Source organism: Monodelphis domestica, chromosome 1 (genome assembly GCF_027887165.1).
Source record: "Monodelphis domestica isolate mMonDom1 chromosome 1, mMonDom1.pri, whole genome shotgun sequence".
In the NCBI taxonomy this organism is placed as follows: domain Eukaryota; kingdom Metazoa; phylum Chordata; class Mammalia; order Didelphimorphia; family Didelphidae; genus Monodelphis; species Monodelphis domestica.
In genome coordinates, this window is record NC_077227.1 from 9,615,588 (window position 1) to 9,740,620 (window position 125,033).

Consider the following 125,033-nt stretch of genomic DNA (forward strand, 5'->3'; position numbering starts at 1 on the left):
TCTAAAGAAAGATTCATCTTCTTGGGTTCAAATGTGATCTCAGATATTCACAAGTTGTGTGATCCTAGGCAAGTCATTTCACCCTGTTTGCCTCAGTTTCCTCATCTGTAAAATAAGTTGTAGAAGGAAATGGCAACCGACCTCAGCTTCTTTGCCAGGAAGAGTAGGACACAACTAAAAAGTGACTCAACAACAACAAAATATAATCCATTTTGTTTTCTAAGTGCTTGTGGGGGAACTAAAGACCCTTTTATCTTTTCTCTCACACTGACTCATTCCCCCTCACTCAGTTCTTTTAGTTCAGGCCTTCGGCAGATCTCTTATTTTGATAATCTCAATATCCTCCTATTTAGCCTCCCTGCCTTGAGACTGTCATCAGTCCAGGCCATCTTACTCACTCCTGCCAGCATGGTTTTCCTTAAGGATAAACCAGACTGAGTCACTTCCCTGTTCCAGTAAATTCCTCTATTTGGCTTTTAAAGACACTTACAACCTGACTGCAGCCTAGCCTCACTGTACATTACTCCACATCAGATACTCTAAGGTCAGCCAAAATGACCTTCTCTGTTTCTCTCCCACAGCATCTCCATCTCCAGAACCCCCATGCCCAGAATGCCCTCCCTCCTCACTTCTAAAAGGCACAACACTGGTACCCCCTTCTACATCCTCCACTTCATATTTATTCTCTATTCTCTTAGCTAAGGGGTGAGGTGAGGGAGAGGAGGCTGACCAAAGGAAGCCCAGTCCTTGGAGCATGTGTGGATGTGCCTTTCCCATTGGGTAGCTCAGAGGCTAGGCAGTATTCTGTGTCTATTGCCAGTCCATAGCATTGAAGTGTGGTGACCTTTCTTCTGGGCAAGAGTATTTGAAGAGAAGGAATCTTTCTGTGGGCCAAAGAGTCCATCCTGATGATAGAGAGGCACAAGATGCCTTTCCAATAAGGCAGAAGGAAGGGCAGCAGCTTGAGCTACCATAGTTCATTAATGTATGATGAACTTTCTTTTGTATTTTTTATTTCTCTTAGGGGAATGAGTACTCAGAGACATAATAGACTAGGTTATGACTGATAGTATCCAAAGGTTAGAGGACTTTATTGGAGATTTCCTCAGCAAATGAAGTTCATGCAGAGATCACCAGAACTGGTAGCAGCTAGAGCAGAAATCCACCGAGGAACCAGCCCCAAGGAACAACCTGTTTCACTTAGCCCAGCAGCAGATTAATCAGTAAACTGAGATACCATATCCAGCAAAAGGTTCACCAAGCTGAACAAGGAATTGACTCATCCATCTGTGATGAGATGCTTAGAAATAAATTTGGGGGAGATTCCTTGAGGGAAGAAAAGGAGTTCCAGGGATGGCCAGGAATGACCACAGTCATCTAGTGTTGCATAAAGCCAAAGAATGGGATAGGGTGGAAGGAATGGAATAGAGTGGCAAGAGCTCACTATTCAACAAAACTGCTGGGAAAACCAGAAAGCAGACAGGCAGAAACCAACATCTCACACTGTATACCAAGATAAGGTCAAAATGGGAACCTGATTTAGGCATAAAGGGTACTATCATAAACAAGTAAGAGAACATGGAAAAAATTGCCTATAAGATCTATGAATAAAGGAAGATCTTATTCCAAGTAAGAGAGGATCATAGGACATAAGATGGATAATTTTGATTAAATGAAATTAAAATTTTTTACATACACAAAACCAATTGTTTTTGAGAGAATCTGAAGATTCTCATTTCCCAAATATATAGAGAATTGAGCCAAATTGAGAAGTGGTCAAAGAATATGACCAGATAGTTTTCAGAAGAAGAAATCAAATCCGTCAATATAAGAAAACAATCTAAATCACCATTAATTAGAGAAATACAAATTTAAAAAGGTACTACTTCACATTGGTCAGATTGTCTGACATGACAGAAAAGGAAAATGATAAATTTGGGGAGGAATGTGAAAAAATAGGTACATGAAAGCACTGTTGGTGGAGTGGTGAATTGGTCGAATCATTCTGGAGGACAATTTGGAATTATGCCTAAAGGGTATAATTTGACCCAGCAATACCACTACGAGGTCTGTATCCCAAAGAAGTCAAAGGGAAAGAGCCTATGTGCACAAAAATATTTCTAGCAGCTTTTTTGGAGCAAAGAACTGGAAATTGAGGAAATGTCTATCAATTGGGGGAATGTCCAAACAAGTTATGGCATATTATTGTGCTGTAAGAAATGACCAGAGAGATGGGTTTTGATGAACCTGGAAGACTTAAATCAACTGATGCAAAGTGAAATGAGCAGAACTAGAAAGAGCATTGCACACAACAGCAATGTTGTAATGGTGAAACTGAAAGACTTAACTACTCTGTACAGGACAATTCCAAAGAACCTATGAGGAAAAATGCTTTCTACCCACTGAACTGAGGAACTCTTGAGTTACAGATTAAAGCACACTTTTGTGGGCAGCTATGCACCTCAGTGGATTGAAAGCCAGGCCTGCAACCTGAAGGTCCTGGGATCAAATCTAGGCTGACACTTCCTAACTGAGTGATCCTGGACAAGTCACTTAACCCCCATTCCCTAACCCTTTCTTCTGCCTTGGAATCAGTACACAGTATAGGTTTCAAGACAGAAGGTAAGGCTTCAAAAAAACTAAAGCATCATTTTTTCACATTGTTTTTTTTTTGCAAAATAGCTAATATTGAAGTATGTATACTTGTTAGTAGGCAAAACAATGCCTAGCATATAAAAAGCCCATAACAGAAATGGTTAGTCGGCACCAGAGTGCATAGAACACTGAACCTTTTCTTAACTGTAAAATGAGGAAAATAATAGCCCTTATTACCTCCCAAGGTGGTTGTGAAGAGCAAAAGGGGTAACATCAACAAACTTTAAGCCAGTTATTATATTTATATGATCTAGGAAATCCGGGTCCCACCTCCAGTGTTAAGAATTACTTATAGCATCTTCTATCTGAGTGGTAATGGCCAGTCTATCACCTGACAATGTTCTGCACATAGGCATGTGATAGCTTTAGAATATGATCTAGAGGAGAGACTTTTGTTGAACTCCTTTAAATACCCACACCCAGTACAAGGCCTTTCATATAGAGGGGGGTTAATCAACATTTGTGGAGTTCAATTGAAATGAGGCCGTTTCTCCTTTGCAATCAGAATGGGAGGTAGCTAATCATGGAGCACAGAGGAGTAGCCCAGGGATTTTACTATTCTCAGAGGATCTCACTGATGTGGGCAATCCTGTCGTAATGGAGATTGAAGCCTACACACACTTGCCCATCATCCTTTGTGTCTCTTGTCCCTATTAGTGGGTAAATCTGCTACAGGTAGGTGGCCAGCTCAATCTGCTGAAGCCTTCCTCTAAATTTCTTGACATTTTTTTTGTATAGTGGGACTCTCACTTCTGATTCTTTTAGTCCATCACTAGACATTTTCGGACACGTTCTGGCTTATCTGTTTTCATACAATCAGTGAAGCATTTTCCTCCTGATTCTATTAAGGGTTGTGGGTTTTTCTTTTCCCTCACCATGAGATATCTTATTAAATTGCGTTGCTTAACTCTAAATACACTCAAGATAGCTAGGTGGCACAGTGGATAGAGTGCCGGGCCTGGAAAGGAGTTCAAATCCAGCCTCAGACACAATATCTGCATGAGCCTGAACAAGCCACTTTGCCCTATTTGACTCAGTTTCCTAATCTGCAAAATGAGCTAGAGAAGGAATTGCCAAGAAAATCCCAAGTGGGATCGTGAAGAGCCAGACATGAGTGAAAAACAACAAATAAACTCTATTAACACCATTCTCCTGGTCTACTTGTTTAATGAAACTTATGGGAAAGAAGTTTAGCCTGGCACAACCAGGTCTTGGTCAGGCTGGATCTTTATCATCAGAGGGTACAAGCCATCTCTTAATGCTCCCTCCTAGAATTTTTCCAAGAATTGAAGTCAAGATGTCCAGACTAAAGCTGGTAAAGAGCTAGTAAAGACCCAAAAAAGTAGCTTCTTGCCACCAAAGCCTTTGGCATGGTCAAACTGATATGACATTAAAGAAGTGACAACCATCTACTTTGCTGCTGTGCCCTAAGAACCAAGGATCCTTCCCTTTGACTTCCAGATGGCTTCTTCCCCATTAAAAAGCAGAAGCTTGGGGGGAGGGGGGGGCTATTGGACTTTTCTGTTTGAATCTGAGCACTTAGAACACAGCTTTGCATATAGAAAGCACTTTAGTGCTTTAGCAGGGATACAGATTTTTTAAAGAGTTCCTACCCTCAAGGAGCTTCCATTCCAATTGGAGAGTGGGAACCAGGAAGCTTTTGTTCTGGGAGGTGAAAAGGGGGAAGAAAGCCAGGGTGGACGGTTGTGTGAAAGAAGCCCAAGTGTGGTCTGATGTCTAAGAGCTAAGTAAGACTGGTTTGCATCAGCTAGGTTAGCTTCAGGGCAGAGAAGGGCCTTCCTTCCCCAAGCACTGGGACCAAGGAGTCTGGAGGGCCAGGGGGAGAGTGTGGAAATGTCCTCCAGAGGGAAAGATGGTCTAGATGACCCGGGGGTACTTTGAAATCAGCGACTCAACCAGTGCCACCCTCCTAGCAGAAGTTGGAGAGAAGACTCGAACTCGGGTCTTAATCAAGTCACGGCCAGACTTCTATCTCCTACTCCCGGCACCTGGGCTCTGGGTTACATTTCAGTGAGGGCGGGGAGTGAGAATCGCAGATCCCTACCTAGATCGTTAACACCGTTTATAGAGGAAATGAAATCCAAACCAAGGGCAAAAGAAATTCGCGCCACCTTACAGGTGGAGGCCAAGTGAGGAACCTGGCACGCAGGGTGCCCCCTTCTTCGTTGGTTCACACCATCTGGAGGCTCCTAGGGAGGAGGAAGCTAAGGGGGTGGGGTGGTCCCGGGGCTGAGTAGGCTGAAAGTTCGGGTTAGATTCGGGCAGGTTTCGGGGCGGCCAGGCCGGACCGGACCGCACTGGGGATGGGGACAAACCCAAGACCAACTCTCCCTATCCTCGAAGATAACCCGAAAGGCTAGAAGGGAAAGAGGTCGGAGAGGAGACTGGGGCGGGGCCTCTGGGTGACGTCACATCTCTGTGGCTGGTGCAGTAGAGAGGGAAGCCTCTCGCGGCCTAGAGCGACTCGAGGCAGCCCAGAGCGCAGGCGTGCCCGGCTGGTCACGCCCTCTCGATGGCGGCCCCCACGGGCCAAAGCTACAGGACTGTCGCGAGGGGACCATGGAGGCGGAGGAGGTGGAAGGAGGCTTTGAGCCCTCGGTCCTGGGAACCCGAGAGTAGTGAGTGCAGTGCCCCTGGGCGGTGGTAGGAGAATCCTGCCCCTTCCTCTTCATCTCCACCCTCTGTCTTCCCCTCCCTTCTCTCTCTTCCTTCCACTTTTTCTCTTATCTTTCCCTCTTCTTCCCAATTCCCCTCCCCCATCTTCAACCCTGTCTTCCCCGCATCTTCTCCCCCATATTCCCCTCCCCTCATTTTCACTCCCCAATGTTCCCCTTCCTTTTCTCAGATCCCTCCATTCATTTCAGCCCAGTAAGAGCCCTCTTCTATTCCTCCTTTTCTCTCCCCCCCCCCCTCCTGTTTCCTTCTAAAGGGTTTTAGGGGAGACTGAGAAAGAGATGGTTAAAGAGGAGGAATGAGGTTAGACTTCAGGGTGCAGACGGGGCACTGGAAGGGCAAGTGCCGAGGCTGGTCTTTAGGAACACTAAATCCGTTGCGGTCTTCTCAGAACTTATTCCCTTTGATCTTCTTCCTGGTGAGGCTCTGGTCCCTTGTCTTCTGTTCCCTCCTCTCCCCTTCCTAGTTCTCTCTCTCAGCTCTGCTGCCCATCGGAGGGCCCCTCCTGTGTCCCCTCTGACGGATTGTCATTTACTTTGGGCCCCGTGGTCGTGGGGGAATGGGGTGCTCAGACTCGCTCCAGGCCCTCCTTTCTCTACTCGAACTTGGTGATCTGATCTGCCACCTTGGATTCATTGGCAGTCTCTACTCAGATGATTCCTAAACCTCTGGATCAGAATGAATTACTTTCCTGAACACAGACTGAGAACCCTGAGGGCAGGGATTCTTTTTTGCTTTTCTTTGTAGCCCCAGTGTTGGGCACTTAGTAGGTGCTTCATAAGTGTCAGCTGACTGGACTCTGGGCCCCCACTGCCAGCTGCTTGCTGGAAATCTCCATCTGAACATCCTGTTGCTGTCCCAAATTCTGAGAAACAGAACTCATCACCTTCCCTAAATCTGCCCTTCTGCATTTAATGCTTTTGAAAGCTGCTGAAGTTTATCAACTTAGATCCTTATTGATGAATGTATGGCATGTCTACTGGAGGCAGCCCAAGGGTTGCAGTTTAGGTACTTTTGCTTCTAAAAGGTTCACCATCACTGCCTTATATTCATCTGTCCTTTTCTCCTCTACTTTCTAATGCTGAGCCTTAGAGATTACAACTACTTGGTGGTTTGGGGGAAGTGGGGGATGGGGGCTCACCTCTGGCTCTTACCTTGCTTCCCAGGTGGTAGACACTCACTCTTTGCCTTAATGAGTCTTGGCATATATGCTTTCCATTTTGTGTCTCTTTGTTATCCTTAGTTTTTTCATTTATTTTCAGGATGTTATGGGACATTAGTATTTGAAATCTACAGCAGCCCCAAATGGATGTGAAATTAAATCAAGAATTTGTCTTATGTTTTCTTTCTTACATAGTTGGGATGCTGTATATGAAAGAGAACTACAAGCTTTTCAGGAATTTGGAGATTCTGGAGAAATATGGTAAGGTTTTTTTAAAAGGGGTATATGTGTTTATTTTTATTATTATATATTTTTAATAAGTGGGAAATGAACATTTGCTCCAGAAGATAGTGTCTGTGAACAAATGTAGATTTCTAGACTCTAGATTAACCAACATATAGGAATGATGGAACTCTTGGCCAGACATGGTGGAGTACACCATAGTTCATGTATGGAGCTGCCAAAGGCTTCTCATCCAAAGGACAGTTGTCCCTATTAGACAGAAATGCCTGGCACTACCTGGCCATGGACTTCCTGTTCAGTCTTCTGTCCCATTTGTTATGGTGAAAATCACCTTTAAAGATTGTTATAATATTAATTTATGGTCGCCAAGGAATTTACTTATGAAATTCCTAAAATGAAACACTCAAGTCAGAATGGAGTTATGGTGGTTTAATCACAACGGGAGTAAGAAAAAGGAGAAGGAGAAAGGAGAAAAGGGAAAATGTTAACTCAACCTTCTGGCAGAGCCAGAGGAAGTTTAGGCTCAAAGGCCAAGGTAGAGGAGAGAATCAGTCCTTGACTCACTTGACCAATCTGAAGGAAAGGTGTTTGTGGGTCTCCTCCCTGCTTGAGCTCCTAGCACGAACTGCTGCCTCGCTCTCTCCACAGGAAGTGAGCGAATTCCCAAGGCTGTTCCCTACCTCACTTCCTGTGCCTTACAAGTGCCAATGGTGGCTCAAGCTTGGCTTAGGACAGTCCAGGTGGGCAGTCAGTTATTTCTGATTTGTCATTGACTAGCACATGCCCATGTAGTGTGGGTGTGCACAATCCTGGGTGCTAGACCAAGCAAGATGGAGATTTTAAAATTCACACATTCATTACCCACCTCAATCTGTGGGCCTTTTAGGCTGTCTTGGGAGAAACCCAGGTTTCCTTCAGGTCTCTGTTCCAGTGCCTTTTCTTGATCAAGTCTTTCCCCATCTGCTCAGCTGTGTTAGATTTAAAATAGTTTTGAGCGTTAAATAGTTGTAGATAAGAGAGTGGGAGCCATAAACTGTGATAATTAAAATGTTTTGGGAGCAAGGGAAATATATAACAATTATGACCGCTGAAATATGTTTTCTACTGTGTCTTGGTTTTATATAAATATAAGATGGTCGCCAGGGAATATATTCCCAATTTATGAATATGCCCAAGCCAACTGGGTTTTATAGAGAAATTTAATTTATAATACACTGATTAATCAATAGAAAAAGAGAGAAAGTAAGAAAGGAATAAGAATGAATAAATCAGTCAGTTGGTTTTATCACTCACCCAAGATCTCTCTAGGTAAGGCTTCTCATGCCAACTTCAGGCTCCACCTTCAAGAGAGCCTCCTTTCAAGAAATGTTCCGGAGAATTCTCCTCCTGACTCCTCCTGAGTTCTCCTTCCACAGCCTCCTTCAAGACCTCTCCAGGAGCTCTCCCTCCAGGGCCTCTCTCCTCTCAGACTCCTTCAGAGCAAAACCTCTTGGAGCCAAAACCTCTGGAACTCTCCTCTGTCCTCAGCCCCCTCTATCTTTAAGGAAACCATCTAAGTTCCCTCCCCTCAGTTCTCACATCTACCAATCACTGTTGATGTCTCCCCTGTGCCAATGGTGGCTCTAGTTTAACCCAGGACCGCCCAGAGGTCTGTGGCTTTGCACATGTCTGTTGAAGGTCATATTCTCAAATAATTAAATCTTGATCTTGCTGCAGCCCTTCCTAAATCCTGTTACTCTGAGAAGGGTGGAGATTGTAAGTTCCAAGACCTGGTTCTGTCATTCCAAGTATCTCTATTGTATCAATTCTAAAATCAATCATGACTCAAAGAACTTCCTGTTCTATGCTAAAGTATAGGTCAAAACCCTTTCCATTGTTCAGCAAAAGGTTTCTGTCCTAAAGTAGTCTTAAGTAGGGAGGAGAAAGATCCTCCCATGCCAAGGGGTTTCACATTCCAATAGAGTTCTTACTATCAGTAGGAAATTTTTTCCAAGTATGAAATTTCCCAATGGGGAAATTTCCAACATTCATAAGTCTAAGAAATTTCAAGGTTTACAGCTGCTAGTATCTGTAATGGTGGAAATTTTTAGCTTCTGGGAGAGGTTATAATATTGAACAAATGGCCGCCAAGGAATTTACTTATGAAATTCCTAAAATGAAACACTCAAGTCAGAATGGAGTTTATGGAGGTTTAATCACACTGGGAGTAGGGAAAGGAGAGGGAAAGAAGGAGAGAAGAGAAAAAGGAAAGGGGCTACTCAACCTCTGACCAAGGCAGAGTGAGTTCTAGGCCCAAAGGGCCAAGGTGGAAAGAATCAGTCCTTAACTCATGTGAGTGATCTGAGGGAAAGCTGTCTGTGGGCGTCCTCTCCCTCCAAGCTCCTAACACTAACTCCCGTCTAGCTCTCTCCACAGGAAGTGAGTGAATTCCAGAGGCTGTTCCTTACCTCACCTCCTGTGTCTCACAAGTGCCAATGGTTGGCTCTAGCTTAGCTTAGGACAGCCCAGGTTGGCAGTTAGTTATTTCTGATTTGTCATTGACTAGCACATGCCCGTGTAGTGTGGGTGTGCACAATTTTTGGGTGCTAGACCAAGATGGAGACTTTTAAAATTCACATATCCTCTTCAGTATCATATTCTAATTTGTAAACACCTACACATGTCCTTGTTGTCTTCCTTGATAGAAGTGGAAGCTTATCAAGAGCAATGATGTTTCACTTTTATTTTTGCCTGGACAAAACCTGCCTTCATTTGTGGCACATAAGAGATGCTTGTGGACCAAATACATCCTCCTCTGAGATTTGAAATCATTTATGATCTGGCCCTAGCTCTACCTTTCTAGACTCCTTAGAACTTTCATGCCTTCTTTCTGGGCCTCACAGACAACATGCCAGTTCTTGTTTCCACACTACCTTGGGATGCGCTCCCTGCTCCCATGCTCTGTGTAGCCTTTCCTAATCTTTCAGCTCCTAGTGTCTCCCTTCATCCTGGAATCCTTCATGCCTAGAATCTTGCAAATCTTAACAGACAGAATGGGGATATACAAAGAACCGACCTGGCACACGCATATGGATAAAGAGACAGGAGCAGTTGCCTATGATATGGAATGCTTTATCTGTAGTTTGCCTAGATTTTAGCAAAGCATTTGATGAAATAACTCCTGCTTTGTGTGGATGACATGTTGAAGAAAGTTTAGGTCAGACGGTTTATTTAAGTCAGAAGTTCTTAATCTGGGGTCCAGGAACTTTCTTTTTAAAAATATTTTGTATTATGAAAAAATAAAGTCCCAGAGAAGTTCAAGCTTGAATTATATATAAATATATATGTCTATGTAGCTATACATACTTCAGTACCCCATTTAAATAGATTTAGAGCAGATAGACTGACTGAACCCCCCAGAGGAACCATTATTAGATTCACTGTTAGTTTGTAAAGGAGGTTTCTAATGCCACGTTTTAGGGATCTATCTAGCCTTGGTGCCATTAACATTTTTATCAGTCTTTATCAATTGTCTTAGGAGTTCCTAACCTTTTCAGTGTCTTGGACCCCTCCTTAGCTGTCTTTTGAAGGCTATGGGTTCCCTCTCACAAAACAATTGTAATGAAATAATGCCTTTTAAAAACCATTTCTTAGAGCCCAGGTTAAAAATCCCTGGTAGAGACAGGATGATGTGCTTGTCACATTGAGCACTGACAGAAAGCTAGAAGGGATATCTGATGCTTTGGATGACACAGTCAATAGTCCAAAATATCTCCGTAGGTTAAAATACAGAGTTAGAATGAAGTTCACTGGGAATGAGTGTCAGATCTTGCTCTTAGTTCAATAAATAGCTTCTCAAGTGCCATATGGGATAAGAAAAATCATCAGAAAAATTTGGCAGTGAGATTTAGACCAGGACTCAGCAGCTAATAGATAGGACCACTGTACAGTTTTGGCCGTATGTGGAAGCTTAGGTTCAGGTTGGGCCTAATCTGGGCCCCACATCTCAAAGCTTTGGCATACAAATACATGAGTGGGACCCTGACTTTCAAAGAGTTCATTCTATGAGTGTGAACCACCTGGAGTATTCCACAGGTAGGGGACTAGCATGATGAAGGGCCTTCAGGTCATGCCATGGGGGGAATTGTTTGAAGGAACTGGAGCTATTTTCCCTGAAGAAGGGATTACTTAGTTTACACATGATGGTTCTTGACGTATTGGAAGGATTAGGATTACTCCTCTTGTTCTCAGAGAGTGGAGAAAAGTGTAGAAATGGTGGAGAAGGTAGGTACAGACTTGATGAAAGGGAATAAATCCTGATAGGAATGGGGTGGGTGCCACAGGAGGTAAAGGGTTCTGCTTAATGGAGCTCTTTGAGCAGAGGCTAGAAGACCTCATTTGTGGGCTTGTCTTCTCCCATCTCAGCATTATTGTAATTAGTTTTAAATTAATTACAAATAACTAATTAATTGTAATTAATACAATTAAAATAATTGTATTGCTGTGTTCCTTCAATGGTAACACTAACTAGATCCAAGGAGGCACACGTAGTACTTGGATCATACTAAGAGTTAACACAGAACGTTAAAGTTTATAAATTGAATCAGCCAACAAAAATCTGCCCTCTCTTCTTAGCTCTTTTTCAAGAAGAAAAAGCTTCTGTTACATACACACGTCCATGAACATATATGTCAGGCAAATCCCCCCTTGACTGCACTTTTAAGTCCAATCTATAACCTCTGTCTCAGGAGGTAGGTGGCATGTTTCATTATATTTCCCTGAAATTGCAGTGGGTCCTTGTGTTGATGAGAGCTCCTAAGACTTTCAGAGTTGTTTGTCTTTACAGTGGTTTTAGGTTTGGTTTAGGCCAGATGGTCCCCAAAGTCTTTTCCAGCTTTGTGCTTCTTGAATTCTTTTAATTATTACTTACAGTAATAACAAGCTTTGGACATCCGTGGGGATTCGGAAAGAATAATAGACTTTGTGATTTGACTGAAAAGCTCTGAAATCTCAGGTTTGACTTGGTCTTGAGTGATTTTAAATTATTGCCATCTGGTGGTTATTCATCCTTCAATGGGAAGCAGCTCTCAAATCAGTGACCTAGAAAACACTCCCTGTAGAGTCTCTTTCTGAGTGCCTGCCCCTGTGTCACAAACAAAGGGAAGAAGTTAGAGTTAGAGCGATTATGCCAACATAGAGAACTTCTTTCTTCCACATTTTTGGTTTGAATTAAAAGAAGTCATCATTGCAAATGTGTTTTTTAGCCAGTTGGGTAGATTTTTGTGGTTACCATCGTCACAGGCCCTCTTGATTTTTTTATGCCTCGAATTCTTTTTTTCCTGACAGGTTTGGAGAAGAAAGTATGACCCGATTAATCAGGTGGATGGAAAAATGCAATATCCCACTGGATGCCTCGGTGCTTGACATTGGCACTGGAAATGGGATCTTTCTGGTTGAGCTGGTTGGTACTTTTTAGTGTCTTTGTAAATGGTCTTTAAAAAACTGGAGCATTAACCATCTGTGTCTAAAGCAATAACATCTTGTTTTGAGAAAACTTTATTGTTGCCTAATCGCATCAGTGTCAATAAAATACAGGTTTAAACTGGGTCCGGTGGCAATTCAGGCTGGCCTAAGGTCACTTGGGCCAGCCTGAAAGGAGGAGAGATAAAATGGTGAGGGGGGAGGGAAAATCTTAAAATAAGGAGCTGTTACTCCATCTGTCCTGACAACTAAGGGCCCTTTGAAGAGGCTGGCGGGGTCTGAGGAGTGAGGAAAACTCTTACCTTGAGTCACAAATCCTACTATCCGACCCTTGCCTGCTTAAAGGGGCCCAAACAGCTGGCAAGGCTGTAATCCTGGCAGTGCCCTTAGGATGAGGGGTGGGGCTGCTTCCCTGAGAGCATAGCTGCTTTAAGGGATCGTGGTCAAGTTAGAGCATGGCCATTCTTACCCCCATTCTTTATCCTCACTGTCTATCCCTATTAGCAGATATTTATTGAGTTTCTATTGTGTTCTTAATACCTACTGCTAGACGCCCTCAAAAAGTGGAGGACTCGGTCCCTGCACTTCTATGTTGGGCTGGACCTGACTCAAGCCAGTCCCATAGTTTAGTTTTGATATTTGAATCAAATGAGACATTTGGAAATCAAGAAGTACAAAGCTGGGGCAGCTCAGTAAATTGACAGCCTCTTTTCTGCCTTGGAACCAATACACAGCATTGCTTCTAAGACAGAAGGTAAAGAGCTTTTTAAAAAATAATTGAACTATTTATTGATTTAATTTTTAGGTTTTAAATTTTTGGTTATTTTTAACATTCTTTAAACATTTTTGAATTCTTTATTTTCTCCCTCCCTCCACTCTGTCCTCCACCTACTGAGAAAGTAAGCAGTAAATCAGTTATACATGTGAAGTTATGTAAAACATTTCCACATTAGTCTCATTGCAAAAAAAAAAAAGTGGGGATGGAGACAGGACAAGAAAGATAAGTTTAAAAAAATCGACTTCTCTTTGCACCCAGAGTTCATCATTTCTCTCTGAAACTGGAGAGTGTTGGTCATCATGGATCCTCTTTACCAGGGTTTCTTAACGTACAAAACTTTTTTGGTAACTCTCGATGAAATTCGTTTTCTTTGTAGTACTCTGTGTTTTACACTTAAAAGGTCAGTGAGAGAGGATAGAAGAAGAGATGTCCTGGACACCAAGAAGGTTAAGAACGTCTGACCTAGATACACTGCCCAAGGATCACGGAGGAGGCAGATCTGGAGAGGACCACAAAGGATAATCTGATTTGTGCCTGAGCTTAGACTGCCTAGATCTGGCCCTGCCATGTTGACAGCTTTGTTGTCCATTCTGCCATTTCCTCCCCAGCCTTGGAGTGCCCAAGCAACCTCCCAGCCAACTCAGCAATGGCCTCAGTTTCCTCATCTGTACAAAGGGGCTAATAACATTTGTCCCACTTGGCCACCACTTGTTGTTCCGTGTGAAAGTCCATTGAAGAATAAAAAGTGCTAAGAACAGTTAGTTACATGTGAAGCTTCCAGATCATTCCATCAGTCAATTTAGGGACACATTTTTGATTGTGGATAGATGAACATCAATATCAGAATTTACAATGAATGGCTCATTTTCTGAGGAAACACTTTTTCGCTGTGCTTTAGAGTGCTTGAGAAAATAGGATTTCTTTTGGAGAAAAAACCAAATATTGTGAAATGGCATAAATTGGCATGGTATTTGGATTTCAGTTTTTGGTCTCTTCACATTCCTTTACAAATATTTAAATACTATTATTTTCTACAGATTATATGTCACTTGTTGGTTGTATTTTTTTTTTAATCCCTAAAGGAACATTTGAGTACACAGGCTGAATCATATCTGTCATATAGAATAAAATTGGTTTGTTTTTTTTTTCTCTAGGCAAAATTGGGGTACTCTGATATTACTGGAATTGATTACTGTCCTTTGGCAATACAGCTTTCTGGAAGAATCATAGAAAAGGAAGGATTCTCTAACATTATTAAGTTGCAGGTAATTTAATTATTAAAGGTAAAAAAGAAAGCATTTTTCTATTCTTCAGTCCCTCTTTTCACATATGTCAGTGTACTGCATTCCTTTAATACATATTGGGGGGGGGGGGGGCGGGTTGATTGTCCTTCATTTTCAAAGAGGATCGGTGGCAGCATGGACTGTTGTCTTGACTTGCACATGAATTGGATTGAAGTGAGGCAGAGATGCACAAAATTCTCAGCCTCACTCTTTCTTCCAGAGTCATCCAAGTCCAGTGGCAAGACAAAAGTCAGCATGATGGCCCAGGATGCATTGGATGACCTTGGCATCTTCCATATCTGATCAAGCTCTAAATGCTCCACAGCACCCACTTCATCTGCCTTCATGGCCGTTGGAATCAATTGTTCTCACCCATCCAAGTCTTCATGTGCCTAGGGTAGACAACCCTGACTCTCTGATGGCTTTGAAGCCTGTCGGTTACCATCAGCCTATAGAGTTTGTTATGCCAGGGGGGCCACTGTGCATGCCACAGCTTCTTGGAGCCACAGGTGAGAGCTTGGTGCCAGGAGGACACCAGAGGTGCGAGTCTTCCCCTTCCCTATCCTGCCTATGTGGGTGTTTTAGACTCAGATACAAGATGTGACTTGAAATGAATGTACACAGAATAGTAAAGGCATGGCTTAAAGGAAAGTGTCCTTTTGGAAAAAATAAATTATACCTAGTTCTGGCACAAGATTGATAGAGGAGAAGGTCAGAAACCTACAGAATAAAATTCACAGGTTCCTGAGACCATGGACTCGGTTTTTCTGCCTCTGGGCTGGGGAAGCTGAGTATCTTTGCTGCCATTTGTTAGTCATTTCTTTTTCTTGACCACTCTGTGATTTTGTTGCCAAAGCACTGGACACATTTCTCAAAAAGTCTTTCGTTGTTACATTTGTCATTTCCTGATAGACTCATTTCCTTCCCTGAAATCATTGACTGCACCCATGTAACCAAACAGGCAAAACCAGCCAACCCAGCGCAGATGCAGCATCTTGTCCTGCATCCATGTGGGGGTTAGGAGCGAGATGTGTTTCATTATTTATTTTCTGGGCCTGAGATTGACCATTACAATTCACCTGAGTTAGCTTGCCCTTTAGTGTTTGGTTTTTACATTATTGTGATTTTATAGGTTGTTTTCTTGGTTCTACAATTTCACTTTGTATCAGTTTGTGGAAACCTTTCCTTATTTTTCCAAATTCTTTAGTCATCATTTTTTACTGCACAGTCAGATTCTCTTATTTGTACACAAAGCTTATTCAGTTATTCCTCTGTTTTTGGATAGCATTCTTTTGTTTCTCTTCTTTTTTTTAATCCTCACCTTCCATCTTAGAATCAATACTGTGTATTGGTTCCAAGGTAGAAGAATGGTAAGGGCGAGGCAGTGGGGATTAAATGACTTGCTCAGGGTCACATAGCAAGTGTCTAAGTCTGCATTTAAACCCAGGACCTCTAAGCCTGGCACTCAATGCACTGAGCCACCCAGCTGTCCCAAACACAAGATTTTCAAATATAATAGTAGTAACATTCCACAGCCAAATGTAGATGATCTGAATAGTTATCCAGGCAAAGCTGCTTTACCCGTTTTATGTAAATAACAGAATTGACTGACACTGGATTTTAAAGGGTTGCACTTCAGAATGTTGAAGAAGTCTCCCTGTTGTAAAGTGAAAGCTCCGACTTTTAAAATCACTTTAGAAAATTGGACATTAGACAATTAATTTTAGCATCCAGACCAATATTAAGGTCTCCTTGGGATATTGACAACTAGAAGGAACCTTGAGGATCCCGTTGTGCCTCCCATTTTACAAATGAGGCAGTGATAAGGAGAGCTGAATTTGAGCCCATTTCATTGGATTGTAAGTTGAGGTTTAGATCTGAATGGAACCTTGGAGATCCTCTGACTAAAAGCAAATGTTCTTACTACAGATGAATATGTCAGAACATGAAGGAGAAATGGGTTTCCTGACTTGCATTCTGAAGAGCCAAGTGTTTCTAAATGTGGTTTTTTAAAAATTTTATTAACAAAGTTCCACATAAGTTTTCCAAAGTTCTGTGATTCATGTTGTCTCCTTCCCTTCTTCCCTCCCCTTTCCTGGAGTTGACAGGCAATTCAGTCTCGGTTGTACATGTATTATCAAGCAATAAATATGTTTTCATTACTTACAGTTTATATCTCTTTAAATGGCCAGGAAGAATCACTATAAATGGTTGCTTTGGGCTCATGGTATCTGCTGTTTCATTTTAGTTTTAGTCTCTGATTTGTGGTCTAATCTTGTTATTTTTCATTTGCAAGTTCTCGTTTCAACACAACCAGTTTTGGGTAGCTCTGGCCGTGGCCCCACGCGCTTCTCTTTACTCTCAGGCGGGACACCTGGCTGTGATTTTTCTGGCTGAATCTCCTCAAACTGATGGAGGTTGGAAGCGCAGTGGAGACAGTCTGGACCTTCTCAGTGGCCCGGCCACTGGTGGCTGATCTGAGCAGAAGCAGTCTGTGGCTTTCTGCCTCGACGTGTTTTATAGCAGAAAGATATAATGAAGATAAATGGTAGCTCCGTGGACTTGATTCCTCCATGTCCAAGGAAAGATCGATGCTAATTATCGTTCCCCCAATATTTATGTTTCATTGAGGTGGAAGACTTTCTGCATCCTTCCACCGAGCTCTCCGGATTTCACGTTTGCATCGACAAAGGGACCTTTGATGCCATCAGCCTGAATCCTGACGGGGCCCCGGAGAAGAAGCAGCAGTACGTGCAGTCTCTGTGCAGGGCCCTGCACGACCAGGGCTTCTTCCTCATCACTTCGTGTAACTGGACCAAGAAGGAGCTGCTGGAGGAGTTCGGGGAAGGTAAACGGCCCGTGTTCGGTTTTAGGCGGAGTCTCGCCAGGGCTCAGCCTCGGAAGCGCCCCTCGCCTTTGGCGGGCAGTGGGGCTCGCGCCCAGGATCTCGTCCTGGGGCACACGGCGTCTTCTTCGGGAGCAGGGAGGCTGCAGGCTTCTGAGAACCTCCTTTGTGCCAGGCATGGCGATAAGCGCGGGAGTCCCCGCTCGCAAGGAGGAGGCGTCGGCAGAATTCCGAGCTTGGGACGGCCGGTGCCAGTATCGGGACTGGGGGGCAGTGTCTCATTGGGGGAGCAGAGAGGAGGCCCGTGCCCTGGGCCTCTGCGTGGGTGAAGAAGAGTCAGGAGTGAGACGAGCCGGGGGGGCAGGGGGGCAGATCCTGAAGGGCTTTCTTGGGTCCTGAGGTGGCGGGGAGCCCCGGAGCTTGATAGGATTAGGGGCTTGGCCTGGTCAGACCTGGGCTTAAGAGGGGAGAAGAACACTTGGACAGCCAAACGGAGTGGGGAGAGACGCCCCCCAGCAGCTCTCACACTGGTCCACCCGGCAGGTCAGAGGAAAGAAGAGACAGATGGTCTAGGAGGGAGCTGAAAAGTCTCGGCAACAGACGGGGCCCGGGGGAGGGAGGAGCGGAGGACGCCCCTGAGACTGTTCGGGGCTCGGGGCTGGGAGGTTCTCAAGGTAATGACGAGCTTTGGAAACTCAAGAAATCCTCAAAGAAGCCAGCAGGCGCCGGGCGCCCCGTCCTGGGCCTCCATCGTGCCCCGAGAACACAGCGCGTTCATGAACGCTCCTCCGCTTCGGAGGTTCTCATTCCTCTGACGCCACGACCTGCTGTGTGTGCTGCAGATTCTTCTCTGGGGAAGAGTCGAGGCATTTGCAGCTGCCCAGCAGGGATCTTGTTGCCCATCACTTTATCGAGCGAAAGGGATTGCATTTGAGTTCTTTCATTTCTCAAAAATCCATCCTGCCCAGGGTCCTCCCGCCAGGCCTGGCGCTCCCAGCTGCCCCGTGGAGTCCCGTGGAACCGTGCAAAGGGCATGGTCTTTGTTCTCAGGGCCTGGCCCGAGTTCAAATCCGGCCTCAGGAACTTCCTAGCTCTGAGCTTGGAGACCTCGCGTCCTCCTCAGGGTTATTGTGAGGGTCCCTTGCAAGCCCAGCGCCTGGCACGCGGCTGCTGCTCCACAGACATCAGCCAGCGCGAGGGTTGTTTGTGCGTCCTCCTTTCTGTCCTCCCACTGCCAACCCCTTAGTGCAGGCCTCCATCAGCTTTCTTTCCCCTGGACTCTTGGAACGCTCTGCTGAGGTGCCCCCCACTCGCCCTGCGGCCGGTCTGCCTGGCCCCCTCCATTCAGGAGCGCTCCCCAGGCCTTCCCTTCTGCTCTGCCTCCTCCTCCTCTTTCTGGCTCTTGAGCTTGGCCCGCCCCGAGCCCTGGGGCTCTGCCTTGGAGAAGCTCTCTGAAGTGAGAGGGAGAGGGCCGCCCTGCAGGAGCTGTCCTGGAGTGGCAGGGCAGCAGGCTGTGTCCGTCCGTCCACACACCCGGGCCCCCCTCCCCCCAGAGTTGGGATGACTTTCTTTGGAGCTCCCTGTAGGGAACGAGCCCAGCCGGCCCAGGCTTTTTGTCGCCAGTTCACGTCTACGTGGACCAGCTCTTGTTCCTCCTGCCCGTGTCATCACTTGCACCCAGCTACTGACAGGAATTTTCCGCGATTGCCTTGGTTTTCTGGGCGTGTTTGCCTTTTCCTGTCCCTTGGGGGGCAGCCGCCACATCTGCTCTTTCACTGCGCTCGTGAGCTGGGGCTGCTTGGCTCAGGGAGGGCCAACGGCGGGGAAGGTGGCCCTCGTGGGAGACAAAAGAAGCCGGGGCCTGGTGGCGGGCTAATGCACCCAAAGGGGCAGGGCTTGCCTTTCTCCACATTGAATCGTCTTTTGGCCATTGGGTCATGGCTTGGGGGATAGGGAGCTGGGCCTGGAGAGCGGAGGTCCTGGGTTCAGGGCTGGCCCCAGCTGTGAGACCTTGGGCAAGTCACTTAACGCCTCGTCCTGACTGCTCCTCCTTGGAAGCAGGACTTGTAGATTCTAAGACAAGGTCAGGATCAAAAAACAAGTCGCAAAGTGTGCAGTGGTTTGTCGAGAGTGTTGGCTTGCCCTCCGCTTCCAGGGAGCTACTGAGTATGAGTGCAGAAAGCACGGTGGGCTGTCGAGCCGCCCCGGTCGGGCCCTTCCCGCCCTCGCACCCTTCCGGTCTCACTTCCCTTCTGCTCGGGGTGCCGCGTCTCACGGGGGGGTGGGCAGAACTGGCTTAGAGCGCGGGTAAGGGCCGGCCACGGAACCACGGAGCTTTGCCAGGGGAGCCTCTTTGCCAAGACGCTTTTTCCTTCTGTCCTGCAGGGTTCGAGATGGTGGAAGAACTGCCGACACCCACGTTTACCTTCGCAGGGAGATCTGGAAACAGCGTGACGGCGTTGGTTTTCCAGAAAAAGTGACGACTTCCCTGGAAAGCCCGAGCGTCGGCTTCCTTCCGGGAGAAGTGACCGTGTGGGCACGAGCGCCGAGGGGCGGCTCGCCGGGTCCCAGAAGTATCCAGATGTTTTCCCTTTGAAATGTAAATATTTTCTTCTTTGATTACAAAAAAATCTGTCATTGCCGCACTATTTAAAGTGTGAAGCAGTAAAGGAAGTCTACAGTGTTGCTTCTAGGTGTCATTCTTTGAAGAGCGCTCTTTACCGAGACTTACCCAAAACTTCAGATTCAGGATTTTTAAAAATGTGTCATTTTTGTTTTTTATTAGACCGTTTTGGAATTACAGCTAATAAGGAATGCCATTTAATTTCCCCCCCAAACCCTTACCTTCTGGATTAGAATCCATACTTTGTATTGGTTCCAAGGCAGAAGAGCAGTAAGGGTTAGGCAGTGGGGGTTAAGTGACTCACCCAAGGTCACCGAGCTAGGCAGTATCTGAGGCCAGATTTGAACCCAGGACCTCCCTTCTCAGGGCCTTGCTCTCAAAACACATAGCGCCACCTAACTGCCCCTGCCATTTAATTTGGGATTTGGGGGGGGGGGGGGTCCTACAATAAACCACCTTCTTTAGTGTGTGATATCCAAATTGTAGCCCGATGATAATTCACATCCGTACAGTTCTCGAGAGTTTACAAAGTATACTTGGGGGCTTGGGGGGGGGCCTAGGAGTGCTCCGAGGATTACCAGAGGGGAAGCAGCGGCTGGGGTGTGGAGCTGGACTGTTCGAAATAGCAGGAGGCGCCTCCAGGATTTTCTGGCTTTAAGGCTCCGTCGCCCCCTACTCTGCCATCATTCTCCTTCTTGGGCAGCGGAGTGACTGGAGAGGACACCCAGGGCCCTCGGCCTCCCCGGAGATGCACACTGCGACCCTCCACGCCGCCTAACGCCTCGGGGGCTGGCCTGGGAGGGTCCTGAAGGAAGTCGGTGCGGAGCCGAGGCGGGAACGAGCACGAGGGCACGACCACGGACGGGCCGGCAGAGGAGCGTCTTCGCGAGGAGTCCACCTGCACGAAGGGCAGGAATGAGAACGAAGTTTGGCAAGGCAGGCCCAAAGCCGGCCGAAGGGAAGGGGGCGCGACGGAGAGGTGGCCGCGAGAGCAGTGAAGTAGGCTTGGCAAAGCGCGACGGCCCACGGGATTTGGGAGGTGGAGAGAGAAGGAGGGCCTGGACCGAGCTTTGAAACCCCGGTGCCTTGGCAAGCGGCACTGCTAGGAGGAGGGGGCAGAGGACCAAGTTCCCTGGAGATCAATTAAGTTTGAGAACCCTGAACGACACTCCGCGGAAACGAGGTTCAACAGAGTTTGGATGGGGAAGTTGGACGGTCTTTTGCCTCGAGACGAGCCTTTCAAGTCAAGGAAGCTGATGAAATCATTGCGAGTATGGAAAGAGGGGCCCTTTGATCCACTCCTGCTCATCCGTGGGACAGAGCTGAGGGCCAGGAGGGCAAAGGAGGCCCCAAGAAGGAAGAGGAAGCTAGACTGGGGAGCCCAGAAAGCAGGCCCTGAAAGAGTGGGGCGTGGCGGGGGGATCGGGGTACGGCGAGAGAAGTCAAGAGGGCTCCGAAGAGATGGCGCCAAGCATGGAAGAGATGCCTAGAGGAGGCCGGGGCCCGGGGCTTCGGGAGTCGGGGCAGGTGCTTGACGAAATCCAGAGGGGTTTTCCTAGGCTTCGGGCTGGCAGGGTCAAGGGGGCCCGTTGGCTCCAGGGCACAGAACCTTCAGGCGAACTCCCCTTGCTCTCAGACGCAGTAGGACCGCGAATGGGGCTAGCTTGCTCTTTGCGGTGGTCAAACGCCCGTCCGAAGCCCTGGCACTCGAGGACCTTCCTTGGGCCGCCCGAGTCCCCGGCTGGTCCCCGGCGTGTGCTTGCGACGTGGCTTCCTGCTGCCCCTGGTGGGCACCGTGTCCCAGAGGCGCGCTTGGCGACATGAGACAAAGGGCGGCCCCAGGGGTTCGGGCCCGAGCGCAGGGAAGCTCTAAATGCCATCCAGAATGTAATCCTTTCAGATGGCACCAGAAGCCATGGAAGGCCCGGCCAGCCAACACCCCGAGGCGTCCGAGATGGACGGCCTTGTCAAAGCCGCCTCGTCAGCAGCCTCTTTGGAGCCGGGTGTGTAACTGCGTGGAGGAATGGCCGACTGCCCTTCTCTATGGAGAAGGGGTTGGAATTGTCATTTTATTTCCTCAAAAGCTCTCATTTGGGGGCAGCTTGTTTGACATGCAAACGAGGCCCTTCCTGGGACTTGACAGAATCGTTGCTTTTCATGAGGCTGTTTTTGCTGCCTAACAGGCCGCTTCTGTGCTCGGGAAGGGCATAGAGAAGTCCAAAGGGATCCGAGGCCTGAATGGGGGGGCTCCACCAATTAGCAAGCAGCAGTGTGTCAGAACCCTTTGTTTTAAGCCAGGTGCACCGGCCAGAGCGGCTCGGAGACGCCCCTTTGTGCAGCTGAGAAGCCAACCTGGCGCTGGCCTTGGCAGCTCCCCCAGGCCCGCTTAAAGAGAGAGACTTCTTGAATGATTTCCCCCATTGTCGGACTCTGTCACCTTCTGTTGATCTCTCTTAGCCCGGGCGGAGCTCAGGGCAAAAACAAACCACTCTCTGGATGTTCGGGTTTGGGTTCCTGGATGAAAAAGTGAACCGCAATGCAAATCTGCCCAAGGACATCCGCGGGCCGAGAAGCCGCAGAAACTGCCCCTTCTGAGGGACTCTGTTCCCTCTGGCGTCCTTCCTCCAGCGGTGCAGAGCGAAGCGAGAGCCCACACGGCAAGCGGCACTTAGCGCTGCCGGTCTCTCTCCATCCGCTGCCTTGAGGGACCCACCATGAAAGGAGGCGCGAAGGCTGTGCCACGTCAGCTGCTCGTGCCAAGAGGAGGCCAACCTGGGTTTGATTTCTTGCCTCTGGCTCCGTGTGTACGTGTGGGAGAGGAGAGAGACAGAGACAGAGAGAGACAGAGAGAGACACAGAGACAGAGGGGAGAGACAGAGACAGACAGAGGGGAGAGAGACACAGAGACAGAGAGAGACAGAGACAGAGACAGACAGAGAGAGAAAGGGAGAGACAGAGACGGAGAGAGACAGAGAGAGACAGAGAGAGAGAAAGGGAGAGAGACAGAGACAGAGAGAGAAAGGGAGAGAGACAGAGACGGAGAGAGAGACAGAGACAAGAGAGAGACAGAGAGAGAAAAAGGGAGAGAGACAGAGAGAGACAAAGAGACACAGAGACAGAGAGAGAGAGGGGAGAGAGAGACAAAGAGACAGAGACAAGAGAGAGACAGACAAGAGAGAGACAGAGAGAGAGCGCTTGAGCAAGTGCCTTGTGTTCCACAACAGCAGCCCCTCTGGCTAATTAAGGAGGGAGGTTGTTGGGGTCTGAAAGGACTCCTGTCCAGAACACTTCACTGGAAGAATGGCCGCTGACCTAGGGCTTTAGTGTGTGGGAGGTGAGGAGCGGGAAGGTTGGAGGACAATCGCATAGTGGGGAAAAATGAGGAAATCCTTAGTATTAGCAGTATTTGCGGAGGGAGGAAGCTGAGGTGGCCCTCATTGAAGAGGGAGCTCATGAGCACGTTTCATTAATAGTTAAGCGAGGAAAATGAATGCTAATTTATTCTTCATGTGTGCCATGCGATTTGTTAGGAAGGTGGAAGAATAGTTTGAAATTCCTTCTTCCATGGATGGATTCCTGTGCTCCAGGCATAGAAAGGAAACTGCACATAAGGAGACAAACAGGCAGGCCGTCCCACAGGCTCGTCAGTGCTGAATAAACGGGCACACAATAGAGCTCTGAAAACCTGCCGAGAAGCCTAATGAACGCGGCGCCGAGGACCTTCGCGCCATCCCTGGGTGTTCTTGAAAGATCTTCAGTCCCGGCTTAGATGTCAAGATGAGGTCCAGCGGCCAGGAAAGACGGGAGGGACCCGCCGGGCCTCACAGACTTGGGGGTGCGCAAGGAGGCCGATCGCTCCGCTGGCGCCGCTGCAGGGACCTGCGAGCGTCAGCGTGTGTTCGGGCAGCGGCCAGGACGAAGCCCCCCTTGGCAAGGCGGCCGCAGGTCTCCAGACGTGGACCTGGAACGAAGCTTCCAAGACGGGGCGGCGGGAATGCTGAGACTGCGTTGTTCCAAGCACTTGGGAGCCGCGTGCGAGGGTGCCTGCGCCGGAGGGCCTGGGAGGCTTCGAGGCCCTCTTTTTGTGCTCTAAACTATTTATGAATAGACCAGGCCAGGGAGGCTTGGGGACGAGGCCCGCTTCTCTCCGGAGGCCAGCCCACTCGAGGAAGTTGGTAGCACTTTTCAGGCCTCGCCTCGCCTCTCGGAACTGACGCTCTATCTCGCTCCCAAGGCAGAAGAGTGACGGGACGAGGGCGAGGCAGGGGCCAGGCTGGAACGATGTCTCACTGCGCTTAAGAGGCCCTTGCAGCCCGGGACACAGGAAGACCGGAAGGCCTGAGCTCCAGCCTTCCCTGGCCCGTCCGGGCGGCGGCGCCCTGAGAAAGCTCTCCTATCGGAATGGATGAAGGAAGGAGGCTTCCCTGAGGCTGTACTAGAGACAGTTTTCTCCGCTCCTTAGACACCTCCGTCCAGAATTGGCTTCCTGCTCCCCGGTGAATGAATGGGGGTGGGGAGGGGAGGACAAGGGGGGAGGGGGAGATCCTGGTTAGACTTCCGAGTTCTAAATCTTAGAACCCGCACAGAGCTCAGAGCTGGGAGGAGTGCCGACCTTGCAGAGCGGGGACACGGGTGCAAATGCTGCCTTGGGCACTTGAGCTGCCAACGAAGGGCGAGTGACGTGGCCTCAGTTTCCCTACAGGCCAAATGGGGGTCATGCTCATCGATCTGGCACCCAGCCGGCTTGGTAAATGCTGATTGATTTCACTGTACAGGCGATGGCAAACGTGCTGTGTAGGAATGTGGCTGTTATTCTTCACAGACAGAGTGGTTTGATAGAGGGGAGATGGGAAGGGGGAGCTGCTGAGGGCTGCTACGAGAACTTTGGGCTCCCCAGCGACGTCCTCCCATCGGACGCCGACGATGGAACTAGTAAAAAACGAATGAGACGTTGGTCGGCTTTGTGGTAGTGACTGGGCTTACGCCGTGGATGAAGTCCCACGGCCAGTCAGACGGCGGCCCTTGGGCACCTCCGTCCCCGTTTGCCTCAGCCTCCTCCTCTGGAAACTGAGCTGGAGAAGGGAATGGCCGACCACGCCAGTATCTCTGCCAAGAAACCCCCAAACGGGGCCACGGAGAGCCGGACACCAGGACCTGCCGAGCGGGTGCTCCTGGCCTGGGGCCACCAGCCCCCACACTGAGGCCCTGGGCCCGGCCTCAGAGCAGGAAAAGTCTGAAATGACGTAGGAACTGCTGTAGGAGAAGCAGCCTGCCAGGCACGGGACGCTGACCAGCTTCAGGGGTCCCCCCGATACCTGCTGTGGGTGACCCCTGAGTAACTCGGGGCCCTGGGCACGCCCTGAAGGCCAAGAGAAGGCCCTGCGCCGTCCGGGAAGCTCCAGAAGTCCCCCATGGAGAGCCCCCGAGACTCGTGAAATCGCAGGCCTGCTCCCCAGCTCCCCACGGAGCAGAACCCCTGGATTTTTTCATGAATGTGGCTTGGCCAGAATTTTTTACTTTGTGAAAGGATGGCCGACGTCGGGGCCAGCAAGACACCCCCCATTTGGTAATGAGGAAACCGAACGATAACAACATGGGTCATTTTTTTTTTTAATTTTAAACCCTCCCCTTCCGTCTTGGAGTCAATCCTGTGTATTGGCTCCAAGGCAGAAGAGTGGTGAGGGCTGGGCCATGGGGGTCAAGGGACTTGTCCAGGGTGACACAGCTGGGAAGTGGCTGAGGCCAGATTGGAACCCAGGACCTCCTGTCTCTAGGCCTGGTTCTCCATCCACTGAGCCACCCAGCTGCCCCCGACTTGGGTCATTCTCGTGGCCTTTCACTCATCACTTGGCTGATCTTGTGAGGTAGAGACTTGGGTCAGTATGGAACTGCATCGTGCCCCGTAACCCTCTTTGTGACCTGGGCACGACACTTCTTTCTGGGCTCGGTGTCCTCCTCTGTAACGTGGGGGAGGGGAGCCCCACAAAATGCCAGCTTACCCGTGTCAAAGTTGTTTCTTCGTGTCCTGTTAAAACGGTGACGAATAGCAGCCCACACGCAAAAAGACCTCAAAGCACGTGCTCGGAGAGCCAGGCGATTTCAAGCGCTCAGATGCTTCTGCTTTCCGTGATTAACAAAGAATCGGCTTTTTAGGGAAGGCAGGAGTTCGGCTGCGACTTGAAGGAAGCCGGGAACGCCACAAGGTGGAGTAAGAATTGTCCTTTAAAAAGACCACGCGCCCCTTACTACGTGCTTTCCGGTGTGCCGTGCCACGCCGTGCCGCGCCGCGGCGGACGAAGAAAAAGCTGCTCCCCCACTGTAGACGGAAAGGCTGGGTGTCAGGGCACATAGTAGGTGTTGGGTGAATGCTTGCCCAGGACGTGTTTGAAAAGTGGGAACAGAACTGTGGGCGATGGGAATGACTAGGGTGTTGGAGGTACCCACCTGGGCATTCAGCGCTCATTCGGATCTTTTTCTTTTCATAGGCAATGGGGAGCTAGTCAAAGTTTGGAGCCCCTGAGGTGCGATCAGATGTGCCCTAGGAATACTAATGACCCAGCAGCGTCACCCCTGGCTCCCTATTCCCTATTGATCAAATACAAAATGCTGTTTGGCCTTCAAAGCCCTTCACGAGCTATCCCTTCCTACCTCTTCAGGCTTCTAACACCTTCCTCCCTGCCACGCATTCTTTGGACCAGGGATACTGGCCTCCTGGCCGTTCCCCAAAGGAGATGCTTCATCTCTTGGTGTTTCCTCTGGCTGTCGCCCATCCTTGGTCCCCCTCCTCATCCCTGCCTCGTTACTGGCTTCCCCGGCTTCTTCCAAGTCCCAGCTTACTCCCGCCTCCCAGGACCCAACTTGGCTGTTTTCATTATCTCCTGCTTTTCCCGTAGAGAGCCTGATGGTACATATTCGTTTACTTGTCGAGCCCTCAGTTAGACCGGGAGCTCCTCGAGGGCAGGGACTCTCTCTTGCCTCCTTGTGTGTCTCCCAGCCCTTAGCACAGTGCCTGGCACATAGCAGGCACTGAATACCAAACTAGCAGGATTTTAGGGGGAAAGACTGGAAAGAGGGGGCGGGCGACAGATGATGAGGATGTGAATGAGGACAGCAGCAAGTGGGGTTTGAAGGAAGGGGGACCAGATGTGGAGCACGCTGCCGAGCCACAGGATGCGGGACTCGGGGGCTACAGAGAAGCCAGAGGCGGAGACCAGGAGCTTCCATGAATTTTGAGCATCAGAAGAGAAGGAAGAAGGAGCTCCCGAAGGACTGGATCTCTAAGGAGACTCTCCTTTGTGGTTGTGCAGGAAACTTGGCAAGCAACTTAGTGCATTGTTTTCTCTCTTTTTTTTTTCCTGACTTAGAATAGATACTTGGTTTCAAGGCAGAAGAATGGTCAGGGTTAGCCATTGGAATTAAGTGACTTGCCCAGGGTCACACAGCCAGGAAGTATCTGAGGCCAGATTGGAACCCAATACCTTCTATCTTCAGGTCTGGCTCTCTACCCACTGAGCCACCTAGTTGCCCCAATCAACTTATTTTTTAAAGACCTGTCCAGAAGCTAGATGAAGGTCTAACAGAGGACCAATCTAGAAGGGGGACTTGTGGATGTTGGTGATCCCCGTTTGCAGGTCTTTGAACCCCCAAAAGGGACCAGGGCCCCTGCACAAAGAAGACAGGCTAATAATGATGGAGGTCCAGCTGTTCTAGACTTCTTCAGCTCTCTTTAGATGGAAAAGGACAAAACAAATTGGACCCAGGAGTAGTTGTCCCGAGAGAAGTAAACAGGAAGAGGGCTCCTAGTAGTTCCCGGTGAGTTTGAGCCCTTGGGCCCAGAAGGAACTGGGGGCTATGATGGCCTCTGAGTCACCCCCACCCCCCACCCCCCAATGAACAGGAAGAGGAGACAAGGCACTTAAGGACGGAGCACAGACAGATGGCATTGCGATCTTTCAGGGAGGGAAGAAAATGGAGTGTGGGACTGGAAAGGGAAGTGACCTTGACTTCCTTTTTGGCAGAATCCTATTAATAAGAAATGGTTGGTGAAATGGAAAAGGAAGAAAGAGGGGGCTAGTTAGTAAAGCTGTTCGACCAGGAAGCAACCACGGGGAAATGGGCCACGCCATTCCGGCTTTATTTCCTTTCTTGACAGGGCAGCTGAGGGGAGAGATTGGGGGAGGCCGTTGTGTTCCTGGGTTTTCCCCAAGTGTTCTATGAAGTCTCTTTTGCTGTTTTGGGGGAAAAGCTGGAGAAATTTGGGTCTGGAAATGGATCCGTGTGAGCTTGCGAGGCTGCTAGAGCCACTGTGCCCCAGGGATCTCGGCTGGCCTTTGCTGCTTACCCTTTTTATCGATGACTCGGACAAAGGCTTCCTCACTTTGCCGATGACCCAGAGTTCATAGCAGAGCGTGCTGAATGACCGCCAGGCTCCAGGGGGATCGTGGCTGCTTGGAACATTGGACTGAATCAAAGATGCCATTCGCTTGGCACTTCTACCTAAAGATCTGACAGTTGGGTTCTCAAGGAGACCTTCCTAAGGAAGGCGTGGCCAGGCAGACAGTCCTGAAAACAATCTGGGGGCTTTCGTGGACTGCAAGCTCACGGTGAGTCAGCAGCCCCCAAACCCCTGGAATCTGAGACTCCCTGCAGAACGGCCTCGGACAGCAGCAGCTGCATCAGTGCATGGGCTGGCTGCCCTCTACCCAGGGCAGCACGCCTGGTGGAGCTGCCACAGTGGAGGAAGGACATTGGTAAGCTAGAGAATGTCTCCAAGATGGCGGCTGGCTTGGGGAAGGCCTTTGGGGGAAGGAACTGGGGAAGAGAAGATTTAGGGAGGCCAGGAGAGCTCTCTCCAAGTATCTGAAGGGCTGCTCTGTTTGGACCCAAAGGGCAAAGCCAGGATAATGGGTCGAATCTACCAAAGGGAGCTGTGCTTCGGGAGTCGGGGGCTCTATTGGAGGTCCTCAAGCAAAGACTGGACAACCACTCGGTGGGTAGGTTGTACCCCTTTCAGTTTGGGGGTCGGCTAGGCGGCTTCTCAGTTCCCCTCTACCTGCAAATCAGTGATTCTGTGGGCGGTCAAGAAGGCTGAAAGAAACCCATCCAAGGGTGGTGTCATGGACGCCAGGGGAGGGAAGTACCACTCTGAGCGGATGGAGACCTGGAAAGAGGCCGCTGGGATTTGCAAATCAGGTCATTAGTGACTTTGGAAAGAGGAGAAAAGTTTCAGCAAAATGGTGGAGGGCAAGAGAGTGGGCAGGGGTTGGTGAAGACAATAATTATCAAAGGTGGCATCGAATGGCGACTTTTTAAGAATGGGGCAGTGAATGGGGAGGATTCGGAGCTCAAGGCTTCAGTAACAGAGCAAGGGGAGATTTGATCATGTTTGTAAGGACATGTGGGGAGAGAGGGAGCTCTGTATCTGAAGCAAGGCTCCATGGGAGGGGGCAGGGTGATATGATTCTGGTTCGTCACTGTCTGATTTCTTGTTTCTTTTTTAAAACTTCCTTTTAAAGGATCTTACCATCTAAGTATTGATACTAAGAAGAGTAGTGAGGGCTAGGCAATCAGGGTTAAGTGACTTGCCCAGGGTCACACAGCTAGGAAGCATAGGTGGCCAGATTTGAAGCCAGGACCTCCCATCTCTAGACCTGATGCTCTATCCGCTGTGATACTTGGTTTTTCTGTTGGGGCATTCCAGCGAATTCCTCAGAACAGGAACTACTGATAAACTAATGAGTAATGAAAAGGCTGGCTTGGCTTCATCTTAGGTTAACTGGATCAATCAATAAACATTTATTAAGTACCTAGGGTATTCCAGGTGCTGCGGAAGCAAGCCAAAGAGTTTACATCCCAGAAAAGTAACCAATTGATATCATGCCTGTCTTCGTGGCAAATTGTTTTAAAAACAGGTTAATAGGGGCAGTGAGGTGGCTCAGTGGATTGAGAGTCAGGCCTAGAGGCAGGAGGTCCTGGGTTCAAATTTGGCCTCAGATACTTCCTAGATATATGACCCTAGGAAAGTCATGTAACTCCTTACCTCTCTTCTGCCTTGGAATCGATACACAGTATTGATTCTAAAACAGAGGTGAGAATTTAAAAAAAAAAAGGAATACAATCTTTCCTTTCCTTCCTCCCTCCCTCCCTTCCCCTTCCTTTCCCCCTTCCCTTCTTCCTTCCTTCTTTTCTTCCCTCCTTTCCTTTCCTTCCTCCCTCCCTCCCTTCCTCTTCCTTTCCTTTCCCCCTTCCCTTCTTCCTCCCTTCTTTTCCTCCCTCCTTTCCTTCCTTTCTCCCTCTCTCCCTTTCTCTTCTCCAAATAAAACAGCACTATCACAATCCCTGTAACAAATAAGCATGGCCAAGCCAGCCCTACCCAATGTCTTGCCATGTGTTCTCCCTCCCCCCCCCCCCCCCCAGTTCATTATCAGTCTTCTCGTGGCTCACTGTACTCTTCGGTCTTTCTGAGCGGGGCAGGTCCTGTCGAAATTGCTGTCCTGGTTTTGCACAAGCTTTTACTAATTCTCTCCCTTTCATAATTTTCCATGATGAAATAATTCTATTAATTCTATTAGATTAATATTAATTATAACATAATTAATATTATATTATATATAATAAATAATACTTAATTAGAAATAATTCTAATAATTCATGTGCCATGATTTGTTCAGCCGCCCCTTTTGCTTTTAGTTCTTTGCGACAACAAAAAGAGCTGCCACTTTTACGTATTGCCATTCTCCTTCTTATTTCTTTTATCAATATTAGTGGAATCTGTGGGCCCAAGGGTAGGCAGAGTTTAGTGACTTTTTTGGTATAGCTCTAAAATGCTTTCAAGGACAGCTGGAAGGGACAACTCAGGATGCACAGTAGATAGAGTGCCATGAATGGAGTTGGAAGGATCTGGGTTCAAATCTGGAGTTAGACACTTCCTGGGTGTGTGGCCCTGGGCAAATCACTTAATCAGAATTGCCTAGCCCTTATTGCTCTTTGATTTTAGAATGAATAATAAGACAGAAGGTAAGGGAGGAAAGGAAGGCAGGAAAGAAGGTGGAAGGAAGGAAGGAAGGAAGGAAGGAAGGAAGGAAGGAAGGAAGGAAGGAAGGAAGGAAGGAAGGAAGGAAGGAAGGAAGCAAGGAAGGAAGGAAGGAAGGAAGGAAGGAAGGAAGGAAGGAAGGAAGGAAAGAAGGTGGGAAGGAAGGAAGGAAGGAAGGGAGGGAGGGAGGGAGGGAGGGAGGAAGGAAAAACAACCAGACTAGTTCACCGATGTGCCTCTTTTCCCAGATTGGCCAGCAATTGTCATGTTCCTTTGATTTATCATTTTTGCCGTTCTGATAAGTGAGCAAGGTGGGACCTCAGAGTTAGTTGTTTTAGTTTTCATTTCTCTAATTATTGGTTATGTGGAAAACTTTTCCATATGTCTGTTGGTAGCTTGGATTTCTTCCTTTTTGAACTACTTATTCATATCCTTTTACCATTTTCTATGGAAGAATATTCATAATTCGTATATATTTGAATTAATTCCTCCTCTGTTTTAGATACCAGACTTTTTAAAAAAGTTTGTTTATTTAATTAATTGATTTTGAATATTTTTCCATGGTTACATGATTCATGTTCTTTCCCTCCCCTCCCCCACCCCCCTCCCATAGCCAACTGGGTTTTACATGTGTCATTGATCAGGACCTATTTCCATATTATTGATATTTGCACTAGGGTGATCGCTTAGAGTCTCCATCCCCAACCATATCCCCAGCAACCCATATGATCAAGCAGTGGTTTTTCTTCTGTGTTTCTGCTCCCACAGTTCTTTCTCTAGATGTGGATAGTGTTCTTTCTCATAAGTCCCTCAGAATTGTCCTGGATCACTGCATTGCTGCTAGTAGCAAAGTCAGTTACATTTGATTGTGCCACAATGTATCAGTCTCTGTATACAGTGTTCTCTTGGTTCTGCTCCTTTCACTCTCTGCATCTATTCCTGGAGGTCTTCCCAGTTCACATGGAATCCCTCCACTTTGTCATTCCTTACAGCACAATAGTATTTCATCACCTGGAATACTATTGTGCTCAAAGGAATAATAAAGTGGAGGAATTCCATGGAGTCTGGAACAACCTCCAGGAAGTGATGCAGAGTGAAAGGAGCAGAACCAGGAAAACATTGTACATAGAGACTGATACACTGTGGTACAATCGAAGGTAATGGACTTCTCCATTAGGATCAATGCAATGTCCCTGAACAATCTGCAGGGATCTAAAAAACACTATCCACAAGCAGAGGATAAACTGTGGGAGTAAAAACACCAATGAAAAGCAACTGCTTGACTACAGGGGTTGAAGGAATATGACTGAGGAGAGACTCTAAATGAACACTCTAATGCAAATACAAACAACACGGAAATGGGTTCGAATCAAGAACACATGTGATACCCAGTGGAATCATGTGTCAGCTATGGGAGAGGTGGGGGGGGGGGAGGTAGAGAAAATGATCTTTGTTTCCAATGAATAATGTTTGGAAATGACCAAACAAAATAATGTTTAAAAGATAGTATTCCATCACCAACATATACCATAATTTGTTCAGCCACTCCCCAATTGATGGACACCCCCTCATTTTCCATTTTTTTCCACCATAGAGTGTGGCTATAAATATTTTTGTACACATATTTTTCCTTATGGTCTCTTTGGGGTATAAACCCAGCAGTGGTATGGTTGGATCAAAGGGCAGTCTTTTTTTTTTTTAAGTTTATTTATTTTAGAAGATTTTTTCATGGTTCCATGATTCATGTACTTTCCCTCCCCCATCCTATAGCCTAGCAATTCCACTGAGTTTTATGTATATGCTTGATCCAGACCTATTTCTGTATTATTAATATTTGCACTAGGGTGATCATTTAGAGTCTACATCCCCAATAATATCCCCATCAAACTATGTGATCAAATGTGTTTTTCGTCTATGTTTCTGCTCCCACAGTTCTTTCTCTGGGTGTGGCAGCATCTTTCTCATAAGTCCCTCAGAATTGTCCTGGGTCATTGCATTGCTGCTAGTAGCAAAGTCAGTCACATTTTATTGTTCTACAATGTATCCGTTTCTGTGTACAGTGTTCTTCTGGATCTGCTCCTTTCACTCTGTATCAATTCCTAGAGGTCATTCCAGTTCACATGGAATCCCTCCAGTTCATCATTCCTTTGATGTCACCAACATATACCACAATGTGTTCAGCCATTCCCCAATTGAGGGCCAACCCCTCATTTTCCAATTTTTTACTACCACAAAGAGAGCAGCTATAAGTATTTTTGTACAAGTCTTTTTTCTTATCTCTTTGGGGTATAAACCCAGTAGTGGTACGGCTGGATCAAAGGCAGACAGTCTTTTATCACCGTTTGGGCATAGTTCCAAATTGCCCTCCAGAATGGTTGGATCAATTCACAACTCCACCACCAATGAATTAATGTCCCTACTTTGCCACATCCCCTCCAGCACTCATTACTTTCCATTGCTGTCATGTTAGCCAATCTGCTAGGTGTGAGGTGGTACCTCAGAGTTGTTTTGATTTGCATCTCTCTGATTATTAGAACACCTTTTCATGTGCTTATTGATAGTTTTGATTTCTTTATCTGAAAACTGCCTATTCATGTCCCTTGCCCATTTATCAATTGGGGGATGGCTTGATTTTTTATACAATTGATTTAGCTCCTTATAAATTTGAGAAATGAGACCTTTGACAGAGGTTTTTGTTATAAAGATTGTTTCCCAATTTGTTGTTTCCCTTCTAATTTTGGTTGCATTAGTTTTGTTTGTATAAACCCTTTTTAACTTAATGTAATCAAAATTATTGATTTTACATTTTGTGATTTTTTTCTAAATCTTGCTTGGTTTTAAAGTCTTTCCTTTCCCAAAGATCTGACAAGTATACTATTCTGTGTTCACCTAATTTGCTTATAGCTTCCTTCTTTATATTCAGGTCATTCACCTATTCTTGAGTTTATCCTAGTGTAGGGTGTGAGGTGTTGGTCCAAACCTAATGTCTCCCACACTATCTTCCAATTTTCCCAGGAGTTTTTATCAAATAGTGGGTTTTGGTCCCAAAAGCTGGGATCTTTGGGCTTTTTTCATAGACTGTCTTGCTGAGGTCATTTGCCCCAAGTCTATTCCACTGATCCTCCTTTCTATCTCTTAGCCAGTACCAAATTGTTTTGATGACTGCTGCTTTATAGTATAGTGTGAGATCTGGGACTGCAAGGCCCCCTTCCTTTTTATTTTTTTTTCATGATTTCCTTGGATATCCTTGATCCTTTGTTCTTCCAAATGAACTTTGTTATGGTTTTTTCTAATTCAGCAAACAAGTTTCGTGGTAGTCTGATGGAAATGGCATGAAATAAGTGAATTAATTTGGGCAGGATAGATATGGCTTTTATAAGAGAAATTTGCTTCAGGTCACTCTTTTGACATAGGGAACTCTCAGTGAAGAAACTCCCTTAGCCACGGGGATCTGCAGCTGCAGGGCCCCTCTTAATCTTTGTTTCCTGGGGTGCTGAGCAGTGACGTAACTTGTTTAGGGTCCCACAGCCAGGTAGGCAGTGACCCAGCCATGTAGCCACCCTTCCCTGCTTCCTCTCCATCCGCCTCTCCGCCTTTTCCTGCCTTTCCTCACTCTTTCCTCCGGGATCTCCCTGAAGGAAGACTTCATTTGTGGCACACGTGTCTGAGCCTCACACATTCAGGTTCCGAGTCCATGTATGTTCTACGAGGGCCCATTTCCCAGAGCAGCCCAATCACGGGGCCTCGATGTGCCGGCCCCCGCATTGAAGGCAGCAGGCTGGGTTCTCCTTTCTCCAGGGACTTTTCTCTTTCACAGAATGTTCCACTGCGGTGGGAGGGGATGTGTAGACAGAGCAGGCTTTGATCAGTGATGGCCAATCTGTGGAAAACTGCTAAGTGCCCAGGCTTGGACCAGCTGCTTCCCCCAGCAGGTGCATTCGAGCAATTTTCCCTTTGGGTTACACATCTCGTAGAGAAAAGACTAAACAAAACCAAACCGAACTGCCCAGGAGCCCTGAGAAAAGCCGGGGCTCGCTCCTTCCCGAGGACTCTCCAGGAGCGTCCGTGCGTCGGGACAGAGACTTCATTGTGAAGCCTCTTTAGAGTCACGTCGCCCGTAATTAGGTTTCTCATTTTCCTTGTCAGCGTCACCCACACTCGCGCCACCTCTCCCGCGGGCCGACGCTAGAAAGCCGCTCTCCCAGCCTCTGCACAAACGGCCCCAGAGTGCCCTTTGGAGGGCCGCGGGAGGAAGGCGGCCCTCGATAAAGGATTTCTGGGTCACCGGGTTTCGCAGACACCTGATCGGGAAGCCATGAAACAAAAAGAAATCTCAGAAAAGTCTTCAGTCTCCAGTTGGGGAGCTCGTCAGGCTGAAGGAATTCTTTGATTGTTTTCAGATTGAATGGGATGTGCAGCACCGTGGAAGCTTCATTCGGAAGCGGGCGATCGTCATCTTCTTCAAACCCTCGCCTTCTAGCCTAGATTCAGCGCCATGTAAGGGTCCCAAGGCAGAAGAGCGGTCAGGGCTGGGCCATGGGGGTCAAGGGACTTATCCAGGGTCACCCAGCTGGGAAGTGGCCAGATTTGAGCCTCTAGATGTGGCTTTCTTTCCACTGAGCCCTTCAGTCTTTTGATTGAGCTGAATTTGAGTCCTCTGAGTCTTTGAACGTTGACTTTAATAAGGCCTTTTTGCACGTAGGTAGGGAATAAGCCGTGTCGGCTCTGTGTCACGTAACGGGGAGGCTGTGCAGCCCGAGACAGAGAGCGGGCCGGCGTGCGTGGCAGCCTCGCGTCTTGCACCTGAAAAGAGTAACGGAGCCCAATGGGGACGTCAAGTCAGACCAGAGCGACCCCGACAGCACGAGGGCTCCGCGGGCCGGAACCTTGATTCTAAGCTGGTGGAGCTCTCGGGGATGGGCGGAGAATATCCTCATGGTGTCCCCCAAAGCTCCGCCGGCTGCTCTCCTCCCCGGCCCGGCTGCCAGCATGACATTTGGAGCGTTTTCAGCACCTGCCGGCTTGGAGCCGGCTCTGGGCTCGGGCTGGGGGCTCCCAAGCTGGGCCTTTCCCCCTCGGGCTGTCACCAGACTTGGCGAGTCTCCTCTGAATGAGCATCGAGGCCAGACGTCTACATGGCCGTCGGCTCCTCCGTAGACACGTGCCGGCCACGCGACGGGCCAGAGAGGAGGCCCGTCCGAGGGGAGAGCCCAGAGCCGGGAGGCGCTCCAGGCTGCGTCCCTCCTGGCCTCGAGCTCCCAGGAAGAGCTCCGACACGACCCCCGAGTCACATCTCCTCTGTGCAGGCTCCCCTCCAGCTTTGTGCCACCGAGGGGGCCGCTCTCCGCAGCTGGCTGTTGTAGAAGGTGCTCTTGGCCCATCGCCGGCCGCTGGGCGCAGAGAGGCAGTGTGAAAGGCAGCGACCGGCAGAGGAGAGAGCCGGATACTCCGATCTGCGGCTTCTCCGTTGGCAGGGCCCGCCTGCAGGAAGCCCCCTCGGTCCGTGCTGGACAAGCGGCCTTGAGCTCCTCTCGCCAGCGGCCGTTTCCTCTGAAAGCTCCGCCCGGGGCAGTCGGGGGAGCCGAGCAGGAACTCTCCTCCGAGCCGCTCCTCCTCTGGGGCTTCGGCCTGCCTTGGTCTAGAGAGCCCGAGCAGAGCCGCTCCAGCCGCCTGTGTGGCCTGTGGGCGCCCTCGTGCTTCCCGGCTCGGGCACCGCCATGGCCGTTGCCCTGGGCCCCGTGGCCTGCTCTCAGGGGGCTGTTCTGGTCTTTGTGAAGTTCTTTGTTTCTCTGCTTGTCCAGGGGGTGTTCCTGGGCTCGAGAGGGCTGGAGGTGCGTGGTCTGCCCTCATCTTCCCGGGGGTGGGTAGGTGTGCTCTCTAGGGGCGCGGGGCCCCTTGGGGTGCTCCACAGGCTCTCCGATGGAGCCTCAGGCGAGGTGGAGTGATCTTGGGGGGCACCAGCGGTGGGAACGGGGCGCTGGCGGTGGGAACAGGGCGCCGGCGGCGGGGCACCAGCGGCGGGAACGGGCGCCGGCAGTGGGAACAGGGCGCCGGCGGCGGGGCACCAGCGGCAGGAACGGGGCACCAGCGGCGGGGCACCAGCGGCAGGAACGGGGCGCCAGCGGCAGGGCGCCAGCGGCGGGGCACCAGCGGCGGGAACGGGCGCCGGCGGTGGGAATGGAGCCTCTGATCTCACTCCAACAGCTGAGGCAGCTCAGCTCCTCTGCCAGGCTCAACCAGAACAAGGCGCTTCCCTCGGGAGGGGGGAGGAGGAGGAGGATGGCGGCAACACTGGTTTCCAGGCTCGCCAGGCAGCGGCTCTGTGGACTGGACCCCAGGAGCCGAGGCCTTGCAAGGGGAAGCGGGTGTTTGCCAGCAGGAGTCACTGTCAGCCTCCTAATGAAAAGGCTCCTCTCCGGGCATGGAGGTTGCTGAGGGACCAGGAAGGAAGCCCTGACATTTGTCAAGAAGTGTTTGTGTTTCCTGGGGGATTGGCTGCCGGCGGCCCTGGGAACACCTCGGGCCTCCGCTGGTTCTGGACTCCCGAACTGAAGGTCCGGAGAGCCCGCCCGGCGCTTGGAGAAGGTTTTTAATGCCAAGAGAGGGAAATGCTGGCCACACCAAGGTCATGACCTGAAGCATGGCGGCTGTCTTGGCTCCCTTCTCCCAGCCGGGCCCTCTGCGGCTCCCAGCGGTCAGGGAGGGAACCGGGCTGGGGGGGTGCGGAGGGGCCGGGGCGGGGCGCTCAGAACGGCCCACTGTGATTCCCCACAAAATCTCGGGGTTCCCTGAGCTCGCACTCGCTCAACAAGTGAATTGTTCCCTTCTGATGCCAGGATTGAAGCATCCGATAAAACCAAGGAAAGGTTCCTAGAAGCCACCCCAAAGGTTCTTGGTCCATGAATAGAACCATTCAGAGGGCTCAGACGCTTGGGCCAATGGGCAGCCGCCCAGACCTTCGCCTCCAGAAACGGGGCGCCAGCCTTTCTTGGGGGGCAGAAGGGGGGAAGGGGAAGGGCACCGAGATGACACACCCCAACGGGCCGGAGGGACGCCGAATCCTGGGCTGCCCGAGGGAGGAAGGAAGGAAGGGAGGAGAGCGAGCCGAGGGGCCCCCAGGTAGGCAGCACAATGGCAACATTGCTTGCTCGAGGGGGGTCACATTCCTGAACCCAAGTCCACAGTCCGGGTTACCGGGCAACCGCCGAGCCTCCCCTCGGAGCTGCAGAGACCTGGCCGGACCCCAGGTGCGGAAGAGAGCCCTGGCCCCGGGCCGAGGCCCCCCAGACCATGCCTCTCCCCAGCGAAACCGGCTTTGGGCACCGCGGCTCCAAGCCGAGCGCGGGGCCCGGGCTGAGGCGGAGGAGCTTTCTTTTCTGGGGGACCAGCGGGGTGCTGCAGGCGGCCGTGCCCTGGTGCCAGGGGCGGGCGGCTGCCACCTGGCCAGGTGGGCGTGAGGCAGGCCGGGTCAGCCCGGGATGCCGCCCCTTTCCCAGGACGCCCTCTAGCAGGGCCAGCCCCCAGCACACCCCGCGCTCCCGCCCACTGGAGGCTCCGTGCGCGCACACACACGCGCACAGCCCTGCGCACACACACACACAGACACACTCTCACTCACACACACTCACACACTCTCACACACGCACACGCCCCCCGTGTGGTCGCTCCTCACGCCGCCCGCCTGGGGCCAGCTGATGAGCAAGCGGCGGCGCTAGGCAGGGGCTGGGCGGGGGCGGCAGCAGCGGCAGCAGCTCCGGCGGCCACGACAGGACCGGCACCGGGACCAGGACCAGGACCAGCAGCGGCGGCACCAGCGGCACCAGCGGCGGCGGCGGCGGCTGAGCCTGGGGCTGGCGGGGCCCGGCCTGGCCCTGCCCTGCCCTCTCGGTGAGCGCCTTTAAAGGGACTCGTTGCGAACAGTTCAGGAAGTGACAAGCCCATTTCCTCCGCGGCCGCAGATCGCCGCCCGGCCACACACTTCCCGGGGGATCGCTGCCGGCCGCCCGCCGGGAGGTCGGCCCGAGCCACAGTAAGCCCCGCGCCCGCGCTCGCCGGGCCAGCCCGAGCGGCCAGGGGGCCAGAGAGCGCGCCGCTCCGGGGGGCTCCGGCCGCGCTCGCTCCCCGCCCCCCCATTCCCCTCCCTCCCCTCCTCGGCGGCTTTTTGTCCTGGCGCAGCGCCCCGGGGCCGGGGGCAGCGAGCCGGGAGGCGCGGAGGCAGCACGGGCACGGCCGCTCGCCCCGAAGTTTGCGACTTCCCGGGAGCCAACTCTTTTGTCTGGCCAAGTTTGCGTGTGCCCGGGGCGGGGGGGGGGGGGGGGGGGGCGCCCGGGCACCGGAGCTCAGCGCGGCGGCGCCCGCCCGTGCCCGCCCGCCTTCTCGGGCACTCATGCTGGGGCCACGCGCGGCGCGGGCACAGGGCAGGCGGCTGACTGCACGCTGTGCCCTCTGCCCGCCGGCCCAGGAGGTGAGTCCTGGGGCGGCCTCTGCGCCCCCTCCCCCCTCCCGGGGCTGTGGCAGCCCCCCCCCCCGCCCCCGTGCCCGGGAGCCCCGAGTGCAGGTCAGCGCTGGACCCCGGGAGTCCGGGGGGGCGCAGACACACCGGGGAACAATGCTGCGGGAAGGGGGCCGGCGGGCGGCGGGCTTGTGGGCTGGCCGCGGCGCTTCGGAACTTCCAGCGGTGCCTTCCCAAGTGGGGCCGGCTGGATTGGCACAAAGTGCACTTGGAAAGATGGGGAACAAAGAAAGGCTCTTTGCAGCGCCTGATCGATGATCTCCTGCCTCCTATAGGCTACGCTGCCAGTGTTCCATACGTTGTTACATTACATTCTTTGTGAGGCCAGAGAGTGGGAGCAGTGGCCCTGGCAGAGGGAGGGGGAGGGGAGCAGCTCCAGCCTGGGGGTGCCAGGGCAGTGCGGGCCACCTCACATGGGTGGCTGGGAATGCCGAAAATGGGTGACCTGCCGACTGGCCTTGTGCTCCTCTGCTGGCTGTCCTGGCGCTTCAGGTGTGTCCGTACACTTCCTGCTGGCCGGGGGTGCCCCAGCTGGGCTCTAGGACAAGCCGGGGACTCGCCCCAAGAGTATGGACCCATTCTCAGGGTGTAAGACTAAGGCTGTGGGGAACCCAAGCTGAGAGAGTGAACTGAATGCCCGACCAGCGCCAGCTGCTGCTCCCTGCGCTCTCCAGCGGGAGGCCAGTCCCTCATGGGGCTTACAGTTCTGTCACTTCCTGAATGGGGCTTCCCTGGGGGAGCTCCTCTCCTCACCCCCCCTCCCTCCACCCCCCAGGAAAGACAACGGACACATTTTTGCCTTCTATCAGCCTTTATGATGGAGGTCCCTGCTGTCCCGGAAGGTGTTCCAGGCTGGGGGGAGGGGCTCCCTGGGATGGGGTGCCCCCGAGGCGGATCGCTGGGCTGTGTGTGCTGGATTCTTTTTCCTGGTGGAGCTTTGATCTGTCTTAAACCAACCATGGGGCAGTCGTGGCCAGTGTTGGACGGCCGGCTGAAGCTGGAGCCCCTTAGAGGGCCACTGCACGGGGCTCCTCCACCCGCCACCGGCTTGGCTAAGAGGTTGTGACTCAGTTTCTCCCTTGAGCCCGGCAGCAGCTCGCCCCAGTAGCCAGGCAGCACCCCGGAGCCTGGTGGCACGTTGACTAGTGCGGTGCGGAAGTGGAGCGAGAGGGCCGGGATGTGACTGTCGGGCTTGTGCTGGTGGCCTCGCTGCGCCGTCGGCTCTTCTTTTCCCCTCCTCCTTCGGTCCCCTCAGTCTGGGGGAGCCGGGCCAGGGGGCAGAACTTCCCCCCGAGGCCTTCTGTGGAGGCCCTGCGGGGATAGACCGGAGAGGATGCTGAGAGCCATTTGGTGTTCGCCGGACCGGCGTTCCCAAGGCTTTGGGACTGAAGAGATGCCAGAGGCGTCTAGTCTCCTCTTCCCTTTTTACAGATGGGGAAACTGAGGCTGGGGGGCCGGAAAAGGCCACAGGGAATAAGCGGCAGATTCTCCGACTGCACATCCCTGTTTGAGGTGCCACTTCCTACGTCCTGCTGTGTCGAGGACGGCGGGCGGCCGAATGGCCAGCTGGAGCTCACAGTCTAAAATGGGTCCTTTTCCGCCAAGCAGAAACCAGAACCGAAACCGGTCCGAATGGCTGAGCGCAGCGAGCCAGCAGCAGCACCTTTGAGAGGGGAACAAAGAAGGCAGAGGCGCCCTCCTTACGTAATGAATAGCTGATAACGCGTCCGGTCTAGATGGGAACCAGATGCAGAGGCTCGCGTCGTTCCGGCAGGCGGGCACGCGGGCCGTCCTGGCGCTCGTCTGGGACAGGCCTGGGCCGGAGCTGCTCTCAGAGGTGCTCCGTCCGAGCCTCTCCTTCCGGGCGCCGGGCGGCCCCTGCTCACGCCTCCGTCCAGCGGAGCCAGGTCCGGGGGCCGAGGACCTGCCTGGCTCCCCTCCGCCCTGCCCCTTCTTTCCTGGCAACCGCGCTTCTCTGGGCCTCAGTTTCCTCATCTGTAAAGTGGGGGCTTGGGGTGGACGGCTTCTGAGGACCCTCCCTGCTCGGCTCGCTGACCCTTTCACTGATTTCTCTTCTTCAGCCAGCCGGAGGCTGGGCCAGGCTTCCCAGGCTTCCCTCTGCTGGCACCGTCACAGGGAAGGGGCTTCTTGTCTAAGAGGTGCTTGGAGATCTTCCGCATCTTCCAACGGGGGGGGGGAAGGGAAGGCCAGGCCGGGGGGTGCTCTGGGGGGGGAGGGAAGGCCAGATGAGGGGGAGATGCTCTGGGGGGGGGAGAGAGGGAAGGCCAGATGAGGGGATGCTCTGGGGGGGAGGGAAGGCCAGATGAGGGGGAGATGCTCTGGGGGGAGGAGAGGGAAGGCCAGATGAGGGGATGCTCTGGGGGGAGGAGAGGGAAGGCCAGATGAGGGGATGCTCTGGGGGGGAGGGAAGGCCAGATGAGGGGGAGATGCTCGGGGGGGGGAAGGGAAGGCCAGATGAGGGGATGCTCTGGGGGGGGAGAGGGAAGGCCAGGCCGGGGGGTGCTCTGAGGGGTGAGAGGGAAGGCCAGACAAGAGAGAGATGCTCTGGGGGGGAGAGAAGGCCAGATGAGGGGGAGATGCTCTGAGGGGGGAGAAGGAAGGCCAGATGAGGGGATGCTCGGGGGGGGGAGAGGGAAGGCCAGGCCGGGGGGTGCTCTGAGGGGTGAGAGGGAAGGCCAGATGAGGGGGAGATGCTCTGAGGGGGGAGAGGGAAGGCCAGGCTGGGGGGTGCTCTGGGGGGGGAGAGGGAAGGCCAGATGAGGGGATGCTCTGGGGGGGAAGGGAAGGCCAGACCAGGGGATGCTCTGGGGGGAAGGGAAGGCCAGATGAGGGGGAGATGCTCTGAGGGGGGAGAGGGAAGGCCAGATGAGGGGATGCTCTGGGGGGGAGAGGGAAGGCCAGATGAGGGGGAGATTCTCTGGGGGGGGGAGAGGGAAGGCCAGATGAGGGGATGCTCTGGGGGGGAAGGGAAGGCCAGATGAGGGGGAGATGCTCTGAGGGGGGAGAGGGAAGGCCAGATGAGGGGGAGATGCTCTGGGGGGGGGAGAGGGAAGGCCAGATGAGGGGATGCTCTGGGGGGGAGAGGGAAGGCCAGATGAGGGGGAGATGCTCTGGGTGGGGGGGAGAGGGAAGGCCAGGTGAGGGGATGCTCTGGGGGGGAGGGAAGGCCAGATGAGGGGGAGATGCTCTGGGCAGGGGGGAGAGGGAAGGCCAGACCAGGGGATGCTCTTTTCCCCTGCGGCGGCTGGAGAAAGTGGAGCGTTTCACTGCTTAGAGAGCGGAAGCCGTTTTGGGGGGGCACAGAGAGAGGAGAACCCTGCTGGGGCGTCCTGGGGCGTCCTGGGATCTGGCCAGGCTGAGACCTCCTGGAGGAGTTTGCATTTCAAAGGTCCCACCTCGGCCCTCTTCTCAGGCTTTCCTGCTTTCTGCTGGGTGCAGGGAGGAAGCTGCAGCTCACGTCACTCGGGGCCTCGGGGCCCAGCCAGGAAGAGCCTGGAAACTGCGGTCCCCGGGCACCCCGTCCCGCGGGGAGCGAGCGTTTCCATGGGCTCGCTCTTCGGAGATCCGAGCGGCTCACGCCAGTCCGCCCAGGAGCCCGACGGCCGGCTCCCTTCTGGATCGGCTCTTCCGCTTCTTCCCTTAAAAACAAAGTGACCCCCAATAAAATGGGGGTCCCCTGGGCCAGGACAGGAAAGCCGAGCCAGGACGGTGCCGGCGGTGCTTCTCGCCTTCCTCCGGGGGCCCTGAAGAAGGGGCGGCGTGTTTGCCGGGAGAGGCCCCGCCTGGGCCCTGTTTTATCTCAAGGGGGGTTTTGTTTAGTCTTGCGGACGCTCAGCTCGGCCGGGTGCAGCGCCGGAGCCCAGGACGGGCCGCTCAAGTGCTCATTCAGGCGCTTTCGGGGCAGCATTTTTTAAAACGCCGAACAAACCGCCCGCCACCTTCTGACTCCGGAGCGGCAGGTTCCGAGGCAGAAGAGGGCGAGGGGCTGGCGTTGGGGCTTCAGTGACCTGCCCGGGGCCAGATTTGAACCCAGGACCCCCGTCTCTCACCCGGCTCTCCATCTCCCGAGCCAGTTTCAAAGACAAACGCTGCTGCTGCTTCCTGACCTGCCGGCCCAGCAGGACCCCGTCCGTCCTCCCTCCCTCCCGTCCGAGGCTCCTTCGCTGGCTTTTCGGGCTGTCGGTTGTGGTTCTGATTTCAGTCAGTCGGATCACGAGGCGAGCGGCCTCAGGTTGGTGCGCCGCGGCCCTCTGCGGACCGGCCCAGGGGTCGGGCGGCTGCCTGGAGGAGGGGGTCTGGGGGGAGGCTGGAGTGTCAGGGCCGGGAGCAGCGACGGTCCAGGAAGCTGGCCGCAGAGCTCAGGGTGGGCCGTCCATCACGCTGCCGTTCACTGCCCCCCGGATCAGGAATCTGGCCTTCGGGGTTCAGACGGTCCCGGCTCCCGGACGGCCTGTTCTGCCTTAGTCTCGTGGCCGGGGCCTCGCCGGGGTGCAGATGCCTCCCGTGCAGCCCCCACGATGGGCAGGCGCTGGGCGAGGCCGGATCGTGTGCCCGGCTCGGGCTGGGGAGGCAGAGACGAAACGGCCCCGCTCCCGAGAAGCCTCGGCTGGCCCAGGGAGACGAGGGCTCCCCGCAGCGTGTCACTGTGTACACAGCCACAGAGAGGCCCCTACAGGCGGCTAACGGGAAGCACCAACCACTGGGCTTATGCATGGTGAGGCCTCAGACCTGGTCTGCAGGGAGAGAGCCCAGCCTGAAGGAGAGGCCATTCCAGCCCTGGGAGGTGGCCAGGGCCAAGGCGAGGCTGGGATCCTGGGGAAGAACGGGAGGAAGGTTCCTTTGACTAGATGGGGGGGGGGAGAGAGAGAGACAGAGAGAGAGAGAAAGAGAGAGACAGACAGAGAGAGGGAGGGAGAGAGGGGGAGAGAGAGAGAGAGAGAGAGAGAGAGAGAGAGAGAGAGAGAGAGAGAGAGAGAGAGAGAGAGAGAGAGAGAGAGACAGAGAGAGAGACAGAGAGAGAGACAGACAGAGAGAGGGAGGGAGAGAGGGGGAGAGAGAGAGAGAGAGAGAGAGAGAGAGAGAGAGAGAGAGAGAGAGAGAGAGAGAGAGACAGACAGAGAGAGGGAGGGAGAGAGGGGGAGAGAGAGAGAGAGAGAGAGAGGGAGAGAGAGAGAGGGAGAGAGAGACAGAGAGGGAGAGGGAGAGAGGAGAGGGAGAGAGAGACAGAGAAAGGGGAGAGGAGAGAGAGAGAGGACAGAGACAGAGAGACAGAGAGAGACAGAGACAGAGAGGGGGGGGAGAGATAGAGAGAGAGAGAGGGAGAGAGAGAGACAGAGAGAGAGAGACAGAGAGAGGGAGAGAGAGAGAGACAGACTGAGAGAGAGAGACAGAGAGAGGGAGAGACAGAGAGAGAGAGAGACAGTGACAGGGGAGAGAGAGACAGACTGAGAGAGAGAGGGAGAGACAGACAGACAGAGAGACAGACAGAGAGAGGGAGAGACAGAGACAGAGAGAGGGAGAGAGAGAGAGAGACAGACTGAGAGAGAGACAGAGAGAAGGAGAGAGAGAGACAGACAGAGAGACAGAGAGAGGGAGAGAGACAGACAGACAGACAGAGACAGGCACAGACAGAGACAGGCACAGACAGGCACAGACAGACAGACAGACAGAGACAGGCACAGACAGAGACAGGCACAGACAGACAGACAGAGACAGGCACAGACAGACAGACAGACAGAGACAGGCACAGACAGACAGACAGAGACAGACAGACAGGCAGGCAGAGACAGACAGACAGACAGGCACAGACAGACAGAGACAGGCACAGACAGGCACAGACAGACAGACAGACAGAGACAGGCACAGACAGAGACAGGCACAGACAGACAGACAGAGACAGGCACAGAAGGCACAGACAGACAGACAGAGACAGGCACAGACAGACAGACAGACAGACAGAGACAGGCACAGACAGACAGACAGAGACAGACAGACAGGCAGGCAGAGACAGACAGACAGACAGGCACAGACAGACAGACAGGCACAGACAGACAGAGACAGGCACAGACAGGCACAGACAGACAGACAGACAGACAGAGACAGGCACAGACAGACAGAGACAGGCACAGACAGACAGAGACAGGCACAGACAGAGAGACAGGCAGAGACAGACAGACAGACAGACAGAGACAGGCACAGACAGAGACAGGCACAGACAGGCACAGACAGACAGACAGACAGAGACAGGCACAGACAGAGACAGGCACAGACAGACAGACAGAGACAGGCACAGACAGACAGACAGACAGAGACAGGCACAGACAGACAGACAGAGACAGACAGACAGGCAGGCAGAGACAGACAGACAGACAGGCACAGACAGACAGACAGGCACAGACAGACAGAGACAGGCACAGACAGGCACAGACAGACAGACAGACAGACAGAGACAGGCACAGACAGACAGAGACAGGCACAGACAGACAGAGACAGGCACAGACAGAGAGACAGGCAGAGACAGACAGACAGAGACAGACAGACAGACAGAGACAGGCACAGACAGACAGACAGACAGAGACAGGCACAGACAGAGACAGGCACAGACAGACAGACAGAGACAGACAGACAGGCACAGACAGACAGACAGAGACAGGCAGAGACAGACAGACAGACAGGCAGGCAGAGACAGGGTGTCAGGGTCGATTGAGTTTGGGAGGTAGATTTGGGCCGGGGTGGAAAGCTGTAAAGCTAAACGGGGGCAGCTGTGTGGCCCCTGGGTTGAGAGGGGGAATTGGGGGGGAGAGATGACGGGCAAAGCTTTGGCCACTGGCCGGACAGGCGGGCGAAGGGAGTGAAGAGGTCCGAGGTGGTGGCCCGCTCAGGGCTCTCCAGGAAGGGTCGCTCCGAGGGAAGGGGATGAGTTAGTTCTGCTTTGCACGGCGGAATTTGAGGGGTCCGAGAGACGGCGAGTGGTGTGGTCGGCGGCCCCGGGGACGCGGGGGCTGGACGCCGCGTTCTGGGCCCCACTGACAGAGCAGAGTCAGGCCCAGGAGGGCGGTTGAGGTCCTCCAGGAGTGTAGGGAGGCGGCTCTGGAGGGCTGTGTGGAAGAGCTCTTGGAGGTCCCCCCAAACCCTGCTTTGGCCTCCTCTGATCCCTTGACTCGACGGGCTCCTGGTGGGTTCCTGGGCCCTTCTGGGGGCGGCGAGCAGGCCGGCGAGCCGGGAGAAGGGCAGCGGCTCCTGCTTTGGCCTCGGGCGTCCTTGGTCGGCCCCAGGGGCAGCCCGTTGGATCGTGCTTCCCAGGAAAGCTCAGAGGCCCCTGGGAAGGCCCCTCCGCTCCTCCTCGCGGCCCCCTTTGCACCCCCCACTGTAAGTGTGTCCAGGGCAGGGCCTGTCCTCAGCCTTGTCGCGGGGGCTGCTGGGCAGTCCGTCGGGGCTTCGTGACTGACCGCTTCTGGCTTGGAGCATTTCCTCCCCCGCTGTGCCCGCTGGGTGCCAGGCACCCGGCTGTGCCCCGGAGACTCGAAGGAAGGCAGAAAATAGCTCCCGCCCTCGTGGGGCTCCCGTCCGAGCCGAGAAAACACAGCTGTAACTAGGGGCGTGCGCAGGGGAGGGCGCAGATGGGCAAACCTCCTCACAGGCCGGCAGGGGCTCCCCCAGGAGAAGCCCGCTGGGCTCCCGGGGGGGGGGGGCAATCGGTTTCGGCAGGCTCTCCCTGCCCATAAAGCCTTGGGGGGGGGAAGCTTTTTCTTAGACCCCCCCCCCCAGCTCATTAGCACGTAAAAGGGCGACGAGCATTCTGGGCCTGGGCTGGCTCTGTGATATTGATGGGCAGCAGCTCCCTCTTTGGTTGTCGGGTGCCTAGTCTGTGTCGTCTCGCCAGGACTCAGTTTCTCCCGTTTGAAAGTCCACTTTATTCAGCTGGGCAGGAGGAGGATTTGGAGCAGGTGAGACCTCCGGGAAAAGTGGGACGCGCCGGCTGGGTGGTTCAGGGGTTCGAGCCAAGTCCAGAGCCAGGCGGTCCTGGGTTCGGAGCGGGCCTGACACTGCCTAGCCGGGTGACCCTGGGCAAGTCACTTCACTCCCATTCCGTGGCCCTTCTTGCTCTTCCGCCCTGGGTCTTCTCTGGGAGGCAGAGGTGGGTCCCGTCTGCCACCGACGGGCCTGTTCTGTTGGCTGGCCCTGCCACTGGCTGTGGCTGGCGGGGGGCGTTTCGTCTGTCCGGCAGGAAGAGCGCCGCGGAGCAAGCCTGGCCGCCGGGGGCTCGCCGGGCCCAGGGCAGCGGGGCCGTCCCTTGCTGACACGCAGCCTGATCCTGACCCGGTCGCTGCAGGAAAGGCCTCTGGAGCGGCTCCACCGACGGGCCGATTTCGCTGCCGTCAGGCCTGGTAAAGCTGCGAAAGGTTTGCCCGAAGTCGGCCCTTCCCGGAGCCGACGGGAGCCGCGTCTGAGCGTCTTTTCCGGAAGAACGTGGCCTCGGCAAAGGGAGGCGGGCGGGGGGGGGGGGGGGCTCCGGCTTCTGCGTCTCCCTTGGGTGCTGGGCAGGGCGCGGGGAGCCCGGCTTCCTCCTTGGCCTCGCCCTGTCCTCCCCCTTCTCTGCGCTCCAGCCGCAGCCACTGCCCGGGCCCCCGAGGGGGCCGGCACTGCTTCCTCGGGTAGGTGGGCTCCAGCTCAGATCCGGCCTCAGCACTGGTCAGCGGCAGGAGCTCGGCACGGCGCTTGGCCTCTGCCTTACTGCCCTGGAGAAGGAAATGGGCACCCCCGGAGGGTCCTGGTGGGCTGCGTCTGGGGGTCGTGAAGAGCCAGAGCGAGCGACCGAGCAAGCGAGCGAGCGAACGCTCTTCCCGTGGCAGCTCCTCCGTGCCTCAGTGGCTGCTTTAAGGGGGGCTTGGCTTCGTCAGCCTCGGTCTGCGAGCCCCCCTCCCCCGGCGCGCGTGCCCCCCGGGACGGCCTCAGGACCCTTGGGTCACCCGGGGGCTCCGAGGACGCCTCGGGATCGCCCTGGAGTGAGGCAGGGAGCCCCCCCCCGCGTGTGCCCAGACCCCAGATTCGTGCTCCCCGAGTCCTCAGAGGGGTCTGCCGGGGAGCTGTCAGACCCCTGAAGCGGGGGGCAGCCCTCCCGCTGGGGAGCCCGTGGCCTGAGCCTGCGGGGCCGCACAAACGCTGGCTCTGGATTTCTCCTTCTGTGCGTGCGGATCCCGCGTCGGCCCTCGGTCCTGCCACGCCGCTTCTTTGGGGCTTTTCAGACTCTCAGGCCAAGGTCCGAGCTGTGCTGCACCGTCCGGGGGGGCTCTGGGCCCCCCTTGTCCCTGCCAGAGCGAGCTGCGCTGTGCCATCCGGGGGGGAGCTCTGGGCCCCCCTTGTCCCTGCCAGAGCGAGCTGCACTGTGCTGTCTGGGGGAGCTCTGGGCCCCCCTTGTCCCTGCCAGAGCGAGCTGCACTGTGCTGTCTGGGGGGGCTCTGGGCCCCCCTTGTCCCTGCCAGAGCGAGCTGCACTGTGCTGCCTGGGGGGGGGCTCTGGGCCCCCCTTGTCCCTGCCAGAGCAAGCTGCACTGTGCTGCCTGGGGGGGGGCTCTGGGCCCCCCTTGTCCCTGCCAGAGCGAGCTGCACTGTGCTGTCTGGGGGGGCTCTGGGCCCCCCTTGTCCCTGCCAGAGCGAGCTGCACTGTGCTGTCTGGGGGGGCTCTGGGCCCCCCTTGTCCCTGCCAGAGCAAGCTGCACTGTGCTGTCTGGGGGGGCTCTGGGCCCCCCTTGTCCCTGCCAGAGCGAGCTGCACTGTGCTGTCTGGGGGGGCTCTGGGCCCCCCCTTGTCCCTGCCAGAGCGAGCTGCGCTGTGCCATCTGGGGGGGGGGCTCTGGGCCCCCCTTGTCCCTGCCAGAGCAAGCTGCACTGTGCTGCCTGGGGGGGGGCTCTGGAACGCAGGACCTCCCGCTCTAGGCCTGGCTCTCCATCCACTGAGCCTCCCAGCTGCCCCTCATAAACAACACTTTCTAAAGCCCGCCTGCCTCTGCGGTGTGGCGCGCTCTTGAAGCTCTCCTTTGACCGAGGACTGGTCTGGCGGCTCCTCCCATCTCCCCTCCGGAGTCCTGCGTGGTCTTTCCACATGGCCTGTTCCGGGTGGAGGCACCACGTGGCCTCTTCTTTGCACTTCCCCCGGCGTAGTCTTGGCATGGGCGCTTTCTTCCCTTTGCATGCTGCGGTAGGAGTCTGTCCACACCTCATTTTCCTCATTTCCTACAGCTTAGTGTAGACGCGTAAGCGCCCCGTCGGTAGAGGGAGCCTGGAGTCGGGAGCCTCTTCTTGGGTTCAGAGCTGCCCCCAGACGCTTCCCAGCCGTGTGACCCTGGGCAAGTCCCTTCACCCCCATGAGCTGGCACTTACTCCTGCCTCGGAACCAATTCGTCCTCTTGAGTCCGAGAGGGAAAGCAAAGGATTTAAACACAGACAGACACAGAGCCAACGAGGGGCGTCCCTGAGCCGGGAGGGCCCCCAGGGGCCGTGGAGCCCTTGACGTCCGGCTCGGACCGGAAGGCCTGCTGCTTTGCGGCCAAAGCTCCCGTGGTCAGGCTCTGTGCACGGCGGTGCTGTATTTACTAGCAATCGCCAGTCGTTCTGCTGTCTCGCCAATATAGCCCTTAATGAGGCGCCGTTGCTCTGGGTGGGAATCCGGCCTAGTAGGAGCCCCCCGAGCTTTGGACTCTGGCAGAGAAAGGAAAGTGTGAGCCCTCTGAGCATCGCGGAGGGGTCCAGACACCGGGCGGGAGCGAGCGGGAGCATCTTCTGTCTCTCTCCTCTTGTGCTCTTGTTCTTTTTCCAGAGGAAGAAGCGTGTTCTGGGGGAGTTTGGGGGAGGAGGGAGGGTTTGGGCAAGCTTGGGAGCGCTCATTGGAGAAACGGGATCACGAGAACCGGCCCAGTCACTGGGGCTGGCCGTAGCGGAGCGGATGAATGCCGGCGCGTTGAATGAGGCCGCTCGAGTCTGGCTTCGCCTTGACCGGAACACTCCCATCCACACACGCTTGGCAGAGGTTCTGCTCTCGGGCTTCCGGGGCTCATCATGAGGGCCTCCTTGCAAGGCCTTTACAGTCACGCTTCTTCCCACGTGTGCAGAGCAAACCCTCCTTTTTACTTCATCTCCGATTCTACAACCAATACAGAAGCCGCCCATCGAATGGAGGGTCCTCGCTAGGATCAGCATCCTGCCAGGGCAGGCTCCATTGGAGGCATCCTCCTGGGGTCCGGTTGCCCCCCGCCATCGTAAGACTTGTGGGGGCTGCGGGCTTCCTCCAGGGCCCTAGCGGTCTGCGGAACCTCCTCATCCGTCAGGCTCTTTGGTGGCTGCACCCCACTGGAGTTCCATCGAGGGATTCTGGGATAGAGCATCATCAGCTGACCAGTGGCCCTCTGGTTCATGTGGCCTCATCCGCCCTGGCTCCAGGATCACGGGGTCAGGATGGGGCGCAGTGAAGTCAGAGATTGGGCTTCGGGGCTGGGGATGGCCGCCTCTGCAGAAAGCTGACCAGTGACGTCCCGAGTGATGCCTCGATTGCACGTGAAGTGGACTGAATGAATTTAACGAGCCCGTCAGCCTCACTCTTCCAGAGCCATCAAAGTTCAGCGCCAAGAGAGAAGTCGGGGCGCCTGGCGACAGCCCGAGACACAGTGGCTGGGTGAGCCTGGCCTGGTGGATGTCTGACAGGACTCTAAGTGCTCCACGAGCTGTTTGAGCCACCTTCGTGGCTTGTGGAACTGTTGTTTCCTTCTGCTGCTGGTGGACAGCCTCCTAACTCACCCATGGGCTTGAGGCCGGCGGTCACTCTTAACCTGGTTTAGCCCATCGGCCGAGATGGTTGGACTGGGGTGGCTCATGCGACAGCTTCTCGTGGGTGATGGGTGGATACTAAAGGTGGGCAAGCCTCCCTGAAAAGGGCTCAGCAGCCAGTCATCCCTGAACACCCCAAGACCCTAAGACGGTGATGGCAAACCTATGGCACGGGTGCCAAAGATGGCACACAGAGCGCTCTCTGTGGCCCATGGCCACCTCCTCTTCCCCCTCCTGAGTTTATTCCTAGAAAAGCAGAGGAACTCAGGTGGAACTGTTCCCTTCCCCCTTTCCACTGCCCCTGATGATATTTTTTCGCATCACCCACTCCTCTGCCCAGCAGCCCTGCGTGGGGTAAGGGGAGGGACAGGCTCGGCACTCAGCCTGGTGGGTGGGGTGGGGGCAGGTCCCGGCACTCTGTCACTAAAAGGTTCACCAGCACTGCCTGGTATGTCTGATCTCTTACTGTCCTGTGCAAACATTTCTTTGGTGAAATCCCATGTCTGGCAGGCACAGTCGACGATAGTGCGACAGAGAGCTTTGTGGGCTTCGTCTCACTCAGGCCATACGTTAACCCTGTGATGCAGCTTTCACAGGATTCTTTCTGGGTTTTCCAGAAGTGGAAAGGAAGGCTCAGAGAGCGCAGGGGCTTGTATACAGTCACAAGATCGGAACTCTACAATGCTGGGGTTGGAAAGTGCCTCTCAAACATTCAGCCCGAGCCCCTCCCTTCGAAGCTGGAAGCCCAAGAGGTGAAGCCCCGTCCCCTGGCCCTCGGCAGCTTGCACTTTGGGTCTCTTTGGGGGGTTTGCTTTGTAACGAGCCCCCTCCCCATTTTTATTTATTTTTTTAAACCCTTAGCTTCCATCTTGGAGTCAATACTGTGTATTGGCTCCAAGGCAGAAGAGTGGTAAGAGCTAGGCCATGGGGGTCAAGTGACTTGCCCAGGGTCACACAGCTGGGAAGTGTCTGAGGCCAAACTTGAACCCAGGATCTTGTCTCTAGGCTTCTATGTAGAACTTTAAGATTTGCAAAGATATCATTTTATGCACAACAACTCTGGGAGGCAGATGCTTTTATTATTTTACAGAAGGAGAAACTGAGGCACATCAGAGTGTCTGAGGTTCAATTTGAACTTGGTCTTACTGACTTTACGGCTGGCTCTCAGGTTAATATGGCATAGTGGAAAGTGTGAAAGTGGCTATGAATCCTGGTCCCGGGGAAGTTACTTTGGCTTTGTGGGCCTCCGTTTCCCCCCTTTGTCAAGTGAAGGGCTTAGAGTAGACGAGCTCTAGGGGCCGTCGGGCTCCGAGGTGAGGAGCCTTGCTAGAAGAGTAAAGCACGCTGGTTAACGTTGCGCAGTCAGTGGAGTTTCGCAGTGATGCTGGCCCCGTGGACAGGGCTTTGGTGTGCTCGTGAAGCCTCGGGATTCCCCAGGAGGCCCCAGCGATTTGCCTCCAGCGCCAAAGGCACGAGAGGAATCACGGCTGGCTGAGTCCAAAGATGCGGTTAAGAGTCTCTCCCTGGTGGCCTTCCAGAGCGTCGAAGGCTTTGGCGGCATCCTCCATCGGCGGGCAGCTCCGGGGCCCTCGCGCTGAGGGAGACGGCGGGACAGTCCGGCGAGAAGCGCTCACCGGCCCTCCCCGCTCCCCCGGAGTCCCTCGACTCCTGTCGGAGAGCTGGCCAGCCCCAATCGGCTCTGCCGGGGCGCCAGGCTGGGGAAGCAGGAGGGGCCGAGGAGGAGGCAAGGAGGCAGAAAGCTAAGGTGCCTCGTGCTGGCTCTCGGCTGGTTTGGCCCATGAGCCCATCACTCCGGAGGCTGCTGTAAATCGTCATCTGTCCACACGAGGCATCTTGTTCTCCAGGAGGTGAGCGGCTGCCCTCATGGGCTGGGGAGAAAAGAAGCCGGCCTGGCCACGTCTAAACGGGCTGAAGAGCGACCTGGGAAGTTGGCACGTCCCCAGAGAAGGCCGGAAATGGGAGCCCAGATGCCCCCTGGAGTCAGGTGCTCTGGGTGGCGGCGCTATGTGATCCTCAGATAAATGTGTCCAGACTTGCCTTTGAAAGATCACTTTCCCCCACTTGTCAGGGACTTTGGCGTGTCCTTGTTTGTTTAAGACTCCCAAGAATGCATTGTTCTGGGACACAGAGCCATGGATGCTAGACATCCCATCGCAACCCGCATCCCAGCTGGCCTCCGCCTCCCTCGCCTGCCCCAGAAACTTTACATAAGCTTTAGCCCGTGTGCCCTGAAACAGACTCTGCGTGCCTTCTGCTGGGAAGAGGGCCGAAGCGTTGCGAGCTTTTGAAGGGGAAAATGCCCTTTTTGCCCCTAGTGCAATGGCTGAATATGTCCTTAGTCATCACAGTCCTCCTCTGTTGGCAGCCCCAGAGTGGGCAGCTGTGTGGTACTGGTCATTTGTGTGTGTGTGTGTAAAGTGTGTGAGTGTGAGAGTGTGTGTGTGTATATGTGTGTGAGTGAGTGTGTGTGAGTATAAGTATGTAGGTGTGTGCTTGTGAGTGTGTGTATGTGAGTGTGAGAGTGAGTGTGAGAATGTGTATATGTGTGTGAGTGTGTGTATAAGTATGTGGGTGTGAGTGGGTGTGTGAGTGAGTGTGTGAGTGTATGTGATGAGAGTGCGTGTATGTGAGTGTGAGAGTGTTTGTGTGTGTGTGAGTATAAGTATGTGGGTGTGTGCATGTGAGTGTGTATGTGTGTATGTGAGTGAGAGTGTGTAAATGTGTGTGTGAGAGTGAGTGTGAGTGAGAATGTGTGTATAGAAGTATGTGGGTGTGTGAGTTTGAGAGAGAGAGAGTGTGTGTGTGTGTGTAAAGTGTGTGAGTGTGAGAGTGAGTGTGTGAGTGTGTGTATGTGTGTGAGTGTGTGTATAAATATGTGGGTGTGAGTGGGTGTGTGTGTGAGTGTATGTGATGAGAGTGTGCGTGTATGTGAGTGTGAGAGTGTGTGTGTGAGTATAAGTATGTGGGTGTGTGCATGTGAGTGTGTATGTGTGAGTGTGAGTGTGTACGTGTGTGTGTGAGAGTGAGTGTGAGTGAGAATGTGTGTATAGAAGTATGTGGGTGTGTGAGTTTGAGAGAGAGAGAGAGAGAGTGTGTGTGTGTGTGTGTGTTGGCATTCAGCAGAGAACAGCTTGGGATGCTACACCTTCCCTCTTCTTGAAGATGGCAAGCATTTTGATCTGGGTTGTCCATGTGTTACCAGGTACAGCATACTTCCCTATTGGTCCTTGTTGTAAGAGAATGCTTCTATTGACCCCAGATAAAACCCTAAATAAACTAACGTGAAGGAGCGTCTGCTTTGACTTGCCCCTGGCCCCCACCGTTGTTTCTCTGGAGGTTGATACCATTCTTTGTCCTAAATCCCTCAGACTGTCCCAGACCTCCGTACTGTTGCCAGTAGGCGAGCTTTCACACGTAATCAGCCACAATGTATCCGTCTTTGGCCACAATGTTCTCCTGGTTCTTCTTGTTTCACTCTGCATCCGTTCGTGGAGCTCTTCCTGGTTCTTACAGAAATCCACCGATTCGTCCTTCCTTGAGCACGATGGCATTCCCTCGCCACCACGTACCACAGTGTGTTCAGCCATTCCCCCATCGATGGGCCAACTCTTTGCCACCACAAGAGGAGCCGCTAGAAATGTTTTTGTACAAGTCGGTCAAAGCAGTGTTTTGAAGCAGTTTCTAGTGCTTTCCATCATTCAGGAATGTGGTTCATGCAGTCCCCCTCTGAATCATGCAGGCTCTCTCGCCCTCTTGGCTTCCCCTCCCTCTCTTTTGGGGCTCCCCTTTCTCCATGGTTCAGGGGGGCAGGCTTGTACCAAATTTCTGAACCTTCTCCCTCCCCAGGGCTGATGGCAGAATTTTCTATCTGATGAAAGGGCTGTAAACAAGAGACCACTTTGTTCATCCAAAATGGTGCTTGTTCCAGGCCACGAGGAAGGGAAATAAGGCCCAGACCTTCTGGCTCAGCTCCGCTCGTCTTGTTTTTTCCTTAAAATATTATCCCTTTACACAGCGAAGCAACCCATTGACTCAAGGAAACTCAGAAATGAGCTTGAGCTCTGTTGTAACCTGGGACAAATACACTTTGGGGAGTGATTCTTTATCCGTCAATGGATCCACGTTGTCTTGTGGTTGGAGGGCAGAAAGAGAGGGGGCAGATGGTCACTTCAGTGGCCTCGGCCAAGGCTACAGAAGCCAGTCCAGCAGTGGGTGAAGGTTGCTCTTTGGATTCCTCCACTGGGCTTTAGGGAGGGGAGAAGCTGTGTCCGGGACTCTGGGGTCCCTGAAGGACAAGCGTGGCAGCCTCCAGGGAGATGGCTTCTGGGTGGGAATCCCTTTCTTTGGGCCTTAGCTTCCTCACCTTTCGGGTGACAGACAGTCAGGCTGCCTTGTAGCAAGCAGAGAGCTCCTGCTGGTACTGACAGACCCAAGTGTCTCCCAGGAACTCGAGATCACTGCAGATTCTCTCAGCCAGAGACTGCTTGAGGGAAATAGAGGTGGGAAAAGGAGCCTTGAATGCCAATTTATATTCAAAGGAGTGTCGACTTGGGACTCTCATTCTCCTCTCCCCACCAAATAGGCAGGCAGACCCTCAAATGGGTTCATGTTAGGATGATCCATCTAACTTTTCTGAAGAGAAATCTCAGAGGGAGTAGATGGGACCCCCCGGCCCCCCACTAGTGTGGTTATTTGGGGGGCTTCTTGGAGTCCTTTTCTTAGTGGGTTTGAAGCTCTTCTCTGCCTTGGGGAGCCGAGACCAGGGGGCTCTCTTCTCCGTCCTGGGGTGGCCATAGTCGCTCTTTCCCCAGTGGTGGGCTTCCCCCCCCCCCCCCAGGCCCAGCTTTTAGGGAATGGGGGCAGCACAGGCTCGGGGCTAGAGACATCTCTGGTCTCCATCTGCTCCTCTCGGGGCCTTGTCTCTTCCTCTAGGGACCTCAGTTTCCACATCTGCAGAATGGGTGGGCTGGAGGGGCCGAGCCAGAGGCCCTTCTCATACCAAGGTTTCCCGTTTCCCTCCATCCGCGCAGTGGAGCAGCGAGGCCGGCTGGGGAAGATGGAGATTTATCCAGGCTTTCTGCCTCTTGTGGCTTGGCTTGGCGGGGGGCCCTGGAGCTAGAGTGCTGCTCCCGTGTCCCCCCGTCAAGCCCTCGGCCTCAGGTTGGGTGTGGATGGCCAAAGCCGCCCCAGAGGCCGCCTGTGTGAGCCCTTTCCTGTTCCCGCCTCTGGCCGTCTTCCCTTCTCCGAGGACCACGGCAAGGTGCAGGCCTGAGGATGCCGCCAGGGACCCTCGGCCCAGCGGAGGGGCTGCTCGGGGCCGCCTCTGCAGAGCTGCCTTCTGGGGGGTCCCAGGAAGGGCGGAACCCTGGGGCGCGGCTGGGAGGCCGGAACTCCTTGATGGGCTCCATTCGGGCGGCTTTTTCTGACCCTCCCCGGCAGACTGTGACAGAGAGGCTGGACCCCCCCCCCGGCCCCAGCATTGGGGGGATCAGATGGGCGAGGGCTGGGGTTCCCCGGGCGCATCTTTAGGGGGGGCGGCTGTCGGACGAATGTCCACAAGAGGTCAGGCCCTTCCCTGCCAGGGAGCCTGCTCTTCCTTCTCCCCCATCTTCCCTGCCCCCCTGTCCTGGCCCCTAACTCACTCTCTACTTTAAAAAGCAAACACCCCAAAGCTCTGACCTGCAGTCTTAGGATCAATACTAAGTATTGGCTCTAAAGCAGGAGAGCAGTCGGGAGTGACCAGCTGATGGGAGTGAAGTGACTTGTCCAGGGTCACACGGCTAGGAAGCGTCCAAGGTCCTGTCCCCAGGCCTGGTGCTCCATCCACTGAGCCATCCTGCTGCCCCCCCCCCCGGCTGTTTTTATGAGTGCCTGTTGTTTGGTGTCGTCTGTTTAATCGGAGTTTCCTGTGGAGATTCCACTGTGACGGGGGTGGGCCTGGCGGCTCCCCCGCCGCCCAGTCCCTGTGGCAGGCTTGCAGGATCCAGAGGAAGGAGGCCGGGCAGGCCAGAAGTGCCGGCGGGCCGCCCCGGCTTTGCAGCCTCTCGTCGGGAGGGAAGGGGGCCGTTCCGTGCCGTCCCACACAGGACGCCGAGGGTCCTCGGGGGGTTTGCTGGCATTTTGTGCGGAGACGCCCCCATCCTTGCACTGCGAGCACCGAAGGCAGCCCAGAGCCAGCCGAGTGGGGGCTCCCGTGATGGTGAGACGGAAGCCTTCCTTGTTGGCGTTCAGGCTAGGGAGGCGCCTCCCCGCTCCTGATGAAGCGACTGCTCTGGGGGAAGAAGGGGCAGGAAGGGAGGCGTGTCTGAGCTGGACCTTGAAGGCTGAGCTCCGAGGTGGGGGGGCGTGAGGAGGGTCTTCTCTGCCGTGCTTAAAGCACGTGTATCTTACTGGGTGAGCACTGGGGAGCCCCTGAATGTTGTTGAGCAGCGACAGCATGAACAGGACTGTTTTAAGACGAACGAGGCCGCGTGCAGAGCTCGGCCTGGAGTCCCGGTGAAGGCTTTAGCCAGGGTGACGGCAGTGCGAAGGAGGGACAGCGGCCTTGCTGCAGAGACAGGAAGAAATGCTGAAACGTGGCCGCTGACGGATTCTTGGAGATGAAGCTGAAGGAACAGCCAGAGAACTGCGTGCCTGCGTGCGTGTCCGGCTGAGCCACAGGCTCAGTGAGTTCCCTAAAGGCGCTCGGAGAAGCCCGAGTTCATCCGCGCTCTCTAGAGTTGGCCTCTGTGCACGGTTCACTCCAGAGAAGTTTTCTCCTCACTCGGAAATCAAGAAAAACATGGCCCCAGTAAGCGCTCCCACGGCCTGACTGGGCCTGGCATGGGGGAGGCTCCTCCTCAGCCCGAGGGCCTTTGCTGGTGGCTGGTGGGTCCGGGGAGTGTGATGGAGTGTCTGGAGGTGGGTTCAAATCCAGTCTCAGACGCTTCCTGGCTTTGTGAGCCTGGGCAGACAGACCTCTGGGCCTCAGCCTCGTCCTTCTCCCTGCCTCGCGTGCTTCGCCATGGCAGAACTGGAGTGCGATGGGGCCTCTCCGAAGCACCTGGTGAGGGTCCGAGAAAGGTGAGCCCTCACGAGGTTGGCTTTCGATCCTTCTGAGCCGTCTCTGCCCGAAGCGCGCAGTTTTGTTGGCGGCGGTTTCATTTGCTCTTCTCTGGGGAACATTTTCCAGATTCCTTCAGGAAAGGTTCTTGGGAGCTAGTCCTGGCTCAGGAGAGGAGGAAGACGCCGCCGAGGGAACCGCCGAAGAGGCCGGCGAGCTTGCCATTGAGAGCAGATTCCGGGAGGGATCGTGGGAACCCTCGGACGGCCAGGAGGGGTCTCCGAGGCCTTCTCGTCCGGTGGCCTGGTTGGGCCCGGAGGGACGGACACGGAGCCCGTTTCTTTGAGCGGGTCGGCCCTTTGCAAAGCGATGGTGACGTTCCCAGATCGTGAGTGTCCCGTGAAACCCAGGCGAGGTCCCCGAACTTCCTGATGGGCCGACGTGGGCCGAAGGGGAGTCCCAGTCCTTTCCTAGCCGCCTTTTGGTCATGTTGCCTCCTGCCCAGGGCACCGGAAGGTGAGCGCGTGATAGTTCAGTAGCCACCATGTCCTCAAGGAACTTCCATTCTGCTGGGGAAGAGGGCAGAGAGGCACTAAATACAAGGAAGTACATTGTGTAACAAGGCTGTACCAAGTGAGATCAGAACCGACCAGAGAGACGCTAATAACGGAATCAGGGCAGCCTTCCTGCAGGAGGAGGCCCATAGGCTGGAGGAAGTCAGGGATTTTAAAAGGTGAACAGGGGAGTCAGTAAGCATTTAAATAGCACTTACTAGGCAGTCAGGTTTCATGTGGTCTTCCTCACAACCCTATGAAGGAAGTGCTATTGTTATCCCCCTTGTACAGTGGAGGAAACTGAGGCAGACAGAGGTGAAGTGACTCGTCTGGGGTCGTCCAGGGAGGAAGTATCCATGTATGAATTGAATTCAAGTCTTCCTGTCTTCAGGCCCAGAGCTCCATCCACTGGCCCGTGTAGCTGTTGTGGGGAGAAGGAGAAAGTTCATTTCAGGCGAGAGCAGCCCCCGTGAGAACACACAAAAGCGGGAGAGGAGGAGTGTGTGAGATGGGCGTGAGAAGAGCGGAGACAGGAAGATGGGGAGGAGCCAAAGGCCACGGGAAGAATTGCCTGGGGAGGACCGCGGCCCAATCCCTTCGGGAGAGCCTGGGAAGCGGGGAGACGACTACTTCCTGTATCGGGAGAGCCTGGGAAGCGGGGAGACGACCACTTCCTGTATCCTCAAGAGAGAGCGTCAATATTCGGCCCTGGCCAGTTAACCCCAACCCAGGCCAGGCCAGAGAGCTCTTCTTTCTGCACCCCTGGAAGATCCACAAAGCGTCCCCCAGCCAGCCTGTGCAACCAGAAGTCCAAGTACCGCGATTGCATCTTACAGATGAGGAGAAGCAGGCGCCCGGGGCACCCCGCTTCCTTGGCCCCAAGGCAGCGCTCGTCCCAGCCAACAAGGACCGCCTCCTCTCCCTGCCCATCGCGCCCCGCTCCGCTTTTTGGTCCCTATTTCTTGTCTGGCTGGGCGAGGACGAATGAAACGGATGCTCAAGACCGCCTTGCTTGGGTGGCCCACAGGCCGCGTCTTGCCGTGTGGCTCCTGTTCCGAATGCCTTTGCGAAGGCCGGATCCTTCAGCCCATCCCTGAGAGCGTCCTCCCTGCCAGCCCTCCAACCTGGATTTCTCCAGAGGGTGGATTTGAAAGGCAGACGGGCCGATGGGGCTCCTCCAAGCCCAGCGGGTGACGCCATCGGCTCATGGGGAAGGTCTGGGGCGCCCCCTGCAGGCCCCGCCCCGCATGTACTACCACAATAAAACTTGGAGGCTGGATGCGGAGTGCTTAGAAGGGTAGCAGCCTGAAAACAAGCGGCCAAGCCCCAAACTGACTAAAACCACGGCCGCTGTGTCCATTGGAATCCATGTCAACGCAGTTAATTCATTCTAGACACTCCGCATAACAGAAGTGCCGTATTTAATGCTACGTTCGTGCTAAAACGAGTAAGAAGAGGAAATGGCCCCAAAAGACGGGCGTGAGGGGTGGATGAGCCCCCGTGGAACCCAGACCGTCAGGCCGCCCCGGGGGGCTCCTTCCTGTGGGCCTCCTCGGCAGCAATGACTCCCCCCACTCCAAGGACCTGAAGAGGCTCCCAGACAGCATCGAGCGGCAAGTTCAGCAGCAAAAGCATGGAGGATGTGACCCTCCGTGGGGGGAGGGGCGTCCGACGCTGGCCCGGGCGTCGAGCGCCCACCTGGATCCCTGAAAGCAGTTGTTTGGCTGGAGCCGGGGCGAGGCTCCCCTAAAGGGAAACGATGCGCCCTGAGCGGGGGAGTGGCGTCGAGGGCACGTGGGCAGGCGCGATCCGAGGCAAGCTACAAAACCGGGACAGACGGTTCCCAGAAAAATGCCGAAAACTGAAACCGGCGATAATGGGTGTCAGTGAACACCGAGGCATGGCCTACCTCAGAGGCCCCAGGCAGGGTTGCGAGTCGCACTTCCTGGATCCCAGCCTGGTGTCCTGCACCCCTGGCAGACACGGCTTAGGCAGAGAAGTGCTAACTGGTTAGAGAGCTCCTTTCACAGGTCCAGAAAATGGGGGGGGGACAGAGGGGGAGAGAGAGAGACTGAGAGACCAAGAGAGCGAGAGAGCACGTCCCTATAGCTACTCCACTTTTGATTGGATCGTTTGAGTCATGTGTTCTGAGGCCCAGTCACATGATCATGCCATGCCCCGCCAGGTCAGAGGCCATGCAGCGGGGCTTCTGCCTGTCCATTCCGGAAGTGAGAAGCTGCTCTGTCACTCGGCACCAACCATGAGTTACGTTTCGTGTTCATTGCCCACCGCCCTAAATTGTGGCCCGAGAAGGGTAAATCCCTTTCGACAGGCTGCTCCTAGGGCCCACGAGGGAGGAGGCTATATTTCAGCAGGTGCCCTTGTGGACCGGAGGGAGGGACGAAGGCGAGAAGCAGCGCTGCGGGCCGGCCTGGCTGCCCACGCACTGAAGGCCGGTGACTGATGAATCGATGGCAGCCTGGCGGGGCTCCCCGGCGGACCGTCCCTGCGATCTTTCGCCGAGGAGCCATAGTTTATGGGTCGGATGACAGGCTTGTGATCCAAAAACACACTGCACACTAGCTGGGACCATGGATTGGGTGGGGGGAGCCAGGGGAAAGCCTCACTCTTAGGTTAAAAAATCAACTGTGTAACTAAATACAGGGAGTAGGAGCAGCTCGATGGCTCCGTGGAGAGTGTCAGACCTAGAGAGTGGAAGTCCTGGGCTCAAATGTGATCTCAGACCCCTCTTAGCTGGGTGACCCTGGACAAGTCACTTACCCGTCCTGCTCTTCTGCTTTGGAACCGATGCTCAGGACTGATTTTAGGCCGAAGGTAAGAGTTAAAAGAACGAGCAGGGGGTGAGGGAGCTGGGCACACAGCTCTGTGTAAAGTGGGATTTTGTTGGGCTGCACGGGCCACGTGGGGCTCTGAAGAGGGGCTGGAGCCACCTTTGGCCTCAGGAAGAGAGGCTTGGGGCCCGGAACCGTCGGACACGCGTCTCGGGGTGCTCGGCATTTCAGCAAGGGCATTGCCGAGCTGCAGCCCAAAGGAGGGCAGCCAGAAGGGGAGGCGCCCAAGACGTCGGCACACGAGGATGGGTTGAAGGGACTGTTCCCCAAGGAGGACGAGCTTGGAGGAAATCCAGCCTTGGTCTTCACATGTCTGCAGGCCTGTCCCCTGGGAGACGGGTCCGGCTTTTGCTTGGCTTCAGGGAGCCACGGATGGTCTGGAATCCGAAGAGAGACGAGATTATCGCTCAGTGTAAGGAAGAACTTCCCAGCAAGGGCCTGATCTCCCGAGGTGAGGGCGTTCCGGGCCCTCGAGGTCTTGGCAGAGAGGCCGGACGCCCACTTGTGACCGGTGACCTCGAGTGGGTTCCTGCTTGAAGAGGGGCCTCTTCCTGCCAGGAGAGTCGCTGATCCCACGGCTAACAGGTGAGATTCATCCGCGTACACAGACAGGGAACATCGGTTTGCCATCGCGACTTTGCCAGGCTGAACCGGGCAGCGCTGACGCTGGAGCTTAGAATGTGTGCTTCTCCATGGGGTGGGGCAGGGAGATTGATCTGGGGCTTCTGCCAGGCTCAGGCTGTAGGCATCACAACTTCCTTGAATTGTTATCATAAATACGGCTTGTTCCCACAAGGAGACCGTGGACAAGTCACTTCAACACTTGGCGACCTCAGTTCTCCCAGCTGTCAAGGGGGGGATTAGAAGAGATGACCTCTAAGGGCCTTTCAGGATTCCGTCAGAAAAGCCAGAGAGTGAGTCCAGCTCCCCAGGCAGCTCATCTTCTCGCTGGGAGGAAGAACACACAGGGGAAGGTTCAGCTGCAGGGCAGATCGAAAGGCCCAGGCCCTTGGGGGGCACAGCAGGGTGGACAGTAAAGCCTGGTGGTCCTGCCTTGTAGCTAGTTACTCGGTGTTCCCGAAGAGCTGGGGTGCAGCCCAGCCTTTCAGCTTTTTCCTCAGCTTGGAAGAGCAACATTTCTTGGGCGACACAGCCAAGTTTGGAAATGGCACCAGTTCAGCTGGCTTTATCGGAGCACGCTGGAAGTTTCTTTGAGAGGAGGATTGGTCCTGCGGCTCTTAGTCATTCCCTTGCCCCCGATGGCCGCTGTTTCTCCCAAGCCTGAGAATACAGGAACATTCTGGGAAGCCCCTTGGGAGTCCACAGAGCCGTGGAGAGGAAATGCCTCAGCCTGGATCCCTGGGAGGGCAGGCGCCAGAGTGGAAGGGGAGCTTAGAATGAGTTAATCATCCATCTCCCCCTTTTCAGCAAGAGTTCAAGGTGAGAACAGTAAAGTGTGTCCATGCCCTGTGACGTGTGGCCGGTAAAAACTGCTCCCACATGGAGTTTGGCAAAGGGTGGGGTCCCCTCCGCTCCCTGGTGTCTCAGGGAGTGCAGGAAGGCCATCTGGCTACACAGTGATGTGCCCAAGGTTGCAGGCAGGGTGTTTTGCAGAGCTAGTGTGATGCTTAGGGATGACAGGACACGTGTGAAGAAGCCTCATTTAGCCTTCAGGGTAAGAAATACCCTCTAGACTCAGTGACTCAGATGGGAGTGGAAAGCTGAGTCAGGAGACCTGGGCTCTAGAACCAGTTTTGCTAGAGTCAACCAAGTAGGAAAAAACACTTAATTTGGACTCAGGAGGACCTGAGTTCAAATCCCAGCTCCTCTTCTATTTGGAAGGAAGGAAGGGAGGGAGGGAGGGAGGGAGGGAGGGAGGGAGGGAGGAAGGAAGGAAGGAAGGAAGGAAGGAAGAAAGAAAGAGAGGGAGGAAAGTATTTATTGTGTGTCCTATGTGCCAGCTGCTAGGATAAGCACTTTATAGATGGCTCATTTGATCTCCCCAACAAGTCTGTGCTGTTACAATCCCCAGTTTACTGATGAGGAAACTGAGGCAGATTGAAACTAAGTGACTTACCCTGGGCCACACAGTTAGAAAGTATCTGAGGCAAGATTTGAACTTGAGTCTTCTTGACTCTGGACCCAACTCTCCTTTGGATGTTCCACCTAGCTGACTCACTAGTGTAATTGGATATCTTGTGCCTTTGAACTACATTTCCCTGGAGCCCACTGACTTCCTGTCATTACATGCTGACATGGACAGGGGATAAATATGGTGGTCTTCCATGGCTAGCTGTCTTTCCTTCCTGGGTCGGGACATTGGTGGAGCGAGCTATTTGACCAAGCAGATTAGCCAGGGGCATGTGGTTTTATTTCGTTACTTCTGGTGATTATTAATAAATCCTACACGATCTCATATTTGAAGTCATTGTATATTCATTTAAATTCATTTTTGCACTAGCTGTATAACTTTGGACAATTCCTTTTTTCCATCCATGAAAGCACTGCTTTAGAACAGGGGTTCTTAGCCTGGGGTCCATGGATAGATTTCAGGGGGTTCGGAATTTGCAAGGGAAAATGGCCCCCCTTTTCACTCATTTTCTAAATGAAACTTAGCCTTTCCTTTAGTGTTTTCAAAAATGTTTTTCCTGAGAAGTGGTCCAGGAGCTTCACCAGAATGACTGCCAGGAGGCAAGGGGAGCCAGGAAAAGGCCAAGGACTCCTGCTTACATGGTCTTTTGGGCCTTTCTTGCCCCAGCATTCCAAGTGGAAACTCTCCCTGAGGCCCTTTGCTGACTGGCTGGTCTCGTGCCATGCCAGGGGCAGAAACACAGATGAAACCTTAGGCCTGGGAGAGAGAGTGGGGCATCCCTGTGACACTGCTAATAAGCTTTCATGGCAGTGAGACTTGGACCACCCACTACTTTCCCATCCAGCTCGCTGGATAGTTTTGCTGGTGTGACCTGGAGCCCCATTTGTCAATGATTGAATGTTATCCTGGTGGTGAAGTGAGGCATGCTGGAACCTGGTTCCTTTAGCATTGAGAAGAGGAGGGAATAAGAGTGTCAGTGGCCAAGAAAGCCTGTGCTGCGTGGCACCTGGCAGCAAGGGCCCAAGAAGCTTCTTCTCCAGCCTAGCTGTGGAAGGCAAACAGAAGGGCCGGCTTGTGGTGGTGGGCTTGGGCTCTTGGTCAGGTCTAGCTGTCCTATGGCCTCTAGAGAAGCAAATGGACCCGAAGAGTGTCAGGCTCAGCGACTCTTGCTGCAGACGCAAGTGTGGACCTCAAAGTCATCATCCTTGATGTCCTAACACTTTTCTTTCTTTTTATTTTGTAGAACCCCTTCCCTTCTGTCTTAGAATCAATACTTAGTATTGGTTTCAAAGTGGAAGAGCAGCTAGAGAATTGGTATTAAGTGACTTGCCCAAGATCACACAGCTGGGAATTGTCTGGTGCCAGATTTGAGCCCAGGACCTCTGGTCTCCAGGTCTGGTCTTCTACGTATTGAGCCGCCCAGCTGCCCTGAGTTATACCTCTTTTCTGACTCCGAAGGGCTACTGTGGTCAAGGATTCATGCCTCTGTGGCCATCGTGATGAGTGGGTTCTCCATACTTAGTCAGGCTGGTCCTGGGAGGCCCAGACATTTGGGTCCAAACTCAGAGCCTTGGCCCTTGGCTCCAGCGGCATGGTGTGCCTTAGGAGACGACGGTAATCTTCCAATTCAGTGGAGGCCTGCTAGGGGCCTGGTAGAGAACATCCTTCTGCCCCTCCCTCAGGCCACCAGCACCCTTAACAGCCTGATCTTTGAATCCAGCGGATGATACTCTCTACATACACACACATAATTGAAGGGTTGAAGGCCCGAGAAGGGACTCTATATATAGACACAGACACATGTCCAGTTCCCGGTTGTGCTGGGTAACCAAATTGATCATTTGCTTCTCTGGGATGACCCGAGGCCTGCACCAGCTGGAGCTCACTATCTAATTGGGTGGTGAGTCAGCACACCAGAGGAGTCTGGCCAGGAGCCAGGCACAGAGGAACTGAAAGATATGTGTCTGAGTCACAGGGGCCAAGTGCAAAGAGACGCCATGCCGAAATTACCTTCAGTCCAAGAGCTGTGGGCTTCTACTGGGTGCCTGCACGTGTGGAGCCGGACCTTCGAAGGCACCCTGCTTTAGGAGCCCGAGGCGGGTCTCTCTGTTCCTGGGATGAGGATGAGGTTGGGCACATTTGGAAAATCCAGACAGTTTGGGGGAAGGAAGACGTGCTTCCATCTTGGCTCCTGGCCCACCATCTGCTATGGCCCCCCTCGAGGCAGGAAGCCTTGGATTATAAGTAGCGCTGAAATCCTGGAGGCTTCATTCAATCCATGGTTATGAAGTGTCTCCTTAATAGCCAGGCATGTGTGATTACCTCGGATCCCTCCCTCTCTTCCAACTGTGGCTCTAGTGATAGGCACGTGTGACTTCAAGTGGGTCCTTGCAGACGGGCAGCCGTGGGGGCAATGTAGGTCTAATGGCCATAGAGCAGCTGACCTGGGATGAGCTCATTCTGTTCCACTGATAAGGGCCTTCCTGAGGCCGTGTGATGTCCTTGGCAGTGATGGCGGCCAAGGCAGGAGAACGTCATTCTGCCGCTGCCGCATGGCCTAGCTGAAGCTTTCGTAGAAGGAGGTGTGTACGCTTGAGAGGAGTGAGCAGTGGGCTGCGCCAGCCCCTGGAGCTGATGGGGCTGTAGGCTGCCTCGAGTCCATGTCCCATGAAGGTAGGTTAGGGGAACTGGAGACGAGGACATTTTTTGAAAGATGTAGGAGTTGGCTTCGAGGCGTCCTGATAGGCCTCCGAGGCCAGAGCCAGGACTAGTGGGGATCAGCTGCAGCTTCCTGGACTGACAATGGCAGCTGCCCCAAATTGTAGTGGGTGACCTTGGAGTCTTGGACCCGTTTTCCATTGACTTCCATGGAATCTGAGCTCCTTTCTAACTCTGGGCTTCTGGGAAGAGCAGTAGACCGGGCGGGCTGGTGGGTAGCCATCAGGAAGGGTAGGAGAGGAGGAGTTTTATCCATTTGACACTGAAACTTCATGGAGGAGACCCATGATTCCCAGCTCCGGCAGCAAACCTACGAATGGGCTGCTGGCGTATGTGGGGAACAAGGCTGTTGGCTGAGTTTTCTTGAGGACATGGATGGCTGGAGATCACTACCGCAGGGCTCCTGCCATCCTTGCTTACGGTGGGACTCGTGAGTCCAGGCAAAAGTATCTGGGCTCAAAATTGGGCTCCTTACCTTCTCCATCCCACCCCACTTCCTGTTTTTGCCGGTTGCTTATCCCCACCCAGACTTGTCAGCCCTGCCGCCATTTTTGAGTTCTCGCCCTCCCTAGGGCTCCCCCGTCCTTCAGTTGCCAAGTCCTTCAGCTTTGTATTCCCCGTTACTCCTTGTGCGACCGCCCTGGGTCAGACCCTCATTGCCTCCTGGGTTCTCCTTGGCTTTCTCAGGTGCTCTTCCCTCCCTGCTCCCCACAGCTCTGTCCACCCACCTCTGAGATGGGGTCCAGATTTCTCAGCCTGGCATCGAGAGCCCTTAAAGGTAGCCTGGTGGCAGTGAGCTGTAAAATGGGATGGAAGGTGCTTATTCCGGCTTCCGTCCCACTTGCCCCTTTCTCCTCTGGCCACACGCTCGGCGCAGAACCTGCCCCGCTATTCCTGCCTTCATGTCTAGGCTCACCTGAGCCTCCCGTTCCGATGCCGCCTTGGAGAATCCTCCCCATCCTTTATGGGCCTGCTCAAATAGGCCTTTGCCGAAAGCCATTGGTCCCCTCCGGACTCCCAGCGCTCCCTGGGGCAGCGTCGATCGCCAGGTTAGTTTTGGGTTCTCTTGAAAGGGGCAACATCGGCAAACAGGAACTTTCCATAGAGGAAGAATGCGAAATTGTCGATCTGTTTTGTCTTTTTCCCAGCCAATTCAGCTCGTGCACTCCGGCGCTGAATGGCTGGCCTCTGTCTTCTGGTTAGTGCTGCTTTTATGGGGCTGGATCAGACTCTGCCCCTGACTGGGGCAGTGAACAGTGCGTCCATCCGTCTGAGGACCCGCATTCAAATCCTGCTCCTGTCATTGCAGAGGTGACCTTGGGCAAGTCCCTCCCCTGTTCTGGGCCTTAGTTTCCTCCTCTGTGAAAGGATGCGGTCGGACCCTTTTGGTCCCGGGATCCAGAGATCCAGGAACAAGGGTTTGGAGCTGAGGCAGACCTCTGAGTCGGACTAACAACTGGATGTCCGTATAGATTAGAGAAAGGTGATTAGCTCGCCGAGGCCCTGCTGTAGGCTAGTGGCTCTCTCCGCTCTGATGGTGGCTCTCCTCGGTGTTTGTGCTTCATCTCTCCTGGAACGTGCGCTTCTGGGCTTCAGGACACGGGGCGGCCTGGGCGGCCTGCTGTGTGCAGTCAGGAAAGACCCAGGGCTGGCCGAGGCGCCGCGGGCCCCAGGAAGCCTCAACTTCCTCGTCTGGAAAATGGGCCAACAGGACCTGAAGCATCCTCCTGAGGGACTTTGGCGGGAAGCTCCGAGGTGAGGCTGGCGTTGGTCCTTCGCAGACGTCGCCTCGGCCGCTGCGGAAAGGCTTCCTCGTTGGTCAAGCGGCCGCTACCGGCATTTGTCAGGTGTCTCCTCTGTGCCAGGCACTGGGCAGACCAGAGGGAAACGGCCCTCCCTGCCCTCGGGCAGTCGGGGAGCAGGGCCCGTGTCCACGGGGGCTGCACGAGCCATGGCTGTGGGCATGATGGCGGAGCCACACACCCGCTTGGGGTGCTGTTGCTTATGGGAGTCTCTGGTATTTGGAGGAGACGGTCAGCCACAGATCTGGGGGGAGGACACTGGACGGGAATGCCGCGGACAGAGTGCTGGATCTGGAGTCAGGAAGACCCAAGTTCAAATCCAACCTCAGATCCGTTCTAGCTGTGTGACCCTGGGCAAGTCACCTAACCTCCGCTGGCCTCAGTTTCCCTAGGGCATAACAGTAGTGCCTGCACCCCCAGATTGCACTGGGGATCAAACAAGGGCCTGGCACTGAGCTGCTGTGCTAAAAAGGGGGCCCATGCCGTAAAGGCTGCTGTGTTCAGCTTGGAGGTGCCTGTTCTTGGGGTGTGCAAGAACCCGGAGGAAGGAAGTGACTCACGAGGGCTTATGCTAAGAACCTGGGCTGCCTCAGCCTCTGAATTGTACGGCAGGGGAAACGGAGGCCTCGTGAGGTGCCCTGAAGGTGCAAAGCCAAAAGCCGATACTTGTGCCCAAGACGGATCCTCCATGAAGGCAGACCCTTGAACGTGGCAGGAGGAAGATGGTGGGAGAGAACCCAATGGACGCTCACTTGGAGAGGCGAAGCCTTAAACATGTCCTGACCGCTGACTTGAGGCCTTTGGGTGGCCCCTCCGTCCGGGTGGGAGATTCCAGGAAGCGGCGAAGACCCCCAACGAAAACCTTCCAATGAGGGATCGGGTTGTCTCCAAAGGTAGTGAGCTCCCTGTCACCTGAAGTATGCAGGTGCAGCCCGGATGGCCCCTTGAGTGGGCCCCGGAGTTTGTAGCGGATTTTTCTGTTCAAGAGGGAGAGCGTCGTGGATGAGGCCCAGAAGGCTCGGCCTCCTCTCCGGCTGCCGGACTAGCACGTCCTGGGTGCAGGCGGTGCCGCGCCGAGCCCTCAAGGAGCCGCCTCGGGTCTGAAGGAGGGGACGGCGGGGAAGCGGCGGATCCTGCCAGACAGCAGCGTCCCGTCGCGGGCGGCCTTCTCAGGGAAGCAGCGAGGACGGGACTCGGCCTACACGGCGCAGCTTCCGACCCGTGTAGGGACGCAGGCCTGGCGTGTCTCTGGAGGAGGCGGCCGGCTGCCCCTCCGGCCCGGACGCTGCAGCTCCCATCACGGCCGTGTCTATCGGTGAGCCTTTAACCATGGCTTTATGGAGCTTTATTCCCTGGAAATGCCTCTCCAGGCCGCTGGCCGTAGCGCAGGGACTCCCCACCTCATTCCCAAGCCAGCCTCCCCTCCTCGCCCCATCGTGCCCCCAGAGAAGGGCGCAGCCCTGGACCAGGCCCATGTTTGGCCCAATCAGCTCCGGGGATGGAGGCGCGCCCGGCCCCAGGCGGCCCCCAGAAGCTCCCCCTGGAGGCCTGCTTTGGGCTCAGTTTCCTCCTCTGTGAAGCCCTTAGCTCCCTGGTTCTGAGGAGGAGCTCCTCCTGCATCTTAAAGGCGGCCAGGTGGGGGGAGGGTCCACCTTCACTCTTCATGTCTACCAGATTGGAAACGGAGGTGGAGCAGGGGCTGTCGTCATCCCAGCTTGATCTCTGTGAGGACACAGAGTCCAGAGCCACAGGGCCACCTGCTCCGATCCACCCATTGTATAGATGAGGAAACTGAGGCCTGGGGAGGGCGAGTGACTCGGTCAAAGTCACATAGGTTGTGGGAAGGGGAACTGAGCTTGGAATCAGGTTCTCTAGTTCCAAACCCCATACTGGCTCTTCTCCATAAAATACTTCATTGTATGGGTGTGTCTTTGTTGAGGAACCCTCCATTCCTGTATGGTCTTCTTCAGTACCTTCTAGCTGTGAATTCCTCTAAGCCCTTCAAGGCCTGACTTACATTCCCCCTCCTTCAAGTTTCCTTTCATCAAGGAAAATGTCAGGAGCCAAGTCGTAGGAGGTAAGAAGAGGAAGCAGCTCTCTCACCCCCTCCCCCTCTCTTCCCCTTCCTCCTTTCCTCTCTCCCTCTCCTTTCTCTCTCACTCCCTCCCCCTCCTCCTTCCCCCTCTCTTCCCCTTCCTCCTTTCCTCTCTCCCTCTCCTTTCTCTCTCACTCCCTCCCCCTCCTCCTTCCCCCTCTCTTCCCCTTCCTCCTTTCCTCTCTCCCTCTCCTTTCTCTCTCACTCCCTCCCCATCCTCCCTCCCCCTCTCTTCCCCTTCCTCCTTTCCTCCCTCCCACTCCTTTCTCTCTTCCTCCCTCACCCTCCTTCTCCCTCTCCCTCTCTTCCCCTTCCTCCTTTCCTCCCTCCCTCTTTCCCTCCTTCTCTCTCCCTCCCTCCCTCTCCCCTTCCTTCTCCCTCTCCCTCTCTTCCCCTTCCTCCTTTCCTCCCTCCCTCTCCTTCTTTCTCTCTCCCTCCCTCACCCTCCTTCTCCCTCTCCCTCTCTTCCCCTTCCTCCTTTCCTCCCTCCCTCTTTCCCTCCTTCTCTCTCCCTCCCTCCCTCTCCCCTTCCTTCTCCCTCTCCCTCTCTTCCCCTTCCTCCTTTCCTCCCTCCCTCTCCTTCTTTCTCTCTCCCTCCCTCACCCTCCTTCTCCCTCTCCCTCTCTTCCCCTTCCTCCTTTCCTCCCTCCCACTCCTTCTTCCTCTCTCCCTCCCTCACCCTCCTTCTCCCTCTCCCTCTCTTCCCCTTCCTCCTTTCCTCCCTCCCTCTTTCCCTCCTTCTCTCTCCCTTCCTCCCTCTCCCCTTCCCTCTCCCTCTCTTCCCCTTCCTCCTTTCCTCCCTCTTTCCCTCCTTCTCTCTCCCTTCCTCCCTCTCCCCTTCCTTCTCCCTCTCCCTCTCTTCCCCTTCCTCCTTTCCTCCCTCTTTCCCTCCTTCTCTCTCCCTTCCTCCCTCTCCCCTTCCCTCTCCCTCTCTTCCCCTTCCTCCTTTCCTCCCTCTTTCCCTCCTTCTCTCTCCCTTCCTCCCTCTCCCCTTCCTTCTCCCTCTCCATCTCTTCCCCTTCCTCCTCCCCTCCCTCTCTCTGTCTCTCTCAGAACTTGGTAACAACAAAAGGAAAGTCTGTTCTCGATCTGGCAAAGAGCAGCTAGTTTCTGGAGTGGAAATATGGAGGCTTTGGGGGAAAGTGGCCGTTCCCTCCCTGAGTTTGTGATGGAGAAAGAGAAGACTAGGGCAGTCTCCCACGAGTGGGGGAGTGAACTTCAGAGTATTCAGAGGAATTCCACATGGGACTTCCTGGACTAAAATGATGATGGAAAAACTAGCCTAGAAGAGATGGGAAGCTCTTGGGATGGAGCTCTGAAGGTGGAGAAGGAAGTGAGTCTGATGAGGAAGAAAAGAGAGAGTTGTTTAAAGAGGCTGATTTGGACACCCACAGAAAGCTCTCCCTCCAGACAAGTTAGATTTTCCAAGACACATTGGAAGGCAGAAGTAAAGGCAGATAACAGAATGAATAGAGAAATGGGGCCACTACTATCAAAGAATGGCAGGAGGACTCAGAGCCGGCTGGGCTGGGCTGGCCAGGAAAGCCAAGCACGGTGATATCTGGGGGGGGGTTTCCTTCTGTTGTTTGTTTCAGCCCAGTACTTGGCACATAGTAGGTACTTAATACGTGTTAGTTGACTGACTGAAGTGGAAGGACAAAAGAGAGAAAGAAGACTCTTCCTTGGAAAGGATGGGAATGTCATGCCTGCAACAGAAGGAAGGCAGAACTACTCCATCCTTATTTTTTGCTTCTGTTTTCTCTGTCAAAGAAAACAGTTCCTTGAAATGGTAGAACAGATACGCAAGATTCTTCAGGAGAGACAGAGAGAGAGAGAGTTAGAGACAGAGGCAGAGGCAGAGAGACAGACAGAGACAGAGAGAGAGACAGACAGACAGAGGGCTTGCCTAAGTTCTCTGTCCTTGAATTTAGCAAACTATGCCAGATGATTGGCTCCTTAGATGGCAGAAATAATGTCTGAGCCACTGTTGGTGATATTGGGAAGAGCGGGCAGACTAAAAGAGGGACGACAGGCCTGATGAAGAGGGAATGTTTCCCCAAGTTTCGAAAAAGGAGAAGAGAATAGAATCTGCACGCTGTGCGCCAATGATGTGATTCTTCACAAAATTCCAGAACAGATTAATTAGTAAAGAGGTGGTTGGTGAGCACCTAGGAAGCAGGCAGTGACATGAAGAGTTGACTGAGAACAGATCATGTCTTTTAAAATTCTCTATTATGAAGAATGACTTCCTGGATGAGAGAAGGAGGTGGTATACAGTGGGAAATAGATGCGATGTAAAAATCAATTAAGCAACAAGTATTTAAAACCTAATGAAGGGACAGCGAGGGGCCTCAGTGGATAGAGAGTCAGACCTACAGATGGGAGACCCTAGGTTCAAATCTGGCTTCAGATACTTCCTAGTTGTGTGACCCTGGACAAGTCACCTGACCCCCATTGCCTAGCCCTTAAAACTCTTCTTCTTTGGAACTAATACACAGTATTAATTCTAAGACAAAAGGTAAGGGGTTAAAAAAAAAAGAGCCCAATGTGGCAGGTAAATGGTACAGTGGATAGAGAGCTGAGCCTGGAGTCAGGAAGATTTGAGTTCAAATCTGGCCTCATTTAATAAGTAGGACCCTGGACAAGTTATTTAATGTCTATTTGCCTCAGTTTCCTCAGCTGTAAAATGGGGTTGAGAATAATAAAACTACCTTGAGGATCAAATGAGATATTATTTTTGAGAAGCACTTAGCCACTAGCTCAGTGGCTGCACGTAATAGCCACCTTGTAAATGCATATTCTTTTCCCCTTCCCTAGGTTCTAGGGAAATTGTCTGAGGGTTAGTTAGGAGTTAGAGCCTAATGTAGACAGCAGGTTTTCTGCACCACTCAGTTTTTCCTTTGGGGAACATTGAAGGATCACCCAAATAGCTTGAGCAGATCACATCACATGAGAAAGAATGATGAAGAAAAGGGTGTAAATGACATCAACAAAGAGATTTAAGAATGAAAAAGATGAGCTGGCATGGGTGGATGGGAATCTGCATTGCTGAGATCATAGCTTCATTTAAATTTTTTCCCCTTCAAATCAGACACTTCCCAGCTGGGTGACCCTGGGCAAGTCACTTGAACACCATTGCCTAGCCCTTACCTAGTCCTAGTCCTTTGCCTTGGAACCAATACACAGTATTGATTCCAAGATGGAAGATCAGGGTTTAGAAAAAAATTTTTTTAAGTTTTAAATAATTAAGAATCGACTACATATTCTAGCTGCATTGATTTTGTTGTTGCAAAAGCTTTTGTCATGGAAATTGCCATTTTAATCTGCATTTGAATTTGATGATGCTTAAAAAAAAATACGTTGCTGTCTGTCTCTTGCCTCCCATGCTGTCTGGAATTCTCTCTTGTAACAGTGATGTATAATCAAGCAAAATAAACTCACCAAGGGGCATGGCTGACAATATGTGTCTCATTCCTCACAGATAGTGGAAAGAGTTCTGCCTCCAAGATTTACTACTTAAGTGGCCTTGGATAAGTCATTGAACCTCTGTAGACCTAGACTAAATGACTTCGGAGGTCCCCTTTGACCCTGGAGGGATGGATTTGGGACCTTTGTGTCCCAAGGTGGAAAATAGGCTTCCAGGGTCATTCCTTTGAAGTTTCTTGGTTGAAGCTCTGATGTCTTTCATTGTTGCTTCCCTTTACATCATTATGGTCATTGTGTGATTTCTATTCTTGAGTCTGCTTACTTGATTTGGCAGCCATGCCCTCTCGTCTTTCCAAGTTTCCTTGACTTTGTGTGGTATTTGTTGTTTTTATACTACTGTGACTCCCCATTATATTCAATGCCAATTTTTTTCAGCCTATCCCCAAATGTCCGGTTTTGTCTTGGTTTCTAATTTTTCTACTACTATAAAATAATACACATTTGAGCCATTTCCTTCTGTCCTTGGGCTCCACGGAGGATGTCTCTACTGGTGATGTGGCTTGGACACCAAATGCGTTCAGTTTGGAGTTCTAGATTCATTTCCAGAACGTTTGGACCAGTTCACACTCCCCCAACAGGGTATCAGAAGATCTAGTTCCTCTGGCCCTTGCAACGTTGGTCATTTGTGTCTGTTGCCCTCCTTGTGTCCTTACACATGTGAGGTAAAACCTCACACTTCCTCTAGCCTGCATTTCTCTTATTGGTCATGTTGGGAAGCAGTTCTTTAACGGATTCTTTTATGGTCTACATTTGTTCTTTGGGAAAGTGTCTGTCCATTTCCTTATCTCCTGGGGAATGGCTCTTGATCTTCGCTATTTGTATCAGTTCCCTAGAGATCTTGGCTGTCAAGTCTGTATCAGCAGTGGCTGATGGCGATCTGTCTCCTCTTCTTCTAGCTGAATTGATTTTGTCTGGGCAAAAAAGGTTCATCTTCTCCATCAGAAATGGCCGTCTTTATCTTTCATCATCGCCAGGCAAGACTTGAAGACTAGAGCTGTCCACCCTGGCAGAGGTCTCTGTCCAATGAAATCGTAGGGCCATTTTGAAAACAAGACAATTCCTGTTTAAACCAACATAATTGTTTGTTGAGTGGTTCCCTCCCTAACTAGATGTGAAAGATGCGGCCTCCCATTGTCCTCCGCTCTGTGACCTTTTATCTGGAGGCTGGGTGGGGATTCGTTTTGCCTGTGATGTAAGATGTTCCTCACCTTCATTTCTGCCAAACTTCCTATTTTCCCAGGAGTTGTTGTTCAGGGTGGAAACTGGTGTTCTGGAGTTCCTTTAGCCCTACACGCTTCTGGTTGCGTCTAGGCTTGGCTTCCCTAGTCTGCTCTGAGGATCACTTTCCTTATTTTTCCATCAGAACAAAATAGTTTGGATAATGAATCCATTGTAAAATAGTCTGAGCTCAGCGAAGGATCGCCCCCTTCATTCCTTCCCTTTTTTTGGGGGGGGGACTGGGTCTTCCTCTCCTGCCCAACACCGCAGCCACTCCTGGGCGCGATCCCAATACTGTAACTTAATCTGTCTTCCCACCCTGGCCAGATCACCCTGCTTGCTTAGGCAGCAGCCCGCTGGCCCTCCATTCCCAGGGGAGTCCTGACCTCGGTGTGGATGCCCAGCACTACTGTGGCTGAAAACTCCCAAACCTGAGCCAGCCGGCGGCCTCCACGCCTCCAGAGAGGGAGGCTGCAGGCGTGAGCCTTCGTGTCTGGCCTTATTATTTTTCTGATCATTTGAAACATTATTTGAGTTTCTTGCCTTTTTGTACCGCTGAATTTTGGTATTCTTTTGTTTAGGTTGACAAAATAAACCCCCAGGAGTTTGACATCAAATATTCATCGTAATAACAGCATGTATGTCGTGTTTAATGGTTGGCAAAGTGCTTTGCAAGTATCGTCTCATTTTAGCGTCATGACAAGCCCGGGACATAGATGTCGGTATTATCCCTCTTTTGCAGATGAGCACACTGAGGCAGACAGTGACCTGTCCAGGGACACATAGCTAGCAAGGCTTGAGGAGGCTCTGAATCTGTTTTCTTGGCTTTATCCACTGGGCCACATATTAGTATTAAGGCCAAGGCTCTGTGTGAGACTTCGACACAGAAAAACAGATAGCGTGGCACTGAATGTCATGTACTGTGGTAACATTGTTAATTTATTTATGTTGACATCACCCGACCATGAACAATGAACATTTCCCCAGATAGTTAATGCTTTCTGTGGAAAATGTTTTGTACAGGCAGTTAGGTGACATAGTGGAGGGTGTTGGACTTTGAATTGCGCTTCCCCTTCCTCACTTTAATGGGATTTGGGGCTTCTAGAAGGGGTTGGGCAGGGAAGGGGGAGCCAGTGTGGAATGGAAGGCAGCGTGCTGGGTTCAAGTCCTGCCTCCCATACTTAACTAGCGACGTGATCATGGACTGTTTTGATGTCTGAATGCAAGTTGGGAGTCTCCTGCCAGGATGGCCTCACCGAGGGTCAATCTAGAAACTCTGTATTAGGTGCTACTGTGCATTAGGCCCCGGGCTAAGTGGTTTGGACAAAAGGAAGGACAAGAAGGTTTCTGGCCTTCCAGGAGGCCCCCTTTCAATAGCCCCGGTTCCATGGCCACCGGGGGGGCTTTGGGGTCATGTAGGCCGGAGAAAGAGGAGCAGAAGGGGGGTTGTGGGCCAGATCCCTCGGGCTGGGAGCCGGACAGAGGCTTAAGAGGCTGCAGAGGGGAGGAATGGGGGCCTCCTGCGCCGGGGCTCCCCTTCCTTCCGGCCGTCCTGGGGAAAGTCCAGTGTGAAGCCAGGGCTCCCTCCTGCGCAGCCGCAGGCTCTCTGCCACCATCCTTGGGGCTTCTGTGGGCCGGGTCATCCCAGACCCTCTCCCTGCTCCCCAGGGGGGACTCCCGTCATTCAGAGGACTCTGACCTGAGCCAGGCCCGGAGAGGGGAGGTCCTGAGTTCAAGTGAGACCTCAGATACCTCCCAGCTGTATGACCTTGGACCAGTCTGAGTCCCCCTCCCCCCATGGCCTCTTCTGGAACAGTGAGCGTGGCGGCCCTTGGCTTTGGATCGCCAGCTTCCCACTCGATGCCTGGAGTGGAGGAGGCAGGGCGGGTTCCAGGACCCCCCTGAGGGCCCCCTTTGGGAGCCCCCTCCCCACCCCAGGCGGCGGGGCTCGTCCCCAAAGGTGGCCTCAGCTGACCGGCCTCCCTCCCCTCGCCCCCTCTTCCCTTCCGGGTCTGCCCTTTGGATGAACTCGGTTCTTCGAGAACAGTAGAAGGTGATTCCCCGTCAGCCAGCTGGCCCACCTCGGAGCGTTCTGGGGACCGGACAGCCGGGTGGGTAAACAGGAAGACGTGATTTACATCCGCAGCTCGCCCACGGCTTGGACTCCCCCAGCCTCCCGCCCCGGCCCTTTGGGGGGGCGGGACGGACACACGGACAGGGCGGCTCTCTCTGGGTGCTTCCGGGGGGAGCAGGATTAGGGGAGCGACCGGGAAACCGAGCTTTTCCCCCCGGACCCCAAGACTGCAGGGGGCAGGGAGCAGCCCGCAGAGGCTTCTGGGAACGGAGGACTGGGGAAAGCTCAGGGACCTCAGCGTCTGCCGGGCTGGCTCGGCCGGCTCGGAAGGGCTTGGATGGGGCGGATGGTCCGCCGGACCCGCTCATTCCTGGACCGCTCATGAACACGATTTCAAGTTGGAGATGGGAGCTCCCAGCAGGCTTCTGCTGCCTCCCTGGTCCCCAGAGTGCTGCTCCCCAGCCTCGTCCCTCCCCTGCCCCCCAATCTGCTGCTCCCCAGCCTCGTCCCTCCCCTGCCCCCCAATCTGCTGCTCCCCAGCCTTGTCCCTCCCCTGCCTCCTGGCCTCCCCAGTGTGCTGCTCCCCAGCCTCCTCCCTCCCCTTCCCCCCAGTGTGCTGCTCCCCAGCCTCCTCCCTCCCCTGCCTCCTGGCCTCCCCAGTGTGCTGCTCCCCAGCCTCGTCCCTCCCCTGCCCCCCAATCTGCTGCTCCCCAGCCTCGTCCCTCCCCTGCCCCCCAATCTGCTGCTCCCCAGCCTCGTCCCTCCCCTGCCCCCCAATCTGCTGCTCCCCAGCCTTGTCCCTCCCCTGCCTCCTGGCCTCCCCAGTGTGCTGCTCCCCAGCCTCCTCCCTCCCCTTCCCCCCAGTGTGCTGCTCCCCAGCCTCCTCCCTCCCCTGCCTCCTGGCCTCCCCAATCTGCTGCTCCCCAGCCTCGTCCCTCCCCTGCCCCCCAATCTGCTGCTCCCCAGCCTTGTCCCTCCCCTGCCTCCTGGCCTCCCCAGTGTGCTGCTCCCCAGCCTCCTCCCTCCCCTTCCCCCCAGTGTGCTGCTCCCCAGCCTCCTCCCTCCCCTGCCTCCTGGCCTCCCCAGTGTGCTGCTCCCCAGCCTCGTCCCTCCCCTGCCTCCTGGCCTCCCCAATCTGCTGCTCCCCAGCCTCCTCTCTCCCCTGCCCCCCAATCTGCTGCTCCCCAGCCTCGTCCCTCCCCTGCCTCCTGGCCTCCCCAATCTGCTGCTCCCCAGCCTCGTCCCTCCCCTGCCTCCTGGCCTCCCCAGTGTGCTGCTCCCCAGCCTTGTCCCTCCCCTGCCTCCTGGCCTCCCCAGTGTGCTGCTCCTCAGCCTCGTCCCTCCCCTGCCCCCCAATCTGCTGCTCCCCAGCCTTGTCCCTCCCCTGCCTCCTGGCCTCCCCAATCTGCTGCTCCCCAGCCTCGTCCCTCCCCTGCCTCCTGGCCTCCCCAGTGTGCTGCTCCCCAGCCTCCTCCCTCCCCTGCCCCCTGGCCGGCGGCTCCCCACTGGCCCCAGCCAAAGCCTCGTCTTCCAGGCGGTCACTTGGCCTTGGGTGCGGTGGCGAGCGCCCGTCTTTTGTCGTTCCAGGATGCCGACCCCGCCGGGCCCACGTCTCCCGCCAGCCCCCCCGAGGGCCGCCCGCTGATGGCGAGCTGGCCCTGAGATGGCCCGGCCTGGGAAGTCTGCCCCGCTGGGCTCCCGCGCCTGACCGTTGCCATGGCGATGATCCTGACCCGGCCTCCCCAGAACAAAGGTGCTGCGGACTCCCTACGCCCGGAGCTGGTAAGAGCCCGGCCCGTCCTGGCCTCCTCGGCCCCCCAGAAGTTTGATGGACGCTCATGAGATGTAAACAGCTGGGCCACCTGGGAAACGTTGGGCCCGGGAGGAAGCGGGAGCCGCGTGCGGGGTGGACATTCCTCTGCGCCTCAGCGCCGCAGGGGTGATGGATGGGGGGGTGGCGCCGGCAGAGACGCGCCTCCAAGGGGTCCTGGAGGGAGATGGGCCGGCCGCTGGCCCAAGACGGCCTAGCACATGTCCTGCTACGAGCTGCTCGGGGGGTGCTGGGAGATGAAGGTGGAGGCTGGGCAAGAAGGCCTTCCGAAAGCCCTCCGAGAAAAGCACCTTCTTGGGAGGTCCTGGGTTCAAATCTGGCCTCAGACCCTTCCTAACTGCGTGGCCCTGAGCCAGTCACTTAGCCCCACTGCTTAGCCCTTGCCTGCTCTTCTGCTGTGGAACCAATACACAGTATTGAGTCTAAGATGGAAGGTGAGAATTAAAAAGAGAGACAGACAGACAGAGAGGGAAAGACAGAGACAGACAGACAGACAGAGAGGGAGGGAGACAGAGAGAGACAGACAGACAGAGACAGACAGAGACAAAAGAGAGAGACAGAGGGAGAGAGACAGAGAGAGAGGGAGAGGGAGAGAGAGAGACAGAGAGGGAGACAGACACACACACACAGAGACAGACAGAGAGAGACAGAGAGAGGAAGAGACTGAGAAAGAGACAGACAGAGAAACAAACTCAGAGACAGAGAGAGAGTCAGAGAGTCAAAGAGACAGACAGACAGAGAGGGAAAGACAGAGACAGACAGACAGACAGACAGAGAGGGAGGGAGACAGAGAGAGACAGACAGAGAGACAGACAGAGATAAAAGAGAGATGGAGACAGAGAGAGAGAGGGAGAGGGAGAGAGAGAGAGAGAGAGAGAGACAGACCCACACACAGAGACAGACAGAGACAGAGAGAGAAAGGACAAGGACCTTGTGTGTAGGCGGTAGAGTCCCCAGGAGCCGGTGGCCTTCCCAGGCTCGGGCCAGGCTTTTGGAACCCTGTGACAGATCCCAGCTTCCTGCAGAGAGCGTCATTCTTGGCTTGGCTGCTGTGGCCTCTGGGGCTCCCTTCCTGGCTGTTTCCTTCTCGGTAAAGGGTTGTAGATCAGAGATTTCGTGCCGAATGGGAGCTCGGAGGCCATCTAGGCCGAGTCCATCTGGTACAGATGAGGGAACTGAGGCCCAGGGAGGGAGGGAACGAACTTGCCGAGGATCACCCAGGACCTCTGGCTCCATCTGCTCTATACTGAGGGGCTTTGACTGGAAGATTGAGTTTGGAGCTGGAAGGAAGGTTGGAAGTCATTTAAGGTTGGTCCTCTCATTTTACAGACAAGGAAACTGAGGCTCAAGAGGTGACTCCTGAGCTGGGACTCACTCCCCGTGGGGGGGAACCCCCCCTTTGACCCTTGACCTTGTTCCCTTCCTCCCTCCCTTCTGATTAAGTTCTCTCTATTCCTACCTGAAGAGTGGGAGAAGCCACCATGCTTCCAAGAGCAAGGAGCTCCTAGAGAAGAGACCAGTCCAGGTCTGGGCACCCTCCCCTTCTCCTGCCTCCCTGGGGCCATGTCATGATTTCCCAGTTTCTACTTTGCTTTTGCTCTGTGGTGGGTGCTGCGTCTCGTTCTTTATTTGTCCTTCTCCGTGTGAAATCTAAAGGGCATTGCTAAACACTGTGGCAGCCTGGCAAGTGTCCTGGGTCTGGAATCCAAGGCCTGGGGTTCAAATCCAGCCTCTGCCAATTAATTACCTGTGAGAACTTGGGCAAAACAATTCGCTTCTCTGTCCCTCAGTTTCCTCATCTGTCAAACAAGGGAGCTGGACAGCAGGAGCTGACCTCCTTGGCCCATTCCTACTACCAGTCCCCTGCCCGTGTGTCCAGCTGGCTCTGGTGAATGGGGCCTTCCCAGAGGGTCCTTTCTGTGGCTGGGAGGAACGCCCTCAGTCCTGTCCCCCTGGAGAGCAAAGGCTTTTGGGGCATCCTGATTCTGGAGCAGATGGGTCTAAGGCAGAAGATGGAGGGCACAGGTGGGCTCTGCTGGGCCTACCCTGGGGAGAAGAGCAGGGGCATTTTCTCCCTGACACAGAGAAGGGAATTCAGGAAAAAGAGACCCCAAAGCAAGCTAGAAACGGACGTTTTAGGGCAGCTGCTGGGCTCTTCCCCAGAGCCAAGTGCTACTGCTGTTCAGCCTTTCTTCCTTGGTCCCTTCCTTTGAGCTCCACTGGGACCTCGCTCTGGCTTGGCTGCTTATCGACTCCTCCCAGCTCCGTACCACCCAAACCCTGGACTTTGGGCCCCTGCCATTTTCTTTCTGGGTCCACCCATCGCCTCCCTCCTCCTCTCCCCACCCTCCAGCCCTCGGAGGAGAAGGCAAACAGCTGCGCAGCCCTAAGGGCTGAGGTGCCCAGAGGTGGAGGAGGTCAACGGGGGCGACATGGTCCTGCTTAGAAAGGCCAGCGAGATATCAGAACGGGGGAAGGCGGATTCTCTTTTCTTCTCGACTCAGATGGGCATCAAGGCTGAGCTCTGATTAGAGTTCGGGAGGCCCCCTGTCCCCCCCCAGCTCCAGGCTGAGGCCTCAGAAGGGGACGCCATGGTGGTCTGGAGGAATGGAAGGGCAGTTACGGGGCCTCTGCCTCTTCAGAGTCCATTGGGAACTTTCAGAAAACTCCATTCCCCGTGGTTGGACAGACTTTAGGCGGGGTGCGGAGCCGGGAGCCTGGATGAGCCTCACCTGCTACCTGGGTCAAGGCCTTTGTTCCTTTTGTCCCGGGACGCTCCCTGACCCGTCCCTGCACTTTTTCTTCCCTTCCTCATCTTTGATCAGCCCAGGGTGACCGTTTCTTTGACTTCCCTCCCCACCCTGTGGAAGTCCCGAGGAAGGGCATCTTCTGTAAGTGATGACGGTCTCCTGGCTTTGTCCTCGGTGGCCTGGGGCTGACCCCTAGTGCAGCCTCTCCTTTGGGCGGGCTGACCCGGACCAGAAAGGCCCTTTCCTGCCCTGCCCTGCCTGCCCTGCCCCTGGCCCCTCCTCTCCCCTTTTCCCTCCTCCGATGGGCTCTTTCTTCCAAGTACTGGAACTTGAATTGCAGCCCTTGGAAGGCAGCCCAGACATTTGACCTTGGAGGGCCGGCTTCCGCCATATTCTTTCTGCCGCCCCCACCAAGCTCAAGGGCCTGGTCTCTCATTTCCATCGTGACTGCCTTCCTGGGCCTGCAAGGCTTCCCTCTGGTGCCAGGCTCTCCAAAGGGACAGGCCAAAGGGAGCTTGGGAGCCGGCCGGGTACGGGGCAGGGGGTGGGCCTGCCGGGACCCCCGGTGCTCCCCAGGGTCTGGAAAGGTCTTTCTGGCCCCCCATCAACCCCCATCTTCCATCAGGGCTGATGGAGGCGGCCCAGGGCTCTGGGCCCCGGGCTGTGGCCTTGCCCCCCAAAGGGCCCAACTTCCAGCACGGCCCCCGCGGCCGTCCCTGTGGAGGGCCACCCGCAAGAGCTACTGACCAACGGCCTCCCGGAGGCAGAGGGACAGGGGCAGAGCCCGGCGCCGCTCCTGGCCAGCCATTCCCAGCAACTGCCAACCGCCCACCCCCAGGGGCAGGCAGGCGGGCTTTGGAATAGAATGAAGCGGGAGGCGAGAGGCAGCAGACCCCCGCAGGACCCCGATGGAGATGGCCGCGTTCCCTGCCCCCGCCTGCCGCCCTTGCCTGGGGTGGCTCCTGTGAGACGGGCACAGCGGCAGGAGTCCCAGAAGGGCCAGTTCTCACCGTCCGAGGCCTCAGGCCGGACCCCAACAGCACGAAGGAAGCAGCCCCTGCGAGGACCCCGAGCCCTCCCCCGGGGCCGTCTGTCTGTCCGGCCTCCTGCGGGTGCCGGGCGCCATCTGTCTGTCTGTCTGGCCTCCTGCGGGTGCCGGGTGCCGTCTGTCTGTCTGTCCGGCCTCCTGTGGGTGCCGGGTGCTGTCTGTCTGTCCAGCCTCCTGCGGGTGCCGGGCGCCATCTGTCTGTCTGTCTGGCCTCCTGTGGGTGCCGGGCGCCGTCTGTCTGTCCGTCCGGCCTCCTGCGGGTGCCGGATGCCATCTGTCTATCCATCCGGCCTCCTGCGGGTGCCGGGCGCCGTCTGTCTGTCCGGCCTCCTGCGGGTGCCGGGCGCCGTCTGTCTGTCTGTCCGGCCTCCTGCGGGTGCCGGGCGCCATCTGTCTGTCTGGCCTCCTGCGGGTGCTGGGCGCCGTCTGTCTGTCCGTCCGGCCTCCTGCGGGTGCCGGGCGCCGTCTGTCCGTCCGGCCTCCTGCGGGTGCCGGGCCCAGGAAGCACTCACGAGCGCTCCCTTCATGTCTGTATCCCGTCTCGGCGGCGGCGGCTCCCGGCCGGGAGTCCAGCACGAGCCGGCTGTGCCGGCGTCTTCCAGAAGGCCGAGATCCCGGGCCCTGGACAGCTTCGGCCCAGAGAGGCCGGTTCGGTCTCTCCTGGGGGCCGCGGGGCAGGGCCGACCGTCCCCATCGGAGCCGGCCCGAGGGCCATCTCCGGATTCCCGACCCGCCATTAGCAGTTATGTCGCCCGGCAGTAACCTGTGCGAGGTCTCTGGACTGACTTGAACCCAGAGCCCAGGGTCGCGGCGAGGTCCAAAGGACTTGGTCCTAAGAGACCTTTTCAGTGTCCCTGGAGCTTGTGCACCTGGGCTGACACTTGGGAGCTCTCCCCATCCCCCCGACCCATTCCCCTCCCCCATAAAGCCCCCCCCCTCCCCATCCATGCCCCATCTGGTCCTCCCCCTCCCCCAGTCCAGCCCCTCCCCCTTCTCTTCCCCTTCCCTCAGTCCAGACACCATCCCCCTCCCTTTCCCCTCCCCCAATCTAGTTTCCTCCCTAATCTGTGCCTTCCTCCAATCCCTTCCCCCTCCCCCAGCCCAGCCCCCTATTTCCCTACCTGCCCCCCATGCAGTCCCCTAGCATTTCTCCCCCCGCCCGGCTCCCCTTTCCCTTTGGGCAACTTTCCTTGTGCTCTTTGGCGCCGATTTCATCGTTTTCTGTTCCTCCTGTTGCCGTGGCCGCCCCGTCCCATTTCCTCCCTTTTGCACCCGGCCTTTGGTGGCCTTTGGTGCTGCAGCGCCAGGCCAGAACCGCCAGAGGAGCCGCAGTCCTTGGCCACAGGACCGAGTTAGGGAACCCCTGGATGTCCCCAACGAGGCATCCACACAAGAGCCATTAGGACATCCCGTCCAGCGCCGCCGAAGAGGCCAGCGAGCTTTGGGGCGCAGAGTGGGACTCCCAGAGCCCTGTCCCCCCAAGAGACACTGCATTTTGGGGCGAGGAGCGGGACTCCCAGAGCCCTGTGTCCCCAAGAGACGCCCTGCATTTTGGGGTGAGGAGCGGGACTCCCAGAGCCCTGTCCCCCCAAGAGACACTGCATTTTGGGGTGAGGAGCGGGACTCCCAGAGCCCTGTCACCCCAAGAGACACCCTGCATTTTGGGGCGAGGAGCGGGACTCCCAGAGCCCTGTCCCCCCAAGAGACGCCCTGCATTTTGGGGTGAGGAGCGGGACTCCCAGAGCCCTGTCCCCCCAAGAGACACTGCATTTTGGGGCGAGGAGCGGGACTCCCAGCACTCCATGCTTTGGAGCCCAAGCAGCCTCGCAGGCACAAGGCCTCCCCAGGAAGAAGCCCCCCAGAGGGAAGGCGCTCCCCGGTCCCTGCTCGGTCTGAAGCTGCCGCCCGCCCATGGGCTCCTTCGCTTGCTTTTCCTTCCATCCCAGAGGCAGGTGCTGCGGCAGGAAGAACCCTGGACGTGGGCCTCCGGCTCGGCCTCCGCTTCTGAGCCTGCAGCCCCGCAGGGCCCATCGCTGAGCTGCTCGGCGCCCTCGTCCTCAGCGGTACGGTGAGCTGTTCAGCTCGGACTCCACCTCAAAGGAGGCTCGAGTCAGGAAGACCCGAGTTCAGATCCTGCCTTTGCACGCTTTCTAGCTTGTATCCTGGACAAGTCTAGCCTCGCGGGGGCCTCGGTGACCCGAGTCGGGGCTCCTCCGGCGTGGGGGCCAGCCTGGCCCTGGGGGGACGTGCGGGAAGGACCCGGGAAGGGGCGGGCTCCAACGTGCTCTGCCCGAGCTCCTCCTCTCGGGCCAGACGTCCAGCCTAGGCGTGACTCCCGGTCTGAGCGGGCGAGTGTCGCTCGTCCAAAGGACGGACGCGTTCCTGGCTGCCTGCTCTTCTCTCTCGCCGCCCGGCTCAGAGGGATCCCCTCGTCCCTCACAGAATATTCAGACGGAGGCCCGGCGAGGCGTCGGGGCAGGGCAGAGGCTCTGGGTTCAGATCCTGGCCTGGCCCTGCGGAGTGGCCTTGGGTCAGTCATTTCCCTGACCTCTGGGTGTCGCTGGCCTCGGTGCCTTTCCAGGGTCTTCCTCCCCGGCCTGCCTGGTCCCACGAGCCGGGGATCTCTAGGGGCCTCGGACTCCTGGGTCTGGGCTTCGGGGGCCGCTGAGGCAGCCCCCCTTTCTGGGCCCCTTCCTGCGCCTTTCTCCGCCTTGGCCTCGTTAGGGGACCTCGTCGCGGGCTGTCGGCATCCGGTGGGGAAGCCGGCGGGAGGGAGCGCGCCAGGCCGTGGGGTGCAGCCCGGGGAGACGGGGAGACTCTGCGTCCTGTCGGCCTCGTCCCTGGTCAGGCCTGGGCGGTCAGCCTCGGGAGGCCGGAGGCCGCGCTGATGAGCCGAGGGGCGGCAGGCGCCGTCCCGCCGCGGGGGGGGGCCTCCTCCTGTCCCCCGATGGCTGCCTTCAGAGGGTCTGAGCCGGCCGGGGGGAGAATCGCTGCCCTTCTGCCCCCTGCCCAGAGCATCCCCATTTGGCAGATGAGGAAACCGAGGCCCAGAAGCGAGGCTCTGGGCTCCAGCGGCCCCAGGAGGCCTGACTCGGGAGTCAGAGGGACCCGAGTTCCAGTCCAGGCCGGGACGCTTCGTTCCGTGGGAGCCACCCGGGGCTGCGTCTCCAGAGGGTCCTCCTGTGTGAGGAGAGGACGAGGGGCTCCGAGGAGCCTCCGGGGCGTCCTGGCACGCTCGGCCCTCCTCCTCCAGCTGCCCCCCCGGAAAAGCCCCCCCGGTCCGATGGAAGCCGCGGCTCCGCCCCCTCGCCCCTCCCCGGGGCAGCCTTAGAGGGGCTCGGGGGGCTCGGGGGCCGCTTCTCAGGCGAGACACCAACCGCTTCTCTGGTTGTTTTCAGCAAACTCCAAAGAAGATGAGTCAAGGACCCACCCTTTTCTCCTGCGGCATGATGGGTAAGTGACCAGGCTCCCATCCCCCCTTCCCAGCGGCCCGTGGGGCAGGCAGCGGGGCGCCGCTTTGGGGGGCCCCCGGAGGCCAGGAGGACCCAGAAGAGGGAAGGGGGTGGCGCTTTAGAGAAGACTGCCCAGAGAAGTCGGGGTCCTTGTGGGGGTCCTTGTGGGCTCGCCCCAAAGACGAGGTGTTTGTTGTTCTCTGTCGTTGGGGGCTCAGGCAGGAAGGGGACCCCCCGGGCTGAGCGAGCGCTGGTGGGGGGCCATTTCCCGGGGAGCCCCCTAGTCTGCAGCACCTCTTGAGAAGGCCCCTCGGCTGGGATGGGGAAGGACCTTCTGCGGAGGCCTGCCGGGGGGCCCCGAGAACCCTCCTCGGCCGGCTGCCCGCTAGGAGGGCTTGGGCGGCCGGAGCCCCTCCGAGGCCGGCGGCCAGTCCAGAGCGCCGCGCCTCCTCCAGCTCCAGGCCTGAGGTCTCCCCCTCCCCCCCACGGCCCTCACTGACCATCCCCCACCGCGGGGAGCACACAAATGGCCCTGGGAGGGCGGGGCTGGCGCCCGGCGCCCCCCGCAGGACGCCGAGATGCCCAGCCGGACGGAGTGTCGGGGCTCTTTCCAAGGGAGCCTCCTGGGTCCTGCCCAGGCAGGCGGGGGGCGTCTTGGCCAACCGCGGCGGGCCTTTCCCCTCTTTTGGCTGGCCGCGTCGTCCGGCCCCGAGGAGGGCCCAGGCCGGGCTAGAGGGAGGCAGAAGGGCTGAGCTCCGGGGGGGGGTCAGGCCTCAGGCCCCCTCCGTCACCCTGATCGGCGCCCCAAAGCGGGGGGAAGACGGAGGCCCGAGCAGAGGAGCCCTGAAGCTTGGGGGGCCCCCTCGGATCCTGGCCTCCGCAGGGTGCCTTGACTGCAGGGACGGCCAGGCCAAGGGCAGCTGCTGCCCTGGAGGGGCTTCTGGGCCTCAGCTGTGCCCCGTGAGGAGGAAGGGAAGGAGCAGAGGCTGCCGGACTCCTCCTCCCTGCTGGACCTGGTCGGGATCTCCCTGCGGAGGATGAGCCGAGGCCAGCAGCCACATCCCCTTCAGGCCTCCCTGGGGGGTCAAAGCGCCCCCCGGACCCTGGAGGAGCCTGACACCTCTGGGGGATGGGCACCCCGACGCTGGCCCTGCTCCGCCTTTCGGGTGGCTCTCCCTTTCCCCAAAGGCCCGGCTGCCGGGCGGTCTCTGCTGGGCTCTGGCGGCGGGGTGGCCTCCGTCCTAGCTGTGGCCGCCAAGGGGCAACCTCGGGCAGCCTCTGCAGGGCCTGCGGAAGGGCCGGAGGGTTTCTAAGTCAGAGGATGCCGAGTCTGCGGTGGTGGTCCTCGGACTCGGGGGCAGAGAGCGGGGGGGGGGTGGCCCTCAGGGGCCTCCTCTTCTCGAGTCTCCGTGGGAGCAGCTGCCGGGCCGAGGACGATTCGGGCCCTTCAGACGTCCCGCCAACATGGAGGGCTAAGGAGAGCTGGGCCGCCCCCCACCCCCCGCCCAGCCTCCTTGGCTCAAGCCAGGAGGGATGCGCTCGGGGTCAGGACAATCCAGAAAAGACATGGGGATGTCCTCGCAGTCTGGGCGGCCCTTCCTTCCTGGGCACTGGTTCCGAGACAGAAGAGCAGGCAGGGCAGAGCCATGGGGAGAAGGGACTGGCCCAGGGTCAGACTGCTGGGAAGGGTCTGAGGCTAGACTGGAACCCGGGACCTCCCGCCTCGAGGCCCGGCTCTCCATCCACTGATCCCCGATACAAGATGTTCTGATCTCTGCCATGTGAAGAGCCGCCGAGGATGGTGGGCCGCGGGCCTTCGCCCCGGCAGGAAGGAGGCGCCCGAGAGTCCAGAAGCAGCCCCAGGAAGGCTCGTTGGGGGCGTCCGTCCATCGTTCCGTCCCTCCACAGAGTGGGCGTCCTATTTTAGGGCAAGAGCGGAGGAGGATGGACATCTCAGTCCCTTCAGAGCGGCCGGAATCCCTGCCTTATTCCTGCCAGTCACTCAGCACGAAGAGCCCAGAGGAAGTCTGCGTGGAAGGCTGCCGCCGCCCACTGGCTCAGCATGTCATTGGGCCCTTTTTTGGCCTTCGTCCCTGCCGCTGGGCTGCCCTCTGGGCATTGGAGGGCCACCATGATGGCGGAAGCCGCTTCCTGGTCTCTGCATTCAGGCTTCGGTGGCTTCCCAGAGGGACCGACTGGACCTCGCAGTCTAGACGGCGCATCGAGGTTGGTCGGACCTCGTGGTCTAGACGGGCATATCGAGGTTGGTCAGACCCTCGCAGTCTAGACGGAGCATCAAGGTTGGTTGGACCCTCGCAGTCTAGACGGCGCATCGAGGTTGGTCGGACCCTCGCAGTCTAGACGGGCATATCGAGGTTGGTCAGACCCTCACGGTCTAGACAGCGCATCGAGGTTGGTCAGACCCTCGCAGTCTAGACGGAGCATCGAGGTTGGTCGGACCTCGCGGTCTAGACGGGCGCATCGAGGTTGGTCAGACCCTCGCAGTCTAGACGGAGCATCGAGGTTGGTTGGACCTCACGGTCTAGACGGAGCATCGAGGTTGGTCAGACCCTCGCAGTGTAGATGGCGCATCGAGGTTGGTCAGACCTCACGGTCTAGACAGCGCATCGAGGTTGGTCAGACCCTCGCAGTCTAGACGGAGCATCGAGGTTGGTCGGACCTCGCGGTCTAGACGGGCGCATCGAGGTTGGTCAGACCCTCGCAGTCTAGACGGCGCATCGAGGTTGGTCGGACCTCGCGGTCTAGACGGGCGCATCGAGGTTGGTCAGACCCTCGCAGTCTAGACGGCGCATCGAGGTTGGTCGGACCTCACGGTCTAGACGGCGCATCGAGGTTGGTCAGACCCTCGCAGTCTAGACGGAGCATCGAGGTTGGTCGGACCTCACGGTCTAGACGGCGCATCGAGGTTGGTCAGACCCTCGCAGTCTAGACGGAGCATCGAGGTTGGTCGGACCTCGAGGTCTAGACGGCGCATCGAGGTTGGTCGGACCCTCGCGGTCTAGATGGCGCATCGAGGTTGGTCGGACCTCACGGTCTAGACGGAGCATCGAGGTTGGTCAGACCTCACGGTCTAGACGGGCGCATCGAGGTTGGTCAGACCTCACGGTCTAGACAGCACATCGAGGTTGGTCAGACCCTCGCAGTCTAGACGGAGCATCGAGGTTGGTCGGACCTCGCGGTCTAGACGGGCGCATCGAGGTTGGTCAGACCCTCGCAGTGTAGACGGCGCATCGAGGTTGGTCGGACCTCGCGGTCTAGACGGTGCATCGAGGTTGGTCAGACCCTCGCAGTCTAGACGGCGCATCGAGGTTGGTCGGACCCTCGCGGTCTAGATGGCGCATCGAGGTTGGTCAGACCTCGAGGTCTAGGTGGTGCATCGTGGTTGGTCAGACCTCGCGGTCTAGATGGCGCATCGTGGTTGGTTGGACCTCGCGGTCTAGATGGCGCATCGAGGTTGGTCGGACCTCGCGGTCTAGACGGCGCATCATGGTTGGTCGGACCTCGCGGTCTAGATGGTGCATCGAGGTTGGTCGGACCTCGCGGTCTAGACGGCGCATCGAGGTTGGTCGGACCTCGCGGTCTAGATGGTGCATCGAGGTTGGTCGGACCTCGCGGTCTAGATGGCGCATCGTGGTTGGTTGGACCTCGCGGTCTAGATGGTGCATCGAGGTTGGTCGGACGTCACGGTCTAGATGGCGCATCGAGGTTGGTTGGACCTCGCGGTCTAGATGGCGCATCGTGGTTGGTTGGACCTCACGGTCTAGATGGCGCATCGTGGTTGGTTGGACCTCGCGGTCTAGACGGCGCATCAAGGTTGGTCGCAGCGTCACTGAGATCCGCCTTGTTCCTCCCTTCCTGGAAGTAGGGAGGAGCCTCTTTCAGTCAAAGGACTACTTTGCCCTCTTCACACACAGGCCAGAATGGGTTCCAGGGCGTCGCTGCCCGTCTGCTCCACACAGAAATGGTTACCTCGAAGGTGGCGCCTCGTCGCTGTGTGCTGGGAGAAGCGACACGTGGGTGCGGCGCTCGCCACAAGCTCGCGGGGCTTCCCCGATGTGGAGGGGGTCCGGCCTGTGGGCCGAGTTAATGTTCCGTCTGCCGGCCTGAGATGCTGGGACGGCCAGCACGAGTGGAAGCAGGCTGCGAGGGCAGAGATCGGCGAGGAGCGGGCCGCCTGGAGCCTCCCAGGTGCCGCCCGCTGGCCAAGGACAAGGAAGGGCCGCAGAGCCTGGGACGGGGAAGGCTCCGTCTACCGGGAGCCGGGCAGGAGTGGAAGGCCAGAAGGCCGTCGCCCGGGGCTCCGAGGTGGGCCTGCGGAGGTCGGGCCTCGTGCGCCTCCCTGGTAAAACACCCCCTTTCTGGGTCTGAGGCACGGCCATAAATCGGGGCGCTCCCAGAGTGCAGAACCTCCAGAGGGACGCAGGCGCCCCTGGGACAGGTGGAAACCCGCCCGAGGCTCTGGGGAAGAAGGGGATGCCTCCGGCCCGCGTCCTGCCCATCCCCGGGGCGTCGGGTCCTGCGAGGCTCCCGAAGGCTGCGTCATGAGCTCTTCTGCCCTGGGCCGGGTCCCTCCCTCCCCAGGCCTGCAGGTGGAGTGTGTGGCACGAGGCTGTTTCGTTCTCTGAGGCTCTTGGGAGTGACTCCGGCAGCGGCACCCTGGGGGGAGATGGGGTTCTGGGGGTCCCGCTGGGGCTCTGCCAGGGCAAAGACAAGAACGGAGGGGAGGCTGCGGAGGGAGAAGCTTGCCTGGGAGACGAGAGGGGCAGCCAGGTGTGCCGGGCGGTCCCCCCTCGTGTCAGGGCACCCACCTCCTGGGGGGAGCCCGGCACGCTTGTGCATGGTGGCTGCCTCCCGCCCTTCCCTGTCCTTGCCTTGGCCGGAGGGCCCTGGATGTGGGAAGACCTGAATTCGGGTCCCTCCTCAGATCAGTTGTGCTCCCTGTTCCTGCTCTGAAAAGCGGAGGGGGGTGTTGGAGGCCAGAACCCCTCAGGCCTCTTCTAGCTCTTGATCTCCGACTCAGAGGAGGCCCCGGGCGCCTGCAGGATGTTTGGAGGGTTGCCATGGAGATGCGGGGCTGGCCCCCCCCCCTTCTCCAGCCACTGCTTCCTGCGGCCTGGCGGGATGTCTGAACCGGTGACTGGCCTCGCCAGCTCGCGAGCGCTTCCGTCTTCGCCCGGTCTGGGGGAGAACGCTGGGCTCGCTCGGGGCTCGCTGCCTCCCCGGCCTCAGGTGCCCCGTGTCTGAGCCTGAGAGGAGCCTCCAGAGCCCGGGGAGGTCCGTGCTCAGAGGCCGGCCCAGAGTCCCCCCTCACCGCTGAGGCCTTTCCCAGAGGTGGCCGGAGCCGCCCCCCCAGGCGGGCTTCGGGCCTCCCGACTGTCCCCTCCGGGGCGAGGAGGCTCTGGAAGGAGGCGGCAGAGAGGCCCCGGCGGAGGGCAGAACTCGCCTACGGGGCGGCAGCAGCGTTGGGGGGGCCCCAGATTGGCCTCTGCCCCGGCCTCCAGGAGGCTGAGCCCATCTCCGTCCTCCAGGCCTTCCAGGATGGGGACTCGGGCGCCCCTTCTGAGGGCCAGGCTGGGGCTTTGCTCGGAGCTGTCCGAGAGGGTCGCTCTGGACAGCCGGTCAGCGGTCAGCGGGGCTGGGTCGGCCGCCCGTCTCAGGCCTCTGTGAGAGCCCTCCGGGGAGCATGCGGGGGGCGGGGCAGAAAGGGCCAGAGCTGAGAGAGACCCTCCAGCCTCCTCTCGGCCCGGCCCCTCCCTCCTTCATCCCCTCAGCTTTCCACGGCTCTGGCCTCAGTTTCCCCACCTGTAAAACAAGGGAGTCCTGCTCCAGGGCGGTCCTCTAGGCCGGGGCGGGGGGGCCCAGAACGGAGCTCTCCACGGAACCGTCCCGGCTTGTGGGTGGACGACGGGCTTCGGCTTGGGGGTCACTGAGCGAGCTGAACGCTTGTTTGTTTCTGTTGTTTGTGAACCAGAAAACGGCAGATGGAGAGACCTTGACCGGAAGTGCCCTCTGCAGCTGGACCAGCCGAGCCCCAGCATCTGGGACTGCCTGCCCGAGAAGGGCCCGGACGGCGGCCTCTGGTCCAGGGAGGCGGCCGCCACCTGCTCGGTGACGAGCCTCATCCAGGACCTGAGCCTCAGCGACCCCCACGGCCACCCGTCCGCGCCGCCCAGCAAACGGCAGTGCCGCTCCCTGTCCTTCTCGGACGAGCTGTCCGGCTGCCGGACGGCCTGGCGGCCCCTGGGCTCCAAGGTCTGGACTCCCGTGGAGAAGCGGCGCTGCTACAGCGGGGGGAGCGTGCAGCGCTACTCGGGCGCCTCCTGCCCCATGCAGAGGAGCTCCAGCTTCAGCCTGCCTTCCCGCACCAGTGCCAGCGCCAGTGCCAGCGCGCTCTCCTCCCCGGCCCCCTCCTTGGGCCGCTGGGGGGGCCAGCCCTGCCTCGGGGCCCCGGGGGCGGCCGCCTCGGCCTCCATCCAGCGCTCCCTCTCGTGCTCCCACGAGCGGTTCTCGCGTTCCGAGGACGGCCCCCCCTCCGCCAGCAGCACCCCTGCCTCCACCCCGGAGCCGGCCCGGCGGGCGGGCGGCCTGTCCCGCAGCCGGTCCCAGCCCTGTGTCCTTAACGACAAGAAAGCGGGAGTGAAGCGCCGGCGGCCTGATGACCCTCAGGAGCCGAGGCCCTCCCTGGACCTCGCCAAGATGACACAGGTAAGGCCCCCCTGCCCCGAGCGACCCCGACCCCCCCCAAGAGGGTTTGACCCCCCCAGAAAGGGACTCCCCCGAGGGGTCCTGACCCCCCTGGAAAGGGACTCACCCCAAGGGGCCCAGACTGCCCCCAGGGACTCCCCCTTGAGGGGCCCTCAATGGCTGGCTGCAGTACTGGTGCTGCGTCTGGGGTGCTTCCCCGGGAGCTGCCCCTCCACTTGGGAACGTCACCTTTCTTCGGGTGCCCCCAGCACCTCCCCATTCCAGCTGAGTCCTGCTTTCTTAAGAGCCCTTAGCGGCAGCACCAGCGGGGCGGCAGCGACTCAGAGCAGCTCTGGCCTGAGTGTCCCTCCGGCATCTCCGTCATAGCAGCAAAGGCCGGGAGCGGTGAGCCTGGGAGGCTGGGAGGGCAGGAGGGGAGCCCCTGATGCTGGCTTCCTCCTCTTGGCAAGAAGGTGCACTCGGTGGCCGGCCTCTGTCCCTTCTCCAAGCATCTGAACGGTGACCAGACGCAGAAGTCTTCTGGCCCAGCCGGCTCACTTGGCCTGATTAAGGCGCCTTCAAGCAAAGGCCCAGAGGGTGCCCCATTCACTTCTCAGCCAAGCCCCGGGGCTCACGGAGGGCCGTGAAGGGTCCGGTTGGGCTGGAGGCAGAGCAGGGGGACTGGGGGGGCCTGGCCTTCCCGTCTGCGGGCTCAGGGATGCCCAGAGAACTTTGGGGAGGGGTAAAGGGGGCCGCCCAGCGTCCTGCCCAAGGAGAGCCCTCGGCCTCATCCCGACGCTCTGGGGCTCCAGGCTTGGGCACGTGGCACCGTCGAGCATCCCGGAGTTGGGGGGACGGGAGTGTCGTCTTGACTTTAAAGCTCCTGGAAGACTTTGGGGAGCTGGCATGGCGCCCCTCGGGGCCGCTCTCACCTCCCCCTCCACGCCTGCTTCGTAGGGACCCCCCAGCCCTCCCTTCCCCGCCATCAGGAGGAGTCTGTCTGCTGTCTTTCCGCCGGCAATGCTGAAGCAGTTTTCGCTGCTGGTGGGCCAGGGCTGGGCCTCCCCCCGGCGTCCCCCCCAGAAGAAGAGGCTCCGGCCTGAGGCGGGCCCGGCCTCCCCACGCTGGCCCAGGGGCTCCTCCTCGAGGGACTTCAGGCTCGCAGGCTGGTCTTCTGGGCGTGCAGTCGGGGTCCCTCTGGTTCTGCTCTCTGCCTCCCCTGTTCTTTCCGTCGCCTTTTCTGGGGGAGCAGCCCAACGGGGGCTGGAGCGACCGAGCGTCTTCCCCTTCCCTGGAGCCTCCTGACCTGCAGTGCGCCGGGGCTGGGAGGCTTTGGGCGGAGCCCGGGGCAGGTGAAGGCTGAGGCTCCCCTGCTGGACGTCTTATTGGCCTCGTGCCGGGGTAACGCCGACAGCGTCACTGCAGATGGGCGGAAATGGTTCTCTCCTCGATGGCGAGGCCTTGGAAGAGGGAAGGGGAGCGGCGGGAGGAGGAGGGGATGTCCAGGGCCGACGGAGGCGCCGTGAGCGCGAGCCCCTCCGGCCAGCCTCCACCAGGCCGAGGAGAGGAGGCCGCGGCCCCTCCGGCCAGCCTCCACCAGGCAGAGGCTCGGAGGTCCCGGGGCCGTGAGACCGTCTCTAGGCCCACAGCCGAGACCCCTGCCCGAATGGGGTCTGGCACTCCCTTCTCCCCGGACTCTGGGAGGCTGGCACAGGAGCGGGGCCCGGGGCTCTTGGGTGCCCACAGGAGGGGCTGATCCCCAGAACGGGGCGACGTCCCGCCGCGGCTTCCTGGCTGAGGCACAGAGGAGACCCCACCAGCCGTGGAGTGTTGAGAACAGCAGCGATCGCCGGCCCTCGTGGGCTGGCAGTCCTTCGGGTAGGCTGGATGGGCCGCGGGAGAGCTGGGAAGAGCCTCCGTCCTGCGGAAGGAGGCTTCTGAGTAGAGGCTGAAGGAGCAGGTTCTTGGGCTGCCGCCATGCTCGGAGGCCGGGAGGCCCCTGGCCTCGCTGGGGTGGATTAGACGCGTTTTAGGTCCTCAGAAGGGGCAGGATCTGGGCTGCCGGGGAGGAAAGCGGGGGGAGCCCGAGGCCGGCACCCCGGGACGGGCTTGTGCTGGACTTCCGAGGTCAGCTCTGGACGTGCCCCGAGCCTGGGGCTGCAGCTGCCTCCCCGGTGACGCGCGGGTTTGGAGGGCTCCTCTAAGCTCCTCCGTGGACAGTCTGGAGGGGCCCCGCGTGGGTGTGCGCCGCTGCCTCGTTCCCGGGGCTGGCGTGAGGCTCCCTGCGGCCGGGGGCATGGAGGAGGCAGGCAGGGACGGGCAGAAGAGCGTCTGGCACGAATGCCACCTGACGGCACGCGGGCGGCAGCCACGTTCACCTGCCGGAGCCTCGGTTTCCTCATTGGGAAATAAGGACCCGGAGCCAAACGGTGCTTCAGGCCTGCGGCCTCGGGGGAGTCCCTTCCTCTTGTGGCTGCAGGGAGCGGGCTGGCCGGGCTGGCCTCCGAGGCCCCTTCTGGCCCTCAGGGAGCCTCTGAGAAGGGGTGGACATAGTTTAAGGTTGTCACTGCAAAGCACATCCCTCATCACAGCCCTGTGGGGTCGGCAGGTGGTACAAGACTGACTGAACCCATTTTACAGATGAGGAAACGGAGGTGTGGAAGCTCGCCTCCGTCCCCACAGCTGGCGGCTTGGACTTCCTGCAGCGATGCCCCCGGGGCCCCTTGGGAGGCCTCTGCTGAGCTGGGTGCTGCGGCTCCCGTGCCTCCAGCGTCCCCGGAGCCTCCTGATATTCCCGAGAAACCAAACGGACATATCCCGGGGCCCTCCGTGGTCCGGCGCCAAGTCAGGGGGCCACCTTTCTTAGGAGGCTGAAGGGCTATGGGGCAGCTCGGAGCCCCGGCTCCGGCACCGGGCAGTCCAGGTTCACATCCTCGCTCCGGACCTCCCTTTCTTGGATGGGTCATTTCCCTTCCTTGCGTCTCTTTTCCTTCTTCTGCCCAACGAGAGGGTTGGGCCTCTGGGTTCCAGGGTCTCCCTCAGGGCGAGATCAGTTAGTCAAGGAGCAATTATGGAGCACCTGCTGTGTGCCAGGCGTGGCGTGGCGCAGGCTGGGATTCAGGACGTTTCTGTCCGAGGGCCCCGGTTCCTGGTGCCCTCGAATACAGTGACCTGAAGCCCCCTGAGGACACATGCAGTCTCGAAGGCAACTCCCCGGCCTGGGGGCACCCGGCTCAGCCGTGGCACTTCAGGCTACCAGTGCGCTGAACGAATGCTGGGGTGTTTCTGGGATCGCTTGCGGGGGACGCGGCGGGAGGCTTTTCAGCTCCTCCCTTGTCTTCCCCAAGCTCCTCCGCTTCGGTATCTGGATCCCCTTCTCTCCTCCACCGTTGGAGGGGGGCTCGGAGGCGTCTCCTTCATCTCCTCTGATGGCCAAGGGAGTCGGAGGACGTTGTTCCGACTGGTCAGGCCTCGCCGACCCCGCGGATCTGGAATTGTCGTCCATTACTTGGTCTCTCACCATAGACAGTGCTCTGAAGATTGCCCTACAGACAGTCCCTCTTGGCCTCTATTTCCCCTAACTGGCTGCAGGAAATCAGCTCCCCTCCGGGGCCACCAGCTGCCCAGGGGTCCCAAGACCTCCTGCTAACAAAGGCAGCCTCGGCGCCACGTATCTTCTATGGCAGTGATAACGGAATCCGGTGGGTAGGTCAGTTCTACCTTACCTTGGTTCTTGTTGTCTAAACACACACTCACACACACAATCGCTCTGTCTCGGTCTCTGAACTGCCCAAAGCTCCATCTGTGCCGCAGAGGGAGAGGTCAGGGGATGGGAGCCATCTGGATGGAGGATGAGGAAATGGTTTTCCAAGCCAGGCTGATTACAGCAATGAAAGTCCTAACATGGTGGAACAGGCACAATCCCTTCACGAATCGTGATCCTAGCCACTTGGCTCCCCCGGGCTGGCTGCTCTCAGGCTGGGCCAGGCCTCTGGTTCCTACGCCCTCGGCAGCTTCCTCTTTGGCCCTCTGGCCTTGGGAGGACTCCTTCTGCCGGATAGCCTCTGATGTGGGCAGGCAGTCATGGCGGTGTTGACTCCTCAGACACATTTGCTGTCCACAGGCCTATGATTAGCTACTTTTTGGTTGGTCGCTGATACGCTGACCACTGTACAGCAGTCGGCTTCCTGTGAGCCTTCAGCAGTCACACGGTGATTCAGAGACAGATGACACACATCTGGGCCTCAGCTTTGGAAAAAGCAACGATTAGGAAGATCAGCCGTTGATGATCATTGCCCTGGGTGTCGCGGCCTTGCTGTATTTCTAACTTGGAGCCAGGCAGCTCCAAAGGGCAACAAATTGTATTTCTCAGCAGTCCAGCAGGAAGGAGCAAGATGTTTCAGGGGGGAAAAACACCCAACCAAGAACATAATTGATTGCAGCTGCCCAGACTAAAGGCCCTGCCTCCAGCAGCCTCAGGGCAGGCACTGATGGGTGTATGCAGATGCTTAAAGGACCCTTCATTTTTTTATACCAAAAATATTTATTTGAATATTTTTTATTGATTTGGAAATTTTTATTTAATTAATTAATTTAGAATATTTTTCCATGGTTACAAGATTTATGTTCTTTCCCTTCCCTCCTCCCACCCCCCAGTCAGAGGAATTCCACTGGGTTTTACATGTGTCCTTGATCAAAACTTTTTTCCATATTGTTGATGTTTGCATTAGGATGTTCATTTAGAGTCTACATCCCCAATCATAGCCCCATCGAACCATGTGATCAAGCAGTTGTTTTTCTTCTGTGTTTCTACTCCCACAGTTCTTTCTCTGGATGTGGATACATTCTTTCTCACAAGTTCCTCTGGATCATCCTGGGTCATTGCATTGTTATTAGTAGTAAAGTCAGTTACATTTGATTGTGCTACAATGTATCAGTCTCTATGTACAATGTTCTCCTGGTTCTGCTCCTCTCACTCTGCATCACTTCCTGGAGGTCTTTCCAGTTCACGTGGAATCCCTCCAGTTCATCATTCCTTTGAGCACAGTAGGATTCCATCATCAACAGATGCCACAATTTGTTCAGCCATTCCTCAATCAAAGGGTATTCCCTCATTTTCCAAGTTTTTGCCACCACAAAGAGTGAGGATATGAATATTTTTGTACAAGCCTTTTTCCTTATGATCTTTTAAAGGACCCTTCAAAAGCAAATCCTGGATGGTTAAAAAAAAATGAAGCCAATTCCCACCCCTAAAACCCAAGCCCAGGAGGTAGAAAATCACATATCCCTGGAGCTTTGGGGAAACTCCTAGTATCAGAGTCCCACATGGTCCTTCTAATAAGGCCAGGATCGGGCTGAAAGGAGGAGCCCTGGGGGCTAAATCATCGACTGAAGTTCCATTGGTCCAGTCCAGTCCTCTCATTTTAGAGGCAGAAGTGAAGACTCCAAGTTGAGTGACTTGCTCAAGGCCACTCTGGGAGAAAGAAGTGACAGAGCTGGGAGTTGAGCCAAGGGGGCCCCAAACTTTGATGTTGTAGGTGCTTGTTGAACTGATTTGAGTGGCATTGACTCAGGGCCCAATTTCATTCTGCTGGGCCAGATAGGAGCCCTCAGCCTCAGCCCAAAGCCGAAAGCCCAGGTTTGAGGGTCTTTTTGTTAACCTTGGATTGGGTTTCAGAAGGTTGTAGACAATGAGGATGGGGAATGCTGACTCAGCTGCCCAAGATGATGTGGTCAGTGGCTCCAGGTGGAGGGATCCAGAGTTGGTTTTCCATTTGGTCTGCTCTTCTGGCTTGGCTGCTTACTTCTCATGCACCAAGATAATGGAGTTTGAAGCCTCCTGCCTGGGAGTGTCCTTGCTCTCCCAGCAAACCTGGGCTTCCTCCTGTGGGCACAGAGGAAGTGGGACTAGATGGGCCCTGTTCCCTCCAGATTTCAGTCTTGTGGTCCTATGAAAGACTCTCAGGCATATATGGAACCCTAGTGGGGGAGTTGGCATCATCTCTGGTACCTTTTGGCCTACACATTTCTGCTACAACACCAGTATCTGGAAGTGGGGAGTTTTTAACAGGACAAAAAACATGGTTGATGCCAATATTAACTTACATTGGCATCTGTTTTATGGTTTTCAAATGCTCCCACAGAAGTGATCTCATTTCATACCTTTGGCCGCCTGAATCAGACATGGCAGCTGGCACCAACATAGCACTTGCCCCAGCATATGATGTCTTGTGTCCACCCAAGACTTCTCCAAACACTGATATAACTTATTAGTCAGTTCCCAGTAAGTGCCCCCAGTGTGCCTGGCACTGTGCTAGGGGCTGAGAAGAAAAAGATCTAAGGGAGACAGTTCTTAACCTCAGGGAGCTTACATTCTACAAAGGGAAGAAACACTATTGTAATTACAGGAGAGATGCAGCCTGGGCATACTCTGAGCTTGGGCAGAGAAGTATGGGCCCGCCGTCAGAAGTTCTGGCTTCGCATCCTGGATCTGCCACTCTCTGGGTCACTCTGGATGAAGGGATGAAAAGATGTCTGTTGAGCAGTTCATCTGGGCCAAGCTTTAATTTCCTCCTCCACAAAATGGCAGTGGGGGTGTGGGGGTCTGATTTCTGTGATCTCTAAGGTCTCCTTCAGCTTGGGCCATGTAGTATGAAGGTCCTCTGTTTTCCTGCTGCCAGATCGTTGAAGGTACTGGTGATTTTGGCTGGAAAAAAGGACCCACAACTCTAGAAGATGGTGAAGAACTCTTGGGGGTACAAGAGGCTTCCCCTACCTTAAGAATGGTTGACTCCAAACCCCAAAGACCTTCCTAGCCCAGCTTTAGGGACATTATTTGCAGTGTTGACTCTCCTCACCATTAGAGCTCATCAGAGCTGATGGGACAAACTCTTCGCCCTTAGCACAGCATCAACACTCTGTTCCTTCCTTGGTGTCACAAAGAAGCTCCCTCTAAACCCTCCCCATCTCAGCATCATTGGATTTGGACTTGGAGAGGGTATCGCATGCCAAGCCAAGAGGACTCCTCTGAGGAGACCCAAAGGCAGCTAAGTCTTGCTACATGACATGAGAATTCCTATTCTTTAGGGTGGATCTGGGCAATCAGATTCTGTTGAAGTTAGAAGAAGACTGAATTGCAGACTGTTTCTGGTGCAATCATTTCTTGTGAGAACATCTAGAAACACTGGGCTTGCTAGGAGACTTCCTATGAGTAGCCAAGGATGACTTGTAATGAGGAAAGGCCAGCCCTGCCAGACCACAGCAGCCTATGCTTCTGCTGAATATGCCCCACTCCTAAGGAAGTGATGCTTCCCCAGTGTTTAGAAGTGGGCTTCTCTTGAATAGGTAGCATCTGGGTTGGTGCCAAAGGAGGTGGCTTGGAGGTGGCGCTGGGCTCCTGAGGGCTGTGAAGAAGCATGGGCAGCCTTTGAGTCCATACAGCCCTGGGGACAGACTGATAGACTGGGCCTGTCTGTCATAAGGATTAAATTGGGGTTTTGACTAAATAAGAGTCATAAATTCAATGTGGTGGTCGCCAAATTCAAAATATTATACCCAAGCCAGAAAAAAAAAAACTATTAGCAGTTTTTTATTTATAACGAGGAAGGGAAAGAGTTGAAGTATGAAATGTAGGAGGGAAAGAGATAAGGAGTTGCTAATCCGATGAAATTCAGCTTGCTCCCTGACAAAGTTCCAACCTCCATGTGGAAGTCCAAGTCACTCACCAGCAAGCCAATGCAGAATCCAAGGAAAAGAGTCTCTCCACAGAACTCACGCTGAAGGGAGTGTCCCATTGAAGCACCAATGAGCAGAGAGGGTCTCCTCACAGAACAACCAAGGCAGGAATCTCTCCAAACCAGCAGTCCTGAGAAGTCCAAAGCAGAAGTCCCCAGGAGCTGTCCTCCAAGAAGAAGAAGACCAAAGGAGAAGTGACAAGGACAGGAAGTTCCAGACTTTTTGTAGTCCTTTTTCACATCACTTCCTGTCCCTTCCCCTCTTCACAGGGACCAATCACAGCTTCCAAATTGCCTAGCACTGCCCGGAGGGGGGGGGGGCAGTGTATGTGGGATCCATCTCTCGTCACCTGAGACTATAAACTCACAAGTTTCTGGCCGAGTTAAAAGGGTGGAGCTCTCTAAGTAATCGACTTGTGAATTCTCTTACTTGATGGCTAACAAAGTGTTAAGTAGGGGTTTCTCAATTGATTAACTCAAAATAGACAGAGAATAAAGAATTCCCTTTCACACTGTCATCAGAGGCCCAGATGAGTTGAGCCCCAAGAGGCCCCTCAGGGGGCAGCTATTGGGATGGATTTTGGGACCTCTGCCACTAAAGAGGCCTCTGCAGAGGCATGGGCAGCCTTTGATAGGGCTTGGTGGAGAGGGTGGCCACCCCTGAGAACAAGGAAGATGGTAGAGCCAGAAGGGCCAGTCCCATCTCCTCATTTTGTAGACTAGGACAGGCAGGTTGCTTCTGTGAACTCAGGCATGGAACTAGGGCTCTGTGCTGCCAGGCCGGGGGAGTGTCCCATGTGATTACTTTCCTGTTCCCCTATCTAGTCCTCTTCTAACCTTTCCTCACAGTCACCCTCTCCCAGGCTTCAGTAATGTGGCTTCCTGTCTTCTAAAGCTTCTCCAAGCTCAGGAAGGGCTCCGGATTGCCCAGCTGGATTCTTTCATCGTCCAATATATTCCAGGTCACCCCAGAGCTCTTTCCACAACTGGGCCACTGAGCTCCCTTCCAGTCTGAGCTGATTGGGTTCTGTAAGGCTTGCCATACTCTCTAAGCTTTTAGGCTGTATTGGGCCCCTGGTCTCACTGACATGGGCACCCCTTCCAATTCTCCCAGCCGCAGCCCATCTGCATTTGGGCGTCCCATTAAACCCTTGTCCACGGCCTCTTATAAATACCCCATGGCTGGGGGCTGGGGGAGGGAAGGCCGACCTCCCCAGGATGCTGGAGGCCTTGCTCTGGGCCTTTCCATCTGCTGTGGTGACCAGCACGTCCCACTGGCTAGCCATCTGTTTACTCCTCACCCTCCTTGCAGGCAGGATCAGCCCCACATGCCTGCACATATCTTTCATGCCACCTTCTTGTGTCAGATTCATTGTTGTCAGACTGTCTCCACCCTGCGGACCTCGCTCCATTGCCCTTTGACTAATTTGGCAAGCCAGCATCTGATCGGTGCCTCCTGGGCCATCCCCAATTGTAGTTTCCAGAAGAGGGTGACATTCCAAGAATGTTAGTGTTAGAAAGTGTTGGGTTTTTTGTTGTTCGAAGAAATAGTTTGTCATTGCGGCCCCACATACATGTAATCATTCATTCATCCACTCGATTAATGACTCCATTCCTCTTTGGGTGCTTGTGAGCTCATCTGCGGGCCTGGAGAAAGTGAAATAGAGACGATGGCCCAGAGAGAGACACATGATTCATGAGTCAGCCAAGCATGACTTCCTGTTCTCACTCATCCCCAGGAAACCACTCTCTAGTGGGGACTTGTCTCTCCGTGGCCTCCTTCCCTCGGCCCTTCCCCACACACGTTCTAGCCTCATCCGCAGCCTAGGGGAGACAGCAGGACCAGGGCCCCTTTAGCAGGCCTTCCTGAATGACACCCTTTCTTGCCCATGTTTAGCTGCAGTTAGGAGTCGCAGACTGGAGATTCCACAACAGAGGACGTAGCTTTTCCTCAAATTTCTGGTCAAGACAGTCAAGATCTTCATTGGATTAGTCAAGCCTGTTGGTGGCCCCCAAAGGAACAATACAGCTTTTGAAAGTTGGAGTAGGACAATTTATTCATTTGGGGGGAAGTTCTCCTCTTCCTCTTCCTCCTCTTCCTCCTCCTCCTCCTTTCTTCTTCTATTAATTGGCTTCTAAATGGTTCCCAAAACAACAGCATAGATTAACGAGATGGCCTGGCAATGGGCTCCCATTGGGGTCTAAAGGTCATTAGGATCATCAACCAACCCCTTCGTTAAGCCATGCCAAGATGCTATCTTTCAAGCAATCTACATTCAGGCTTCCAGCAGCCTTGGTGAGTGTTCCAAGACGTCTGGAAGGAGAGGCTCACGAGGCTTCGGGAAAAGTAGAGTCGGCCCTCTGACCATCGGGGAACTGGAGCCCTCTCCCCTTTAGGCCCCGTGAATCTCCCTTTGCGTCCATTCCCGGCCCCTGCGACTCTCCAAGCCAGAAATCTCCACCTTGGCCCCAGCTCCAAGGGGGTCTGATAGAATGTAAGTTCTGGCCTGTTTCCTTTGCCGTGAGGGAGCCCTCTGGCCCGCAGGGAGAGGGGTAGGGGCACAGAGAATTGACTAGAGCCTCTAGACGTTGCTCCTTGCCCAGGGTCGCACAGCTAATAGTAGGTCAGACTCAAGACTTGAACTCAGATCTTCTGGACTCAAGGCAGGCGTGCTAGCCCACAGGCCACTCTACCTCCCCATAAGAACCACTCACATGGACACTTTAAAGTTTGCCGGAGGCTTTGCTCACCATCACCTTGGGTGCTGGTGGTCCGGGTATTATTGTCCCTGTGTTCTAGATAGGAAGCTGAGAGCTTTATTGGCTTGCCCATCAAGGATCTGTCCAGAGGCGAGGGATTGCGGAGGGCACTGGGGAATGATGGAGAAGCTTGGGGTGGGGAGTCCCGACTCGTTCTAGATATTCTTCACCTGCGCCTGGGAATTTGGTTTTCCAAAATGTTTTGAGACGATTTTGGTGGAATTGGTTTTCTTTGTAATCTGCGTGTTTTATTTCATGCATTTGGAAACTCAGTGGTGAGGCCAGGCCTAGAGGCCCAGGAAAGGTGGAGAAAAGGCTGAGAGTCTGTTGGCGAGTCTAGAACTCGGCATGGAGAGAGGGAAGGGACGGCAGAGACAAGGAGCCATTTCGGCTTGGCATAAAAAGTGTTTAAGGAAGATTTTTATTCATTTCTTGTTCATACGTTGCCTCGATTACCCCCTTGCAGCCCTCTCTTGCCGTCCTCCGGAGAACCATCTCCTATTAAAAGAAAAATCAAGAGAACGAGGAGGAAGAGAAAACAATTCTGCAAAATCAGTCAAGAAGGAGAAAAAGAGCTGCCCTTGTCTGGTGTGCTCCAGCCTTGGGCAGGCGAGGCCCGAGGAGGGCTCAGGCTTGTTTTTCATCATTGTGCGGGTTGTTCTTCAGACCCAGACGGCTGCCCTCGGCTCAGTGCCTCCTTCCAGGCTTCTTAGGGCTGATTGCGGCCATTCCGGTGGCCTGCTTTGTCCATCTGGGAGCCAAAGAGAGACAAGGAACAGTCCTGGCCTCCCCGGAGCTCACAGCCTAATGGGAGGGGAGATGTACACCCTGCCTGTAAAGAGCAAGCTCTAGATGGATAAACGGGAGCTAATTAACGAGGGAAGGCACTGGAATGAAGCAGGCTGGGGAGGGCTTCCTGTAGAAGGCAGGATTTTAGTTGGGACTTAAAGGAAGCCGAGGAGATCAGTGGTCCAAGGAGAGGAGGGAGAATACCTGGAGCAAGAGATGGAGGGTCTTCTCCATGGAGCAGCTGGGAAGCCAGGGCCACCAGGTGGAAGATGATGGATACAAGAAGCCTGGGAAGCTAGGACAGGGCTTTGAATGCCAGGCACAGCATTTTGCCTTTACTCCTGAAGGTAATAGGGAGCCACTGGAGTTTATTGAGTAGGGGAGTTCCACGCAGGAACTCTTCAGGGGCTGCGAGGCCAGAGGAGACCCTCAGGAGCCTCCGTGAGGGGAGGAGTGGGCCAGGAGGCCCTCGCTCAGGATGGCACCGTGTCCTTGGCTGCCTGGCTGTTAGCAAGAGGAAGCGACAGAGAGCTTTTGACCAGGCTCAAACCTCTGGGGGTGCCACCCTCAGGGCTGGCCTTCTCACTGGGAAAGAACAAGACTACGGGAGCTCGACTGGAGGGCGCTCAGGCCAGAGACCTAGAGAGCAGCCCTGGGGAGTCTCTGAGCCTTCCACTATCCGGGGTGCCACATGCCTTTGGAAGGGGACAAGGATTTAGGTGTCCCTGACCCGCCAGGCACTGTATGAGATCTCATTTCATCCTCATAGCCACCTCGGGGACGTGGGGCTATCATCGTCCCCACTTACAGATGAGGAAACTGAGGCTGAGCTATCTAGTGACCTACCACAGGCCACTCTGCTAAGTGTTTGCGGCAAGATCCAAACTCAGGCCTTCCCTCCCTCCCCACCAGTTGGAGGCTGTCTGGGCCTCCCTCATCCACTGGTCAGGCTAGCCGAAGCGCCCCAGAGCCTTCGGAGGCGCTTCTGTCATCTTGTTCCTGATGCCAAACTCGAGTGTTTTTGGACCGGGGCAGAGACGAGGGGCCTCCGGTCCTCTCGGTGTGGCCCGAAGCCTCCATCTTTGAGCTGAGGATGTGCCAGGCTCTTTCTGCTTCCTCGGACCTGGGCCGGAGCTGGGTGGAGAAGGAGCCTCCTGCACATTGCTCTGCGCACAGCTCGGCTCACAGCCTCACTCCCCGCACTCTAGCTGGCCTGGGAGAGATGCCTCGACAGCTTCCTTGCTCCGTGTGGGCTCTCCTCGCCCGGGAGGAGCTGGGCAGTGGCACGGTGGGCAGGGTGAGGCAGACATTCTTGGATGAGCAAGCATATGATGAGCAGCATAAGTAGGGCAGAGCCCTGGAGCTTCCCAGATGGGCCGGAGGGAGGGGGAAGATGGGGCAATGGGGAGGGGGTGGGTGCCTCCTTCCCTGATGTTCTGTCCCCCAGGATCCTGCCTGCTTATCGCTCTTGGCATGGCGCCCTCCCATCCGCCCGGGAGCTGCGTGATGCCAGGCACCGGCCTGACTTTGCTCGTCTCCCTGGTGCCCAGCATGGGCCGGGCATGTGTGGCTGCTTGGTGCCTTGTGGACGTGGTAGTTCACCCCCCTTCTCAGTGGATGTGGTGGTCTGCCCCGCCCTTGGTGGATGTGGTGGTCTGCCCCCCCTTCGGTGGCCGTGGTGGTTTGCCCCCCCCTGGTGGCCGTGGTGGTCTTCCCCTCCCCTTGGTGAACATGGTGGCTGTGGTGGTTCACCCCCCCCCTTTCAGTGGATGTGGTGGTTCGCCCCTCCCCACCCCGGTGGCCGTGCTGCCTTTCCATTGGGCTGCAAAGACAGGAGGGAATGGCGCAGCTCAGGCAGCCCAGGGTGTCCCAGAGGGACAGAAGGAATCATGGGTGCTCTGGGGGGTTGGAGGCCGCTTCCTGTGGGGTGGGGGAGCCCCCAGGGGAGCAATAGGGTGCTCTCCAGAGCTGCAGCTGGCTGCCCCTGGAGGGGGGTCTCAGGGATCCTCGTCTCCGGACAAGCCGTGTCGCCTGTTGGCCTCCATTTTCTTGTCTGGAAAGTGGGGGCAGGTGTGGGGGGCCCCCCGGCTCTCGCTCTGAGCTGCCTGCTGCAGCGGCCCTGGCGAGGTTGACGGCTGCCCACGGAGCTGGGAACCTTCCTCCGGAGAACGGAGTTTGCCAAAGACAAAAGGGAAGGCGCGAGTGCAGGGCCGGAGGCTGCTTTCTGGAGTCCCTCCTTCCCCCTTTGCTCCCAGCTTCTCCTCGGGATCCCGGAGATGAGGACGTCAGTGGTCCTCCAGCCAGCCTCCGTGGTGTGGGAAGGCAGGAAGGGCTGCCTTCGGAGTCAGAGAACCCCCATTCCCTTCGGCCACCTGGGGGACCCTGGATGAGTCCCCTCAGCTCCCCGGAACATGGGTCCCTCTCGTGAAAGGAGAACCAGGTGGCCTCCCCCCCGCCCAGCCCCGACGGCGCTAGGTCTGACCCTGAGCCTTCTCACAAGCCTCTGTTTTCTCATGGGGAAGGGGAGGAGATCGCCCTGTGAGCTCCCCCCAGCTCCCCAGGGTCCTGAGGCTGGGTGAGACCAAGGCCCGGGGCTGCCAGCTCGGGAGGAGCCAGGCCAGGATTCTAGTGGGTGCCCTGCCCGTGGATGGTTTGTTTTTGTCTGGCACCAAGTAAAGGGCAAGAAGCCTGGGGTGGCCGTCTGTGGGCAGGAGGCAGCCCGCCGTGAGCGAGCAGAGACCGTGGGGGCCTGGGCTCCCCCTTGACACGGCAGCTCTTCCTGGAAGGCTTCCTGGCCTAGTCCCTTCCTTACGACAGCCCGTGACCTGGGTGGGACACATGTGCTCTTGGGTGCTCGTTTACCAGTGTGGAAGCTCCTCTGGGTGCTGAGGGCCAAAATCCACTGTGACCATCCACATCTCCCGGATCATCGCATTGCTGCTGGCAGAGAAGCTGAGGCCAAATTCGAACACAGGACCTCCCCTCTCTAGGCCTGATTCTCATCCATTGAGCGCCCAAGCTGCCCCCTCAGGTTCTTATTCTATAAAGCGAGGGGGCTGGATGCAGCAGCCTTGAAGGGATGTGCTGCGAGCTTGAAGCCGTCCTCAGCCGCTCCCCAAAGGCCTCCTACTGCAGCCAGAGCCAGCCAGTGTTCCTGGTCCTCCACACCGGGGCTCCCCTTCCTCCCTGCTTTGCTCTTCTCATCCCTTCTGCCCGGAAGGCCGCCCCCTGCACCTTTGCCTGTTGAACGCAGGCCCACATCCTTCCCACTTTCCTTCCATCTCGAGCCTCCTCCAGGAGGGAGGCCCAGGGGAGGCTGCCGGGCTTGGCATCGGGAGGTGTAGCTTTGAGCCCTGCCACGGATGGCAACGTGCTGTGTGACCCTGTTCTCTGGGACTCAGTTTCCTCCTCTGTAAAATGGTGGTGGCTGTCCTCATGCTGTCGGCACCTTCTAAGGGGCCGGTAAGAAAAGAGCTTGGCTGGGAGTATCTGGATTGAGAGCCAGGCCTAGAGACGGGAGGTCTTGGGTTCAAATCTGGCCTCAGACACTTCCCAGCTGTGTGACCCTGGGCAAGTCACTTGACCCCTATTGCCTAGCCCTTACCACTCTTCTGCCTTGGAGCTGATACACAGGATTGACTCCAAGATGGAAGGTGAGGTTCAAAAAAAAAAGATCTTGGCGAGCCCCGGCGCCCCGCAGAAAAGGGAGTCCGACTCGTGTTCTCATCTCGCCCCTCCCCCATGCACGGCCAGATGCGGTGGCCTCCATCATCCCCACCCCCACCGTGGAGTGCTGGAGCTCCGGCTCTGAGGAGGAGCTGCTGCAGCTGCCAGCCGCCATCTTCCTCGGAGGACACCCAGGGCAGACAGACGGTGGACAGTGGAGGAATGGCCGGCGCTTCTCTTCCTCCGCACCCCGGGGCTGGCTCGGGATCCAAATAGAAAAGGGGCTCCCTCTGGCGGAGGGCCCCCCCGGGACTCCAAAGGGCCCCCGGAGCAGAGGCCTGGCACAGACTCCTCACACAGGGCTCTCCGCCTCGAGGCAGGCGCGCTTGCTTGTTCCTGGGCTCCGGAGTATCTTTCGGCTCCTGTTCGGATTCTGCCCATGTTGTTACGCCTTTAAGAATTGGCTTCTGAGGAGGTCCTGTGGTGGCTCGTGGAGCACCTGGCAGAAGCCTCTTAGTCTGGCGGAGCCGCAGTCCAGGCGACAGCTGAAATGGAACGGCCAGTCTGGGGCCCCACGAGGCATCTGGAAGCGCCTGGCCTGGGAAGGGCCGGCTCAGAGTCCGGCCTCGGCCGCTCCTGCCGGGGATGCACATGGGGGGAGGACGTGCCCTGCCCTGGGAGCGGAAGAAGCAGAGCCTTTGCAGCACCACCCGGGAGGACAGGGACGCTCCGGCTGCTGAGCCTCCGCTGGTGCTCTGCATCTGGGCCAGAGCGACAGCCCAGGAGGGCACTGGGCTTGTCTGGGAGATGCTCTTCCTTCTTTCTCCCGCCCCAGCCCCAGAGGCTCCCTCTCTGGGGAGTGTTGATCCGTCGCCATGGCAACGCTCGCTGCTGTGGCTGTTGCTGGAGCTCCAGCTTCGTTGGTGACCGAGATGGGCTGCTGGAGACAATTTTCTTTGGGGCTGAGAACAAGCCCTCCAGGCTGCTGGAGTGTCCTCGGACCCACAGCGGGGACAAGCGGGACGCCGGGACTTGGGGAGAGGAGGCAGCAGCCAGCTTTCCAGAGGGCCAAGGGCCAGCCTTGACCGGTGCCACCCCGGCCTTCGTGCTCTCGGGGTGATGGTCCAGCTGGCCGCAGAGATCCCCGTCTCTGTGAGGGAGAACCCCAGGAGGAGTCGTCTCCCCCGTTTCCTTCCCAGGCCTCGATCCCTTCGCTTCGATTCTCACAACCAGAGGTCAGGAGGAGGAGAAGAAAACCACAAGAGTTTGGGGGAACCTACCCAAGGCCACCCACACATGAGGAAGGAGCCGGGGCGCCTCTCTGCTGCCGGACGGACCCCGGGCCGCGGGGCTTTCCAAAGAGCGCGATGAGACCGTTCTCTTCCCCTCCGTCCTGGTGTGAGAGCTCGCCCGTGTTTGCCCAGCATCCCACGTTATCCTCACCGCCAGCCTGTGAAGCAGGTGCTACTCTGATGCCCATTTCATGGAGGAGGAAACAGACACCCCAACATGGAGCGGGGTGCCCTAAGAAATGGCTAAGCTGAACTCGAACCTGGGTCTTCCCAGGTCTGTGCTCAGCCTTCTGTCCACCGCACTGCCTCCCCGCCGGAGAGGAAGGCAAGGGGGAAGTTCTGTGAAACCCCTCGAGTTATTGAACATCCCTGATGTTTGGTGTCCCGCTCCAGCCCCCCCGGACCCCTGCTCCAGAGGGTGGGGGGGCACCCGCTCTTCTTGGGAGCTCGGTGGGTGCTGTGTTACTTTCAGCATTTGCTGCTTGTGTAAACAGACATTTTCAGGGGTAGCTTCCGGTCGCCCATCCTTGTGCTCCGCCGGCCCATCAGGACTGGCCCTGCGTCTTGGCTCGGGCAGGAGGCTGGCACGGGGAGGACGCTGAGGGCAGCTGACTTGACCAGGCTCACAAGGAAAATCCAGAGGAAAACCCCAACGGAACCCATTGCGGACAGTTTGTGCCCCGACAGTGAGGCCTGCAGAGCGGCCCCCGGAGCCTGGAAAAGAGCCGGCGTGCTTGGTGCGACAGCCGGGCTGCACGGGTGGGCCGGCGGGGCCTGGCGCGGAGCAGGCTCTCCCCGGAGCAGCCAGGCCGGGAGGCCGGACCGAAGCCTGCAAGACGCGGAAGTCGTGTCTGCCGTGCCGGGTTGGAGCCCGCCGGGCGGGCCCGGAGCGCCAGGCCCGAGCAGGTGTCCTGGCAGCTGCGCGTGTGGGGAGGCCGAGGGCTCCGCAGACGTCCTGTGGGCCTGGCTCTCTGCCGGGGGGTTCGCCGAAGCCCCGGAATCCGGGCCGAAGCTGGAGAGAGGCTCACCCTCGGGGCCTCCAGGTCGCCTCTCTTCACGGAGACCCTCCAAGTCAGCCTTGGGCCCCCCCGCCTCGGCCTAGGAGGGTTGTTCAGGCCACGCCCCGCTTGCTGGGAGCCCCCCTGTGGGAAATGGGGAGAAGCTTTGCCCAGAGCTTCAGGGAACACTCCGGAAATCAAAGGAGCATTTATACAGCGCCTGCTGTGTACCGAGCACCTCCTTTGATGCCTGCTGGCCCCAGGGATGCTGAGAGACAGAGACAGGGAAAAGGAGCAGTGGGGGTGGGGGGAGGAGGGAGGGAGAGGCAGACAGACAGACAGACAGACAGACGAGAGGGGGAGGAGGGAGACAGAGAAGCCCCTCCTTGTAAGACTTCACCTGTTTTACATCATAGTCCTCCATGGAAAGAGTTGGCTTTGGAGGCTGGGAATCTGAGCTTACGGAAAGTGCTTTTCCTTGGGCCTCAGTTTACCTCTCTGTCAAATGGAAGGGGGGGTAGCAGCCATGTTGCTGCCAGTCTCTCGGGCTCCCTTTCCATGCTAAACCCAGCTAGAGTCAACGTCTTGAGCCCGAGGCTTCTCCGACCCCCACTCGGCCCTCTTCACCCCACTTCTAGCCCTTCGCAGTGGCTCCATTGGGGGGGCTGCCATGGTACAGAGGCTGCCCTGCCCATGCAGACCAGGCCGGGGAGGGGCTGGACCCCAGAGGGTGGTCCTATGGGGCGGACGGCGCCCCCACGGCCCGGAGCCCCATCCGCGCCCATCATCTTGTCCTCTGGGGTGCCGAGGGCGACGAGGCCCAGGAAATGGACTCCCTCCTCAGGCTGGTTGAGGCCCGACCCCAGGCTCGAGGGGAGGCGGCCTCTCCCACCCATTGCTTGCAGACCGCTGGCGGCCTTCTTTGTCTCACGCCTGCAGAGCAAACAGGGTGTCGGAGCGCGTGGGAGGCCCCTGGCACGGGCCCTTAGCAGGGGCTGAAAGAATGCCCGCACTGTACTCCGGATGTGGGCACGGGCAGCAGCAGCCCGACTCCAGGGCTGGGGGGCCCCAGAACTGCCCCTCCCCCAGGCTCCTCCCGGGGGCCAGCCTCAGCCAAGGCCCCAGCCACCTGGTGGGAGGAGACCGTGACTCCCTGACCCAGGCGGCTCGGCCCTTCCTCCTGTGCCGCCCCCCGCGTTCTCCCAGGGGCCTTCATACTTAACACCTTGGCTGGCTTCCTGCGTTCCGTTCGGCCCACAAATCCCCATTTGCTCACCTTGTTCTTCCCTTGGGGGCCCAGAGCGAGCACAGCTTCTGCTGCCCTGAGCCTGGGGATGCCGGGAGGGCAAGGGGGGGGCTTGTCCTGGTCTCCCTCCCCGTCAGACCCCAACCGGCTGAGTTAGGGCTGTTCCTCCCATATTTCCTGGAAACTGTTGGAAATCTGGCAAAAACAGGAATTGTTCTGTGCCCAGTTGAGGCCCCAGCATTGCTGGGCACCCCCCCACCGGCAGCCCACCCAAAGGCCACATTCCTCCTCAGCCTGCGCCTCACCTTTCCTCACTCTGCCTGAGACGGTGCACATCTGGAGCCGGGAGGGAACCGGGGAGGTCAGGGATCAGCAGTGACCCCAGCACTGTGTCGGGGCAGGAATGCGCAGCATCTTGGAATGATTCAGTGGGGCGAGCAAGAGGCAGAGGAGGGCATGCTTGGGTGTACTCCATGCGGCCTTGCACAGGGTGGTGACAATTGACCAGGTCATTAATGAAGGGGGGGCTTCTGCGCCTGGCTGCCCCCGCCCCAAACCCGGGCCCACAGAGAGGGCCTGTTTACCCTGTGTAACTGCCCTCCAGGCTGTGCTGTTCTGTCTCTGGTTTCTCAGCAGCTCCCTGACCCTTCAGTGCTTGGAAGTTGGTTCCAAGGGCAGCATCTCCCTCAGCGCCTTCTCCTGTGACGAGGGTGTTGGTTTGGAATTCCTCTGTTTCCAGTGAGAGGCGTGCTGGCCGGGGGCTCTGGGGACCCCGTCTTCCAGCATCTCACTTGTCTAGACCCTTGGCTGGCCTGTGGGACAAGAGAGAAGGCCGCGGCACCCCTTGTTTAGAAAGAAGCGGTTCTTGGCCACCATGGGCAGTGGAGACTTCTGATTCCCTTCCTTCCTCTCCTTCCCTTTGGGCAGCAGGTTGAATGGCCCCATTGCAAGGGTCCAGGGCTTCGAGAATAGTGGAGGCTGAATACGCCTGACAGCAGGGTGCCCGTGGTTTGGGGGCCTACCTTTAGGGTCAGGTTTGGGCTTGGAGGTGCCTGATGGGCGTCCTTGGGGCAGATCCCTCTGGGTGCTTCTGGCTGCCGTCCCTTCACCTAAGCCAGGCTGGATGGGGGAATGGCTCACTGCCTTCCTGAGCACGGCTGCCCCCAGCCTGTGACAGATGGACTGCAGGCCACCCTCCTCCCACCCTGCCAGGCTCAGCTCGCAGTTTCCTTCTCACAAGTCATTTTCAGTGATTTGGATCCACTGTGCGGGGAGTGTGAACAGAAGGCGCTGACGGGAGAAGATGCAGGAGAGGCTTTGTTGATAGCCTGTCGCGTCACACTTTCCACAGAAAGTCACAGCCCGACCTAGCCGGGGAAACAGAGCGAGTGTTTGGTGGGGCGCCGAAGCCTCTCCAGAGCTGTGGCCTTCGCGATCTTATGGCACCCAGCGATGCTGTTGGGGACGTCTCAGTGGAGGGTGCCGTGTAAGGGCCTGTGTGGGTGGCGGGGAAGACGCTGCCGCCAGGGAGATTTGGGAACATTCTTTGGATGGTCTGGCTGAGGCTCTGTCTTTCTTTCTGAGGGCCCAGCACACTTGGGGCCACTGTCCAGCCCAGCGAGATAGCGCTCCTTCCTCGAGGAGTGCCCAGGACGACGGGAAAACCAGAGGGATGGATGGGGCCCAACTGCAGTAGGAGTCACCTGAGCATCCTCTCGCCTCCCCTGGGTGCTTCCTGCTTGGCCCCGTGCATCTCAGATGGAAGTCCTCGGTTTAATCCTGGCTCATTGGAGCATTGACCCCCCGGGGGACCTTGCTGAGCCTCTGGGTCTCAGCATCTGCCCAATGAGGGAGTTAGATTAGGTGACTTCAGAGCTCCCTGCCAAATTGGATGATTTCTAATGTCCCTTTTAGCCCTAGAGCCTCCCCTCTCTGTGCCCAGCATTGTGCTAGGGCCTCGGCAGAAACCTGGGCCTGCTTCAGGGGTCTTCCATTCGGGGGGGAGACGAGTTCTCCCCGTGAAGTCTGTTCTGCCCAGCAGTGCTTGTTTGTGTGGGCCAGAAGGGGCGAGTGACCTTTACACATCCTTCCTCCCCTGCTCCTCTTGGGGGACATTCCGATGGGATTGTGGCCTGGGTGGGCGGGGACCGCGCCTGGGCCAGCTGGCACTGTCCGTGCCCAAGAATGCGGTGATAAGCGCACGGCCGCGGTGGAGCCCCAGGCAGTTGTGGTGCCCAGGCGTGCCCAGGCGTGCCAGCGCGACTTGGAGACGGAAGGGCAGCCTCCTCCGAACAAAGCTGTCCTTGTTGGCTCGAGCGCGTGGCGTTGTGGTCATCTTCCAGGCCGCCTCGTCCTTGAGAGGTCAGCAGTGTGCCCGCTGCTGCGCCACTCAGGCTAAGAACGTGCACCGGAAAGCGGGCGAACGCTGGGCCGGCAGCCGGGCTTCCCCGCAGTCCTGAGCCCTCCTCAGGGAAGGGCCGGCCGGCCGGCATTCTCTTTTATTCATTGACTCATTTGTTTTAAGCCCTTCCCTGCCGCCTCAGAATCAGCGCAGCGGTTCCAAGGCAGACGAGCGGCGAGGGCTGGGCAAAGGGGGTCACCCAGCTGGGAAGGGTCTGAGGCCAGATTGGAACCCAGGACCCCCAGTCGCTAGGTCTGCCTCTCCATCTATTGAGCCACTCCGTTGGCCCCCACCGGTCGTTTTGCTGAGAAACAGATGTCTGCCCAGCTGGCCCCGAGTGGCTGGCTCAAGGCTAGAACTCGGGGCTCCCTCCCCTGCCGCGCTTCTCTGCCTTCTCAATAGTGGACGTCTTCTCTGAACCCCTGGGGTCTGAGGGACTCGGGGGGCCATTGTGCAGGCCGCCTGGCCCCCGTCTGGCAAGTGGTTAGAGAGGGAGCCGCTCTCGGGGCGTCTCGGCTTCAGACAATCCGCCTCCTCTTGGATGGCCTGAGAGGGGGACGCTGACGGGGCAGCAGGAGTGACCAGGAGCAGGCAGGGCACGCGCCTCTGCGGCCCCAAGCTGGCATCCCAGAGGGGCTCCCGTTGGACATCTCGCACAGCTTCAGTCGGAGCCCGAGTGACTTCCCAGAATCCCCGGCTTTGGAGCGAGAACCCTGGACTCGTGCCATTAACCTCCCTCGACTTCAACCGAGACCAGGTTAGCCGAGCGGGAACGAATGGTGGCCCCGGCCTTGACCCGTCTCGGGGCGGGACGTTTGCCGCGGGCGGCTCCTCTTCCGGTGGGCCCTGATGCTGCCCGAAGTGCCATCTGGGCCTGGGTGGGGCCACCTGACTGAGCCACGTCGCACCGCCCTCTGCCAGGTGCCTGGTCTGGTCCTGGCACTGTCCGTGCGTCCGGCAGTGGGGAGGGCCTGGATGCAGGCAGGGCGAGACACGAAACGGGCGGCTCTCCCTGGCCCGGACCTTCCGGACTGGGGGGCAGAGCCCAAGGGCCCCCCCGCCTCCCAAGAAGGGGCGCCCCTCCCTCTGGCCCCATCCGAGGGCTGCTTTTCCAGCCGTCTGGCCGAGGGTGTTCGCCTTCCTCGATGCTCAACTCGGCTTGAACGTGGTGGTCGTCAGGGAGGGGGCCGCAGAGCTCCTTAAGGACGACGTTGACCCTCCAGGAAAGCTGGACACGGGACGGGAGCGGAGCCGTCCGGTGGGCGGCGGGGCTGCCCCCTCCTTTGAAGGAAGCATGGCCTGCTGGGAGAAAGCTGCCACCTGCCGACTCCGCCCTCTTCAGATGGGGCGATCGCTTGTCCTCGGAGGAGGTTCTGGGGAGCTGTGGGGCCCACAGGCATCGCCCGACCCCCAGCCTTGACAGCCGGGCTGCAGGGCTCCCCGCTGCCAGCTGCCATTCTCCCAAAGGGGCACGGGGCCCTACTAAGAGAGGGGAGGGAAGACCCCCCTCCCCAGGTCCACCCTGGCTGGGGCCTTTGGACGTGAAGAATTCCATTCATAGGGAGGGGAGGGGAGGGGCTGCCCCTTCCTTGCCCTTTACTAGTTGGCATTCTTCCTGGAATGCCAGCCACAGAGACACGGTGTTTGTTCTTCGATTGTGAAAGGGCAGCAGCGGCCCTGTGGAGGCGGCGGGCACACCCCTGGTTGCCTGGCACCGCAGGGCGTCCTTTGAGGGGTTGGCTCCAAGGCGAGAGCAGCCTGGGCACAACGCTGCTGGGCACGAAGGCTTCCTGGGCCAGCCTGTGGACCCCTGAAGTGACCATCCAGTCATGGAACCTAGAGCCCAGGACTTCATGCCAACCAGCAGGTCCCTGTTACGTGCCAGCTAGCACTTGGCGCAGGACCTGGCACGTGAGGAGGCTACAGGCTAGCCAGGGGGGAGCTTCTCCCTCGAGGCCCCCCCTCTGTTCACACGTGGGCAAGACAGACAGACAGACAGACACTGTTTCACAGCCTGCGAGACTGACGAGCCAGGAGTCCAGACCGCGAGCAGCCAGGCCTGGAGACGGAGAAGGGAGCCTCCAGCTCTGACGAATGGCGCTGCCAGGGGGGCTCTGGTTGGTTAGTCGGCCGCGCGGAGGGGAAGGCCCAGTCCAAAGCCGTTCCTGGGCTGACCCCATGAGGGAGACGTCCAGGGTGAGTTAGGGCAGGGCCTCCCTCCCGTCAGAGGTTTGGCATGTGGACGCTCTCATTCCAGGCTCGCCATCTTTTCTAGTCTCCTGGGGCCTCCGGCCTTCTTCCTGGCGGCCCTTCGTTGACCCATGGCGACCACAGACCCTGGGATGGCAGGGGGCAGGGCAGGGACTTCCCTGCTTGTCTCTTGCAGATAGCCTTTGTGCCGGCCCTCGGGCGTCATGGCCCAGTTGAGCTCGAGCTTTCGGTGCCTTCCCTGGCCGAGGTCCTGGGCGTGCAGGAGGAGCTTCTGCCACTGCTCACTTGCTTTCTCGCCCCTGCCCTTCCATCTCTCCCACGCCAACAGGGCACGTCAAGCCCGGGCGTTTCTTGCTCAGTGGAGCCTCCAGATAAGCGTCAGGCGGTCACCGAGCTGCCATCGGGTTATCTCCTGTGCTCAGGCAGGTGAGATCAGCGGAGCTCTATGACTTGGGCTTGAATGTCGGCGTCCTTGGCGAGAAGAGACACTCCGGCTCGTCCCAGAGGAGACGAGGCAGGAGGGAGAGGAGCCACCGGGGCAGGGAGGGAGCCAGGCGTCTGCCTGATCGATACGTGTGAGAACTGGATCCACTTGAGTGCCAAGTCTCGGGGTCCAAACCTTCTCCGGGGAAAGGGAACAAGAAGGACGTTCTCACCTTCTCAAAGCAAGCGACCACGGGGGAATGGAAAGAGTCACGGCGCAGACAACTGGGGGCAAGGCAGGGGCTTCCTTGGAGCTGACCCAGCGCTTGGGCAGGAGACAGACGCAGCTTCGAGGCTTTCCAGCCTCTGCTCCTCACTGTGGGCCGACCGCTTCCCCCTCGACGTGTTTCCTCATATAGGAAGTGAAGGAGCTGGAGAAGATGATCCCTTTGGGCCCCACGTCCGGTAGCTCACAGAAAAGGAGGCTCACTTTTCTACAGGACTCCGTGAATCAGTATCGAGGAGCTTTTCTTTTGGGGGATCTGATCAATCTGACGATTGCAATAAATGTTCAACGTTTTTTAAGGCACCACGACGTGGCGCTGGCGGGCGGGCTAGGACGGAGCTCTTGGACTTCCTAATTGCTCGTTAATTTAGTTATTTGGTTAAAGAGTGACATCTTGAGATCCCCAAATAGAAGGGCTCATTTTCTGTGAACTCCCGGGGCGATACCTCCCCCAATTCCCTTTCTGGGGGAAGGGAAGCGCTTCAGGGTCATCTTTTATTTAGAAAAGCTTCCCCTTTAGAATGAAGAGAAAGTACGAGATTTAGTGGTGCTGGGCCCCAGCTAGGACGCTCGGGGTAAAAGTCCCTGAATGAGCTCAGCCCATGGGGGTGACAACAAATTTGGGGGCCCTAGTCAGGACGGGAACCAGACTGGCCAGAGTTGAGCTGGGGAGATGCTAGCCCTGCCGAGGGTGAAGGGGTTGGCAGGGGAGAGTCGGCCAAGGTCTGGAAATACGAAAGCGGCCATCTGTGTCCTACAGGAAATAGGGGTTCCTCGAGCTTCCAGGACAAGGGGCTGATGTGAGGCCTCCACTTTAGGAATATGACTAGGCCGCTCTGTGGAGCAGGGTCTGGGGAGGGAGAGGGGGCCCTAAAGGACGCCAGGGGCTGCTGCTTGGGGGTGAGGGAGGGATGATGGGGAGCTGAGGATTGCCTTGAGGCCCCAGTGACCCTCGGACGTGGTGGGGGGTGCCTGGGACACAGGAGAGAGTAATGTGACCCGGAGAAGGCGAGCATGGGGCAGGAAGCCCAATGGTGAGTGGAGGGGTTGGCCGGTGCCCTCTGGGATGAGCCATTTGCCGTTGACGGCCAGCCCACTTGAGCTCCCATCTGAGGTGTGAGGAACCTAATTTTCATTCCACGTGACCCACGAGAATGTGCATTGAGCCCTCAGAGGGACTGCGGATTTCCAAGAGAAGTTTCTGGGCAGGGGAATCCTTGATCTGACGGGGACCTACCAGAGGCAACGTGCACAGGCAGGCCTCGGTCTTGCCCCTGGAAGGGCTCCGAGCTTGCTCAGTGCCCCTTCGGCCGTGGCGTGAGCTTTTACCCCATCTGCCAAGCTTGTGCCCAGGTGTGGGGGCACTTCCTGGGGGGTGTCACACAGCCTGGCCCACGTTTCTGCCACTTCCTTCCTGTTCATTCTTTGCACAGACCCAGGCTTTTGCAGAGCCGATTTCTGGGCTTCGGGCCTATTTGTGGCTTTTTAAAATCCCCTTTTCCTCCACTCCAAACCGCTGTCAGGTCTGCTCCTCTTCCTGCTGGGTTGGATAGAGTGCCAGGCCCAGAGCCAGGGAAGCCCCAGGACACATTCGGCCTCAGACCTGTCCCAGCCGGGGGACCCTGGGAGATTGCTGAGCCTCTGTCTGCCTCGGTTTCCTCAAAAAACGTAAAATGGGGGAAACGATGTTTGAAAGGTATGAAAGCAGCTTGTGTGTCTGTTTCTTCTTTTTACAGAACTGTCAAACCTTCAACAGCCTCAGCTGCCTTAGCGCCGCGGTGGATGACTGCTGTGGCCAGAGCCCGCTAGCCCCCAGCACGCATCACGCCAAGTCCTGGACAGCCCTGCTCTCGGCCTCGGCCAGCACGGAAGGCAGGGAGCCCACGGGGACGCCCGGCCCGGACCCTCCTCCCGCCACCGGCCAGCGAACCCTTAGCAAAGAAGATCTGTCCTTGGAGGAGGCGGACAGCGGCCTCCCTGAGGAGGAGCGGGCCTCAGCCTGGCCCAGCACTGGAACGGACAGGGTTGGCCTCTTCCCCTTGGATGGCGAATTAGACATTGAACAAATAGAGAACAACTAAGGGAGGGAGGCCGAGCATGACTTAGCTTCCTCTGCGGCAGCAGCAGAGTGAGGAGCAGCCCAAAGGCGAGTGGGTTGGGGTGGGTGGCTTGTCCGGCCCAGGCCATGGTAGGGGCCTGCTTCGAGGCCCGGAGGAGTCGCCTCCCTCTGGAGCTCCTCCTGACCGCCCCGAGGCCCGGCACTGCCCTGCCCACTCCTTGGCCACAGGGCGAGTCAGCTGGGAAAAGTAAGAGAGACCCTGCCCTGGCCGCGGCTTCCCCCGGCTCTCCCATCGGGCTCCGGGCACCTCTAGGGCTCTGGAAGGGAAGGAAGCTTGCGTTGGGGGTCTGCGCTGCAGGCGGAGGCTCGGGGCACGTCCAGACGGCACCAGGTGCTCACGCAGGGGCGAGGAAGCTTCTGTCGGAGGGGCTGGACCTTCCTTAGAGATGGATGGCAGAGGCTTCCTGGATGGCAGAGGCTTCCCAGAAGCCCTGAGTGCCCCGATGCCAAGGGGCAAGAGCAGGCATTAGTGGGGAGCTCCAGGAGAGACGGGCCTCTTCACAAACCCCCCAGGGGGAGCCCCGGGGCTGCCAGGACTCAGGGACCCACCCCTGCTTCTCCTTGGACCACAAGGGGGGCGGCCAGGGTCCTAATCAGCTTGGGTCCAGCATGCCCTGCAGGTAGGTGGGGGACCCCAGGGCCAACACCAGGCCGGGCTCTCCCCTCTGCCTCCTCATGGCAGAAGGCTCGTGTCCAGTGCCTCGATGGTGACTCTGTCCAGGGGTGACTGGGCAAGGCGGGGAGTGTAGGCCCCTGGGGAACCCAGAGAGCACTCCCTTTATTCAGGGCTGCTCCCAGGCTCCGTCGGGGCCCTGTGCGAAGGCTCTGATCGGCTCCGGGCCCTTCCCTCCTGGAGAAGCACCGGGGAGCGCGCGGCCACTTCAGGCCTGGCCCGTGGCTGCGAATCTCCTGTCCTGGCCCCGAAGCCCTCCGTCCTTGCTGCCCTGTGTGGGAAGGTCCAGCGGCTGCAGCCCCTTTGGGCTTCCCCTCCACGTGAAGCGCTCTGCTCCTTCCCTCTTCCTTCTCTCCGCTTGTGCCTGAGGCCTCCTGGCTCTCCAGCCTCCTGCCCACCACTCTCTGGTAGGCTGAGCTGTCAGTGTAAGGATTATGGTGATGCCCATTTTACAAAAGAGGAAACTGAGGCTCCCAGAGATTCTGGCCCAGTTATTCAGCCAAGGTGGCGACACCAATCCTGGCTTGGACTCACTGGAGAGCCCCTCCTCCTCCTCCTCCTGTGATGCCACTGGGGGGGGGGGGCGGTTTTTCTCCTCCGAAAACAAGACCCGACCACACCGACATCCCCGGGACCCAGGCACCTTCCAAGCTCTTCTCCCCGGCCCGAGCCTGCCAGCTCGCCTCCCTGCCGGGCTTCTCCCGACCAGCCCATCAGGCCCTGAGGCGCCGGTGGGGGACGTCCCCAGGAAGGGGCCCCGATGGGCTCATGTTGAGTGAAAAGCCAAGAGAAGAGGGGGCGCCGCACCCTCCCACGGGCCGGGCGAGGATCATGCTGGAGGAGCCAAAGGCCAGAACCTGGGGGCGGCGTCGGCCTCCCTTGCCTCGGGCTGGCCCTGGGCCGGCACCAGATTTGGCCTGTGGATCTTCAGAGGCCGGGGGTCCCCCACGGGCCGCTCGGGCTCTGGATGAGCGAGAGGGAGGCCTCTCCTCCGCCCCCCAGGCCGGGGATTTCAGGGCTTGCCCAGGGCCAGCCGCGGGTGTCTGGGGACAGGACGCCCCTCCTCTCCCCAGGGAAGGCGAGGCAGGCTCTGCTGTGCCCGGGGAGGATTCTTGAGACCCCGGCAGGCCGCGCCCGCCTCCAAGGCTGGGTTTTGTTCCCTTTTAGAGAGGAAACACGAGCACTGGAAAAGCGCCTTCACGAGCCGCTCGGTAGCACCTTCCGAGGCCCACGTGGGCTGCCCGTGGCGGGCCCGGAGGCCCTCCTTTCCGGGACGGCCGCGGAAGCAGGAACTGGGATTTCCTGGGGGGAGACCTCAGGCCGGCCAGCGCTGGGGGTCCCGTGACCCCTCCACGCGCCTCCGGGAGCCCGGCCAGGGGGCTCCTGGGTAAAAAGGACTCCTCTAGACAGCCTCCCCCTGGAAATCCAAAGGGCTTGTCTCGCACGCACGCACACGCACGCACATGCACACGCACACCTGGAAAGGGCCCGGCCCCAGGCAGGGGAGGAAGCGCCCTGCCCGAGACCACGTCAATGTCGTTTACATGACAACAAACCCTTTTGCCTTACTCAGAAAGCGGGTGCCCCGTGCATTGGCCTTGGGGTCCGGGGCCGCCCGGAGCACCCCCGGCTTGGGATCTGGGTTCCAGTCTTCAGCTTTCAGAAGCCTTACTTTGCAAACCAATGTTTTGTAGTTGGCCACCTTTGGTGAGTTTGTATCTGAAAATAAAGAAAACGTCCCAATAAAGAAGGAAAAAATCCATCCTGAAACCGCAGACGGTCTCGGCTTTGGGGGCGTCCCGGGGAGGGCGCGCGTCCGAGGGCACATGCGCACACACACACCGCACGCACACATACACACATGCGTGCACACACGCATGCACACACATAAACACACGCACTCGTGCATGTGTGCACATACATGTACACACTCACGTGCATGCACACATACACATGCACATGTATGCACACATGTACACACCCACACATGCACACACACATACATGCACACACTCACACATTGCCCCTGCTGGAGTCATCCTGTTGCCAACGTCAACAGTGTCTCTGCCGAGCTGGGCTTGATTTGGGTTGGGTCTGACCAAGCCAGACTAACTAAATGGGGGCAAAACCAGGCGAAGGGGCGGCTCTGAGGCGCCGCGCAGACTCCTCCTGCGGGCCGAGGCGCAGCGCCTGCTGTAAGGAGGAAACGGCGACCCCCAGGAGTCAGGGCTGTGCAGAGCACACGGGCCGCCCCTGTCCGGCTAGCCTGGCCCGCCGAGCACATGAAATGGCGCCTCCGGCCGCCGCCCCGTGTCCCGAGGAAGCGGGATGGCCTTCGCGGCGCTTCGCCAAATCTGTTTCTGATGTTTGAGAAGGGGGAGGAGTGGGATGGCACGAAGCCTCTGGAAGGACCGCCAGGCCGAGCCGATCTCTGCAAGATGCCACCCCTCCTGGGCGGCTCAGGCTGGAGGGCCGGCCGCGCCGCCCTCTTGGACAAGCTGACCCCTCTTCAGACTGCCGCCTGCCACCTGCTAAGGGGGGAGGGGAGAAGGCGGGGGGGGGCCCCCCCAGACAGGCTTTTCCCTTTTCTTGCCCCTCTGATGGGAGACCCAAAGGCCAGGCTCAGAACTCGGACTGCTGCGGGCAGAGGAGGAGTCACTGCAGGGCATGGATGGACACGGCCAAGAGCCACGCTGGGAGAGAAGCTGGTCATCTTCCACAGTGATGGACGGAAGACTTACATGGGGAGGTCACGCGTGGCCTGAGGTCTGTGCCCTGAACACAGGCGGTATTCTCCAGCAGTGTAGGCAAAGCCTTATTGGTTCCCTCCCTCCTTCTCTCCCTCCTTCCTTCTCTCCCTCCCTGCCATCCTCTCTCTTCCCTCCTTTCCTCCTTCCTTCTCTCCTATCCTTCCTTCCCTCCCTTCCTTTTTTCTCCCTCTCTTCTCTCCCTCCCTTCCTTTCCTCCCTCCCTCTCTTCCCTCCTTCTTCCTTCCATCTCTTCCCTCCTTCCCTCCCTCCTTCCTTCTCTTCCTCTTCTCTCCCTCCCTCCCTCCCTTTCCTCCTTCCATCTCTCCTATCCTTCCTTCCCTCCCTTCCTTCTTTTTCTTCCTCCTCTTCCCTCCTCCCTACCTTCCTTCTTTCTCCCCCTCCCTTTTCCTTCTTCCCTCCCTTCCTTTCCTCCCTCCCTCTCTTCCCTCCTTTCCTCCCTCCCTTCTCTCCCTCCCTTCTTCTCTCCCTCCCTCTTCCCTTCCTCCTTCCTTCTCTCCCTCCTTCCTTCTCTCCCTCTTCTCTCCCTCCCTCTCTTCCCTCTACCTTCTCTCCCTCCCTCCTCTCCCTCCCTCTCTTCTCTCTTCCTTCTCTCCCTCCCTCTCTTCCCTCCCTCCTTCCTTCTCTCCCTCCCTCTCTTCCCTCCCTCCTTCCTTCTCTCCCTCCCTCTCTTCCCTGCTTCCTTCTCTCCCTCCCTCTCTTCTCTTTCCTTCTCTCCCTCCCTCTCTTCCCTCCTTCCTTCTCTCCCTCCCTCTCTTCCCTCTACCTTCTCTCCCTCCCTCCTCTCCCTCCCTCTCTTCTCTCTTCCTTCTCTCCCTCCCTCTCTTCCCTCCCTCCTTCCTTCTCTCCCTCCCTCTCTTCCCTGCTTCCTTCTCTCCCTCCCTCTCTTCTCTCTTCCTTCTCTCCCTCCCTCTCTTCCCTCCTTCCTTCTCTCCCTCCCTCTCTTTCCTCTACCTTCTCTCCCTCCCTCCTCTCCCTCCCTCTCTTCTCTCTTCCTTCTCTCCCTCCCTCTCTTCCCTCTACCTTCTCTCCCTCCTCCTCTCCCTCCCTCTCTTCTCTCTTCCTTCTCTCCCTCCCTCTCTTCCCTCCCTCCTTCCTTCTCTCCCTCCCTCTCTTCCCTGCTTCCTTCTCTCCCTCCCTCTCTTCCCTCCTTCCTTCTCTCCCTCCCTCTCTTCCCTCCTTCCTTCTCTCCCTCCTTCCCTCCCTCCTTCCTTCTCTCCCTCCCTCTCTTCCCTCCTTCCTTCTCTCCCTCCCTCTCTTCTCTCTTCCTTCTCTCCCTCCCTCTCTTCTCTCCCTCCCTCCTCTCCCTCCCTCTCTTCCCTCCTTCCTTCTCTCCCTCCCTCTCTTCCCTCCTTCCTTCTCTCCCTCCCTTTCCTCCTTTTCTCCTTCCTTTTCCCTTTTCTACCTGTTAGGTGTGACCTTCACTGTTCAAATCAATCCTCCCACCTTCCAAAGCTAAGGTTTGGAGAGGGCAGTTTATCCATCCGCGTCCGGAGCAGCCTCTGGTAGCAGCATCAGGCCTCGAACCCGAGCGCTGGGTCCTTTGGCTGAAGAAGGGAGGACAGGAAGCCCTTTGTGTGCTCAACAGCGGACCGGCCTCCCTGGGGAGAAGACCTGCCACCCCCGAGGGAATGAGGGCTTCCTCTGGGCGGGGGTCTCTCCCAGACCTCCCCACCCCTTCCATGGAGGAAACGGAGGCTCCGGGAGTCTGGCAGCCGCTCGGACCCGTCTGGGGGCGGAGACGCGAGGCTTCCTGCCTGGAGGGGTCCCAGCCGGACGCCTCTGGGGAGCCCGTTTTAAGTCGGCGACACCTTAGAGGCGCGGCCGAGGGGGGTCAGGACAGGCTGGACCAGCCTCGGGGAGCGCCTCTGCCCAGGGGCTCCCTGAGAGCCCGCCGGAGCGCGGCCCGCCCAGAAGGGAGGCCCTGGAGGCCTCACGGGCGAGCACAGCGAGGGCCGGGCCGGGGCGCGACTGGTCCGAGGTCTCACAGTCGGACAACGGAAGGGCCGGGATGCGGCCGGGGGGGGGGGGGGGGGGGGGGGGGGGGCTCCGACTGGCCCTCCGAGCCTTTGCCGCTGCAGAGCGCCCCTCAGGCCTTCCACTCTGGCTCCTGGGAAGGGGCTTCCTCCGAGGCCGCCCTGGACGCCCCGGCTGTGTAGGTGGGCTCACGGGGAGGGGGGGGCTTGCGGGCCATCGGCCCCCCCATTAAGAAGGTGTCTGCGGCCGGGATGGATCCTCGTCCGTCGCTGCCTGCCCAGGCCGGCCTCCCTTCTCGGCGGTGCCCGGGGGCCCCGGACGGGCCAGCCACCGCTTGCTCAGAGAAGGGAGGGCGGCCAGAGCTGCCCGATGCCAGCCTGGCTGACCCCACAGAGGGGCCCCTCGGCTGCCGGATGATACTGGGGGGGCTGCGAGCTCGGGCCTGGCGGGATCCTGGAGGCCGAGTCGCAGCCCTGCCCGAACCCTGCTGGGGTGGCCGGGCGGCTCCTGCCCCCACGCTTGGGCCCATCTTCCTTCAGGACGGAGCCCCCCCCCCGCCGGTCCCCCCCACAGTGACGCTCGTCCACCAGGCAGAGGCGCGGCTCCAAGAGAGTTTATTCCCCGGAAGGCCCCCCCCACGTCCGGCCGGCACCAGGAAGCCTCCCCGAAGGCCTCGCAGACGTGGCGGTCTGGCCGCCGGGCCATGGAGAGGCCCCGAAGGGCCCCCCCCCTCACTCCTGGCCGCGACGGCAGGCTGGGGTGCCAAAGGGGACGGTCAGCCCTGGGCTCGGGGGCCTGAGGGGAGGTGGCACCCCCGGCGCTCTC

The 125,033-nt window shown here is 56.9% G+C and overlaps 2 protein-coding genes across 3 annotated transcripts; both read left to right on the forward strand.

The window, feature by feature from the left end:
- Positions 1–5,147: 5,147 nt before the first annotated feature.
- EEF1AKMT2 (EEF1A lysine methyltransferase 2) lies at positions 5,148–19,805 on the forward strand. Of its 2 annotated transcripts, none has more exons than XM_001363303.4 (6): positions 5,148–5,294; positions 6,707–6,772; positions 12,080–12,194; positions 14,147–14,257; positions 16,907–17,123; positions 19,506–19,805. In XM_001363303.4, the coding sequence occupies exons 1-6, from the start codon at positions 5,236–5,238 to the stop codon at positions 19,598–19,600; spliced, it is 663 nt and encodes a 220-aa protein (XP_001363340.1). In that variant the 5' UTR covers positions 5,148–5,235; the 3' UTR covers positions 19,601–19,805. The 2 variants fall into 2 exon arrangements, with proteins under 2 accessions (XP_001363340.1, XP_016283007.1); XM_016427521.2 differs by having other exon boundaries at positions 5,159–5,319.
- A 17,995-nt stretch (positions 19,806–37,800) lies between these two features.
- On the forward strand, positions 37,801–121,233 carry FAM53B (family with sequence similarity 53 member B). The gene is made up of 5 exons (XM_056815051.1): positions 37,801–38,190; positions 38,491–38,662; positions 78,668–78,862; positions 92,154–92,887; positions 118,408–121,233. Exons 1-5 carry the CDS (start codon positions 37,801–37,803, stop codon positions 118,750–118,752), a joined length of 1,836 nt encoding a protein of 611 aa, XP_056671029.1. The 3' UTR covers positions 118,753–121,233.
- The last annotated feature ends 3,800 nt before the right edge of the window (positions 121,234–125,033 follow it).

What these genes read in the sequence shown, in the direction of transcription:
- EEF1AKMT2 (XM_016427521.2), top strand. Translation starts at nt 5,189, where the DNA reads ATGGCGGCCCCCACGGGCCAAAGCTACAGGACTGTCGCGAGGGGACCA. An exon ending in TGCAGTGCCCCTGGGCGGTG is followed by an intron (nt 5,320 to 6,706) that starts GTAGGAGAATCC and finishes TTTCTTACATAG; the next exon opens with TTGGGATGCTGTATATGAAA. An exon ending in GGAGATTCTGGAGAAATATG is followed by an intron (nt 6,773 to 12,079) that starts GTAAGGTTTTTT and finishes TTTTCCTGACAG; the next exon opens with GTTTGGAGAAGAAAGTATGA.
- FAM53B (XM_056815051.1), top strand. Translation starts at nt 37,801, where the DNA reads ATGACACACCCCAACGGGCCGGAGGGACGCCGAATCCTGGGCTGCCCG. An exon ending in GGCCCTGCCCTGCCCTCTCG is followed by an intron (nt 38,663 to 78,667) that starts GTGAGCGCCTTT and finishes TTGTCGTTCCAG; the next exon opens with GATGCCGACCCCGCCGGGCC. An exon ending in ACCTCGCCAAGATGACACAG is followed by an intron (nt 92,888 to 118,407) that starts GTAAGGCCCCCC and finishes TTCTTTTTACAG; the next exon opens with AACTGTCAAACCTTCAACAG.